Here is a 144179-nt window from a genome sequence, read left to right as displayed (position 1 = left end):
CATGCAGATTCAACCACAAATTGGTATCAGCTCACACCAGTCAGAATCGCCATCAGCAAGAAATCTATAAACAGTAAATGCTGAAGGTGTTGTGGAGAAATGCATACCGTGAACTTTAAGAGGGACATAACCTGGAAAGAGCCACTAATGAGAACAGAATGGAGGGGCCTTTAAAAGGTAAACATTGAGCTCCCGTATGATCCAGCCGGCCCATTCCTGGACCTATAACCTAGGAAGACAGAATTGGAAAGACACAGGCAGACAAATGTGCACTGCACAGTATTACAATAGCCAAGATATGGAAGTAACCAAAAAGTCCACCAACAGATGGGTGGACCAGGAAGAACTGCTACATGTCGAGATGGAATATTAGTTAGCGAAAGAATGAAACAGTGCCATTTGCAGCACCATAGGTGAGTCTAGAAGTAATCACGCAACTTGTGGTAAGTGAGAAAGCGAAAGACACAGGTCCTATCATATCACTTATAGGTGTTACCTAAAATTCGATACCAATGAAGATATTTCCACAGAGAAGGGCAATCACAGGTTCATTAAACTTATGGTTCACCAAATGGAAAGGTGTGAGGAGTAGATACATTACGACATTGGGGTTAACAGAGATATACAAACACATGTGAAATATATAATCACCAAATACCTACGGAATACCAAGAGAGGACTACTCAATATTCTCTCATAATCTACATGGAAAAAGGATCCGACGAATAATAGATACACGTATATTTGTGAAAGAACCACATCTTGCACACCTAGAATAAACAAAACGTTGTAATCAAATTTGCTGTGATAAAAAATAAAAAAGAGTTAAAAATACGCATAAGAAGTAATGAGCCATAACCATGAAGGGCTTTTTCCCGGCACATTCCATTCTAATTTACAACCTACAACACGACTTCCATTAAGGCTCTGTTGCCCTAGTAACCAGATTTGGTAAAGGAGAAATGCTGCCGCCTTGCGGCCGTTTCCCACAAGAGCGGCTTTAAACCCACAGCTAATGGTCACTGAACATTCACAAGGACTTGGGGCAGTAAAGGACACCTGCCCTCCAAAATTGTGCTGAGGTGGGGAATGAACAAAAAAATTCAAAACAGGCAAATCTTTCAGGAAGATAGTATGAGGTGGTAAGTTTTACTCACTCTCTTTAAAGAAAAGGAAAATGGATAAAAGCTCAACCTCAGGAAGTATTAGACTCATGCAATCTAATCTACAAAAAGGTTTCAACTCTCCCCAGTCGACTGACCATCAGCAAAAGGTCTACAAACAATAAAGGCTGCAGGCGTTTTAGAGAACTCTGTACCCTCTACTTGCTGGTGAGATGTGAAAGGGTAACAGCCAATAATGAGAACAGAAAGGAGCTGCGTTGAAAAGGAAAAATTGAGGTACCATTCAATCCAGCAGGTGAACCACTGGGTCTGTCACCTGAGAAGACCAGAATCGAGAAGACACAGGCTGCAAAAGCTGCACTGCAGCCTTATTCACAATAGCCAAGACAGTGAAGCTACCAAAATGTCCATCAACAGGTGAATGGATAAAAAGTAGTGGTCCATGTACACGATGGAATCTTAGCCATGGAAAACAATGAAACACTGCTCTTTGAGGCACCACAGATGAGCCTGGAGATAATCACAAGACATGAGGTAAGTCGGAAAGCAAAAGACCTCTATCCTATGATATCACTTATAGGCGTTATCTAATAACTGACACAAATGAACCTATTTCCACAGAGAAAGACACTCACAGACTTAGAAAACAAACTATGCTCATCTAAAAGGAAAGGTGGGGGGGAATGGATCAATTAACATCAGTGTTACTATATGGATACAAATTCATATCATATACGTATATCAAAAAGACCGACCCTATAGCAAGGGAGGTCTACGGAACACTCTGTAATATTTTACCTGGGAAGAGGATCTGTACATGCATAGACATATATAATGTACAAATGAACCAGATATTGTAAACCTAGGACAAATAATATTCTAATCTATACCCCAATTAAAAAATTTAAAAAACAAGAAGTAATGAGACATACACTAATGGGGGTTTCTCCTAGCACATTCCATTCTAATTTACAACCTAGGAACACGACTTCCAGAAAGACTCTGCTGCCCTAGTACCCAGATTTGACAACGGAGAAATGCTGCCTCCTTGTGGCCGTTTCCCTTAACAGCAGCTTTAAACCCATTGCTAAAGGTCCCTAAATATTCACCAACGTTGCAGTTCTGTAAATGACACCTGCCCTCCAAAAAAGGCCTGGGGTCGAAAATCGAGTAATAAATTCAAAAGAGGGCAACCTTCCAAGAAGACAAATTCAAGACGTATATGGTACTCATACTTTTTTCTGTTTTTTTTTCACAGAAAGGAAAAGGCGTGGGAAAATGTTGAATTTTAGGAATTTTTAAAGACATGCAAACCCAAATTAGAAAAACCTATCAGCTCACAGCAGTCAGAATGGCCATTAGCGAAAACGGTGCAAACAATAAATGCTGAAGGGATTGTGGAGAAATGCGTACCCTCGGTTCTAAGGGCCATGTGGTAAGAGCCACTAATGAAAACACAATGGAGGTGCTTTGAAAAGGGAAACATTGAGCTACCAGTCCATCAATCACACCCACTGCTGGGCCTATCTCCTGAGAAAATGAGAATCAAAAAGTCACAGGCTGGCAATCCTGCACTCCAGCAATATTTACTATAGCCATCACTTGGAAGCAATGAAAATGTCCATCATCAGAGGAAGGAACCAAGAAGAAGTGGTCCATGTACACAATGGAATATTTCTCCAATAAAAACTATAAATTAAATTTAAAAAACAAACAAAAGGAAGGAGATATCAGCTTCTGTGGGTTTACCCGGGCACATTCCACTCTAATTTATCAGCGAGGAACACCGCTGGCCGGGAGGTCTGTTTCCCTAGTTACCAGAGTGGGGATCGTAGAAAGGATGCCGCCCTCTGGCCGTTACCTGCAAAAGCAGCTGTAAAGCCTGTGCTAATGGTCACTTCATATGAACAAGTACTGCAGGGCTGTAAGTGAAACCTGCCCTCAAAATGTCTTGAGGGAAGTAATGGCCAAAACATTTTAAAATGTGACACATACTTGAAGCAAACACTTTGAAGAACTAAGCTGTAATCACAGTTTGAAAAATAAAACGGACATGCCTTACAGGCCAATTTCAACGGAATATGACACACATGCAGATTCAACCACAAATTGGTATCAGCTCACACCAGTCAGAATCGCCATCAGCAAGAAATCTATAAACAGTAAATGCTGAAGGTGTTGTGGAGAAATGCATACCGTGAACTTTAAGAGGGACATAACCTGGAAAGAGCCACTAATGAGAACAGAATGGAGGGGCCTTTAAAAGGTAAACATTGAGCTCCCGTATGATCCAGCCGGCCCATTCCTGGACCTATAACCTAGGAAGACAGAATTGGAAAGACACAGGCAGACAAATGTGCACTGCACAGTATTACAATAGCCAAGATATGGAAGTAACCAAAAAGTCCACCAACAGATGGGTGGACCAGGAAGAACTGCTACATGTCGAGATGGAATATTAGTTAGCGAAAGAATGAAACAGTGCCATTTGCAGCACCATAGGTGAGTCTAGAAGTAATCACGCAACTTGTGGTAAGTGAGAAAGCGAAAGACACAGGTCCTATCATATCACTTATAGGTGTTACCTAAAATTCGATACCAGTGAAGATATTTCCACAGAGAAGGGCAATCACAGGTTCATTAAACTTATGGTTCACCAAATGGAAAGGTGTGAGGAGTAGATACATTACGACATTGGGGTTAACAGAGATATACAAACACATGTGAAATATATAATCACCAAATACCTACGGAATACCAAGAGAGGACTACTCAATATTCTCTCATAATCTACATGGAAAAAGGATCCGACGAATAATAGATACATGTATATTTGTGAAAGAACCACATCTTGCACACCTAGAATAAACAAAACGTTGTAATCAAATTTGCTGTGATAAAAAATAAAAAAGAGTTAAAAATACGCATAAGAAGTAATGAGCCATAAACATAAAGGGCTTTTTCCTGGCACATTCCATTCTAATTTACAACCTACAACACGACTTCCATTAAGGCTCTGTTGCCCTAGTAACCAGATTTGGTAAAGGAGAAATGCTGCCGCCTTGCGGCCGTTTCCCACAAGAGCGGCTTTAAACCCACAGCTAATGGTCACTGAACATTCACAAGGACTTGGGGCAGTAAAGGACACCTGCCCTCCAAAATTGTGCTGAGGTGGGGAATGAACAAAAAAATTCAAAACAGGCAAATCTTTCAGGAAGATAGTATGAGGTGGTAAGTTTTACTCACTCTCTTTAAAGAAAAGGAAAATGGATAAAAGCTCAACCTCAGGAAGTATTAGACTCATGCAATCTAATCTACAAAAAGGTTTCAACTCTCCCCAGTCGACTGACCATCAGCAAAAGGTCTACAAACAATAAAGGCTGCAGGCGTTTTAGAGAACTCTGTACCCTCTACTTGCTGGTGAGATGTGAAAGGGTAACAGCCAATAATGAGAACAGAAAGGAGCTGCGTTGAAAAGTAAAAATTGAGGTACCATTCAATCCAGCAGGTGAACCACTGGGTCTGTCACCTGAGAAGACCAGAATCGAGAAGACACAGGCTGCAAAAGCTGCACTGCAGCCTTATTCACAATAGCCAAGACAGTGAAGCTACCAAAATGTCCATCAACAGGTGAATGGATAAAAAGTAGTGGTCCATGTACACGATGGAATCTTAGCCATGGAAAACAATGAAACACTGCTCTTTGAGGCACCACAGATGAGCCTGGAGATAATCACAAGACATGAGGTAAGTCGGAAAGCAAAAGACCTCTATCCTATGATATCACTTATAGGCGTTATCTAATAACTGACACAAATGAACCTATTTCCACAGAGAAAGACACTCACAGACTTAGAAAACAAACTATGCTCATCTAAAAGGAAAGGTGGGGGGGAATGGATCAATTAACATCAGTGTTACTATATGGATACAAATTCATATCATATACGTATATCAAAAAGACCGACCCTATAGCAAGGGAGGTCTACGGAACACTCTGTAATATTTTACCTGGGAAGAGGATCTGTACATGCATAGACATATATAATGTACAAATGAACCAGATATTGTAAACCTAGGACAAATAATATTCTAATCTATACCCCAATTAAAAAATTTAAAAAAAAAGAAGTAATGAGACATACACTAATGGGGGTTTCTCCTAGCACATTCCATTCTAATTTACAACCTAGGAACACGACTTCCAGAAAGACTCTGCTGCCCTAGTACCCAGATTTGACAACGGAGAAATGCTGCCTCCTTGTGGCCGTTTCCCTTAACAGCAGCTTTAAACCCATTGCTAAAGGTCCCTAAATATTCACCAACGTTGCAGTTCTGTAAATGACACCTGCCCTCCAAAAAAGGCCTGGGGTCGAAAATCGAGTAATAAATTCAAAAGAGGGCAACCTTCCAAGAAGACAAATTCAAGACGTATATGGTACTCATACTTTTTTCTGTTTTTTTTTCACAGAAAGGAAAAGGCGTGGGAAAATGTTGAATTTTAGGAATTTTTAAAGACATGCAAACCCAAATTAGAAAAACCTATCAGCTCACAGCAGTCAGAATGGCCATTAGCGAAAACGGTGCAAACAATAAATGCTGAAGGGATTGTGGAGAAATGCGTACCCTCGGTTCTAAGGGCCATGTGGTAAGAGCCACTAATGAAAACACAATGGAGGTGCTTTGAAAAGGGAAACATTGAGCTACCAGTCCATCAATCACACCCACTGCTGGGCCTATCTCCTGAGAAAATGAGAATCAAAAAGTCACAGGCTGGCAATCCTGCACTCCAGCAATATTTACTATAGCCATCACTTGGAAGCAATGAAAATGTCCATCATCAGAGGAAGGAACCAAGAAGAAGTGGTCCATGTACACAATGGAATATTTCTCCAATAAAAACTATAAATTAAATTTAAAAAACAAACAAAAGGAAGGAGATATCAGCTTCTGTGGGTTTACCCGGGCACATTCCACTCTAATTTATCAGCGAGGAACACCGCTGGCCGGGAGGTCTGTTTCCCTAGTTACCAGAGTGGGGATCGTAGAAAGGATGCCGCCCTCTGGCCGTTACCTGCAAAAGCAGCTGTAAAGCCTGTGCTAATGGTCACTTCATATGAACAAGTACTGCAGGGCTGTAAGTGAAACCTGCCCTCAAAATGTCTTGAGGGAAGTAATGGCCAAAACATTTTAAAATGTGACACATACTTGAAGCAAACACTTTGAAGAACTAAGCTGTAATCACAGTTTGAAAAATAAAACGGACATGCCTTACAGGCCAATTTCAACGGAATATGACACACATGCAGATTCAACCACAAATTGGTATCAGCTCACACCAGTCAGAATCGCCATCAGCAAGAAATCTATAAACAGTAAATGCTGAAGGTGTTGTGGAGAAATGCATACCGTGAACTTTAAGAGGGACATAACCTGGAAAGAGCCACTAATGAGAACAGAATGGAGGGGCCTTTAAAAGGTAAACATTGAGCTCCCGTATGATCCAGCCGGCCCATTCCTGGACCTATAACCTAGGAAGACAGAATTGGAAAGACACAGGCAGACAAATGTGCACTGCACAGTATTACAATAGCCAAGATATGGAAGTAACCAAAAAGTCCACCAACAGATGGGTGGACCAGGAAGAACTGCTACATGTCGAGATGGAATATTAGTTAGCGAAAGAATGAAACAGTGCCATTTGCAGCACCATAGGTGAGTCTAGAAGTAATCACGCAACTTGTGGTAAGTGAGAAAGCGAAAGACACAGGTCCTATCATATCACTTATAGGTGTTACCTAAAATTCGATACCAATGAAGATATTTCCACAGAGAAGGGCAATCACAGGTTCATTAAACTTATGGTTCACCAAATGGAAAGGTGTGAGGAGTAGATACATTACGACATTGGGGTTAACAGAGATATACAAACACATGTGAAATATATAATCACCAAATACCTACGGAATACCAAGAGAGGACTACTCAATATTCTCTCATAATCTACATGGAAAAAGGATCCGACGAATAATAGATACATGTATATTTGTGAAAGAACCACATCTTGCACACCTAGAATAAACAAAACGTTGTAATCAAATTTGCTGTGATAAAAAATAAAAAAGAGTTAAAAATACGCATAAGAAGTAATGAGCCATAACCATAAAGGGCTTTTTCCCGGCACATTCCATTCTAATTTACAACCTACAACACGACTTCCATTAAGGCTCTGTTGCCCTAGTAACCAGATTTGGTAAAGGAGAAATGCTGCCGCCTTGCGGCCGTTTCCCACAAGAGCGGCTTTAAACCCACAGCTAATGGTCACTGAACATTCACAAGGACTTGGGGCAGTAAAGGACACCTGCCCTCCAAAATTGTGCTGAGGTGGGGAATGAACAAAAAAATTCAAAACAGGCAAATCTTTCAGGAAGATAGTATGAGGTGGTAAGTTTTACTCACTCTCTTTAAAGAAAAGGAAAATGGATAAAAGCTCAACCTCAGGAAGTATTAGACTCATGCAATCTAATCTACAAAAAGGTTTCAACTCTCCCCAGTCGACTGACCATCAGCAAAAGGTCTACAAACAATAAAGGCTGCAGGCGTTTTAGAGAACTCTGTACCCTCTACTTGCTGGTGAGATGTGAAAGGGTAACAGCCAATAATGAGAACAGAAAGGAGCTGCGTTGAAAAGTAAAAATTGAGGTACCATTCAATCCAGCAGGTGAACCACTGGGTCTGTCACCTGAGAAGACCAGAATCGAGAAGACACAGGCTGCAAAAGCTGCACTGCAGCCTTATTCACAATAGCCAAGACAGTGAAGCTACCAAAATGTCCATCAACAGGTGAATGGATAAAAAGTAGTGGTCCATGTACACGATGGAATCTTAGCCATGGAAAACAATGAAACACTGCTCTTTGAGGCACCACAGATGAGCCTGGAGATAATCACAAGACATGAGGTAAGTCGGAAAGCAAAAGACCTCTATCCTATGATATCACTTATAGGCGTTATCTAATAACTGACACAAATGAACCTATTTCCACAGAGAAAGACACTCACAGACTTAGAAAACAAACTATGCTCATCTAAAAGGAAAGGTGGGGGGGAATGGATCAATTAACATCAGTGTTACTATATGGATACAAATTCATATCATATACGTATATCAAAAAGACCGACCCTATAGCAAGGGAGGTCTACGGAACACTCTGTAATATTTTACCTGGGAAGAGGATCTGTACATGCATAGACATATATAATGTACAAATGAACCAGATATTGTAAACCTAGGACAAATAATATTCTAATCTATACCCCAATTAAAAAATTTAAAAAAAAAGAAGTAATGAGACATACACTAATGGGGGTTTCTCCTAGCACATTCCATTCTAATTTACAACCTAGGAACACGACTTCCAGAAAGACTCTGCTGCCCTAGTACCCAGATTTGACAACGGAGAAATGCTGCCTCCTTGTGGCCGTTTCCCTTAACAGCAGCTTTAAACCCATTGCTAAAGGTCCCTAAATATTCACCAACGTTGCAGTTCTGTAAATGACACCTGCCCTCCAAAAAAGGCCTGGGGTCGAAAATCGAGTAATAAATTCAAAAGAGGGCAACCTTCCAAGAAGACAAATTCAAGACGTATATGGTACTCATACTTTTTTCTGTTTTTTTTTCACAGAAAGGAAAAGGCGTGGGAAAATGTTGAATTTTAGGAATTTTTAAAGACATGCAAACCCAAATTAGAAAAACCTATCAGCTCACAGCAGTCAGAATGGCCATTAGCGAAAACGGTGCAAACAATAAATGCTGAAGGGATTGTGGAGAAATGCGTACCCTCGGTTCTAAGGGCCATGTGGTAAGAGCCACTAATGAAAACACAATGGAGGTGCTTTGAAAAGGGAAACATTGAGCTACCAGTCCATCAATCACACCCACTGCTGGGCCTATCTCCTGAGAAAATGAGAATCAAAAAGTCACAGGCTGGCAATCCTGCACTCCAGCAATATTTACTATAGCCATCACTTGGAAGCAATGAAAATGTCCATCATCAGAGGAAGGAACCAAGAAGAAGTGGTCCATGTACACAATGGAATATTTCTCCAATAAAAACTATAAATTAAATTTAAAAAACAAACAAAAGGAAGGAGATATCAGCTTCTGTGGGTTTACCCGGGCACATTCCACTCTAATTTATCAGCGAGGAACACCGCTGGCCGGGAGGTCTGTTTCCCTAGTTACCAGAGTGGGGATCGTAGAAAGGATGCCGCCCTCTGGCCGTTACCTGCAAAAGCAGCTGTAAAGCCTGTGCTAATGGTCACTTCATATGAACAAGTACTGCAGGGCTGTAAGTGAAACCTGCCCTCAAAATGTCTTGAGGGAAGTAATGGCCAAAACATTTTAAAATGTGACACATACTTGAAGCAAACACTTTGAAGAACTAAGCTGTAATCACAGTTTGAAAAATAAAACGGACATGCCTTACAGGCCAATTTCAACGGAATATGACACACATGCAGATTCAACCACAAATTGGTATCAGCTCACACCAGTCAGAATCGCCATCAGCAAGAAATCTATAAACAGTAAATGCTGAAGGTGTTGTGGAGAAATGCATACCGTGAACTTTAAGAGGGACATAACCTGGAAAGAGCCACTAATGAGAACAGAATGGAGGGGCCTTTAAAAGGTAAACATTGAGCTCCCGTATGATCCAGCCGGCCCATTCCTGGACCTATAACCTAGGAAGACAGAATTGGAAAGACACAGGCAGACAAATGTGCACTGCACAGTATTACAATAGCCAAGATATGGAAGTAACCAAAAAGTCCACCAACAGATGGGTGGACCAGGAAGAACTGCTACATGTCGAGATGGAATATTAGTTAGCGAAAGAATGAAACAGTGCCATTTGCAGCACCATAGGTGAGTCTAGAAGTAATCACGCAACTTGTGGTAAGTGAGAAAGCGAAAGACACAGGTCCTATCATATCACTTATAGGTGTTACCTAAAATTCGATACCAATGAAGATATTTCCACAGAGAAGGGCAATCACAGGTTCATTAAACTTATGGTTCACCAAATGGAAAGGTGTGAGGAGTAGATACATTACGACATTGGGGTTAACAGAGATATACAAACACATGTGAAATATATAATCACCAAATACCTACGGAATACCAAGAGAGGACTACTCAATATTCTCTCATAATCTACATGGAAAAAGGATCCGACGAATAATAGATATATGTATATTTGTGAAAGAACCACATCTTGCACACCTAGAATAAACAAAACGTTGTAATCAAATTTGCTGTGATAAAAAATAAAAAAGAGTTAAAAATACGCATAAGAAGTAATGAGCCATAAACATAAAGGGCTTTTTCCCGGCACATTCCATTCTAATTTACAACCTACAACACGACTTCCATTAAGGCTCTGTTGCCTTAGTAACCAGATTTGGTAAAGGAGAAATGCTGCCGCCTTGCGGCCGTTTCCCACAAGAGCGGCTTTAAACCCACAGCTAATGGTCACTGAACATTCACAAGGACTTGGGGCAGTAAAGGACACCTGCCCTCCAAAATTGTGCTGAGGTGGGGAATGAACAAAAAAATTCAAAACAGGCAAATCTTTCAGGAAGATAGTATGAGGTGGTAAGTTTTACTCACTCTCTTTAAAGAAAAGGAAAATGGATAAAAGCTCAACCTCAGGAAGTATTAGACTCATGCAATCTAATCTACAAAAAGGTTTCAACTCTCCCCAGTCGACTGACCATCAGCAAAAGGTCTACAAACAATAAAGGCTGCAGGCGTTTTAGAGAACTCTGTACCCTCTACTTGCTGGTGAGATGTGAAAGGGTAACAGCCAATAATGAGAACAGAAAGGAGCTGCGTTGAAAAGTAAAAATTGAGGTACCATTCAATCCAGCAGGTGAACCACTGGGTCTGTCACCTGAGAAGACCAGAATCGAGAAGACACAGGCTGCAAAAGCTGCACTGCAGCCTTATTCACAATAGCCAAGACAGTGAAGCTACCAAAATGTCCATCAACAGGTGAATGGATAAAAAGTAGTGGTCCATGTACACGATGGAATCTTAGCCATGGAAAACAATGAAACACTGCTCTTTGAGGCACCACAGATGAGCCTGGAGATAATCACAAGACATGAGGTAAGTCGGAAAGCAAAAGACCTCTATCCTATGATATCACTTATAGGCGTTATCTAATAACTGACACAAATGAACCTATTTCCACAGAGAAAGACACTCACAGACTTAGAAAACAAACTATGCTCATCTAAAAGGAAAGGTGGGGGGGAATGGATCAATTAACATCAGTGTTACTATATGGATACAAATTCATATCATATACGTATATCAAAAAGACCGACCCTATAGCAAGGGAGGTCTACGGAACACTCTGTAATATTTTACCTGGGAAGAGGATCTGTACATGCATAGACATATATAATGTACAAATGAACCAGATATTGTAAACCTAGGACAAATAATATTCTAATCTATACCCCAATTAAAAAATTTAAAAAAAAAGAAGTAATGAGACATACACTAATGGGGGTTTCTCCTAGCACATTCCATTCTAATTTACAACCTAGGAACACGACTTCCAGAAAGACTCTGCTGCCCTAGTACCCAGATTTGACAACGGAGAAATGCTGCCTCCTTGTGGCCGTTTCCCTTAACAGCAGCTTTAAACCCATTGCTAAAGGTCCCTAAATATTCACCAACGTTGCAGTTCTGTAAATGACACCTGCCCTCCAAAAAAGGCCTGGGGTCGAAAATCGAGTAATAAATTCAAAAGAGGGCAACCTTCCAAGAAGACAAATTCAAGACGTATATGGTACTCATACTTTTTTCTGTTTTTTTTTTCACAGAAAGGAAAAGGCGTGGGAAAATGTTGAAATTTAGGAATTTTTAAAGACATGCAAACCCAAATTAGAAAAACCTATCAGCTCACAGCAGTCAGAATGGCCATTAGCGAAAACGGTGCAAACAATAAATGCTGAAGGGATTGTGGAGAAATGCGTACCCTCGGTTCTAAGGGCCATGTGGTAAGAGCCACTAATGAAAACACAATGGAGGTGCTTTGAAAAGGGAAACATTGAGCTACCAGTCCATCAATCACACCCACTGCTGGGCCTATCTCCTGAGAAAATGAGAATCAAAAAGTCACAGGCTGGCAATCCTGCACTCCAGCAATATTTACTATAGCCATCACTTGGAAGCAATGAAAATGTCCATCATCAGAGGAAGGAACCAAGAAGAAGTGGTCCATGTACACAATGGAATATTTCTCCAATAAAAACTATAAATTAAATTTAAAAAACAAACAAAAGGAAGGAGATATCAGCTTCTGTGGGTTTACCCGGGCACATTCCACTCTAATTTATCAGCGAGGAACACCGCTGGCCGGGAGGTCTGTTTCCCTAGTTACCAGAGTGGGGATCGTAGAAAGGATGCCGCCCTCTGGCCGTTACCTGCAAAAGCAGCTGTAAAGCCTGTGCTAATGGTCACTTCATATGAACAAGTACTGCAGGGCTGTAAGTGAAACCTGCCCTCAAAATGTCTTGAGGGAAGTAATGGCCAAAACATTTTAAAATGTGACACATACTTGAAGCAAACACTTTGAAGAACTAAGCTGTAATCACAGTTTGAAAAATAAAACGGACATGCCTTACAGGCCAATTTCAACGGAATATGACACACATGCAAATTCAACCACAAATTGGTATCAGCTCACACCAGTCAGAATCGCCATCAGCAAGAAATCTATAAACAGTAAATGCTGAAGGTGTTGTGGAGAAATGCATACCGTGAACTTTAAGAGGGACATAACCTGGAAAGAGCCACTAATGAGAACAGAATGGAGGGGCCTTTAAAAGGTAAACATTGAGCTCCCGTATGATCCAGCCGGCCCATTCCTGGACCTATAACCTAGGAAGACAGAATTGGAAAGACACAGGCAGACAAATGTGCACTGCACAGTATTACAATAGCCAAGATATGGAAGTAACCAAAAAGTCCACCAACAGATGGGTGGACCAGGAAGAACTGCTACATGTCGAGATGGAATATTAGTTAGCGAAAGAATGAAACAGTGCCATTTGCAGCACCATAGGTGAGTCTAGAAGTAATCACGCAACTTGTGGTAAGTGAGAAAGCGAAAGACACAGGTCCTATCATATCACTTATAGGTGTTACCTAAAATTCGATACCAATGAAGATATTTCCACAGAGAAGGGCAATCACAGGTTCATTAAACTTATGGTTCACCAAATGGAAAGGTGTGAGGAGTAGATACATTACGACATTGGGGTTAACAGAGATATACAAACACATGTGAAATATATAATCACCAAATACCTACGGAATACCAAGAGAGGACTACTCAATATTCTGTCATAATCTACATGGAAAAAGGATCCGACGAATAATAGATACATGTATATTTGTGAAAGAACCACATCTTGCACACCTAGAATAAACAAAACGTTGTAATCAAATTTGCTGTGATAAAAAATAAAAAAGAGTTAAAAATACGCATAAGAAGTAATGAGCCATAAACATAAAGGGCTTTTTCCTGGCACATTCCATTCTAATTTACAACCTACAACACGACTTCCATTAAGGCTCTGTTGCCCTAGTAACCAGATTTGGTAAAGGAGAAATGCTGCCGCCTTGCGGCCGTTTCCCACAAGAGCGGCTTTAAACCCACAGCTAATGGTCACTGAACATTCACAAGGACTTGGGGCAGTAAAGGACACCTGCCCTCCAAAATTGTGCTGAGGTGGGGAATGAACAAAAAAATTCAAAACAGGCAAATCTTTCAGGAAGATAGTATGAGGTGGTAAGTTTTACTCACTCTCTTTAAAGAAAAGGAAAATGGATAAAAGCTCAACCTCAGGAAGTATTAGACTCATGCAATCTAATCTACAAAAAGGTTTCAACTCTCCCCAGTCGACTGACCATCAGCAAAAGGTCTACAAACAATAAAGGCTGCAGGCGTTTTAGAGAACTCTGTACCCTCTACTTGCTGGTGAGATGTGAAAGGGTAACAGCCAATAATGAGAACAGAAAGGAGCTGCGTTGAAAAGTAAAAATTGAGGTACCATTCAATCCAGCAGGTGAACCACTGGGTCTGTCACCTGAGAAGACCAGAATCGAGAAGACACAGGCTGCAAAAGCTGCACTGCAGCCTTATTCACAATAGCCAAGACAGTGAAGCTACCAAAATGTCCATCAACAGGTGAATGGATAAAAAGTAGTGGTCCATGTACACGATGGAATCTTAGCCATGGAAAACAATGAAACACTGCTCTTTGAGGCACCACAGATGAGCCTGGAGATAATCACAAGACATGAGGTAAGTCGGAAAGCAAAAGACCTCTATCCTATGATATCACTTATAGGCGTTATCTAATAACTGACACAAATGAACCTATTTCCACAGAGAAAGACACTCACAGACTTAGAAAACAAACTATGCTCATCTAAAAGGAAAGGTGGGGGGGAATGGATCAATTAACATCAGTGTTACTATATGGATACAAATTCATATCATATACGTATATCAAAAAGACCGACCCTATAGCAAGGGAGGTCTACGGAACACTCTGTAATATTTTACCTGGGAAGAGGATCTGTACATGCATAGACATATATAATGTACAAATGAACCAGATATTGTAAACCTAAGACAAATAATATTCTAATCTATACCCCAATTAAAAAATTTAAAAAAAAAGAAGTAATGAGACATACACTAATGGGGGTTTCTCCTAGCACATTCCATTCTAATTTACAACCTAGGAACACGACTTCCAGAAAGACTCTGCTGCCCTAGTACCCAGATTTGACAACGGAGAAATGCTGCCTCCTTGTGGCCGTTTCCCTTAACAGCAGCTTTAAACCCATTGCTAAAGGTCCCTAAATATTCACCAACGTTGCAGTTCTGTAAATGACACCTGCCCTCCAAAAAAGGCCTGGGGTCGAAAATCGAGTAATAAATTCAAAAGAGGGCAACCTTCCAAGAAGACAAATTCAAGACGTATATGGTACTCATACTTTTTTCTGTTTTTTTTTTCACAGAAAGGAAAAGGCGTGGGAAAATGTTGAAATTTAGGAATTTTTAAAGACATGCAAACCCAAATTAGAAAAACCTATCAGCTCACAGCAGTCAGAATGGCCATTAGCGAAAACGGTGCAAACAATAAATGCTGAAGGGATTGTGGAGAAATGCGTACCCTCGGTTCTAAGGGCCATGTGGTAAGAGCCACTAATGAAAACACAATGGAGGTGCTTTGAAAAGGGAAACATTGAGCTACCAGTCCATCAATCACACCCACTGCTGGGCCTGTCTCCTGAGAAAATGAGAATCAAAAAGTCACAGGCTGGCAATCCTGCACTCCAGCAATATTTACTATAGCCATCACTTGGAAGCAATGAAAATGTCCATCATCAGAGGAAGGAACCAAGAAGAAGTGGTCCATGTACACAATGGAATATTTCTCCAATAAAAACTATAAATTAAATTTAAAAAACAAACAAAAGGAAGGAGATATCAGCTTCTGTGGGTTTACCCGGGCACATTCCACTCTAATTTATCAGCGAGGAACACCGCTGGCCGGGAGGTCTGTTTCCCTAGTTACCAGAGTGGGGATCGTAGAAAGGATGCCGCCCTCTGGCCGTTACCTGCAAAAGCAGCTGTAAAGCCTGTGCTAATGGTCACTTCATATGAACAAGTACTGCAGGGCTGTAAGTGAAACCTGCCCTCAAAATGTCTTGAGGGAAGTAATGGCCAAAACATTTTAAAATGTGACACATACTTGAAGCAAACACTTTGAAGAACTAAGCTGTAATCACAGTTTGAAAAATAAAACGGACATGCCTTACAGGCCAATTTCAACGGAATATGACACACATGCAGATTCAACCACAAATTGGTATCAGCTCACACCAGTCAGAATCGCCATCAGCAAGAAATCTATAAACAGTAAATGCTGAAGGTGTTGTGGAGAAATGCATACCGTGAACTTTAAGAGGGACATAACCTGGAAAGAGCCACTAATGAGAACAGAATGGAGGGGCCTTTAAAAGGTAAACATTGAGCTCCCGTATGATCCAGCCGGCCCATTCCTGGACCTATAACCTAGGAAGACAGAATTGGAAAGACACAGGCAGACAAATGTGCACTGCACAGTATTACAATAGCCAAGATATGGAAGTAACCAAAAAGTCCACCAACAGATGGGTGGACCAGGAAGAACTGCTACATGTCGAGATGGAATATTAGTTAGCGAAAGAATGAAACAGTGCCATTTGCAGCACCATAGGTGAGTCTAGAAGTAATCACGCAACTTGTGGTAAGTGAGAAAGCGAAAGACACAGGTCCTATCATATCACTTATAGGTGTTACCTAAAATTCGATACCAATGAAGATATTTCCACAGAGAAGGGCAATCACAGGTTCATTAAACTTATGGTTCACCAAATGGAAAGGTGTGAGGAGTAGATACATTACGACATTGGGGTTAACAGAGATATACAAACACATGTGAAATATATAATCACCAAATACCTACGGAATACCAAGAGAGGACTACTCAATATTCTGTCATAATCTACATGGAAAAAGGATCCGACGAATAATAGATACATGTATATTTGTGAAAGAACCACATCTTGCACACCTAGAATAAACAAAACGTTGTAATCAAATTTGCTGTGATAAAAAATAAAAAAGAGTTAAAAATACGCATAAGAAGTAATGAGCCATAAACATAAAGGGCTTTTTCCTGGCACATTCCATTCTAATTTACAACCTACAACACGACTTCCATTAAGGCTCTGTTGCCCTAGTAACCAGATTTGGTAAAGGAGAAATGCTGCCGCCTTGCGGCCGTTTCCCACAAGAGCGGCTTTAAACCCACAGCTAATGGTCACTGAACATTCACAAGGACTTGGGGCAGTAAAGGACACCTGCCCTCCAAAATTGTGCTGAGGTGGGGAATGAACAAAAAAATTCAAAACAGGCAAATCTTTCAGGAAGATAGTATGAGGTGGTAAGTTTTACTCACTCTCTTTAAAGAAAAGGAAAATGGATAAAAGCTCAACCTCAGGAAGTATTAGACTCATGCAATCTAATCTACAAAAAGGTTTCAACTCTCCCCAGTCGACTGACCATCAGCAAAAGGTCTACAAACAATAAAGGCTGCAGGCGTTTTAGAGAACTCTGTACCCTCTACTTGCTGGTGAGATGTGAAAGGGTAACAGCCAATAATGAGAACAGAAAGGAGCTGCGTTGAAAAGTAAAAATTGAGGTACCATTCAATCCAGCAGGTGAACCACTGGGTCTGTCACCTGAGAAGACCAGAATCGAGAAGACACAGGCTGCAAAAGCTGCACTGCAGCCTTATTCACAATAGCCAAGACAGTGAAGCTACCAAAATGTCCATCAACAGGTGAATGGATAAAAAGTAGTGGTCCATGTACACGATGGAATCTTAGCCATGGAAAACAATGAAACACTGCTCTTTGAGGCACCACAGATGAGCCTGGAGATAATCACAAGACATGAGGTAAGTCGGAAAGCAAAAGACCTCTATCCTATGATATCACTTATAGGCGTTATCTAATAACTGACACAAATGAACCTATTTCCACAGAGAAAGACACTCACAGACTTAGAAAACAAACTATGCTCATCTAAAAGGAAAGGTGGGGGGGAATGGATCAATTAACATCAGTGTTACTATATGGATACAAATTCATATCATATATGTATATCAAAAAGACCGACCCTATAGCAAGGGAGGTCTACGGAACACTCTGTAATATTTTACCTGGGAAGAGGATCTGTACATGCATAGACATATATAATGTACAAATGAACCAGATATTGTAAACCTAAGACAAATAATATTCTAATCTATACCCCAATTAAAAAATTTAAAAAAAAAGAAGTAATGAGACATACACTAATGGGGGTTTCTCCTAGCACATTCCATTCTAATTTACAACCTAGGAACACGACTTCCAGAAAGACTCTGCTGCCCTAGTACCCAGATTTGACAACGGAGAAATGCTGCCTCCTTGTGGCCGTTTCCCTTAACAGCAGCTTTAAACCCATTGCTAAAGGTCCCTAAATATTCACCAACGTTGCAGTTCTGTAAATGACACCTGCCCTCCAAAAAAGGCCTGGGGTCGAAAATCGAGTAATAAATTCAAAAGAGGGCAACCTTCCAAGAAGACAAATTCAAGACGTATATGGTACTCATACTTTTTTCTGTTTTTTTTTCACAGAAAGGAAAAGGCGTGGGAAAATGTTGAATTTTAGGAATTTTTAAAGACATGCAAACCCAAATTAGAAAAACCTATCAGCTCACAGCAGTCAGAATGGCCATTAGCGAAAACGGTGCAAACAATAAATGCTGAAGGGATTGTGGAGAAATGCGTACCCTCGGTTCTAAGGGCCATGTGGTAAGAGCCACTAATGAAAACACAATGGAGGTGCTTTGAAAAGGGAAACATTGAGCTACCAGTCCATCAATCACACCCACTGCTGGGCCTATCTCCTGAGAAAATGAGAATCAAAAAGTCACAGGCTGGCAATCCTGCACTCCAGCAATATTTACTATAGCCATCACTTGGAAGCAATGAAAATGTCCATCATCAGAGGAAGGAACCAAGAAGAAGTGGTCCATGTACACAATGGAATATTTCTCCAATAAAAACTATAAATTAAATTTAAAAAACAAACAAAAGGAAGGAGATATCAGCTTCTGTGGGTTTACCCGGGCACATTCCACTCTAATTTATCAGCGAGGAACACCGCTGGCCGGGAGGTCTGTTTCCCTAGTTACCAGAGTGGGGATCGTAGAAAGGATGCCGCCCTCTGGCCGTTACCTGCAAAAGCAGCTGTAAAGCCTGTGCTAATGGTCACTTCATATGAACAAGTACTGCAGGGCTGTAAGTGAAACCTGCCCTCAAAATGTCTTGAGGGAAGTAATGGCCAAAACATTTTAAAATGTGACACATACTTGAAGCAAACACTTTGAAGAACTAAGCTGTAATCACAGTTTGAAAAATAAAACGGACATGCCTTACAGGCCAATTTCAACGGAATATGACACACATGCAGATTCAACCACAAATTGGTATCAGCTCACACCAGTCAGAATCGCCATCAGCAAGAAATCTATAAACAGTAAATGCTGAAGGTGTTGTGGAGAAATGCATACCGTGAACTTTAAGAGGGACATAACCTGGAAAGAGCCACTAATGAGAACAGAATGGAGGGGCCTTTAAAAGGTAAACATTGAGCTCCCGTATGATCCAGCCGGCCCATTCCTGGACCTATAACCTAGGAAGACAGAATTGGAAAGACACAGGCAGACAAATGTGCACTGCACAGTATTACAATAGCCAAGATATGGAAGTAACCAAAAAGTCCACCAACAGATGGGTGGACCAGGAAGAACTGCTACATGTCGAGATGGAATATTAGTTAGCGAAAGAATGAAACAGTGCCATTTGCAGCACCATAGGTGAGTCTAGAAGTAATCACGCAACTTGTGGTAAGTGAGAAAGCGAAAGACACAGGTCCTATCATATCACTTATAGGTGTTACCTAAAATTCGATACCAATGAAGATATTTCCACAGAGAAGGGCAATCACAGGTTCATTAAACTTATGGTTCACCAAATGGAAAGGTGTGAGGAGTAGATACATTACGACATTGGGGTTAACAGAGATATACAAACACATGTGAAATATATAATCACCAAATACCTACGGAATACCAAGAGAGGACTACTCAATATTCTCTCATAATCTACATGGAAAAAGGATCCGACGAATAATAGATATATGTATATTTGTGAAAGAACCACATCTTGCACACCTAGAATAAACAAAACGTTGTAATCAAATTTGCTGTGATAAAAAATAAAAAAGAGTTAAAAATACGCATAAGAAGTAATGAGCCATAACCATAAAGGGCTTTTTCCCGGCACATTCCATTCTAATTTACAACCTACAACACGACTTCCATTAAGGCTCTGTTGCCTTAGTAACCAGATTTGGTAAAGGAGAAATGCTGCCGCCTTGCGGCCGTTTCCCACAAGAGCGGCTTTAAACCCACAGCTAATGGTCACTGAACATTCACAAGGACTTGGGGCAGTAAAGGACACCTGCCCTCCAAAATTGTGCTGAGGTGGGGAATGAACAAAAAAATTCAAAACAGGCAAATCTTTCAGGAAGATAGTATGAGGTGGTAAGTTTTACTCACTCTCTTTAAAGAAAAGGAAAATGGATAAAAGCTCAACCTCAGGAAGTATTAGACTCATGCAATCTAATCTACAAAAAGGTTTCAACTCTCCCCAGTCGACTGACCATCAGCAAAAGGTCTACAAACAATAAAGGCTGCAGGCGTTTTAGAGAACTCTGTACCCTCTACTTGCTGGTGAGATGTGAAAGGGTAACAGCCAATAATGAGAACAGAAAGGAGCTGCGTTGAAAAGTAAAAATTGAGGTACCATTCAATCCAGCAGGTGAACCACTGGGTCTGTCACCTGAGAAGACCAGAATCGAGAAGACACAGGCTGCAAAAGCTGCACTGCAGCCTTATTCACAATAGCCAAGACAGTGAAGCTACCAAAATGTCCATCAACAGGTGAATGGATAAAAAGTAGTGGTCCATGTACACGATGGAATCTTAGCCATGGAAAACAATGAAACACTGCTCTTTGAGGCACCACAGATGAGCCTGGAGATAATCACAAGACATGAGGTAAGTCGGAAAGCAAAAGACCTCTATCCTATGATATCACTTATAGGCGTTATCTAATAACTGACACAAATGAACCTATTTCCACAGAGAAAGACACTCACAGACTTAGAAAACAAACTATGCTCACCTAAAAGGAAAGGTGGGGGGGAATGGATCAATTAACATCAGTGTTACTATATGGATACAAATTCATATCATATACGTATATCAAAAAGACCGACCCTATAGCAAGGGAGGTCTACGGAACACTCTGTAATATTTTACCTGGGAAGAGGATCTGTACATGCATAGACATATATAATGTACAAATGAACCAGATATTGTAAACCTAGGACAAATAATATTCTAATCTATACCCCAATTAAAAAATTTAAAAAAAAAGAAGTAATGAGACATACACTAATGGGGGTTTCTCCTAGCACATTCCATTCTAATTTACAACCTAGGAACACGACTTCCAGAAAGACTCTGCTGCCCTCGTACCCAGATTTGACAACGGAGAAATGCTGCCTCCTTGTGGCCGTTTCCCTTAACAGCAGCTTTAAACCCATTGCTAAAGGTCCCTAAATATTCACCAACGTTGCAGTTCTGTAAATGACACCTGCCCTCCAAAAAAGGCCTGGGGTCGAAAATCGAGTAATAAATTCAAAAGAGGGCAACCTTCCAAGAAGACAAATTCAAGACGTATATGGTACTCATACTTTTTTCTGTTTTTTTTTCACAGAAAGGAAAAGGCGTGGGAAAATGTTGAATTTTAGGAATTTTTAAAGACATGCAAACCCAAATTAGAAAAACCTATCAGCTCACAGCAGTCAGAATGGCCATTAGCGAAAACGGTGCAAACAATAAATGCTGAAGGGATTGTGGAGAAATGCGTACCCTCGGTTCTAAGGGCCATGTGGTAAGAGCCACTAATGAAAACACAATGGAGGTGCTTTGAAAAGGGAAACATTGAGCTACCAGTCCATCAATCACACCCACTGCTGGGCCTATCTCCTGAGAAAATGAGAATCAAAAAGTCACAGGCTGGCAATCCTGCACTCCAGCAATATTTACTATAGCCATCACTTGGAAGCAATGAAAATGTCCATCATCAGAGGAAGGAACCAAGAAGAAGTGGTCCATGTACACAATGGAATATTTCTCCAATAAAAACTATAAATTAAATTTAAAAAACAAACAAAAGGAAGGAGATATCAGCTTCTGTGGGTTTACCCGGGCACATTCCACTCTAATTTATCAGCGAGGAACACCGCTGGCCGGGAGGTCTGTTTCCCTAGTTACCAGAGTGGGGATCGTAGAAAGGATGCCGCCCTCTGGCCGTTACCTGCAAAAGCAGCTGTAAAGCCTGTGCTAATGGTCACTTCATATGAACAAGTACTGCAGGGCTGTAAGTGAAACCTGCCCTCAAAATGTCTTGAGGGAAGTAATGGCCAAAACATTTTAAAATGTGACACATACTTGAAGCAAACACTTTGAAGAACTAAGCTGTAATCACAGTTTGAAAAATAAAACGGACATGCCTTACAGGCCAATTTCAACGGAATATGACACACATGCAAATTCAACCACAAATTGGTATCAGCTCACACCAGTCAGAATCGCCATCAGCAAGAAATCTATAAACAGTAAATGCTGAAGGTGTTGTGGAGAAATGCATACCGTGAACTTTAAGAGGGACATAACCTGGAAAGAGCCACTAATGAGAACAGAATGGAGGGGCCTTTAAAAGGTAAACATTGAGCTCCCGTATGATCCAGCCGGCCCATTCCTGGACCTATAACCTAGGAAGACAGAATTGGAAAGACACAGGCAGACAAATGTGCACTGCACAGTATTACAATAGCCAAGATATGGAAGTAACCAAAAAGTCCACCAACAGATGGGTGGACCAGGAAGAACTGCTACATGTCGAGATGGAATATTAGTTAGCGAAAGAATGAAACAGTGCCATTTGCAGCACCATAGGTGAGTCTAGAAGTAATCACGCAACTTGTGGTAAGTGAGAAAGCGAAAGACACAGGTCCTATCATATCACTTATAGGTGTTACCTAAAATTCGATACCAATGAAGATATTTCCACAGAGAAGGGCAATCACAGGTTCATTAAACTTATGGTTCACCAAATGGAAAGGTGTGAGGAGTAGATACATTACGACATTGGGGTTAACAGAGATATACAAACACATGTGAAATATATAATCACCAAATACCTACGGAATACCAAGAGAGGACTACTCAATATTCTCTCATAATCTACATGGAAAAAGGATCCGACGAATAATAGATATATGTATATTTGTGAAAGAACCACATCTTGCACACCTAGAATAAACAAAACGTTGTAATCAAATTTGCTGTGATAAAAAATAAAAAAGAGTTAAAAATACGCATAAGAAGTAATGAGCCATAACCATAAAGGGCTTTTTCCCGGCACATTCCATTCTAATTTACAACCTACAACACGACTTCCATTAAGGCTCTGTTGCCCTAGTAACCAGATTTGGTAAAGGAGAAATGCTGCCGCCTTGCGGCCGTTTCCCACAAGAGCGGCTTTAAACCCACAGCTAATGGTCACTGAACATTCACAAGGACTTGGGGCAGTAAAGGACACCTGCCCTCCAAAATTGTGCTGAGGTGGGGAATGAACAAAAAAATTCAAAACAGGCAAATCTTTCAGGAAGATAGTATGAGGTGGTAAGTTTTACTCACTCTCTTTAAAGAAAAGGAAAATGGATAAAAGCTCAACCTCAGGAAGTATTAGACTCATGCAATCTAATCTACAAAAAGGTTTCAACTCTCCCCAGTCGACTGACCATCAGCAAAAGGTCTACAAACAATAAAGGCTGCAGGCGTTTTAGAGAACTCTGTACCCTCTACTTGCTGGTGAGATGTGAAAGGGTAACAGCCAATAATGAGAACAGAAAGGAGCTGCGTTGAAAAGTAAAAATTGAGGTACCATTCAATCCAGCAGGTGAACCACTGGGTCTGTCACCTGAGAAGACCAGAATCGAGAAGACACAGGCTGCAAAAGCTGCACTGCAGCCTTATTCACAATAGCCAAGACAGTGAAGCTACCAAAATGTCCATCAACAGGTGAATGGATAAAAAGTAGTGGTCCATGTACACGATGGAATCTTAGCCATGGAAAACAATGAAACACTGCTCTTTGAGGCACCACAGATGAGCCTGGAGATAATCACAAGACATGAGGTAAGTCGGAAAGCAAAAGACCTCTATCCTATGATATCACTTATAGGCGTTATCTAATAACTGACACAAATGAACCTATTTCCACAGAGAAAGACACTCACAGACTTAGAAAACAAACTATGCTCATCTAAAAGGAAAGGTGGGGGGGAATGGATCAATTAACATCAGTGTTACTATATGGATACAAATTCATATCATATACGTATATCAAAAAGACCGACCCTATAGCAAGGGAGGTCTACGGAACACTCTGTAATATTTTACCTGGGAAGAGGATCTGTACATGCATAGACATATATAATGTACAAATGAACCAGATATTGTAAACCTAGGACAAATAATATTCTAATCTATACCCCAATTAAAAAATTTAAAAAAAAAGAAGTAATGAGACATACACTAATGGGGGTTTCTCCTAGCACATTCCATTCTAATTTACAACCTAGGAACACGACTTCCAGAAAGACTCTGCTGCCCTCGTACCCAGATTTGACAACGGAGAAATGCTGCCTCCTTGTGGCCGTTTCCCTTAACAGCAGCTTTAAACCCATTGCTAAAGGTCCCTAAATATTCACCAACGTTGCAGTTCTGTAAATGACACCTGCCCTCCAAAAAAGGCCTGGGGTCGAAAATCGAGTAATAAATTCAAAAGAGGGCAACCTTCCAAGGAGACAAATTCAAGACGTATATGGTACTCATACTTTTTTCTGTTTTTTTTTCACAGAAAGGAAAAGGCGTGGGAAAATGTTGAATTTTAGGAATTTTTAAAGACATGCAAACCCAAATTAGAAAAACCTATCAGCTCACAGCAGTCAGAATGGCCATTAGCGAAAACGGTGCAAACAATAAATGCTGAAGGGATTGTGGAGAAATGCGTACCCTCGGTTCTAAGGGCCATGTGGTAAGAGCCACTAATGAAAACACAATGGAGGTGCTTTGAAAAGGGAAACATTGAGCTACCAGTCCATCAATCACACCCACTGCTGGGCCTATCTCCTGAGAAAATGAGAATCAAAAAGTCACAGGCTGGCAATCCTGCACTCCAGCAATATTTACTATAGCCATCACTTGGAAGCAATGAAAATGTCCATCATCAGAGGAAGGAACCAAGAAGAAGTGGTCCATGTACACAATGGAATATTTCTCCAATAAAAACTATAAATTAAATTTAAAAAACAAACAAAAGGAAGGAGATATCAGCTTCTGTGGGTTTACCCGGGCACATTCCACTCTAATTTATCAGCGAGGAACACCGCTGGCCGGGAGGTCTGTTTCCCTAGTTACCAGAGTGGGGATCGTAGAAAGGATGCCGCCCTCTGGCCGTTACCTGCAAAAGCAGCTGTAAAGCCTGTGCTAATGGTCACTTCATATGAACAAGTACTGCAGGGCTGTAAGTGAAACCTGCCCTCAAAATGTCTTGAGGGAAGTAATGGCCAAAACATTTTAAAATGTGACACATACTTGAAGCAAACACTTTGAAGAACTAAGCTGTAATCACAGTTTGAAAAATAAAACGGACATGCCTTACAGGCCAATTTCAACGGAATATGACACACATGCAAATTCAACCACAAATTGGTATCAGCTCACACCAGTCAGAATCGCCATCAGCAAGAAATCTATAAACAGTAAATGCTGAAGGTGTTGTGGAGAAATGCATACCGTGAACTTTAAGAGGGACATAACCTGGAAAGAGCCACTAATGAGAACAGAATGGAGGGGCCTTTAAAAGGTAAACATTGAGCTCCCGTATGATCCAGCCGGCCCATTCCTGGACCTATAACCTAGGAAGACAGAATTGGAAAGACACAGGCAGACAAATGTGCACTGCACAGTATTACAATAGCCAAGATATGGAAGTAACCAAAAAGTCCACCAACAGATGGGTGGACCAGGAAGAACTGCTACATGTCGAGATGGAATATTAGTTAGCGAAAGAATGAAACAGTGCCATTTGCAGCACCATAGGTGAGTCTAGAAGTAATCACGCAACTTGTGGTAAGTGAGAAAGCGAAAGACACAGGTCCTATCATATCACTTATAGGTGTTACCTAAAATTCGATACCAATGAAGATATTTCCACAGAGAAGGGCAATCACAGGTTCATTAAACTTATGGTTCACCAAATGGAAAGGTGTGAGGAGTAGATACATTACGACATTGGGGTTAACAGAGATATACAAACACATGTGAAATATATAATCACCAAATACCTACGGAATACCAAGAGAGGACTACTCAATATTCTGTCATAATCTACATGGAACAAGGATCCGACGAATAATAGATATATGTATATTTGTGAAAGAACCACATCTTGCACACCTAGAATAAACAAAACGTTGTAATCAAATTTGCTGTGATAAAAAATAAAAAAGAGTTAAAAATACGCATAAGAAGTAATGAGCCATAACCATAAAGGGCTTTTTCCCGGCACATTCCATTCTAATTTACAACCTACAACACGACTTCCATTAAGGCTCTGTTGCCCTAGTAACCAGATTTGGTAAAGGAGAAATGCTGCCGCCTTGCGGCCGTTTCCCACAAGAGCGGCTTTAAACCCACAGCTAATGGTCACTGAACATTCACAAGGACTTGGGGCAGTAAAGGACACCTGCCCTCCAAAATTGTGCTGAGGTGGGGAATGAACAAAAAAATTCAAAACAGGCAAATCTTTCAGGAAGATAGTATGAGGTGGTAAGTTTTACTCACTCTCTTTAAAGAAAAGGAAAATGGATAAAAGCTCAACCTCAGGAAGTATTAGACTCATGCAATCTAATCTACAAAAAGGTTTCAACTCTCCCCAGTCGACTGACCATCAGCAAAAGGTCTACAAACAATAAAGGCTGCAGGCGTTTTAGAGAACTCTGTACCCTCTACTTGCTGGTGAGATGTGAAAGGGTAACAGCCAATAATGAGAACAGAAAGGAGCTGCGTTGAAAAGTAAAAATTGAGGTACCATTCAATCCAGCAGGTGAACCACTGGGTCTGTCACCTGAGAAGACCAGAATCGAGAAGACACAGGCTGCAAAAGCTGCACTGCAGCCTTATTCACAATAGCCAAGACAGTGAAGCTACCAAAATGTCCATCAACAGGTGAATGGATAAAAAGTAGTGGTCCATGTACACGATGGAATCTTAGCCATGGAAAACAATGAAACACTGCTCTTTGAGGCACCACAGATGAGCCTGGAGATAATCACAAGACATGAGGTAAGTCGGAAAGCAAAAGACCTCTATCCTATGATATCACTTATAGGCGTTATCTAATAACTGACACAAATGAACCTATTTCCACAGAGAAAGACACTCACAGACTTAGAAAACAAACTATGCTCATCTAAAAGGAAAGGTGGGGGGGAATGGATCAATTAACATCAGTGTTACTATATGGATACAAATTCATATCATATACGTATATCAAAAAGACCGACCCTATAGCAAGGGAGGTCTACGGAACACTCTGTAATATTTTACCTGGGAAGAGGATCTGTACATGCATAGACATATATAATGTACAAATGAACCAGATATTGTAAACCTAGGACAAATAATATTCTAATCTATACCCCAATTAAAAAATTAAAAAAAAAAGAAGTAATGAGACATACACTAATGGGGGTTTCTCCTAGCACATTCCATTCTAATTTACAACCTAGGAACACGACTTCCAGAAAGACTCTGCTGCCCTCGTACCCAGATTTGACAACGGAGAAATGCTGCCTCCTTGTGGCCGTTTCCCTTAACAGCAGCTTTAAACCCATTGCTAAAGGTCCCTAAATATTCACCAACGTTGCAGTTCTGTAAATGACACCTGCCCTCCAAAAAAGGCCTGGGGTCGAAAATCGAGTAATAAATTCAAAAGAGGGCAACCTTCCAAGGAGACAAATTCAAGACGTATATGGTACTCATACTTTTTTCTGTTTTTTTTTCACAGAAAGGAAAAGGCGTGGGAAAATGTTGAATTTTAGGAATTTTTAAAGACATGCAAACCCAAATTAGAAAAACCTATCAGCTCACAGCAGTCAGAATGGCCATTAGCGAAAACGGTGCAAACAATAAATGCTGAAGGGATTGTGGAGAAATGCGTACCCTCGGTTCTAAGGGCCATGTGGTAAGAGCCACTAATGAAAACACAATGGAGGTGCTTTGAAAAGGGAAACATTGAGCTACCAGTCCATCAATCACACCCACTGCTGGGCCTATCTCCTGAGAAAATGAGAATCAAAAAGTCACAGGCTGGCAATCCTGCACTCCAGCAATATTTACTATAGCCATCACTTGGAAGCAATGAAAATGTCCATCATCAGAGGAAGGAACCAAGAAGAAGTGGTCCATGTACACAATGGAATATTTCTCCAATAAAAACTATAAATTAAATTTAAAAAACAAACAAAAGGAAGGAGATATCAGCTTCTGTGGGTTTACCCGGGCACATTCCACTCTAATTTATCAGCGAGGAACACCGCTGGCCGGGAGGTCTGTTTCCCTAGTTACCAGAGTGGGGATCGTAGAAAGGATGCCGCCCTCTGGCCGTTACCTGCAAAAGCAGCTGTAAAGCCTGTGCTAATGGTCACTTCATATGAACAAGTACTGCAGGGCTGTAAGTGAAACCTGCCCTCAAAATGTCTTGAGGGAAGTAATGGCCAAAACATTTTAAAATGTGACACATACTTGAAGCAAACACTTTGAAGAACTAAGCTGTAATCACAGTTTGAAAAATAAAACGGACATGCCTTACAGGCCAATTTCAACGGAATATGACACACATGCAAATTCAACCACAAATTGGTATCAGCTCACACCAGTCAGAATCGCCATCAGCAAGAAATCTATAAAGAGTAAATGCTGAAGGTGTTGTGGAGAAATGCATACCGTGAACTTTAAGAGGGACATAACCTGGAAAGAGCCACTAATGAGAACAGAATGGAGGGGCCTTTAAAAGGTAAACATTGAGCTCCCGTATGATCCAGCCGGCCCATTCCTGGACCTATAACCTAGGAAGACAGAATTGGAAAGACACAGGCAGACAAATGTGCACTGCACAGTATTACAATAGCCAAGATATGGAAGTAACCAAAAAGTCCACCAACAGATGGGTGGACCAGGAAGAACTGCTACATGTCGAGATGGAATATTAGTTAGCGAAAGAATGAAACAGTGCCATTTGCAGCACCATAGGTGAGTCTAGAAGTAATCACGCAACTTGTGGTAAGTGAGAAAGCGAAAGACACAGGTCCTATCATATCACTTATAGGTGTTACCTAAAATTCGATACCAATGAAGATATTTCCACAGAGAAGGGCAATCACAGGTTCATTAAACTTATGGTTCACCAAATGGAAAGGTGTGAGGAGTAGATACATTACGACATTGGGGTTAACAGAGATATACAAACACATGTGAAATATATAATCACCAAATACCTACGGAATACCAAGAGAGGACTACTCAATATTCTCTCATAATCTACATGGAAAAAGGATCCGACGAATAATAGATATATGTATATTTGTGAAAGAACCACATCTTGCACACCTAGAATAAACAAAACGTTGTAATCAAATTTGCTGTGATAAAAAATAAAAAAGAGTTAAAAATACGCATAAGAAGTAATGAGCCATAACCATAAAGGGCTTTTTCCCGGCACATTCCATTCTAATTTACAACCTACAACACGACTTCCATTAAGGTTCTGTTGCCCTAGTAACCAGATTTGGTAAAGGAGAAATGCTGCCGCCTTGCGGCCGTTTCCCACAAGAGCGGCTTTAAACCCACAGCTAATGGTCACTGAACATTCACAAGGACTTGGGGCAGTAAAGGACACCTGCCCTCCAAAATTGTGCTGAGGTGGGGAATGAACAAAAAAATTCAAAACAGGCAAATCTTTCAGGAAGATAGTATGAGGTGGTAAGTTTTACTCACTCTCTTTAAAGAAAAGGAAAATGGATAAAAGCTCAACCTCAGGAAGTATTAGACTCATGCAATCTAATCTACAAAAAGGTTTCAACTCTCCCCAGTCGACTGACCATCAGCAAAAGGTCTACAAACAATAAAGGCTGCAGGCGTTTTAGAGAACTCTGTACCCTCTACTTGCTGGTGAGATGTGAAAGGGTAACAGCCAATAATGAGAACAGAAAGGAGCTGCGTTGAAAAGGAAAAATTGAGGTACCATTCAATCCAGCAGGTGAACCACTGGGTCTGTCACCTGAGAAGACCAGAATCGAGAAGACACAGGCTGCAAAAGCTGCACTGCAGCCTTATTCACAATAGCCAAGACAGTGAAGCTACCAAAATGTCCATCAACAGGTGAATGGATAAAAAGTAGTGGTCCATGTACACGATGGAATCTTAGCCATGGAAAACAATGAAACACTGCTCTTTGAGGCACCACAGATGAGCCTGGAGATAATCACAAGACATGAGGTAAGTCGGAAAGCAAAAGACCTCTATCCTATGATATCACTTATAGGCGTTATCTAATAACTGACACAAATGAACCTATTTCCACAGAGAAAGACACTCACAGACTTAGAAAACAAACTATGCTCATCTAAAAGGAAAGGTGGGGGGGAATGGATCAATTAACATCAGTGTTACTATATGGATACAAATTCATATCATATACGTATATCAAAAAGACCGACCCTATAGCAAGGGAGGTCTACGGAACACTCTGTAATATTTTACCTGGGAAGAGGATCTGTACATGCATAGACATATATAATGTACAAATGAACCAGATATTGTAAACCTAGGACAAATAATATTCTAATCTATACCCCAATTAAAAAATTTAAAAAAAAAGAAGTAATGAGACATACACTAATGGGGGTTTCTCCTAGCACATTCCATTCTAATTTACAACCTAGGAACACGACTTCCAGAAAGACTCTGCTGCCCTCGTACCCAGATTTGACAACGGAGAAATGCTGCCTCCTTGTGGCCGTTTCCCTTAACAGCAGCTTTAAACCCATTGCTAAAGGTCCCTAAATATTCACCAACGTTACAGTTCTGTAAATGACACCTGCCCTCCAAAAAAGGCCTGGGGTCGAAAATCGAGTAATAAATTCAAAAGAGGGCAACCTTCCAAGGAGACAAATTCAAGACGTATATGGTACTCATACTTTTTTCTGTTTTTTTTTCACAGAAAGGAAAAGGCGTGGGAAAATGTTGAATTTTAGGAATTTTTAAAGACATGCAAACCCAAATTAGAAAAACCTATCAGCTCACAGCAGTCAGAATGGCCATTAGCGAAAACGGTGCAAACAATAAATGCTGAAGGGATTGTGGAGAAATGCGTACCCTCGGTTCTAAGGGCCATGTGGTAAGAGCCACTAATGAAAACACAATGGAGGTGCTTTGAAAAGGGAAACATTGAGCTACCAGTCCATCAATCACACCCACTGCTGGGCCTATCTCCTGAGAAAATGAGAATCAAAAAGTCACAGGCTGGCAATCCTGCACTCCAGCAATATTTACTATAGCCATCACTTGGAAGCAATGAAAATGTCCATCATCAGAGGAAGGAACCAAGAAGAAGTGGTCCATGTACACAATGGAATATTTCTCCAATAAAAACTATAAATTAAATTTAAAAAACAAACAAAAGGAAGGAGATATCAGCTTCTGTGGGTTTACCCGGGCACATTCCACTCTAATTTATCAGCGAGGAACACCGCTGGCCGGGAGGTCTGTTTCCCTAGTTACCAGAGTGGGGATCGTAGAAAGGATGCCGCCCTCTGGCCGTTACCTGCAAAAGCAGCTGTAAAGCCTGTGCTAATGGTCACTTCATATGAACAAGTACTGCAGGGCTGTAAGTGAAACCTGCCCTCAAAATGTCTTGAGGGAAGTAATGGCCAAAACATTTTAAAATGTGACACATACTTGAAGCAAACACTTTGAAGAACTAAGCTGTAATCACAGTTTGAAAAATAAAACGGACATGCCTTACAGGCCAATTTCAACGGAATATGACACACATGCAAATTCAACCACAAATTGGTATCAGCTCACACCAGTCAGAATCGCCATCAGCAAGAAATCTATAAACAGTAAATGCTGAAGGTGTTGTGGAGAAATGCATACCGTGAACTTTAAGAGGGACATAACCTGGAAAGAGCCACTAATGAGAACAGAATGGAGGGGCCTTTAAAAGGTAAACATTGAGCTCCCGTATGATCCAGCCGGCCCATTCCTGGACCTATAACCTAGGAAGACAGAATTGGAAAGACACAGGCAGACAAATGTGCACTGCACAGTATTACAATAGCCAAGATATGGAAGTAACCAAAAAGTCCACCAACAGATGGGTGGACCAGGAAGAACTGCTACATGTCGAGATGGAATATTAGTTAGCGAAAGAATGAAACAGTGCCATTTGCAGCACCATAGGTGAGTCTAGAAGTAATCACGCAACTTGTGGTAAGTGAGAAAGCGAAAGACACAGGTCCTATCATATCACTTATAGGTGTTACCTAAAATTCGATACCAATGAAGATATTTCCACAGAGAAGGGCAATCACAGGTTCATTAAACTTATGGTTCACCAAATGGAAAGGTGTGAGGAGTAGATACATTACGACATTGGGGTTAACAGAGATATACAAACACATGTGAAATATATAATCACCAAATACCTACGGAATACCAAGAGAGGACTACTCAATATTCTCTCATAATCTACATGGAAAAAGGATCCGACGAATAATAGATATATGTATATTTGTGAAAGAACCACATCTTGCACACCTAGAATAAACAAAACGTTGTAATCAAATTTGCTGTGATAAAAAATAAAAAAGAGTTAAAAATACGCATAAGAAGTAATGAGCCATAACCATAAAGGGCTTTTTCCCGGCACATTCCATTCTAATTTACAACCTACAACACGACTTCCATTAAGGTTCTGTTGCCCTAGTAACCAGATTTGGTAAAGGAGAAATGCTGCCGCCTTGCGGCCGTTTCCCACAAGAGCGGCTTTAAACCCACAGCTAATGGTCACTGAACATTCACAAGGACTTGGGGCAGTAAAGGACACCTGCCCTCCAAAATTGTGCTGAGGTGGGGAATGAACAAAAAAATTCAAAACAGGCAAATCTTTCAGGAAGATAGTATGAGGTGGTAAGTTTTACTCACTCTCTTTAAAGAAAAGGAAAATGGATAAAAGCTCAACCTCAGGAAGTATTAGACTCATGCAATCTAATCTACGAAAAGGTTTCAACTCTCCCCAGTCGACTGACCATCAGCAAAAGGTCTACAAACAATAAAGGCTGCAGGCGTTTTAGAGAACTCTGTACCCTCTACTTGCTGGTGAGATGTGAAAGGGTAACAGCCAATAATGAGAACAGAAAGGAGCTGCGTTGAAAAGTAAAAATTGAGGTACCATTCAATCCAGCAGGTGAACCACTGGGTCTGTCACCTGAGAAGACCAGAATCGAGAAGACACAGGCTGCAAAAGCTGCACTGCAGCCTTATTCACAATAGCCAAGACAGTGAAGCTACCAAAATGTCCATCAACAGGTGAATGGATAAAAAGTAGTGGTCCATGTACACGATGGAATCTTAGCCATGGAAAACAATGAAACACTGCTCTTTGAGGCACCACAGATGAGCCTGGAGATAATCACAAGACATGAGGTAAGTCGGAAAGCAAAAGACCTCTATCCTATGATATCACTTATAGGCGTTATCTAATAACTGACACAAATGAACCTATTTCCACAGAGAAAGACACTCACAGACTTAGAAAACAAACTATGCTCACCTAAAAGGAAAGGTGGGGGGGAATGGATCAATTAACATCAGTGTTACTATATGGATACAAATTCATATCATATACGTATATCAAAAAGACCGACCCTATAGCAAGGGAGGTCTACGGAACACTCTGTAATATTTTACCTGGGAAGAGGATCTGTACATGCATAGACATATATAATGTACAAATGAACCAGATATTGTAAACCTAGGACAAATAATATTCTAATCTATACCCCAATTAAAAAATTTAAAAAAAAAGAAGTAATGAGACATACACTAATGGGGGTTTCTCCTAGCACATTCCATTCTAATTTACAACCTAGGAACACGACTTCCAGAAAGACTCTGCTGCCCTCGTACCCAGATTTGACAACGGAGAAATGCTGCCTCCTTGTGGCCGTTTCCCTTAACAGCAGCTTTAAACCCATTGCTAAAGGTCCCTAAATATTCACCAACGTTGCAGTTCTGTAAATGACACCTGCCCTCCAAAAAAGGCCTGGGGTCGAAAATCGAGTAATAAATTCAAAAGAGGGCAACCTTCCAAGGAGACAAATTCAAGACGTATATGGTACTCATACTTTTTTCTGTTTTTTTTTCACAGAAAGGAAAAGGCGTGGGAAAATGTTGAATTTTAGGAATTTTTAAAGACATGCAAACCCAAATTAGAAAAACCTATCAGCTCACAGCAGTCAGAATGGCCATTAGCGAAAACGGTGCAAACAATAAATGCTGAAGGGATTGTGGAGAAATGCGTACCCTCGGTTCTAAGGGCCATGTGGTAAGAGCCACTAATGAAAACACAATGGAGGTGCTTTGAAAAGGGAAACATTGAGCTACCAGTCCATCAATCACACCCACTGCTGGGCCTATCTCCTGAGAAAATGAGAATCAAAAAGTCACAGGCTGGCAATCCTGCACTCCAGCAATATTTACTATAGCCATCACTTGGAAGCAATGAAAATGTCCATCATCAGAGGAAGGAACCAAGAAGAAGTGGTCCATGTACACAATGGAATATTTCTCCAATAAAAACTATAAATTAAATTTAAAAAACAAACAAAAGGAAGGAGATATCAGCTTCTGTGGGTTTACCCGGGCACATTCCACTCTAATTTATCAGCGAGGAACACCGCTGGCCGGGAGGTCTGTTTCCCTAGTTACCAGAGTGGGGATCGTAGAAAGGATGCCGCCCTCTGGCCGTTACCTGCAAAAGCAGCTGTAAAGCCTGTGCTAATGGTCACTTCATATGAACAAGTACTGCAGGGCTGTAAGTGAAACCTGCCCTCAAAATGTCTTGAGGGAAGTAATGGCCAAAACATTTTAAAATGTGACACATACTTGAAGCAAACACTTTGAAGAACTAAGCTGTAATCACAGTTTGAAAAATAAAACGGACATGCCTTACAGGCCAATTTCAACGGAATATGACACACATGCAAATTCAACCACAAATTGGTATCAGCTCACACCAGTCAGAATCGCCATCAGCAAGAAATCTATAAACAGTAAATGCTGAAGGTGTTGTGGAGAAATGCATACCGTGAACTTTAAGAGGGACATAACCTGGAAAGAGCCACTAATGAGAACAGAATGGAGGGGCCTTTAAAAGGTAAACATTGAGCTCCCGTATGATCCAGCCGGCCCATTCCTGGACCTATAACCTAGGAAGACAGAATTGGAAAGACACAGGCAGACAAATGTGCACTGCACAGTATTACAATAGCCAAGATATGGAAGTAACCAAAAAGTCCACCAACAGATGGGTGGACCAGGAAGAACTGCTACATGTCGAGATGGAATATTAGTTAGCGAAAGAATGAAACAGTGCCATTTGCAGCACCATAGGTGAGTCTAGAAGTAATCACGCAACTTGTGGTAAGTGAGAAAGCGAAAGACACAGGTCCTATCATATCACTTATAGGTGTTACCTAAAATTCGATACCAATGAAGATATTTCCACAGAGAAGGGCAATCACAGGTTCATTAAACTTATGGTTCACCAAATGGAAAGGTGTGAGGAGTAGATACATTACGACATTGGGGTTAACAGAGATATACAAACACATGTGAAATATATAATCACCAAATACCTACGGAATACCAAGAGAGGACTACTCAATATTCTCTCATAATCTACATGGAAAAAGGATCCGACGAATAATAGATATATGTATATTTGTGAAAGAACCACATCTTGCACACCTAGAATAAACAAAACGTTGTAATCAAATTTGCTGTGATAAAAAATAAAAAAGAGTTAAAAATACGCATAAGAAGTAATGAGCCATAACCATAAAGGGCTTTTTCCCGGCACATTCCATTCTAATTTACAACCTACAACACGACTTCCATTAAGGCTCTGTTGCCCTAGTAACCAGATTTGGTAAAGGAGAAATGCTGCCGCCTTGCGGCCGTTTCCCACAAGAGCGGCTTTAAACCCACAGCTAATGGTCACTGAACATTCACAAGGACTTGGGGCAGTAAAGGACACCTGCCCTCCAAAATTGTGCTGAGGTGGGGAATGAACAAAAAAATTCAAAACAGGCAAATCTTTCAGGAAGATAGTATGAGGTGGTAAGTTTTACTCACTCTCTTTAAAGAAAAGGAAAATGGATAAAAGCTCAACCTCAGGAAGTATTAGACTCATGCAATCTAATCTACAAAAAGGTTTCAACTCTCCCCAGTCGACTGACCATCAGCAAAAGGTCTACAAACAATAAAGGCTGCAGGCGTTTTAGAGAACTCTGTACCCTCTACTTGCTGGTGAGATGTGAAAGGGTAACAGCCAATAATGAGAACAGAAAGGAGCTGCGTTGAAAAGTAAAAATTGAGGTACCATTCAATCCAGCAGGTGAACCACTGGGTCTGTCACCTGAGAAGACCAGAATCGAGAAGACACAGGCTGCAAAAGCTGCACTGCAGCCTTATTCACAATAGCCAAGACAGTGAAGCTACCAAAATGTCCATCAACAGGTGAATGGATAAAAAGTAGTGGTCCATGTACACGATGGAATCTTAGCCATGGAAAACAATGAAACACTGCTCTTTGAGGCACCACAGATGAGCCTGGAGATAATCACAAGACATGAGGTAAGTCGGAAAGCAAAAGACCTCTATCCTATGATATCACTTATAGGCGTTATCTAATAACTGACACAAATGAACCTATTTCCACAGAGAAAGACACTCACAGACTTAGAAAACAAACTATGCTCACCTAAAAGGAAAGGTGGGGGGGAATGGATCAATTAACATCAGTGTTACTATATGGATACAAATTCATATCATATACGTATATCAAAAAGACCGACCCTATAGCAAGGGAGGTCTACGGAACACTCTGTAATATTTTACCTGGGAAGAGGATCTGTACATGCATAGACATATATAATGTACAAATGAACCAGATATTGTAAACCTAGGACAAATAATATTCTAATCTATACCCCAATTAAAAAATTTAAAAAAAAAGAAGTAATGAGACATACACTAATGGGGGTTTCTCCTAGCACATTCCATTCTAATTTACAACCTAGGAACACGACTTCCAGAAAGACTCTGCTGCCCTCGTACCCAGATTTGACAACGGAGAAATGCTGCCTCCTTGTGGCCGTTTCCCTTAACAGCAGCTTTAAACCCATTGCTAAAGGTCCCTAAATATTCACCAACGTTGCAGTTCTGTAAATGACACCTGCCCTCCAAAAAAGGCCTGGGGTCGAAAATCGAGTAATAAATTCAAAAGAGGGCAACCTTCCAAGGAGACAAATTCAAGACGTATATGGTACTCATACTTTTTTCTGTTTTTTTTTCACAGAAAGGAAAAGGCGTGGGAAAATGTTGAATTTTAGGAATTTTTAAAGACATGCAAACCCAAATTAGAAAAACCTATCAGCTCACAGCAGTCAGAATGGCCATTAGCGAAAACGGTGCAAACAATAAATGCTGAAGGGATTGTGGAGAAATGCGTACCCTCGGTTCTAAGGGCCATGTGGTAAGAGCCACTAATGAAAACACAATGGAGGTGCTTTGAAAAGGGAAACATTGAGCTACCAGTCCATCAATCACACCCACTGCTGGGCCTATCTCCTGAGAAAATGAGAATCAAAAAGTCACAGGCTGGCAATCCTGCACTCCAGCAATATTTACTATAGCCATCACTTGGAAGCAATGAAAATGTCCATCATCAGAGGAAGGAACCAAGAAGAAGTGGTCCATGTACACAATGGAATATTTCTCCAATAAAAACTATAAATTAAATTTAAAAAACAAACAAAAGGAAGGAGATATCAGCTTCTGTGGGTTTACCCGGGCACATTCCACTCTAATTTATCAGCGAGGAACACCGCTGGCCGGGAGGTCTGTTTCCCTAGTTACCAGAGTGGGGATCGTAGAAAGGATGCCGCCCTCTGGCCGTTACCTGCAAAAGCAGCTGTAAAGCCTGTGCTAATGGTCACTTCATATGAACAAGTACTGCAGGGCTGTAAGTGAAACCTGCCCTCAAAATGTCTTGAGGGAAGTAATGGCCAAAACATTTTAAAATGTGACACATACTTGAAGCAAACACTTTGAAGAACTAAGCTGTAATCACAGTTTGAAAAATAAAACGGACATGCCTTACAGGCCAATTTCAACGGAATATGACACACATGCAAATTCAACCACAAATTGGTATCAGCTCACACCAGTCAGAATCGCCATCAGCAAGAAATCTATAAACAGTAAATGCTGAAGGTGTTGTGGAGAAATGCATACCGTGAACTTTAAGAGGGACATAACCTGGAAAGAGCCACTAATGAGAACAGAATGGAGGGGCCTTTAAAAGGTAAACATTGAGCTCCCGTATGATCCAGCCGGCCCATTCCTGGACCTATAACCTAGGAAGACAGAATTGGAAAGACACAGGCAGACAAATGTGCACTGCACAGTATTACAATAGCCAAGATATGGAAGTAACCAAAAAGTCCACCAACAGATGGGTGGACCAGGAAGAACTGCTACATGTCGAGATGGAATATTAGTTAGCGAAAGAATGAAACAGTGCCATTTGCAGCACCATAGGTGAGTCTAGAAGTAATCACGCAACTTGTGGTAAGTGAGAAAGCGAAAGACACAGGTCCTATCATATCACTTATAGGTGTTACCTAAAATTCGATACCAATGAAGATATTTCCACAGAGAAGGGCAATCACAGGTTCATTAAACTTATGGTTCACCAAATGGAAAGGTGTGAGGAGTAGATACATTACGACATTGGGGTTAACAGAGATATACAAACACATGTGAAATATATAATCACCAAATACCTACGGAATACCAAGAGAGGACTACTCAATATTCTCTCATAATCTACATGGAAAAAGGATCCGACGAATAATAGATATATGTATATTTGTGAAAGAACCACATCTTGCACACCTAGAATAAACAAAACGTTGTAATCAAATTTGCTGTGATAAAAAATAAAAAAGAGTTAAAAATACGCATAAGAAGTAATGAGCCATAACCATAAAGGGCTTTTTCCCGGCACATTCCATTCTAATTTACAACCTACAACACGACTTCCATTAAGGCTCTGTTGCCCTAGTAACCAGATTTGGTAAAGGAGAAATGCTGCCGCCTTGCGGCCGTTTCCCACAAGAGCGGCTTTAAACCCACAGCTAATGGTCACTGAACATTCACAAGGACTTGGGGCAGTAAAGGACACCTGCCCTCCAAAATTGTGCTGAGGTGGGGAATGAACAAAAAAATTCAAAACAGGCAAATCTTTCAGGAAGATAGTATGAGGTGGTAAGTTTTACTCACTCTCTTTAAAGAAAAGGAAAATGGATAAAAGCTCAACCTCAGGAAGTATTAGACTCATGCAATCTAATCTACAAAAAGGTTTCAACTCTCCCCAGTCGACTGACCATCAGCAAAAGGTCTACAAACAATAAAGGCTGCAGGCGTTTTAGAGAACTCTGTACCCTCTACTTGCTGGTGAGATGTGAAAGGGTAACAGCCAATAATGAGAACAGAAAGGAGCTGCGTTGAAAAGGAAAAATTGAGGTACCATTCAATCCAGCAGGTGAACCACTGGGTCTGTCACCTGAGAAGACCAGAATCGAGAAGACACAGGCTGCAAAAGCTGCACTGCAGCCTTATTCACAATAGCCAAGACAGTGAAGCTACCAAAATGTCCATCAACAGGTGAATGGATAAAAAGTAGTGGTCCATGTACACGATGGAATCTTAGCCATGGAAAACAATGAAACACTGCTCTTTGAGGCACCACAGATGAGCCTGGAGATAATCACAAGACATGAGGTAAGTCGGAAAGCAAAAGACCTCTATCCTATGATATCACTTATAGGCGTTATCTAATAACTGACACAAATGAACCTATTTCCACAGAGAAAGACACTCACAGACTTAGAAAACAAACTATGCTCACCTAAAAGGAAAGGTGGGGGGGAATGGATCAATTAACATCAGTGTTACTATATGGATACAAATTCATATCATATACGTATATCAAAAAGACCGACCCTATAGCAAGGGAGGTCTACGGAACACTCTGTAATATTTTACCTGGGAAGAGGATCTGTACATGCATAGACATATATAATGTACAAATGAACCAGATATTGTAAACCTAGGACAAATAATATTCTAATCTATACCCCAATTAAAAAATTTAAAAAAAAAGAAGTAATGAGACATACACTAATGGGGGTTTCTCCTAGCACATTCCATTCTAATTTACAACCTAGGAACACGACTTCCAGAAAGACTCTGCTGCCCTAGTACCCAGATTTGACAACGGAGAAATGCTGCCTCCTTGTGGCCGTTTCCCTTAACAGCAGCTTTAAACCCATTGCTAAAGGTCCCTAAATATTCACCAACGTTGCAGTTCTGTAAATGACACCTGCCCTCCAAAAAAGGCCTGGGGTCGAAAATCGAGTAATAAATTCAAAAGAGGGCAACCTTCCAAGAAGACAAATTCAAGACGTATATGGTACTCATACTTTTTTCTGTTTTTTTTTCACAGAAAGGAAAAGGCGTGGGAAAATGTTGAATTTTAGGAATTTTTAAAGACATGCAAACCCAAATTAGAAAAACCTATCAGCTCACAGCAGTCAGAATGGCCATTAGCGAAAACGGTGCAAACAATAAATGCTGAAGGGATTGTGGAGAAATGCGTACCCTCGGTTCTAAGGGCCATGTGGTAAGAGCCACTAATGAAAACACAATGGAGGTGCTTTGAAAAGGGAAACATTGAGCTACCAGTCCATCAATCACACCCACTGCTGGGCCTATCTCCTGAGAAAATGAGAATCAAAAAGTCACAGGCTGGCAATCCTGCACTCCAGCAATATTTACTATAGCCATCACTTGGAAGCAATGAAAATGTCCATCATCAGAGGAAGGAACCAAGAAGAAGTGGTCCATGTACACAATGGAATATTTCTCCAATAAAAACTATAAATTAAATTTAAAAAACAAACAAAAGGAAGGAGATATCAGCTTCTGTGGGTTTACCCGGGCACATTCCACTCTAATTTATCAGCGAGGAACACCGCTGGCCGGGAGGTCTGTTTCCCTAGTTACCAGAGTGGGGATCGTAGAAAGGATGCCGCCCTCTGGCCGTTACCTGCAAAAGCAGCTGTAAAGCCTGTGCTAATGGTCACTTCATATGAACAAGTACTGCAGGGCTGTAAGTGAAACCTGCCCTCAAAATGTCTTGAGGGAAGTAATGGCCAAAACATTTTAAAATGTGACACATACTTGAAGCAAACACTTTGAAGAACTAAGCTGTAATCACAGTTTGAAAAATAAAACGGACATGCCTTACAGGCCAATTTCAACGGAATATGACACACATGCAGATTCAACCACAAATTGGTATCAGCTCACACCAGTCAGAATCGCCATCAGCAAGAAATCTATAAACAGTAAATGCTGAAGGTGTTGTGGAGAAATGCATACCGTGAACTTTAAGAGGGACATAACCTGGAAAGAGCCACTAAAGAGAACAGAATGGAGGGGCCTTTAAAAGGTAAACATTGAGCTCCCGTATGATCCAGCCGGCCCATTCCTGGACCTATAACCTAGGAAGACAGAATTGGAAAGACACAGGCAGACAAATGTGCACTGCACAGTATTACAATAGCCAAGATATGGAAGTAACCAAAAAGTCCACCAACAGATGGGTGGACCAGGAAGAACTGCTACATGTCGAGATGGAATATTAGTTAGCGAAAGAATGAAACAGTGCCATTTGCAGCACCATAGGTGAGTCTAGAAGTAATCACGCAACTTGTGGTAAGTGAGAAAGCGAAAGACACAGGTCCTATCATATCACTTATAGGTGTTACCTAAAATTCGATACCAGTGAAGATATTTCCACAGAGAAGGGCAATCACAGGTTCATTAAACTTACGGTTCACCAAATGGAAAGGTGTGAGGAGTAGATACATTACGACATTGGGGTTAACAGAGATATACAAACACATGTGAAATATATAATCACCAAATACCTACGGAATACCAAGAGAGGACTACTCAATATTCTCTCATAATCTACATGGAAAAAGGATCCGACGAATAATAGATACATGTATATTTGTGAAAGAACCACATCTTGCACACCTAGAATAAACAAAACGTTGTAATCAAATTTGCTGTGATAAAAAATAAAAAAGAGTTAAAAATACGCATAAGAAGTAATGAGCCATAAACATAAAGGGCTTTTTCCTGGCACATTCCATTCTAATTTACAACCTACAACACGACTTCCATTAAGGCTCTGTTGCCCTAGTAACCAGATTTGGTAAAGGAGAAATGCTGCCGCCTTGCGGCCGTTTCCCACAAGAGCGGCTTTAAACCCACAGCTAATGGTCACTGAACATTCACAAGGACTTGGGGCAGTAAAGGACACCTGCCCTCCAAAATTGTGCTGAGGTGGGGAATGAACAAAAAAATTCAAAACAGGCAAATCTTTCAGGAAGATAGTATGAGGTGGTAAGTTTTACTCACTCTCTTTAAAGAAAAGGAAAATGGATAAAAGCTCAACCTCAGGAAGTATTAGACTCATGCAATCTAATCTACAAAAAGGTTTCAACTCTCCCCAGTCGACTGACCATCAGCAAAAGGTCTACAAACAATAAAGGCTGCAGGCGTTTTAGAGAACTCTGTACCCTCTACTTGCTGGTGAGATGTGAAAGGGTAACAGCCAATAATGAGAACAGAAAGGAGCTGCGTTGAAAAGTAAAAATTGAGGTACCATTCAATCCAGCAGGTGAACCACTGGGTCTGTCACCTGAGAAGACCAGAATCGAGAAGACACAGGCTGCAAAAGCTGCACTGCAGCCTTATTCACAATAGCCAAGACAGTGAAGCTACCAAAATGTCCATCAACAGGTGAATGGATAAAAAGTAGTGGTCCATGTACACGATGGAATCTTAGCCATGGAAAACAATGAAACACTGCTCTTTGAGGCACCACAGATGAGCCTGGAGATAATCACAAGACATGAGGTAAGTCGGAAAGCAAAAGACCTCTATCCTATGATATCACTTATAGGCGTTATCTAATAACTGACACAAATGAACCTATTTCCACAGAGAAAGACACTCACAGACTTAGAAAACAAACTATGCTCATCTAAAAGGAAAGGTGGGGGGGAATGGATCAATTAACATCAGTGTTACTATATGGATACAAATTCATATCATATACGTATATCAAAAAGACCGACCCTATAGCAAGGGAGGTCTACGGAACACTCTGTAATATTTTACCTGGGAAGAGGATCTGTACATGCATAGACATATATAATGTACAAATGAACCAGATATTGTAAACCTAGGACAAATAATATTCTAATCTATACCCCAATTAAAAAATTAAAAAAAAAAGAAGTAATGAGACATACACTAATGGGGGTTTCTCCTAGCACATTCCATTCTAATTTACAACCTAGGAACACGACTTCCAGAAAGACTCTGCTGCCCTAGTACCCAGATTTGACAACGGAGAAATGCTGCCTCCTTGTGGCCGTTTCCCTTAACAGCAGCTTTAAACCCATTGCTAAAGGTCCCTAAATATTCACCAACGTTGCAGTTCTGTAAATGACACCTGCCCTCCAAAAAAGGCCTGGGGTCGAAAATCGAGTAATAAATTCAAAAGAGGGCAACCTTCCAAGAAGACAAATTCAAGACGTATATGGTACTCATACTTTTTTCTGTTTTTTTTTCACAGAAAGGAAAAGGCGTGGGAAAATGTTGAATTTTAGGAATTTTTAAAGACATGCAAACCCAAATTAGAAAAACCTATCAGCTCACAGCAGTCAGAATGGCCATTAGCGAAAACGGTGCAAACAATAAATGCTGAAGGGATTGTGGAGAAATGCGTACCCTCGGTTCTAAGGGCCATGTGGTAAGAGCCACTAATGAAAACACAATGGAGGTGCTTTGAAAAGGGAAACATTGAGCTACCAGTCCATCAATCACACCCACTGCTGGGCCTATCTCCTGAGAAAATGAGAATCAAAAAGTCACAGGCTGGCAATCCTGCACTCCAGCAATATTTACTATAGCCATCACTTGGAAGCAATGAAAATGTCCATCATCAGAGGAAGGAACCAAGAAGAAGTGGTCCATGTACACAATGGAATATTTCTCCAATAAAAACTATAAATTAAATTTAAAAAACAAACAAAAGGAAGGAGATATCAGCTTCTGTGGGTTTACCCGGGCACATTCCACTCTAATTTATCAGCGAGGAACACCGCTGGCCGGGAGGTCTGTTTCCCTAGTTACCAGAGTGGGGATCGTAGAAAGGATGCCGCCCTCTGGCCGTTACCTGCAAAAGCAGCTGTAAAGCCTGTGCTAATGGTCACTTCATATGAACAAGTACTGCAGGGCTGTAAGTGAAACCTGCCCTCAAAATGTCTTGAGGGAAGTAATGGCCAAAACATTTTAAAATGTGACACATACTTGAAGCAAACACTTTGAAGAACTAAGCTGTAATCACAGTTTGAAAAATAAAACGGACATGCCTTACAGGCCAATTTCAACGGAATATGACACACATGCAGATTCAACCACAAATTGGTATCAGCTCACACCAGTCAGAATCGCCATCAGCAAGAAATCTATAAACAGTAAATGCTGAAGGTGTTGTGGAGAAATGCATACCGTGAACTTTAAGAGGGACATAACCTGGAAAGAGCCACTAATGAGAACAGAATGGAGGGGCCTTTAAAAGGTAAACATTGAGCTCCCGTATGATCCAGCCGGCCCATTCCTGGACCTATAACCTAGGAAGACAGAATTGGAAAGACACAGGCAGACAAATGTGCACTGCACAGTATTACAATAGCCAAGATATGGAAGTAACCAAAAAGTCCACCAACAGATGGGTGGACCAGGAAGAACTGCTACATGTCGAGATGGAATATTAGTTAGCGAAAGAATGAAACAGTGCCATTTGCAGCACCATAGGTGAGTCTAGAAGTAATCACGCAACTTGTGGTAAGTGAGAAAGCGAAAGACACAGGTCCTATCATATCACTTATAGGTGTTACCTAAAATTCGATACCAATGAAGATATTTCCACAGAGAAGGGCAATCACAGGTTCATTAAACTTATGGTTCACCAAATGGAAAGGTGTGAGGAGTAGATACATTACGACATTGGGGTTAACAGAGATATACAAACACATGTGAAATATATAATCACCAAATACCTACGGAATACCAAGAGAGGACTACTCAATATTCTCTCATAATCTACATGGAAAAAGGATCCGACGAATAATAGATACATGTATATTTGTGAAAGAACCACATCTTGCACACCTAGAATAAACAAAACGTTGTAATCAAATTTGCTGTGATAAAAAATAAAAAAGAGTTAAAAATACGCATAAGAAGTAATGAGCCATAACCATAAAGGGCTTTTTCCCGGCACATTCCATTCTAATTTACAACCTACAACACGACTTCCATTAAGGCTCTGTTGCCCTAGTAACCAGATTTGGTAAAGGAGAAATGCTGCCGCCTTGCGGCCGTTTCCCACAAGAGCGGCTTTAAACCCACAGCTAATGGTCACTGAACATTCACAAGGACTTGGGGCAGTAAAGGACACCTGCCCTCCAAAATTGTGCTGAGGTGGGGAATGAACAAAAAAATTCAAAACAGGCAAATCTTTCAGGAAGATAGTATGAGGTGGTAAGTTTTACTCACTCTCTTTAAAGAAAAGGAAAATGGATAAAAGCTCAACCTCAGGAAGTATTAGACTCATGCAATCTAATCTACAAAAAGGTTTCAACTCTCCCCAGTCGACTGACCATCAGCAAAAGGTCTACAAACAATAAAGGCTGCAGGCGTTTTAGAGAACTCTGTACCCTCTACTTGCTGGTGAGATGTGAAAGGGTAACAGCCAATAATGAGAACAGAAAGGAGCTGCGTTGAAAAGTAAAAATTGAGGTACCATTCAATCCAGCAGGTGAACCACTGGGTCTGTCACCTGAGAAGACCAGAATCGAGAAGACACAGGCTGCAAAAGCTGCACTGCAGCCTTATTCACAATAGCCAAGACAGTGAAGCTACCAAAATGTCCATCAACAGGTGAATGGATAAAAAGTAGTGGTCCATGTACACGATGGAATCTTAGCCATGGAAAACAATGAAACACTGCTCTTTGAGGCACCACAGATGAGCCTGGAGATAATCACAAGACATGAGGTAAGTCGGAAAGCAAAAGACCTCTATCCTATGATATCACTTATAGGCGTTATCTAATAACTGACACAAATGAACCTATTTCCACAGAGAAAGACACTCACAGACTTAGAAAACAAACTATGCTCATCTAAAAGGAAAGGTGGGGGGGAATGGATCAATTAACATCAGTGTTACTATATGGATACAAATTCATATCATATACGTATATCAAAAAGACCGACCCTATAGCAAGGGAGGTCTACGGAACACTCTGTAATATTTTACCTGGGAAGAGGATCTGTACATGCATAGACATATATAATGTACAAATGAACCAGATATTGTAAACCTAGGACAAATAATATTCTAATCTATACCCCAATTAAAAAATTTAAAAAAAAAGAAGTAATGAGACATACACTAATGGGGGTTTCTCCTAGCACATTCCATTCTAATTTACAACCTAGGAACACGACTTCCAGAAAGACTCTGCTGCCCTAGTACGCAGATTTGACAACGGAGAAATGCTGCCTCCTTGTGGCCGTTTCCCTTAACAGCAGCTTTAAACCCATTGCTAAAGGTCCCTAAATATTCACCAACGTTGCAGTTCTGTAAATGACACCTGCCCTCCAAAAAAGGCCTGGGGTCGAAAATCGAGTAATAAATTCAAAAGAGGGCAACCTTCCAAGAAGACAAATTCAAGACGTATATGGTACTCATACTTTTTTCTGTTTTTTTTTCACAGAAAGGAAAAGGCGTGGGAAAATGTTGAATTTTAGGAATTTTTAAAGACATGCAAACCCAAATTAGAAAAACCTATCAGCTCACAGCAGTCAGAATGGCCATTAGCGAAAACGGTGCAAACAATAAATGCCGAAGGGATTGTGGAGAAATGCGTACCCTCGGTTCTAAGGGCCATGTGGTAAGAGCCACTAATGAAAACACAATGGAGGTGCTTTGAAAAGGGAAACATTGAGCTACCAGTCCATCAATCACACCCACTGCTGGGCCTATCTCCTGAGAAAATGAGAATCAAAAAGTCACAGGCTGGCAATCCTGCACTCCAGCAATATTTACTATAGCCATCACTTGGAAGCAATGAAAATGTCCATCATCAGAGGAAGGAACCAAGAAGAAGTGGTCCATGTACACAATGGAATATTTCTCCAATAAAAACTATAAATTAAATTTAAAAAACAAACAAAAGGAAGGAGATATCAGCTTCTGTGGGTTTACCCGGGCACATTCCACTCTAATTTATCAGCGAGGAACACCGCTGGCCGGGAGGTCTGTTTCCCTAGTTACCAGAGTGGGGATCGTAGAAAGGATGCCGCCCTCTGGCCGTTACCTGCAAAAGCAGCTGTAAAGCCTGTGCTAATGGTCACTTCATATGAACAAGTACTGCAGGGCTGTAAGTGAAACCTGCCCTCAAAATGTCTTGAGGGAAGTAATGGCCAAAACATTTTAAAATGTGACACATACTGAAGCAAACACTTTGAAGAACTAAGCTGTAATCACAGTTTGAAAAATAAAACGGACATGCCTTACAGGCCAATTTCAACGGAATATGACACACATGCAGATTCAACCACAAATTGGTATCAGCTCACACCAGTCAGAATCGCCATCAGCAAGAAATCTATAAACAGTAAATGCTGAAGGTGTTGTGGAGAAATGCATACCGTGAACTTTAAGAGGGACATAACCTGGAAAGAGCCACTAATGAGAACAGAATGGAGGGGCCTTTAAAAGGTAAACATTGAGCTCCCGTATGATCCAGCCGGCCCATTCCTGGACCTATAACCTAGGAAGACAGAATTGGAAAGACACAGGCAGACAAATGTGCACTGCACAGTATTACAATAGCCAAGATATGGAAGTAACCAAAAAGTCCACCAACAGATGGGTGGACCAGGAAGAACTGCTACATGTCGAGATGGAATATTAGTTAGCGAAAGAATGAAACAGTGCCATTTGCAGCACCATAGGTGAGTCTAGAAGTAATCACGCAACTTGTGGTAAGTGAGAAAGCGAAAGACACAGGTCCTATCATATCACTTATAGGTGTTACCTAAAATTCGATACCAATGAAGATATTTCCACAGAGAAGGGCAATCACAGGTTCATTAAACTTATGGTTCACCAAATGGAAAGGTGTGAGGAGTAGATACATTACGACATTGGGGTTAACAGAGATATACAAACACATGTGAAATATATAATCACCAAATACCTACGGAATACCAAGAGAGGACTACTCAATATTCTGTCATAATCTACATGGAAAAAGGATCCGACGAATAATAGATACATGTATATTTGTGAAAGAACCACATCTTGCACACCTAGAATAAACAAAACGTTGTAATCAAATTTGCTGTGATAAAAAATAAAAAAGAGTTAAAAATACGCATAAGAAGTAATGAGCCATAACCATAAAGGGCTTTTTCCCGGCACATTCCATTCTAATTTACAACCTACAACACGACTTCCATTAAGGCTCTGTTGCCCTAGTAACCAGATTTGGTAAAGGAGAAATGCTGCCGCCTTGCGGCCGTTTCCCACAAGAGCGGCTTTAAACCCACAGCTAATGGTCACTGAACATTCACAAGGACTTGGGGCAGTAAAGGACACCTGCCCTCCAAAATTGTGCTGAGGTGGGGAATGAACAAAAAAATTCAAAACAGGCAAATCTTTCAGGAAGATAGTATGAGGTGGTAAGTTTTACTCACTCTCTTTAAAGAAAAGGAAAATGGATAAAAGCTCAACCTCAGGAAGTATTAGACTCATGCAATCTAATCTACAAAAAGGTTTCAACTCTCCCCAGTCGACTGACCATCAGCAAAAGGTCTACAAACAATAAAGGCTGCAGGCGTTTTAGAGAACTCTGTACCCTCTACTTGCTGGTGAGATGTGAAAGGGTAACAGCCAATAATGAGAACAGAAAGGAGCTGCGTTGAAAAGTAAAAATTGAGGTACCATTCAATCCAGCAGGTGAACCACTGGGTCTGTCACCTGAGAAGACCAGAATCGAGAAGACACAGGCTGCAAAAGCTGCACTGCAGCCTTATTCACAATAGCCAAGACAGTGAAGCTACCAAAATGTCCATCAACAGGTGAATGGATAAAAAGTAGTGGTCCATGTACACGATGGAATCTTAGCCATGGAAAACAATGAAACACTGCTCTTTGAGGCACCACAGATGAGCCTGGAGATAATCACAAGACATGAGGTAAGTCGGAAAGCAAAAGACCTCTATCCTATGATATCACTTATAGGCGTTATCTAATAACTGACACAAATGAACCTATTTCCACAGAGAAAGACACTCACAGACTTAGAAAACAAACTATGCTCATCTAAAAGGAAAGGTGGGGGGGAATGGATCAATTAACATCAGTGTTACTATATGGATACAAATTCATATCATATACGTATATCAAAAAGACCGACCCTATAGCAAGGGAGGTCTACGGAACACTCTGTAATATTTTACCTGGGAAGAGGATCTGTACATGCATAGACATATATAATGTACAAATGAACCAGATATTGTAAACCTAGGACAAATAATATTCTAATCTATACCCCAATTAAAAAATTTAAAAAAAAAGAAGTAATGAGACATACACTAATGGGGGTTTCTCCTAGCACATTCCATTCTAATTTACAACCTAGGAACACGACTTCCAGAAAGACTCTGCTGCCCTAGTACCCAGATTTGACAACGGAGAAATGCTGCCTCCTTGTGGCCGTTTCCCTTAACAGCAGCTTTAAACCCATTGCTAAAGGTCCCTAAATATTCACCAACGTTGCAGTTCTGTAAATGACACCTGCCCTCCAAAAAAGGCCTGGGGTCGAAAATCGAGTAATAAATTCAAAAGAGGGCAACCTTCCAAGAAGACAAATTCAAGACGTATATGGTACTCATACTTTTTTCTGTTTTTTTTTCACAGAAAGGAAAAGGCGTGGGAAAATGTTGAATTTTAGGAATTTTTAAAGACATGCAAACCCAAATTAGAAAAACCTATCAGCTCACAGCAGTCAGAATGGCCATTAGCGAAAACGGTGCAAACAATAAATGCTGAAGGGATTGTGGAGAAATGCGTACCCTCGGTTCTAAGGGCCATGTGGTAAGAGCCACTAATGAAAACACAATGGAGGTGCTTTGAAAAGGGAAACATTGAGCTACCAGTCCATCAATCACACCCACTGCTGGGCCTATCTCCTGAGAAAATGAGAATCAAAAAGTCACAGGCTGGCAATCCTGCACTCCAGCAATATTTACTATAGCCATCACTTGGAAGCAATGAAAATGTCCATCATCAGAGGAAGGAACCAAGAAGAAGTGGTCCATGTACACAATGGAATATTTCTCCAATAAAAACTATAAATTAAATTTAAAAAACAAACAAAAGGAAGGAGATATCAGCTTCTGTGGGTTTACCCGGGCACATTCCACTCTAATTTATCAGCGAGGAACACCGCTGGCCGGGAGGTCTGTTTCCCTAGTTACCAGAGTGGGGATCGTAGAAAGGATGCCGCCCTCTGGCCGTTACCTGCAAAAGCAGCTGTAAAGCCTGTGCTAATGGTCACTTCATATGAACAAGTACTGCAGGGCTGTAAGTGAAACCTGCCCTCAAAATGTCTTGAGGGAAGTAATGGCCAAAACATTTTAAAATGTGACACATACTTGAAGCAAACACTTTGAAGAACTAAGCTGTAATCACAGTTTGAAAAATAAAACGGACATGCCTTACAGGCCAATTTCAACGGAATATGACACACATGCAGATTCAACCACAAATTGGTATCAGCTCACACCAGTCAGAATCGCCATCAGCAAGAAATCTATAAACAGTAAATGCTGAAGGTGTTGTGGAGAAATGCATACCGTGAACTTTAAGAGGGACATAACCTGGAAAGAGCCACTAATGAGAACAGAATGGAGGGGCCTTTAAAAGGTAAACATTGAGCTCCCGTATGATCCAGCCGGCCCATTCCTGGACCTATAACCTAGGAAGACAGAATTGGAAAGACACAGGCAGACAAATGTGCACTGCACAGTATTACAATAGCCAAGATATGGAAGTAACCAAAAAGTCCACCAACAGATGGGTGGACCAGGAAGAACTGCTACATGTCGAGATGGAATATTAGTTAGCGAAAGAATGAAACAGTGCCATTTGCAGCACCATAGGTGAGTCTAGAAGTAATCACGCAACTTGTGGTAAGTGAGAAAGCGAAAGACACAGGTCCTATCATATCACTTATAGGTGTTACCTAAAATTCGATACCAATGAAGATATTTCCACAGAGAAGGGCAATCACAGGTTCATTAAACTTATGGTTCACCAAATGGAAAGGTGTGAGGAGTAGATACATTACGACATTGGGGTTAACAGAGATATACAAACACATGTGAAATATATAATCACCAAATACCTACGGAATACCAAGAGAGGACTACTCAATATTCTCTCATAATCTACATGGAAAAAGGATCCGACGAATAATAGATACATGTATATTTGTGAAAGAACCACATCTTGCACACCTAGAATAAACAAAACGTTGTAATCAAATTTGCTGTGATAAAAAATAAAAAAGAGTTAAAAATACGCATAAGAAGTAATGAGCCATAACCATAAAGGGCTTTTTCCCGGCACATTCCATTCTAATTTACAACCTACAACACGACTTCCATTAAGGCTCTGTTGCCCTAGTAACCAGATTTGGTAAAGGAGAAATGCTGCCGCCTTGCGGCCGTTTCCCACAAGAGCGGCTTTAAACCCACAGCTAATGGTCACTGAACATTCACAAGGACTTGGGGCAGTAAAGGACACCTGCCCTCCAAAATTGTGCTGAGGTGGGGAATGAACAAAAAAATTCAAAACAGGCAAATCTTTCAGGAAGATAGTATGAGGTGGTAAGTTTTACTCACTCTCTTTAAAGAAAAGGAAAATGGATAAAAGCTCAACCTCAGGAAGTATTAGACTCATGCAATCTAATCTACAAAAAGGTTTCAACTCTCCCCAGTCGACTGACCATCAGCAAAAGGTCTACAAACAATAAAGGCTGCAGGCGTTTTAGAGAACTCTGTACCCTCTACTTGCTGGTGAGATGTGAAAGGGTAACAGCCAATAATGAGAACAGAAAGGAGCTGCGTTGAAAAGTAAAAATTGAGGTACCATTCAATCCAGCAGGTGAACCACTGGGTCTGTCACCTGAGAAGACCAGAATCGAGAAGACACAGGCTGCAAAAGCTGCACTGCAGCCTTATTCACAATAGCCAAGACAGTGAAGCTACCAAAATGTCCATCAACAGGTGAATGGATAAAAAGTAGTGGTCCATGTACACGATGGAATCTTAGCCATGGAAAACAATGAAACACTGCTCTTTGAGGCACCACAGATGAGCCTGGAGATAATCACAAGACATGAGGTAAGTCGGAAAGCAAAAGACCTCTATCCTATGATATCACTTATAGGCGTTATCTAATAACTGACACAAATGAACCTATTTCCACAGAGAAAGACACTCACAGACTTAGAAAACAAACTATGCTCATCTAAAAGGAAAGGTGGGGGGGAATGGATCAATTAACATCAGTGTTACTATATGGATACAAATTCATATCATATACGTATATCAAAAAGACCGACCCTATAGCAAGGGAGGTCTACGGAACACTCTGTAATATTTTACCTGGGAAGAGGATCTGTACATGCATAGACATATATAATGTACAAATGAACCAGATATTGTAAACCTAGGACAAATAATATTCTAATCTATACCCCAATTAAAAAATTTAAAAAAAAAGAAGTAATGAGACATACACTAATGGGGGTTTCTCCTAGCACATTCCATTCTAATTTACAACCTAGGAACACGACTTCCAGAAAGACTCTGCTGCCCTAGTACCCAGATTTGACAACGGAGAAATGCTGCCTCCTTGTGGCCGTTTCCCTTAACAGCAGCTTTAAACCCATTGCTAAAGGTCCCTAAATATTCACCAACGTTGCAGTTCTGTAAATGACACCTGCCCTCCAAAAAAGGCCTGGGGTCGAAAATCGAGTAATAAATTCAAAAGAGGGCAACCTTCCAAGAAGACAAATTCAAGACGTATATGGTACTCATACTTTTTTCTGTTTTTTTTTCACAGAAAGGAAAAGGCGTGGGAAAATGTTGAATTTTAGGAATTTTTAAAGACATGCAAACCCAAATTAGAAAAACCTATCAGCTCACAGCAGTCAGAATGGCCATTAGCGAAAACGGTGCAAACAATAAATGCCGAAGGGATTTTGGAGAAATGCGTACCCTCGGTTCTAAGGGCCATGTGGTAAGAGCCACTAATGAAAACACAATGGAGGTGCTTTGAAAAGGGAAACATTGAGCTACCAGTCCATCAATCACACCCACTGCTGGGCCTATCTCCTGAGAAAATGAGAATCAAAAAGTCACAGGCTGGCAATCCTGCACTCCAGCAATATTTACTATAGCCATCACTTGGAAGCAATGAAAATGTCCATCATCAGAGGAAGGAACCAAGAAGAAGTGGTCCATGTACACAATGGAATATTTCTCCAATAAAAACTATAAATTAAATTTAAAAAACAAACAAAAGGAAGGAGATATCAGCTTCTGTGGGTTTACCTGGGCACATTCCACTCTAATTTATCAGCGAGGAACACCGCTGGCCGGGAGGTCTGTTTCCCTAGTTACCAGAGTGGGGATCGTAGAAAGGATGCCGCCCTCTGGCCGTTACCTGCAAAAGCAGCTGTAAAGCCTGTGCTAATGGTCACTTCATATGAACAAGTACTGCAGGGCTGTAAGTGAAACCTGCCCTCAAAATGTCTTGAGGGAAGTAATGGCCAAAACATTTTAAAATGTGACACATACTGAAGCAAACACTTTGAAGAACTAAGCTGTAATCACAGTTTGAAAAATAAAACGGACATGCCTTACAGGCCAATTTCAACGGAATATGACACACATGCAGATTCAACCACAAATTGGTATCAGCTCACACCAGTCAGAATCGCCATCAGCAAGAAATCTATAAACAGTAAATGCTGAAGGTGTTGTGGAGAAATGCATACCGTGAACTTTAAGAGGGACATAACCTGGAAAGAGCCACTAATGAGAACAGAATGGAGGGGCCTTTAAAAGGTAAACATTGAGCTCCCGTATGATCCAGCCGGCCCATTCCTGGACCTATAACCTAGGAAGACAGAATTGGAAAGACACAGGCAGACAAATGTGCACTGCACAGTATTACAATAGCCAAGATATGGAAGTAACCAAAAAGTCCACCAACAGATGGGTGGACCAGGAAGAACTGCTACATGTCGAGATGGAATATTAGTTAGCGAAAGAATGAAACAGTGCCATTTGCAGCACCATAGGTGAGTCTAGAAGTAATCACGCAACTTGTGGTAAGTGAGAAAGCGAAAGACACAGGTCCTATCATATCACTTATAGGTGTTACCTAAAATTCGATACCAATGAAGATATTTCCACAGAGAAGGGCAATCACAGGTTCATTAAACTTATGGTTCACCAAATGGAAAGGTGTGAGGAGTAGATACATTACGACATTGGGGTTAACAGAGATATACAAACACATGTGAAATATATAATCACCAAATACCTACGGAATACCAAGAGAGGACTACTCAATATTCTGTCATAATCTACATGGAAAAAGGATCCGACGAATAATAGATACATGTATATTTGTGAAAGAACCACATCTTGCACACCTAGAATAAACAAAACGTTGTAATCAAATTTGCTGTGATAAAAAATAAAAAAGAGTTAAAAATACGCATAAGAAGTAATGAGCCATAACCATAAAGGGCTTTTTCCCGGCACATTCCATTCTAATTTACAACCTACAACACGACTTCCATTAAGGCTCTGTTGCCCTAGTAACCAGATTTGGTAAAGGAGAAATGCTGCCGCCTTGCGGCCGTTTCCCACAAGAGCGGCTTTAAACCCACAGCTAATGGTCACTGAACATTCACAAGGACTTGGGGCAGTAAAGGACACCTGCCCTCCAAAATTGTGCTGAGGTGGGGAATGAACAAAAAAATTCAAAACAGGCAAATCTTTCAGGAAGATAGTATGAGGTGGTAAGTTTTACTCACTCTCTTTAAAGAAAAGGAAAATGGATAAAAGCTCAACCTCAGGAAGTATTAGACTCATGCAATCTAATCTACAAAAAGGTTTCAACTCTCCCCAGTCGACTGACCATCAGCAAAAGGTCTACAAACAATAAAGGCTGCAGGCGTTTTAGAGAACTCTGTACCCTCTACTTGCTGGTGAGATGTGAAAGGGTAACAGCCAATAATGAGAACAGAAAGGAGCTGCGTTGAAAAGTAAAAATTGAGGTACCATTCAATCCAGCAGGTGAACCACTGGGTCTGTCACCTGAGAAGACCAGAATCGAGAAGACACAGGCTGCAAAAGCTGCACTGCAGCCTTATTCACAATAGCCAAGACAGTGAAGCTACCAAAATGTCCATCAACAGGTGAATGGATAAAAAGTAGTGGTCCATGTACACGATGGAATCTTAGCCATGGAAAACAATGAAACACTGCTCTTTGAGGCACCACAGATGAGCCTGGAGATAATCACAAGACATGAGGTAAGTCGGAAAGCAAAAGACCTCTATCCTATGATATCACTTATAGGCGTTATCTAATAACTGACACAAATGAACCTATTTCCACAGAGAAAGACACTCACAGACTTAGAAAACAAACTATGCTCATCTAAAAGGAAAGGTGGGGGGGAATGGATCAATTAACATCAGTGTTACTATATGGATACAAATTCATATCATATACGTATATCAAAAAGACCGACCCTATAGCAAGGGAGGTCTACGGAACACTCTGTAATATTTTACCTGGGAAGAGGATCTGTACATGCATAGACATATATAATGTACAAATGAACCAGATATTGTAAACCTAGGACAAATAATATTCTAATCTATACCCCAATTAAAAAATTTAAAAAAAAAGAAGTAATGAGACATACACTAATGGGGGTTTCTCCTAGCACATTCCATTCTAATTTACAACCTAGGAACACGACTTCCAGAAAGACTCTGCTGCCCTAGTACCCAGATTTGACAACGGAGAAATGCTGCCTCCTTGTGGCCGTTTCCCTTAACAGCAGCTTTAAACCCATTGCTAAAGGTCCCTAAATATTCACCAACGTTGCAGTTCTGTAAATGACACCTGCCCTCCAAAAAAGGCCTGGGGTCGAAAATCGAGTAATAAATTCAAAAGAGGGCAACCTTCCAAGAAGACAAATTCAAGACGTATATGGTACTCATACTTTTTTCTGTTTTTTTTTCACAGAAAGGAAAAGGCGTGGGAAAATGTTGAATTTTAGGAATTTTTAAAGACATGCAAACCCAAATTAGAAAAACCTATCAGCTCACAGCAGTCAGAATGGCCATTAGCGAAAACGGTGCAAACAATAAATGCCGAAGGGATTGTGGAGAAATGCGTACCCTCGGTTCTAAGGGCCATGTGGTAAGAGCCACTAATGAAAACACAATGGAGGTGCTTTGAAAAGGGAAACATTGAGCTACCAGTCCATCAATCACACCCACTGCTGGGCCTATCTCCTGAGAAAATGAGAATCAAAAAGTCACAGGCTGGCAATCCTGCACTCCAGCAATATTTACTATAGCCATCACTTGGAAGCAATGAAAATGTCCATCATCAGAGGAAGGAACCAAGAAGAAGTGGTCCATGTACACAATGGAATATTTCTCCAATAAAAACTATAAATTAAATTTAAAAAACAAACAAAAGGAAGGAGATATCAGCTTCTGTGGGTTTACCCGGGCACATTCCACTCTAATTTATCAGCGAGGAACACCGCTGGCCGGGAGGTCTGTTTCCCTAGTTACCAGAGTGGGGATCGTAGAAAGGATGCCGCCCTCTGGCCGTTACCTGCAAAAGCAGCTGTAAAGCCTGTGCTAATGGTCACTTCATATGAACAAGTACTGCAGGGCTGTAAGTGAAACCTGCCCTCAAAATGTCTTGAGGGAAGTAATGGCCAAAACATTTTAAAATGTGACACATACTTGAAGCAAACACTTTGAAGAACTAAGCTGTAATCACAGTTTGAAAAATAAAACGGACATGCCTTACAGGCCAATTTCAACGGAATATGACACACATGCAGATTCAACCACAAATTGGTATCAGCTCACACCAGTCAGAATCGCCATCAGCAAGAAATCTATAAACAGTAAATGCTGAAGGTGTTGTGGAGAAATGCATACCGTGAACTTTAAGAGGGACATAACCTGGAAAGAGCCACTAATGAGAACAGAATGGAGGGGCCTTTAAAAGGTAAACATTGAGCTCCCGTATGATCCAGCCGGCCCATTCCTGGACCTATAACCTAGGAAGACAGAATTGGAAAGACACAGGCAGACAAATGTGCACTGCACAGTATTACAATAGCCAAGATATGGAAGTAACCAAAAAGTCCACCAACAGATGGGTGGACCAGGAAGAACTGCTACATGTCGAGATGGAATATTAGTTAGCGAAAGAATGAAACAGTGCCATTTGCAGCACCATAGGTGAGTCTAGAAGTAATCACGCAACTTGTGGTAAGTGAGAAAGCGAAAGACACAGGTCCTATCATATCACTTATAGGTGTTACCTAAAATTCGATACCAATGAAGATATTTCCACAGAGAAGGGCAATCACAGGTTCATTAAACTTATGGTTCACCAAATGGAAAGGTGTGAGGAGTAGATACATTACGACATTGGGGTTAACAGAGATATACAAACACATGTGAAATATATAATCACCAAATACCTACGGAATACCAAGAGAGGACTACTCAATATTCTCTCATAATCTACATGGAAAAAGGATCCGACGAATAATAGATACATGTATATTTGTGAAAGAACCACATCTTGCACACCTAGAATAAACAAAACGTTGTAATCAAATTTGCTGTGATAAAAAATAAAAAAGAGTTAAAAATACGCATAAGAAGTAATGAGCCATAAACATAAAGGGCTTTTTCCTGGCACATTCCATTCTAATTTACAACCTACAACACGACTTCCATTAAGGCTCTGTTGCCCTAGTAACCAGATTTGGTAAAGGAGAAATGCTGCCGCCTTGCGGCCGTTTCCCACAAGAGCGGCTTTAAACCCACAGCTAATGGTCACTGAACATTCACAAGGACTTGGGGCAGTAAAGGACACCTGCCCTCCAAAATTGTGCTGAGGTGGGGAATGAACAAAAAAATTCAAAACAGGCAAATCTTTCAGGAAGATAGTATGAGGTGGTAAGTTTTACTCACTCTCTTTAAAGAAAAGGAAAATGGATAAAAGCTCAACCTCAGGAAGTATTAGACTCATGCAATCTAATCTACAAAAAGGTTTCAACTCTCCCCAGTCGACTGACCATCAGCAAAAGGTCTACAAACAATAAAGGCTGCAGGCGTTTTAGAGAACTCTGTACCCTCTACTTGCTGGTGAGATGTGAAAGGGTAACAGCCAATAATGAGAACAGAAAGGAGCTGCGTTGAAAAGTAAAAATTGAGGTACCATTCAATCCAGCAGGTGAACCACTGGGTCTGTCACCTGAGAAGACCAGAATCGAGAAGACACAGGCTGAAAAAGCTGCACTGCAGCCTTATTCACAATAGCCAAGACAGTGAAGCTACCAAAATGTCCATCAACAGGTGAATGGATAAAAAGTAGTGGTCCATGTACACGATGGAATCTTAGCCATGGAAAACAATGAAACACTGCTCTTTGAGGCACCACAGATGAGCCTGGAGATAATCACAAGACATGAGGTAAGTCGGAAAGCAAAAGACCTCTATCCTATGATATCACTTATAGGCGTTATCTAATAACTGACACAAATGAACCTATTTCCACAGAGAAAGACACTCACAGACTTAGAAAACAAACTATGCTCATCTAAAAGGAAAGGTGGGGGGGAATGGATCAATTAACATCAGTGTTACTATATGGATACAAATTCATATCATATACGTATATCAAAAAGACCGACCCTATAGCAAGGGAGGTCTACGGAACACTCTGTAATATTTTACCTGGGAAGAGGATCTGTACATGCATAGACATATATAATGTACAAATGAACCAGATATTGTAAACCTAGGACAAATAATATTCTAATCTATACCCCAATTAAAAAATTTAAAAAAAAAGAAGTAATGAGACATACACTAATGGGGGTTTCTCCTAGCACATTCCATTCTAATTTACAACCTAGGAACACGACTTCCAGAAAGACTCTGCTGCCCTCGTACCCAGATTTGACAACGGAGAAATGCTGCCTCCTTGTGGCCGTTTCCCTTAACAGCAGCTTTAAACCCATTGCTAAAGGTCCCTAAATATTCACCAACGTTGCAGTTCTGTAAATGACACCTGCCCTCCAAAAAAGGCCTGGGGTCGAAAATCGAGTAATAAATTCAAAAGAGGGCAACCTTCCAAGAAGACAAATTCAAGACGTATATGGTACTCATACTTTTTTCTGTTTTTTTTTCACAGAAAGGAAAAGGCGTGGGAAAATGTTGAATTTTAGGAATTTTTAAAGACATGCAAACCCAAATTAGAAAAACCTATCAGCTCACAGCAGTCAGAATGGCCATTAGCGAAAACGGTGCAAACAATAAATGCTGAAGGGATTGTGGAGAAATGCGTACCCTCGGTTCTAAGGGCCATGTGGTAAGAGCCACTAATGAAAACACAATGGAGGTGCTTTGAAAAGGGAAACATTGAGCTACCAGTCCATCAATCACACCCACTGCTGGGCCTATCTCCTGAGAAAATGAGAATCAAAAAGTCACAGGCTGGCAATCCTGCACTCCAGCAATATTTACTATAGCCATCACTTGGAAGCAATGAAAATGTCCATCATCAGAGGAAGGAACCAAGAAGAAGTGGTCCATGTACACAATGGAATATTTCTCCAATAAAAACTATAAATTAAATTTAAAAAACAAACAAAAGGAAGGAGATATCAGCTTCTGTGGGTTTACCCAGGCACATTCCACTCTAATTTATCAGCGAGGAACACCGCTGGCCGGGAGGTCTGTTTCCCTAGTTACCAGAGTGGGGATCGTAGAAAGGATGCCGCCCTCTGGCCGTTACCTGCAAAAGCAGCTGTAAAGCCTGTGCTAATGGTCACTTCATATGAACAAGTACTGCAGGGCTGTAAGTGAAACCTGCCCTCAAAATGTCTTGAGGGAAGTAATGGCCAAAACATTTTAAAATGTGACACATACTTGAAGCAAACACTTTGAAGAACTAAGCTGTAATCACAGTTTGAAAAATAAAACGGACATGCCTTACAGGCCAATTTCAACGGAATATGACACACATGCAAATTCAACCACAAATTGGTATCAGCTCACACCAGTCAGAATCGCCATCAGCAAGAAATCTATAAACAGTAAATGCTGAAGGTGTTGTGGAGAAATGCATACCGTGAACTTTAAGAGGGACATAACCTGGAAAGAGCCACTAATGAGAACAGAATGGAGGGGCCTTTAAAAGGTAAACATTGAGCTCCCGTATGATCCAGCCGGCCCATTCCTGGACCTATAACCTAGGAAGACAGAATTGGAAAGACACAGGCAGACAAATGTGCACTGCACAGTATTACAATAGCCAAGATATGGAAGTAACCAAAAAGTCCACCAACAGATGGGTGGACCAGGAAGAACTGCTACATGTCGAGATGGAATATTAGTTAGCGAAAGAATGAAACAGTGCCATTTGCAGCACCATAGGTGAGTCTAGAAGTAATCACGCAACTTGTGGTAAGTGAGAAAGCGAAAGACACAGGTCCTATCATATCACTTATAGGTGTTACCTAAAATTCGATACCAATGAAGATATTTCCACAGAGAAGGGCAATCACAGGTTCATTAAACTTATGGTTCACCAAATGGAAAGGTGTGAGGAGTAGATACATTACGACATTGGGGTTAACAGAGATATACAAACACATGTGAAATATATAATCACCAAATACCTACGGAATACCAAGAGAGGACTACTCAATATTCTCTCATAATCTACATGGAAAAAGGATCCGACGAATAATAGATATATGTATATTTGTGAAAGAACCACATCTTGCACACCTAGAATAAACAAAACGTTGTAATCAAATTTGCTGTGATAAAAAATAAAAAAGAGTTAAAAATACGCATAAGAAGTAATGAGCCATAACCATAAAGGGCTTTTTCCCGGCACATTCCATTCTAATTTACAACCTACAACACGACTTCCATTAAGGCTCTGTTGCCTTAGTAACCAGATTTGGTAAAGGAGAAATGCTGCCGCCTTGCGGCCGTTTCCCACAAGAGCGGCTTTAAACCCACAGCTAATGGTCACTGAACATTCACAAGGACTTGGGGCAGTAAAGGACACCTGCCCTCCAAAATTGTGCTGAGGTGGGGAATGAACAAAAAAATTCAAAACAGGCAAATCTTTCAGGAAGATAGTATGAGGTGGTAAGTTTTACTCACTCTCTTTAAAGAAAAGGAAAATGGATAAAAGCTCAACCTCAGGAAGTATTAGACTCATGCAATCTAATCTACAAAAAGGTTTCAACTCTCCCCAGTCGACTGACCATCAGCAAAAGGTCTACAAACAATAAAGGCTGCAGGCGTTTTAGAGAACTCTGTACCCTCTACTTGCTGGTGAGATGTGAAAGGGTAACAGCCAATAATGAGAACAGAAAGGAGCTGCGTTGAAAAGTAAAAATTGAGGTACCATTCAATCCAGCAGGTGAACCACTGGGTCTGTCACCTGAGAAGACCAGAATCGAGAAGACACAGGCTGCAAAAGCTGCACTGCAGCCTTATTCACAATAGCCAAGACAGTGAAGCTACCAAAATGTCCATCAACAGGTGAATGGATAAAAAGTAGTGGTCCATGTACACGATGGAATCTTAGCCATGGAAAACAATGAAACACTGCTCTTTGAGGCACCACAGATGAGCCTGGAGATAATCACAAGACATGAGGTAAGTCGGAAAGCAAAAGACCTCTATCCTATGATATCACTTATAGGCGTTATCTAATAACTGACACAAATGAACCTATTTCCACAGAGAAAGACACTCACAGACTTAGAAAACAAACTATGCTCACCTAAAAGGAAAGGTGGGGGGGAATGGATCAATTAACATCAGTGTTACTATATGGATACAAATTCATATCATATACGTATATCAAAAAGACCGACCCTATAGCAAGGGAGGTCTACGGAACACTCTGTAATATTTTACCTGGGAAGAGGATCTGTACATGCATAGACATATATAATGTACAAATGAACCAGATATTGTAAACCTAGGACAAATAATATTCTAATCTATACCCCAATTAAAAAATTTAAAAAAAAAGAAGTAATGAGACATACACTAATGGGGGTTTCTCCTAGCACATTCCATTCTAATTTACAACCTAGGAACACGACTTCCAGAAAGACTCTGCTGCCCTCGTACCCAGATTTGACAACGGAGAAATGCTGCCTCCTTGTGGCCGTTTCCCTTAACAGCAGCTTTAAACCCATTGCTAAAGGTCCCTAAATATTCACCAACGTTGCAGTTCTGTAAATGACACCTGCCCTCCAAAAAAGGCCTGGGGTCGAAAATCGAGTAATAAATTCAAAAGAGGGCAACCTTCCAAGAAGACAAATTCAAGACGTATATGGTACTCATACTTTTTTCTGTTTTTTTTTCACAGAAAGGAAAAGGCGTGGGAAAATGTTGAATTTTAGGAATTTTTAAAGACATGCAAACCCAAATTAGAAAAACCTATCAGCTCACAGCAGTCAGAATGGCCATTAGCGAAAACGGTGCAAACAATAAATGCTGAAGGGATTGTGGAGAAATGCGTACCCTCGGTTCTAAGGGCCATGTGGTAAGAGCCACTAATGAAAACACAATGGAGGTGCTTTGAAAAGGGAAACATTGAGCTACCAGTCCATCAATCACACCCACTGCTGGGCCTATCTCCTGAGAAAATGAGAATCAAAAAGTCACAGGCTGGCAATCCTGCACTCCAGCAATATTTACTATAGCCATCACTTGGAAGCAATGAAAATGTCCATCATCAGAGGAAGGAACCAAGAAGAAGTGGTCCATGTACACAATGGAATATTTCTCCAATAAAAACTATAAATTAAATTTAAAAAACAAACAAAAGGAAGGAGATATCAGCTTCTGTGGGTTTACCCGGGCACATTCCACTCTAATTTATCAGCGAGGAACACCGCTGGCCGGGAGGTCTGTTTCCCTAGTTACCAGAGTGGGGATCGTAGAAAGGATGCCGCCCTCTGGCCGTTACCTGCAAAAGCAGCTGTAAAGCCTGTGCTAATGGTCACTTCATATGAACAAGTACTGCAGGGCTGTAAGTGAAACCTGCCCTCAAAATGTCTTGAGGGAAGTAATGGCCAAAACATTTTAAAATGTGACACATACTTGAAGCAAACACTTTGAAGAACTAAGCTGTAATCACAGTTTGAAAAATAAAACGGACATGCCTTACAGGCCAATTTCAACGGAATATGACACACATGCAAATTCAACCACAAATTGGTATCAGCTCACACCAGTCAGAATCGCCATCAGCAAGAAATCTATAAACAGTAAATGCTGAAGGTGTTGTGGAGAAATGCATACCGTGAACTTTAAGAGGGACATAACCTGGAAAGAGCCACTAATGAGAACAGAATGGAGGGGCCTTTAAAAGGTAAACATTGAGCTCCCGTATGATCCAGCCGGCCCATTCCTGGACCTATAACCTAGGAAGACAGAATTGGAAAGACACAGGCAGACAAATGTGCACTGCACAGTATTACAATAGCCAAGATATGGAAGTAACCAAAAAGTCCACCAACAGATGGGTGGACCAGGAAGAACTGCTACATGTCGAGATGGAATATTAGTTAGCGAAAGAATGAAACAGTGCCATTTGCAGCACCATAGGTGAGTCTAGAAGTAATCACGCAACTTGTGGTAAGTGAGAAAGCGAAAGACACAGGTCCTATCATATCACTTATAGGTGTTACCTAAAATTCGATACCAATGAAGATATTTCCACAGAGAAGGGCAATCACAGGTTCATTAAACTTATGGTTCACCAAATGGAAAGGTGTGAGGAGTAGATACATTACGACATTGGGGTTAACAGAGATATACAAACACATGTGAAATATATAATCACCAAATACCTACGGAATACCAAGAGAGGACTACTCAATATTCTCTCATAATCTACATGGAAAAAGGATCCGACGAATAATAGATATATGTATATTTGTGAAAGAACCACATCTTGCACACCTAGAATAAACAAAACGTTGTAATCAAATTTGCTGTGATAAAAAATAAAAAAGAGTTAAAAATACGCATAAGAAGTAATGAGCCATAACCATAAAGGGCTTTTTCCCGGCACATTCCATTCTAATTTACAACCTACAACACGACTTCCATTAAGGCTCTGTTGCCCTAGTAACCAGATTTGGTAAAGGAGAAATGCTGCCGCCTTGCGGCCGTTTCCCACAAGAGCGGCTTTAAACCCACAGCTAATGGTCACTGAACATTCACAAGGACTTGGGGCAGTAAAGGACACCTGCCCTCCAAAATTGTGCTGAGGTGGGGAATGAACAAAAAAATTCAAAACAGGCAAATCTTTCAGGAAGATAGTATGAGGTGGTAAGTTTTACTCACTCTCTTTAAAGAAAAGGAAAATGGATAAAAGCTCAACCTCAGGAAGTATTAGACTCATGCAATCTAATCTACAAAAAGGTTTCAACTCTCCCCAGTCGACTGACCATCAGCAAAAGGTCTACAAACAATAAAGGCTGCAGGCGTTTTAGAGAACTCTGTACCCTCTACTTGCTGGTGAGATGTGAAAGGGTAACAGCCAATAATGAGAACAGAAAGGAGCTGCGTTGAAAAGTAAAAATTGAGGTACCATTCAATCCAGCAGGTGAACCACTGGGTCTGTCACCTGAGAAGACCAGAATCGAGAAGACACAGGCTGCAAAAGCTGCACTGCAGCCTTATTCACAATAGCCAAGACAGTGAAGCTACCAAAATGTCCATCAACAGGTGAATGGATAAAAAGTAGTGGTCCATGTACACGATGGAATCTTAGCCATGGAAAACAATGAAACACTGCTCTTTGAGGCACCACAGATGAGCCTGGAGATAATCACAAGACATGAGGTAAGTCGGAAAGCAAAAGACCTCTATCCTATGATATCACTTATAGGCGTTATCTAATAACTGACACAAATGAACCTATTTCCACAGAGAAAGACACTCACAGACTTAGAAAACAAACTATGCTCATCTAAAAGGAAAGGTGGGGGGGAATGGATCAATTAACATCAGTGTTACTATATGGATACAAATTCATATCATATACGTATATCAAAAAGACCGACCCTATAGCAAGGGAGGTCTACGGAACACTCTGTAATATTTTACCTGGGAAGAGGATCTGTACATGCATAGACATATATAATGTACAAATGAACCAGATATTGTAAACCTAGGACAAATAATATTCTAATCTATACCCCAATTAAAAAATTAAAAAAAAAAGAAGTAATGAGACATACACTAATGGGGGTTTCTCCTAGCACATTCCATTCTAATTTACAACCTAGGAACACGACTTCCAGAAAGACTCTGCTGCCCTAGTACCCAGATTTGACAACGGAGAAATGCTGCCTCCTTGTGGCCGTTTCCCTTAACAGCAGCTTTAAACCCATTGCTAAAGGTCCCTAAATATTCACCAACGTTGCAGTTCTGTAAATGACACCTGCCCTCCAAAAAAGGCCTGGGGTCGAAAATCGAGTAATAAATTCAAAAGAGGGCAACCTTCCAAGAAGACAAATTCAAGACGTATATGGTACTCATACTTTTTTCTGTTTTTTTTTTTTCACAGAAAGGAAAAGGCGTGGGAAAATGTTGAATTTTAGGAATTTTTAAAGACATGCAAACCCAAATTAGAAAAACCTATCAGCTCACAGCAGTCAGAATGGCCATTAGCGAAAACGGTGCAAACAATAAATGCTGAAGGGATTGTGGAGAAATGCGTACCCTCGGTTCTAAGGGCCATGTGGTAAGAGCCACTAATGAAAACACAATGGAGGTGCTTTGAAAAGGGAAACATTGAGCTACCAGTCCATCAATCACACCCACTGCTGGGCCTATCTCCTGAGAAAATGAGAATCAAAAAGTCACAGGCTGGCAATCCTGCACTCCAGCAATATTTACTATAGCCATCACTTGGAAGCAATGAAAATGTCCATCATCAGAGGAAGGAACCAAGAAGAAGTGGTCCATGTACACAATGGAATATTTCTCCAATAAAAACTATAAATTAAATTTAAAAAACAAACAAAAGGAAGGAGATATCAGCTTCTGTGGGTTTACCCAGGCACATTCCACTCTAATTTATCAGCGAGGAACACCGCTGGCTGGGAGGTCTGTTTCCCTAGTTACCAGAGTGGGGATCGTAGAAAGGATGCCGCCCTCTGGCCGTTACCTGCAAAAGCAGCTGTAAAGCCTGTGCTAATGGTCACTTCATATGAACAAGTACTGCAGGGCTGTAAGTGAAACCTGCCCTCAAAATGTCTTGAGGGAAGTAATGGCCAAAACATTTTAAAATGTGACACATACTTGAAGCAAACACTTTGAAGAACTAAGCTGTAATCACAGTTTGAAAAATAAAACGGACATGCCTTACAGGCCAATTTCAACGGAATATGACACACATGCAGATTCAACCACAAATTGGTATCAGCTCACACCAGTCAGAATCGCCATCAGCAAGAAATCTATAAACAGTAAATGCTGAAGGTGTTGTGGAGAAATGCATACCGTGAACTTTAAGAGGGACATAACCTGGAAAGAGCCACTAATGAGAACAGAATGGAGGGGCCTTTAAAAGGTAAACATTGAGCTCCCGTATGATCCAGCCGGCCCATTCCTGGACCTATAACCTAGGAAGACAGAATTGGAAAGACACAGGCAGACAAATGTGCACTGCACAGTATTACAATAGCCAAGATATGGAAGTAACCAAAAAGTCCACCAACAGATGGGTGGACCAGGAAGAACTGCTACATGTCGAGATGGAATATTAGTTAGCGAAAGAATGAAACAGTGCCATTTGCAGCACCATAGGTGAGTCTAGAAGTAATCACGCAACTTGTGGTAAGTGAGAAAGCGAAAGACACAGGTCCTATCATATCACTTATAGGTGTTACCTAAAATTCGATACCAATGAAGATATTTCCACAGAGAAGGGCAATCACAGGTTCATTAAACTTATGGTTCACCAAATGGAAAGGTGTGAGGAGTAGATACATTACGACATTGGGGTTAACAGAGATATACAAACACATGTGAAATATATAATCACCAAATACCTACGGAATACCAAGAGAGGACTACTCAATATTCTCTCATAATCTACATGGAAAAAGGATCCGACGAATAATAGATATATGTATATTTGTGAAAGAACCACATCTTGCACACCTAGAATAAACAAAACGTTGTAATCAAATTTGCTGTGATAAAAAATAAAAAAGAGTTAAAAATACGCATAAGAAGTAATGAGCCATAACCATAAAGGGCTTTTTCCCGGCACATTCCATTCTAATTTACAACCTACAACACGACTTCCATTAAGGCTCTGTTGCCCTAGTAACCAGATTTGGTAAAGGAGAAATGCTGCCGCCTTGCGGCCGTTTCCCACAAGAGCGGCTTTAAACCCACAGCTAATGGTCACTGAACATTCACAAGGACTTGGGGCAGTAAAGGACACCTGCCCTCCAAAATTGTGCTGAGGTGGGGAATGAACAAAAAAATTCAAAACAGGCAAATCTTTCAGGAAGATAGTATGAGGTGGTAAGTTTTACTCACTCTCTTTAAAGAAAAGGAAAATGGATAAAAGCTCAACCTCAGGAAGTATTAGACTCATGCAATCTAATCTACAAAAAGGTTTCAACTCTCCCCAGTCGACTGACCATCAGCAAAAGGTCTACAAACAATAAAGGCTGCAGGCGTTTTAGAGAACTCTGTACCCTCTACTTGCTGGTGAGATGTGAAAGGGTAACAGCCAATAATGAGAACAGAAAGGAGCTGCGTTGAAAAGGAAAAATTGAGGTACCATTCAATCCAGCAGGTGAACCACTGGGTCTGTCACCTGAGAAGACCAGAATCGAGAAGACACAGGCTGCAAAAGCTGCACTGCAGCCTTATTCACAATAGCCAAGACAGTGAAGCTACCAAAATGTCCATCAACAGGTGAATGGATAAAAAGTAGTGGTCCATGTACACGATGGAATCTTAGCCATGGAAAACAATGAAACACTGCTCTTTGAGGCACCACAGATGAGCCTGGAGATAATCACAAGACATGAGGTAAGTCGGAAAGCAAAAGACCTCTATCCTATGATATCACTTATAGGCGTTATCTAATAACTGACACAAATGAACCTATTTCCACAGAGAAAGACACTCACAGACTTAGAAAACAAACTATGCTCATCTAAAAGGAAAGGTGGGGGGGAATGGATCAATTAACATCAGTGTTACTATATGGATACAAATTCATATCATATACGTATATCAAAAAGACCGACCCTATAGCAAGGGAGGTCTACGGAACACTCTGTAATATTTTACCTGGGAAGAGGATCTGTACATGCATAGACATATATAATGTACAAATGAACCAGATATTGTAAACCTAGGACAAATAATATTCTAATCTATACCCCAATTAAAAAATTAAAAAAAAAAGAAGTAATGAGACATACACTAATGGGGGTTTCTCCTAGCACATTCCATTCTAATTTACAACCTAGGAACACGACTTCCAGAAAGACTCTGCTGCCCTAGTACCCAGATTTGACAACGGAGAAATGCTGCCTCCTTGTGGCCGTTTCCCTTAACAGCAGCTTTAAACCCATTGCTAAAGGTCCCTAAATATTCACCAACGTTGCAGTTCTGTAAATGACACCTGCCCTCCAAAAAAGGCCTGGGGTCGAAAATCGAGTAATAAATTCAAAAGAGGGCAACCTTCCAAGAAGACAAATTCAAGACGTATATGGTACTCATACTTTTTTCTGTTTTTTTTTTTTCACAGAAAGGAAAAGGCGTGGGAAAATGTTGAATTTTAGGAATTTTTAAAGACATGCAAACCCAAATTAGAAAAACCTATCAGCTCACAGCAGTCAGAATGGCCATTAGCGAAAACGGTGCAAACAATAAATGCTGAAGGGATTGTGGAGAAATGCGTACCCTCGGTTCTAAGGGCCATGTGGTAAGAGCCACTAATGAAAACACAATGGAGGTGCTTTGAAAAGGGAAACATTGAGCTACCAGTCCATCAATCACACCCACTGCTGGGCCTATCTCCTGAGAAAATGAGAATCAAAAAGTCACAGGCTGGCAATCCTGCACTCCAGCAATATTTACTATAGCCATCACTTGGAAGCAATGAAAATGTCCATCATCAGAGGAAGGAACCAAGAAGAAGTGGTCCATGTACACAATGGAATATTTCTCCAATAAAAACTATAAATTAAATTTAAAAAACAAACAAAAGGAAGGAGATATCAGCTTCTGTGGGTTTACCCAGGCACATTCCACTCTAATTTATCAGCGAGGAACACCGCTGGCTGGGAGGTCTGTTTCCCTAGTTACCAGAGTGGGGATCGTAGAAAGGATGCCGCCCTCTGGCCGTTACCTGCAAAAGCAGCTGTAAAGCCTGTGCTAATGGTCACTTCATATGAACAAGTACTGCAGGGCTGTAAGTGAAACCTGCCCTCAAAATGTCTTGAGGGAAGTAATGGCCAAAACATTTTAAAATGTGACACATACTTGAAGCAAACACTTTGAAGAACTAAGCTGTAATCACAGTTTGAAAAATAAAACGGACATGCCTTACAGGCCAATTTCAACGGAATATGACACACATGCAGATTCAACCACAAATTGGTATCAGCTCACACCAGTCAGAATCGCCATCAGCAAGAAATCTATAAACAGTAAATGCTGAAGGTGTTGTGGAGAAATGCATACCGTGAACTTTAAGAGGGACATAACCTGGAAAGAGCCACTAATGAGAACAGAATGGAGGGGCCTTTAAAAGGTAAACATTGAGCTCCCGTATGATCCAGCCGGCCCATTCCTGGACCTATAACCTAGGAAGACAGAATTGGAAAGACACAGGCAGACAAATGTGCACTGCACAGTATTACAATAGCCAAGATATGGAAGTAACCAAAAAGTCCACCAACAGATGGGTGGACCAGGAAGAACTGCTACATGTCGAGATGGAATATTAGTTAGCGAAAGAATGAAACAGTGCCATTTGCAGCACCATAGGTGAGTCTAGAAGTAATCACGCAACTTGTGGTAAGTGAGAAAGCGAAAGACACAGGTCCTATCATATCACTTATAGGTGTTACCTAAAATTCGATACCAATGAAGATATTTCCACAGAGAAGGGCAATCACAGGTTCATTAAACTTATGGTTCACCAAATGGAAAGGTGTGAGGAGTAGATACATTACGACATTGGGGTTAACAGAGATATACAAACACATGTGAAATATATAATCACCAAATACCTACGGAATACCAAGAGAGGACTACTCAATATTCTCTCATAATCTACATGGAAAAAGGATCCGACGAATAATAGATATATGTATATTTGTGAAAGAACCACATCTTGCACACCTAGAATAAACAAAACGTTGTAATCAAATTTGCTGTGATAAAAAATAAAAAAGAGTTAAAAATACGCATAAGAAGTAATGAGCCATAACCATAAAGGGCTTTTTCCCGGCACATTCCATTCTAATTTACAACCTACAACACGACTTCCATTAAGGCTCTGTTGCCCTAGTAACCAGATTTGGTAAAGGAGAAATGCTGCCGCCTTGCGGCCGTTTCCCACAAGAGCGGCTTTAAACCCACAGCTAATGGTCACTGAACATTCACAAGGACTTGGGGCAGTAAAGGACACCTGCCCTCCAAAATTGTGCTGAGGTGGGGAATGAACAAAAAAATTCAAAACAGGCAAATCTTTCAGGAAGATAGTATGAGGTGGTAAGTTTTACTCACTCTCTTTAAAGAAAAGGAAAATGGATAAAAGCTCAACCTCAGGAAGTATTAGACTCATGCAATCTAATCTACAAAAAGGTTTCAACTCTCCCCAGTCGACTGACCATCAGCAAAAGGTCTACAAACAATAAAGGCTGCAGGCGTTTTAGAGAACTCTGTACCCTCTACTTGCTGGTGAGATGTGAAAGGGTAACAGCCAATAATGAGAACAGAAAGGAGCTGCGTTGAAAAGGAAAAATTGAGGTACCATTCAATCCAGCAGGTGAACCACTGGGTCTGTCACCTGAGAAGACCAGAATCGAGAAGACACAGGCTGCAAAAGCTGCACTGCAGCCTTATTCACAATAGCCAAGACAGTGAAGCTACCAAAATGTCCATCAACAGGTGAATGGATAAAAAGTAGTGGTCCATGTACACGATGGAATCTTAGCCATGGAAAACAATGAAACACTGCTCTTTGAGGCACCACAGATGAGCCTGGAGATAATCACAAGACATGAGGTAAGTCGGAAAGCAAAAGACCTCTATCCTATGATATCACTTATAGGCGTTATCTAATAACTGACACAAATGAACCTATTTCCACAGAGAAAGACACTCACAGACTTAGAAAACAAACTATGCTCATCTAAAAGGAAAGGTGGGGGGGAATGGATCAATTAACATCAGTGTTACTATATGGATACAAATTCATATCATATACGTATATCAAAAAGACCGACCCTATAGCAAGGGAGGTCTACGGAACACTCTGTAATATTTTACCTGGGAAGAGGATCTGTACATGCATAGACATATATAATGTACAAATGAACCAGATATTGTAAACCTAGGACAAATAATATTCTAATCTATACCCCAATTAAAAAATTAAAAAAAAAAGAAGTAATGAGACATACACTAATGGGGGTTTCTCCTAGCACATTCCATTCTAATTTACAACCTAGGAACACGACTTCCAGAAAGACTCTGCTGCCCTAGTACCCAGATTTGACAACGGAGAAATGCTGCCTCCTTGTGGCCGTTTCCCTTAACAGCAGCTTTAAACCCATTGCTAAAGGTCCCTAAATATTCACCAACGTTGCAGTTCTGTAAATGACACCTGCCCTCCAAAAAAGGCCTGGGGTCGAAAATCGAGTAATAAATTCAAAAGAGGGCAACCTTCCAAGAAGACAAATTCAAGACGTATATGGTACTCATACTTTTTTCTGTTTTTTTTTTTTCACAGAAAGGAAAAGGCGTGGGAAAATGTTGAATTTTAGGAATTTTTAAAGACATGCAAACCCAAATTAGAAAAACCTATCAGCTCACAGCAGTCAGAATGGCCATTAGCGAAAACGGTGCAAACAATAAATGCTGAAGGGATTGTGGAGAAATGCGTACCCTCGGTTCTAAGGGCCATGTGGTAAGAGCCACTAATGAAAACACAATGGAGGTGCTTTGAAAAGGGAAACATTGAGCTACCAGTCCATCAATCACACCCACTGCTGGGCCTATCTCCTGAGAAAATGAGAATCAAAAAGTCACAGGCTGGCAATCCTGCACTCCAGCAATATTTACTATAGCCATCACTTGGAAGCAATGAAAATGTCCATCATCAGAGGAAGGAACCAAGAAGAAGTGGTCCATGTACACAATGGAATATTTCTCCAATAAAAACTATAAATTAAATTTAAAAAACAAACAAAAGGAAGGAGATATCAGCTTCTGTGGGTTTACCCAGGCACATTCCACTCTAATTTATCAGCGAGGAACACCGCTGGCTGGGAGGTCTGTTTCCCTAGTTACCAGAGTGGGGATCGTAGAAAGGATGCCGCCCTCTGGCCGTTACCTGCAAAAGCAGCTGTAAAGCCTGTGCTAATGGTCACTTCATATGAACAAGTACTGCAGGGCTGTAAGTGAAACCTGCCCTCAAAATGTCTTGAGGGAAGTAATGGCCAAAACATTTTAAAATGTGACACATACTTGAAGCAAACACTTTGAAGAACTAAGCTGTAATCACAGTTTGAAAAATAAAACGGACATGCCTTACAGGCCAATTTCAACGGAATATGACACACATGCAGATTCAACCACAAATTGGTATCAGCTCACACCAGTCAGAATCGCCATCAGCAAGAAATCTATAAACAGTAAATGCTGAAGGTGTTGTGGAGAAATGCATACCGTGAACTTTAAGAGGGACATAACCTGGAAAGAGCCACTAATGAGAACAGAATGGAGGGGCCTTTAAAAGGTAAACATTGAGCTCCCGTATGATCCAGCCGGCCCATTCCTGGACCTATAACCTAGGAAGACAGAATTGGAAAGACACAGGCAGACAAATGTGCACTGCACAGTATTACAATAGCCAAGATATGGAAGTAACCAAAAAGTCCACCAACAGATGGGTGGACCAGGAAGAACTGCTACATGTCGAGATGGAATATTAGTTAGCGAAAGAATGAAACAGTGCCATTTGCAGCACCATAGGTGAGTCTAGAAGTAATCACGCAACTTGTGGTAAGTGAGAAAGCGAAAGACACAGGTCCTATCATATCACTTATAGGTGTTACCTAAAATTCGATACCAATGAAGATATTTCCACAGAGAAGGGCAATCACAGGTTCATTAAACTTATGGTTCACCAAATGGAAAGGTGTGAGGAGTAGATACATTACGACATTGGGGTTAACAGAGATATACAAACACATGTGAAATATATAATCACCAAATACCTACGGAATACCAAGAGAGGACTACTCAATATTCTCTCATAATCTACATGGAAAAAGGATCCGACGAATAATAGATATATGTATATTTGTGAAAGAACCACATCTTGCACACCTAGAATAAACAAAACGTTGTAATCAAATTTGCTGTGATAAAAAATAAAAAAGAGTTAAAAATACGCATAAGAAGTAATGAGCCATAACCATAAAGGGCTTTTTCCCGGCACATTCCATTCTAATTTACAACCTACAACACGACTTCCATTAAGGCTCTGTTGCCCTAGTAACCAGATTTGGTAAAGGAGAAATGCTGCCGCCTTGCGGCCGTTTCCCACAAGAGCGGCTTTAAACCCACAGCTAATGGTCACTGAACATTCACAAGGACTTGGGGCAGTAAAGGACACCTGCCCTCCAAAATTGTGCTGAGGTGGGGAATGAACAAAAAAATTCAAAACAGGCAAATCTTTCAGGAAGATAGTATGAGGTGGTAAGTTTTACTCACTCTCTTTAAAGAAAAGGAAAATGGATAAAAGCTCAACCTCAGGAAGTATTAGACTCATGCAATCTAATCTACAAAAAGGTTTCAACTCTCCCCAGTCGACTGACCATCAGCAAAAGGTCTACAAACAATAAAGGCTGCAGGCGTTTTAGAGAACTCTGTACCCTCTACTTGCTGGTGAGATGTGAAAGGGTAACAGCCAATAATGAGAACAGAAAGGAGCTGCGTTGAAAAGGAAAAATTGAGGTACCATTCAATCCAGCAGGTGAACCACTGGGTCTGTCACCTGAGAAGACCAGAATCGAGAAGACACAGGCTGCAAAAGCTGCACTGCAGCCTTATTCACAATAGCCAAGACAGTGAAGCTACCAAAATGTCCATCAACAGGTGAATGGATAAAAAGTAGTGGTCCATGTACACGATGGAATCTTAGCCATGGAAAACAATGAAACACTGCTCTTTGAGGCACCACAGATGAGCCTGGAGATAATCACAAGACATGAGGTAAGTCGGAAAGCAAAAGACCTCTATCCTATGATATCACTTATAGGCGTTATCTAATAACTGACACAAATGAACCTATTTCCACAGAGAAAGACACTCACAGACTTAGAAAACAAACTATGCTCACCTAAAAGGAAAGGTGGGGGGGAATGGATCAATTAACATCAGTGTTACTATATGGATACAAATTCATATCATATACGTATATCAAAAAGACCGACCCTATAGCAAGGGAGGTCTACGGAACACTCTGTAATATTTTACCTGGGAAGAGGATCTGTACATGCATAGACATATATAATGTACAAATGAACCAGATATTGTAAACCTAGGACAAATAATATTCTAATCTATACCCCAATTAAAAAATTTAAAAAAAAAGAAGTAATGAGACATACACTAATGGGGGTTTCTCCTAGCACATTCCATTCTAATTTACAACCTAGGAACACGACTTCCAGAAAGACTCTGCTGCCCTCGTACCCAGATTTGACAACGGAGAAATGCTGCCTCCTTGTGGCCGTTTCCCTTAACAGCAGCTTTAAACCCATTGCTAAAGGTCCCTAAATATTCACCAACGTTGCAGTTCTGTAAATGACACCTGCCCTCCAAAAAAGGCCTGGGGTCGAAAATCGAGTAATAAATTCAAAAGAGGGCAACCTTCCAAGAAGACAAATTCAAGACGTATATGGTACTCATACTTTTTTCTGTTTTTTTTTCACAGAAAGGAAAAGGCGTGGGAAAATGTTGAATTTTAGGAATTTTTAAAGACATGCAAACCCAAATTAGAAAAACCTATCAGCTCACAGCAGTCAGAATGGCCATTAGCGAAAACGGTGCAAACAATAAATGCTGAAGGGATTGTGGAGAAATGCGTACCCTCGGTTCTAAGGGCCATGTGGTAAGAGCCACTAATGAAAACACAATGGAGGTGCTTTGAAAAGGGAAACATTGAGCTACCAGTCCATCAATCACACCCACTGCTGGGCCTATCTCCTGAGAAAATGAGAATCAAAAAGTCACAGGCTGGCAATCCTGCACTCCAGCAATATTTACTATAGCCATCACTTGGAAGCAATGAAAATGTCCATCATCAGAGGAAGGAACCAAGAAGAAGTGGTCCATGTACACAATGGAATATTTCTCCAATAAAAACTATAAATTAAATTTAAAAAACAAACAAAAGGAAGGAGATATCAGCTTCTGTGGGTTTACCCGGGCACATTCCACTCTAATTTATCAGCGAGGAACACCGCTGGCCGGGAGGTCTGTTTCCCTAGTTACCAGAGTGGGGATCGTAGAAAGGATGCCGCCCTCTGGCCGTTACCTGCAAAAGCAGCTGTAAAGCCTGTGCTAATGGTCACTTCATATGAACAAGTACTGCAGGGCTGTAAGTGAAACCTGCCCTCAAAATGTCTTGAGGGAAGTAATGGCCAAAACATTTTAAAATGTGACACATACTTGAAGCAAACACTTTGAAGAACTAAGCTGTAATCACAGTTTGAAAAATAAAACGGACATGCCTTACAGGCCAATTTCAACGGAATATGACACACATGCAAATTCAACCACAAATTGGTATCAGCTCACACCAGTCAGAATCGCCATCAGCAAGAAATCTATAAACAGTAAATGCTGAAGGTGTTGTGGAGAAATGCATACCGTGAACTTTAAGAGGGACATAACCTGGAAAGAGCCACTAATGAGAACAGAATGGAGGGGCCTTTAAAAGGTAAACATTGAGCTCCCGTATGATCCAGCCGGCCCATTCCTGGACCTATAACCTAGGAAGACAGAATTGGAAAGACACAGGCAGACAAATGTGCACTGCACAGTATTACAATAGCCAAGATATGGAAGTAACCAAAAAGTCCACCAACAGATGGGTGGACCAGGAAGAACTGCTACATGTCGAGATGGAATATTAGTTAGCGAAAGAATGAAACAGTGCCATTTGCAGCACCATAGGTGAGTCTAGAAGTAATCACGCAACTTGTGGTAAGTGAGAAAGCGAAAGACACAGGTCCTATCATATCACTTATAGGTGTTACCTAAAATTCGATACCAATGAAGATATTTCCACAGAGAAGGGCAATCACAGGTTCATTAAACTTATGGTTCACCAAATGGAAAGGTGTGAGGAGTAGATACATTACGACATTGGGGTTAACAGAGATATACAAACACATGTGAAATATATAATCACCAAATACCTACGGAATACCAAGAGAGGACTACTCAATATTCTCTCATAATCTACATGGAAAAAGGATCCGACGAATAATAGATATATGTATATTTGTGAAAGAACCACATCTTGCACACCTAGAATAAACAAAACGTTGTAATCAAATTTGCTGTGATAAAAAATAAAAAAGAGTTAAAAATACGCATAAGAAGTAATGAGCCATAACCATAAAGGGCTTTTTCCCGGCACATTCCATTCTAATTTACAACCTACAACACAACTTCCATTAAGGCTCTGTTGCCCTAGTAACCAGATTTGGTAAAGGAGAAATGCTGCCGCCTTGCGGCCGTTTCCCACAAGAGCGGCTTTAAACCCACAGCTAATGGTCACTGAACATTCACAAGGACTTGGGGCAGTAAAGGACACCTGCCCTCCAAAATTGTGCTGAGGTGGGGAATGAACAAAAAAATTCAAAACAGGCAAATCTTTCAGGAAGATAGTATGAGGTGGTAAGTTTTACTCACTCTCTTTAAAGAAAAGGAAAATGGATAAAAGCTCAACCTCAGGAAGTATTAGACTCATGCAATCTAATCTACAAAAAGGTTTCAACTCTCCCCAGTCGACTGACCATCAGCAAAAGGTCTACAAACAATAAAGGCTGCAGGCGTTTTAGAGAACTCTGTACCCTCTACTTGCTGGTGAGATGTGAAAGGGTAACAGCCAATAATGAGAACAGAAAGGAGCTGCGTTGAAAAGTAAAAATTGAGGTACCATTCAATCCAGCAGGTGAACCACTGGGTCTGTCACCTGAGAAGACCAGAATCGAGAAGACACAGGCTGCAAAAGCTGCACTGCAGCCTTATTCACAATAGCCAAGACAGTGAAGCTACCAAAATGTCCATCAACAGGTGAATGGATAAAAAGTAGTGGTCCATGTACACGATGGAATCTTAGCCATGGAAAACAATGAAACACTGCTCTTTGAGGCACCACAGATGAGCCTGGAGATAATCACAAGACATGAGGTAAGTCGGAAAGCAAAAGACCTCTATCCTATGATATCACTTATAGGCGTTATCTAATAACTGACACAAATGAACCTATTTCCACAGAGAAAGACACTCACAGACTTAGAAAACAAACTATGCTCATCTAAAAGGAAAGGTGGGGGGGAATGGATCAATTAACATCAGTGTTACTATATGGATACAAATTCATATCATATACGTATATCAAAAAGACCGACCCTATAGCAAGGGAGGTCTACGGAACACTCTGTAATATTTTACCTGGGAAGAGGATCTGTACATGCATAGACATATATAATGTACAAATGAACCAGATATTGTAAACCTAGGACAAATAATATTCTAATCTATACCCCAATTAAAAAATTTAAAAAAAAGAAGTAATGAGACATACACTAATGGGGGTTTCTCCTAGCACATTCCATTCTAATTTACAACCTAGGAACACGACTTCCAGAAAGACTCTGCTGCCCTAGTACCCAGATTTGACAACGGAGAAATGCTGCCTCCTTGTGGCCGTTTCCCTTAACAGCAGCTTTAAACCCATTGCTAAAGGTCCCTAAATATTCACCAACGTTGCAGTTCTGTAAATGACACCTGCCCTCCAAAAAAGGCCTGGGGTCGAAAATCGAGTAATAAATTCAAAAGAGGGCAACCTTCCAAGGAGACAAATTCAAGACGTATATGGTACTCATACTTTTTTCTGTTTTTTTTTCACAGAAAGGAAAAGGCGTGGGAAAATGTTGAATTTTAGGAATTTTTAAAGACATGCAAACCCAAATTAGAAAAACCTATCAGCTCATAGCAGTCAGAATGGCCATTAGCGAAAACGGTGCAAACAATAAATGCTGAAGGGATTGTGGAGAAATGCGTACCCTCGGTTCTAAGGGCCATGTGGTAAGAGCCACTAATGAAAACACAATGGAGGTGCTTTGAAAAGGGAAACATTGAGCTACCAGTCCATCAATCACACCCACTGCTGGGCCTATCTCCTGAGAAAATGAGAATCAAAAAGTCACAGGCTGGCAATCCTGCACTCCAGCAATATTTACTATAGCCATCACTTGGAAGCAATGAAAATGTCCATCATCAGAGGAAGGAACCAAGAAGAAGTGGTCCATGTACACAATGGAATATTTCTCCAATAAAAACTATAAATTAAATTTAAAAAACAAACAAAAGGAAGGAGATATCAGCTTCTGTGGGTTTACCCGGGCACATTCCACTCTAATTTATCAGCGAGGAACACCGCTGGCCGGGAGGTCTGTTTCCCTAGTTACCAGAGTGGGGATCGTAGAAAGGATGCCGCCCTCTGGCCGTTACCTGCAAAAGCAGCTGTAAAGCCTGTGCTAATGGTCACTTCATATGAACAAGTACTGCAGGGCTGTAAGTGAAACCTGCCCTCAAAATGTCTTGAGGGAAGTAATGGCCAAAACATTTTAAAATGTGACACATACTTGAAGCAAACACTTTGAAGAACTAAGCTGTAATCACAGTTTGAAAAATAAAACGGACATGCCTTACAGGCCAATTTCAACGGAATATGACACACATGCAAATTCAACCACAAATTGGTATCAGCTCACACCAGTCAGAATCGCCATCAGCAAGAAATCTATAAACAGTAAATGCTGAAGGTGTTGTGGAGAAATGCATACCGTGAACTTTAAGAGGGACATAACCTGGAAAGAGCCACTAATGAGAACAGAATGGAGGGGCCTTTAAAAGGTAAACATTGAGCTCCCGTATGATCCAGCCGGCCCATTCCTGGACCTATAACCTAGGAAGACAGAATTGGAAAGACACAGGCAGACAAATGTGCACTGCACAGTATTACAATAGCCAAGATATGGAAGTAACCAAAAAGTCCACCAACAGATGGGTGGACCAGGAAGAACTGCTACATGTCGAGATGGAATATTAGTTAGCGAAAGAATGAAACAGTGCCATTTGCAGCACCATAGGTGAGTCTAGAAGTAATCACGCAACTTGTGGTAAGTGAGAAAGCGAAAGACACAGGTCCTATCATATCACTTATAGGTGTTACCTAAAATTCGATACCAATGAAGATATTTCCACAGAGAAGGGCAATCACAGGTTCATTAAACTTATGGTTCACCAAATGGAAAGGTGTGAGGAGTAGATACATTACGACATTGGGGTTAACAGAGATATACAAACACATGTGAAATATATAATCACCAAATACCTACGGAATACCAAGAGAGGACTACTCAATATTCTCTCATAATCTACATGGAAAAAGGATCCGACGAATAATAGATATATGTATATTTGTGAAAGAACCACATCTTGCACACCTAGAATAAACAAAACGTTGTAATCAAATTTGCTGTGATAAAAAATAAAAAAGAGTTAAAAATACGCATAAGAAGTAATGAGCCATAACCATAAAGGGCTTTTTCCCGGCACATTCCATTCTAATTTACAACCTACAACACGACTTCCATTAAGGCTCTGTTGCCCTAGTAACCAGATTTGGTAAAGGAGAAATGCTGCCGCCTTGCGGCCGTTTCCCACAAGAGCGGCTTTAAACCCACAGCTAATGGTCACTGAACATTCACAAGGACTTGGGGCAGTAAAGGACACCTGCCCTCCAAAATTGTGCTGAGGTGGGGAATGAACAAAAAAATTCAAAACAGGCAAATCTTTCAGGAAGATAGTATGAGGTGGTAAGTTTTACTCACTCTCTTTAAAGAAAAGGAAAATGGATAAAAGCTCAACCTCAGGAAGTATTAGACTCATGCAATCTAATCTACAAAAAGGTTTCAACTCTCCCCAGTCGACTGACCATCAGCAAAAGGTCTACAAACAATAAAGGCTGCAGGCGTTTTAGAGAACTCTGTACCCTCTACTTGCTGGTGAGATGTGAAAGGGTAACAGCCAATAATGAGAACAGAAAGGAGCTGCGTTGAAAAGTAAAAATTGAGGTACCATTCAATCCAGCAGGTGAACCACTGGGTCTGTCACCTGAGAAGACCAGAATCGAGAAGACACAGGCTGCAAAAGCTGCACTGCAGCCTTATTCACAATAGCCAAGACAGTGAAGCTACCAAAATGTCCATCAACAGGTGAATGGATAAAAAGTAGTGGTCCATGTACACGATGGAATCTTAGCCATGGAAAACAATGAAACACTGCTCTTTGAGGCACCACAGATGAGCCTGGAGATAATCACAAGACATGAGGTAAGTCGGAAAGCAAAAGACCTCTATCCTATGATATCACTTATAGGCGTTATCTAATAACTGACACAAATGAACCTATTTCCACAGAGAAAGACACTCACAGACTTAGAAAACAAACTATGCTCATCTAAAAGGAAAGGTGGGGGGGAATGGATCAATTAACATCAGTGTTACTATATGGATACAAATTCATATCATATACGTATATCAAAAAGACCAACCCTATAGCAAGGGAGGTCTACGGAACACTCTGTAATATTTTACCTGGGAAGAGGATCTGTACATGCATAGACATATATAATGTACAAATGAACCAGATATTGTAAACCTAGGACAAATAATATTCTAATCTATACCCCAATTAAAAAATTTAAAAAAAAGAAGTAATGAGACATACACTAATGGGGGTTTCTCCTAGCACATTCCATTCTAATTTACAACCTAGGAACACGACTTCCAGAAAGACTCTGCTGCCCTCGTACCCAGATTTGACAACGGAGAAATGCTGCCTCCTTGTGGCCGTTTCCCTTAACAGCAGCTTTAAACCCATTGCTAAAGGTCCCTAAATATTCACCAACGTTGCAGTTCTGTAAATGACACCTGCCCTCCAAAAAAGGCCTGGGGTCGAAAATCGAGTAATAAATTCAAAAGAGGGCAACCTTCCAAGGAGACAAATTCAAGACGTATATGGTACTCATACTTTTTTCTGTTTTTTTTTCACAGAAAGGAAAAGGCGTGGGAAAATGTTGAATTTTAGGAATTTTTAAAGACATGCAAACCCAAATTAGAAAAACCTATCAGCTCACAGCAGTCAGAATGGCCATTAGCGAAAACGGTGCAAACAATAAATGCTGAAGGGATTGTGGAGAAATGCGTACCCTCGGTTCTAAGGGCCATGTGGTAAGAGCCACTAATGAAAACACAATGGAGGTGCTTTGAAAAGGGAAACATTGAGCTACCAGTCCATCAATCACACCCACTGCTGGGCCTATCTCCTGAGAAAATGAGAATCAAAAAGTCACAGGCTGGCAATCCTGCACTCCAGCAATATTTACTATAGCCATCACTTGGAAGCAATGAAAATGTCCATCATCAGAGGAAGGAACCAAGAAGAAGTGGTCCATGTACACAATGGAATATTTCTCCAATAAAAACTATAAATTAAATTTAAAAAACAAACAAAAGGAAGGAGATATCAGCTTCTGTGGGTTTACCCGGGCACATTCCACTCTAATTTATCAGCGAGGAACACCGCTGGCCGGGAGGTCTGTTTCCCTAGTTACCAGAGTGGGGATCGTAGAAAGGATGCCGCCCTCTGGCCGTTACCTGCAAAAGCAGCTGTAAAGCCTGTGCTAATGGTCACTTCATATGAACAAGTACTGCAGGGCTGTAAGTGAAACCTGCCCTCAAAATGTCTTGAGGGAAGTAATGGCCAAAACATTTTAAAATGTGACACATACTTGAAGCAAACACTTTGAAGAACTAAGCTGTAATCACAGTTTGAAAAATAAAACGGACATGCCTTACAGGCCAATTTCAACGGAATATGACACACATGCAAATTCAACCACAAATTGGTATCAGCTCACACCAGTCAGAATCGCCATCAGCAAGAAATCTATAAACAGTAAATGCTGAAGGTGTTGTGGAGAAATGCATACCGTGAACTTTAAGAGGGACATAACCTGGAAAGAGCCACTAATGAGAACAGAATGGAGGGGCCTTTAAAAGGTAAACATTGAGCTCCCGTATGATCCAGCCGGCCCATTCCTGGACCTATAACCTAGGAAGACAGAATTGGAAAGACACAGGCAGACAAATGTGCACTGCACAGTATTACAATAGCCAAGATATGGAAGTAACCAAAAAGTCCACCAACAGATGGGTGGACCAGGAAGAACTGCTACATGTCGAGATGGAATATTAGTTAGCGAAAGAATGAAACAGTGCCATTTGCAGCACCATAGGTGAGTCTAGAAGTAATCACGCAACTTGTGGTAAGTGAGAAAGCGAAAGACACAGGTCCTATCATATCACTTATAGGTGTTACCTAAAATTCGATACCAATGAAGATATTTCCACAGAGAAGGGCAATCACAGGTTCATTAAACTTATGGTTCACCAAATGGAAAGGTGTGAGGAGTAGATACATTACGACATTGGGGTTAACAGAGATATACAAACACATGTGAAATATATAATCACCAAATACCTACGGAATACCAAGAGAGGACTACTCAATATTCTCTCATAATCTACATGGAAAAAGGATCCGACGAATAATAGATATATGTATATTTGTGAAAGAACCACATCTTGCACACCTAGAATAAACAAAACGTTGTAATCAAATTTGCTGTGATAAAAAATAAAAAAGAGTTAAAAATACGCATAAGAAGTAATGAGCCATAACCATAAAGGGCTTTTTCCCGGCACATTCCATTCTAATTTACAACCTACAACACGACTTCCATTAAGGCTCTGTTGCCCTAGTAACCAGATTTGGTAAAGGAGAAATGCTGCCGCCTTGCGGCCGTTTCCCACAAGAGCGGCTTTAAACCCACAGCTAATGGTCACTGAACATTCACAAGGACTTGGGGCAGTAAAGGACACCTGCCCTCCAAAATTGTGCTGAGGTGGGGAATGAACAAAAAAATTCAAAACAGGCAAATCTTTCAGGAAGATAGTATGAGGTGGTAAGTTTTACTCACTCTCTTTAAAGAAAAGGAAAATGGATAAAAGCTCAACCTCAGGAAGTATTAGACTCATGCAATCTAATCTACAAAAAGGTTTCAACTCTCCCCAGTCGACTGACCATCAGCAAAAGGTCTACAAACAATAAAGGCTGCAGGCGTTTTAGAGAACTCTGTACCCTCTACTTGCTGGTGAGATGTGAAAGGGTAACAGCCAATAATGAGAACAGAAAGGAGCTGCGTTGAAAAGTAAAAATTGAGGTACCATTCAATCCAGCAGGTGAACCACTGGGTCTGTCACCTGAGAAGACCAGAATCGAGAAGACACAGGCTGCAAAAGCTGCACTGCAGCCTTATTCACAATAGCCAAGACAGTGAAGCTACCAAAATGTCCATCAACAGGTGAATGGATAAAAAGTAGTGGTCCATGTACACGATGGAATCTTAGCCATGGAAAACAATGAAACACTGCTCTTTGAGGCACCACAGATGAGCCTGGAGATAATCACAAGACATGAGGTAAGTCGGAAAGCAAAAGACCTCTATCCTATGATATCACTTATAGGCGTTATCTAATAACTGACACAAATGAACCTATTTCCACAGAGAAAGACACTCACAGACTTAGAAAACAAACTATGCTCATCTAAAAGGAAAGGTGGGGGGGAATGGATCAATTAACATCAGTGTTACTATATGGATACAAATTCATATCATATACGTATATCAAAAAGACCGACCCTATAGCAAGGGAGGTCTACGGAACACTCTGTAATATTTTACCTGGGAAGAGGATCTGTACATGCATAGACATATATAATGTACAAATGAACCAGATATTGTAAACCTAGGACAAATAATATTCTAATCTATACCCCAATTAAAAAATTTAAAAAAAAAGAAGTAATGAGACATACACTAATGGGGGTTTCTCCTAGCACATTCCATTCTAATTTACAACCTAGGAACACGACTTCCAGAAAGACTCTGCTGCCCTAGTACCCAGATTTGACAACGGAGAAATGCTGCCTCCTTGTGGCCGTTTCCCTTAACAGCAGCTTTAAACCCATTGCTAAAGGTCCCTAAATATTCACCAACGTTGCAGTTCTGTAAATGACACCTGCCCTCCAAAAAAGGCCTGGGGTCGAAAATCGAGTAATAAATTCAAAAGAGGGCAACCTTCCAAGAAGACAAATTCAAGACGTATATGGTACTCATACTTTTTTCTGTTTTTTTTTTTCACAGAAAGGAAAAGGCGTGGGAAAATGTTGAATTTTAGGAATTTTTAAAGACATGCAAACCCAAATTAGAAAAACCTATCAGCTCACAGCAGTCAGAATGGCCATTAGCGAAAACGGTGCAAACAATAAATGCTGAAGGGATTGTGGAGAAATGCGTACCCTCGGTTCTAAGGGCCATGTGGTAAGAGCCACTAATGAAAACACAATGGAGGTGCTTTGAAAAGGGAAACATTGAGCTACCAGTCCATCAATCACACCCACTGCTGGGCCTATCTCCTGAGAAAATGAGAATCAAAAAGTCACAGGCTGGCAATCCTGCACTCCAGCAATATTTACTATAGCCATCACTTGGAAGCAATGAAAATGTCCATCATCAGAGGAAGGAACCAAGAAGAAGTGGTCCATGTACACAATGGAATATTTCTCCAATAAAAACTATAAATTAAATTTAAAAAACAAACAAAAGGAAGGAGATATCAGCTTCTGTGGGTTTACCCAGGCACATTCCACTCTAATTTATCAGCGAGGAACACCGCTGGCTGGGAGGTCTGTTTCCCTAGTTACCAGAGTGGGGATCGTAGAAAGGATGCCGCCCTCTGGCCGTTACCTGCAAAAGCAGCTGTAAAGCCTGTGCTAATGGTCACTTCATATGAACAAGTACTGCAGGGCTGTAAGTGAAACCTGCCCTCAAAATGTCTTGAGGGAAGTAATGGCCAAAACATTTTAAAATGTGACACATACTTGAAGCAAACACTTTGAAGAACTAAGCTGTAATCACAGTTTGAAAAATAAAACGGACATGCCTTACAGGCCAATTTCAACGGAATATGACACACATGCAGATTCAACCACAAATTGGTATCAGCTCACACCAGTCAGAATCGCCATCAGCAAGAAATCTATAAACAGTAAATGCTGAAGGTGTTGTGGAGAAATGCATACCGTGAACTTTAAGAGGGACATAACCTGGAAAGAGCCACTAATGAGAACAGAATGGAGGGGCCTTTAAAAGGTAAACATTGAGCTCCCGTATGATCCAGCCGGCCCATTCCTGGACCTATAACCTAGGAAGACAGAATTGGAAAGACACAGGCAGACAAATGTGCACTGCACAGTATTACAATAGCCAAGATATGGAAGTAACCAAAAAGTCCACCAACAGATGGGTGGACCAGGAAGAACTGCTACATGTCGAGATGGAATATTAGTTAGCGAAAGAATGAAACAGTGCCATTTGCAGCACCATAGGTGAGTCTAGAAGTAATCACGCAACTTGTGGTAAGTGAGAAAGCGAAAGACACAGGTCCTATCATATCACTTATAGGTGTTACCTAAAATTCGATACCAATGAAGATATTTCCACAGAGAAGGGCAATCACAGGTTCATTAAACTTATGGTTCACCAAATGGAAAGGTGTGAGGAGTAGATACATTCCGACATTGGGGTTAACAGAGATATACAAACACATGTGAAATATATAATCACCAAATACCTACGGAATACCAAGAGAGGACTACTCAATATTCTCTCATAATCTACATGGAAAAAGGATCCGACGAATAATAGATATATGTATATTTGTGAAAGAACCACATCTTGCACACCTAGAATAAACAAAACGTTGTAATCAAATTTGCTGTGATAAAAAATAAAAAAGAGTTAAAAATACGCATAAGAAGTAATGAGCCATAACCATAAAGGGCTTTTTCCCAGCACATTCCATTCTAATTTACAACCTACAACACGACTTCCATTAAGGCTCTGTTGCCCTAGTAACCAGATTTGGTAAAGGAGAAATGCTGCCGCCTTGCGGCCGTTTCCCACAAGAGCGGCTTTAAACCCACAGCTAATGGTCACTGAACATTCACAAGGACTTGGGGCAGTAAAGGACACCTGCCCTCCAAAATTGTGCTGAGGTGGGGAATGAACAAAAAAATTCAAAACAGGCAAATCTTTCAGGAAGATAGTATGAGGTGGTAAGTTTTACTCACTCTCTTTAAAGAAAAGGAAAATGGATAAAAGCTCAACCTCAGGAAGTATTAGACTCATGCAATCTAATCTACAAAAAGGTTTCAACTCTCCCCAGTCGACTGACCATCAGCAAAAGGTCTACAAACAATAAAGGCTGCAGGCGTTTTAGAGAACTCTGTACCCTCTACTTGCTGGTGAGATGTGAAAGGGTAACAGCCAATAATGAGAACACAAAGGAGCTGCGTTGAAAAGTAAAAATTGAGGTACCATTCAATCCAGCAGGTGAACCACTGGGTCTGTCACCTGAGAAGACCAGAATCGAGAAGACACAGGCTGCAAAAGCTGCACTGCAGCCTTATTCACAATAGCCAAGACAGTGAAGCTACCAAAATGTCCATCAACAGGTGAATGGATAAAAAGTAGTGGTCCATGTACACGATGGAATCTTAGCCATGGAAAACAATGAAACACTGCTCTTTGAGGCACCACAGATGAGCCTGGAGATAATCACAAGACATGAGGTAAGTCGGAAAGCAAAAGACCTCTATCCTATGATATCACTTATAGGCGTTATCTAATAACTGACACAAATGAACCTATTTCCACAGAGAAAGACACTCACAGACTTAGAAAACAAACTATGCTCACCTAAAAGGAAAGGTGGGGGGGAATGGATCAATTAACATCAGTGTTACTATATGGATACAAATTCATATCATATACGTATATCAAAAAGACCGACCCTATAGCAAGGGAGGTCTACGGAACACTCTGTAATATTTTACCTGGGAAGAGGATCTGTACATGCATAGACATATATAATGTACAAATGAACCAGATATTGTAAACCTAGGACAAATAATATTCTAATCTATACCCCAATTAAAAAATTTAAAAAAAAAGAAGTAATGAGACATACACTAATGGGGGTTTCTCCTAGCACATTCCATTCTAATTTACAACCTAGGAACACGACTTCCAGAAAGACTCTGCTGCCCTCGTACCCAGATTTGACAACGGAGAAATGCTGCCTCCTTGTGGCCGTTTCCCTTAACAGCAGCTTTAAACCCATTGCTAAAGGTCCCTAAATATTCACCAACGTTGCAGTTCTGTAAATGACACCTGCCCTCCAAAAAAGGCCTGGGGTCGAAAATCGAGTAATAAATTCAAAAGAGGGCAACCTTCCAAGAAGACAAATTCAAGACGTATATGGTACTCATACTTTTTTCTGTTTTTTTTTCACAGAAAGGAAAAGGCGTGGGAAAATGTTGAATTTTAGGAATTTTTAAAGACATGCAAACCCAAATTAGAAAAACCTATCAGCTCACAGCAGTCAGAATGGCCATTAGCGAAAACGGTGCAAACAATAAATGCTGAAGGGATTGTGGAGAAATGCGTACCCTCGGTTCTAAGGGCCATGTGGTAAGAGCCACTAATGAAAACACAATGGAGGTGCTTTGAAAAGGGAAACATTGAGCTACCAGTCCATCAATCACACCCACTGCTGGGCCTATCTCCTGAGAAAATGAGAATCAAAAAGTCACAGGCTGGCAATCCTGCACTCCAGCAATATTTACTATAGCCATCACTTGGAAGCAATGAAAATGTCCATCATCAGAGGAAGGAACCAAGAAGAAGTGGTCCATGTACACAATGGAATATTTCTCCAATAAAAACTATAAATTAAATTTAAAAAACAAACAAAAGGAAGGAGATATCAGCTTCTGTGGGTTTACCCGGGCACATTCCACTCTAATTTATCAGCGAGGAACACCGCTGGCCGGGAGGTCTGTTTCCCTAGTTACCAGAGTGGGGATCGTAGAAAGGATGCCGCCCTCTGGCCGTTACCTGCAAAAGCAGCTGTAAAGCCTGTGCTAATGGTCACTTCATATGAACAAGTACTGCAGGGCTGTAAGTGAAACCTGCCCTCAAAATGTCTTGAGGGAAGTAATGGCCAAAACATTTTAAAATGTGACACATACTTGAAGCAAACACTTTGAAGAACTAAGCTGTAATCACAGTTTGAAAAATAAAACGGACATGCCTTACAGGCCAATTTCAACGGAATATGACACACATGCAAATTCAACCACAAATTGGTATCAGCTCACACCAGTCAGAATCGCCATCAGCAAGAAATCTATAAACAGTAAATGCTGAAGGTGTTGTGGAGAAATGCATACCGTGAACTTTAAGAGGGACATAACCTGGAAAGAGCCACTAATGAGAACAGAATGGAGGGGCCTTTAAAAGGTAAACATTGAGCTCCCGTATGATCCAGCCGGCCCATTCCTGGACCTATAACCTAGGAAGACAGAATTGGAAAGACACAGGCAGACAAATGTGCACTGCACAGTATTACAATAGCCAAGATATGGAAGTAACCAAAAAGTCCACCAACAGATGGGTGGACCAGGAAGAACTGCTACATGTCGAGATGGAATATTAGTTAGCGAAAGAATGAAACAGTGCCATTTGCAGCACCATAGGTGAGTCTAGAAGTAATCACGCAACTTGTGGTAAGTGAGAAAGCGAAAGACACAGGTCCTATCATATCACTTATAGGTGTTACCTAAAATTCGATACCAATGAAGATATTTCCACAGAGAAGGGCAATCACAGGTTCATTAAACTTATGGTTCACCAAATGGAAAGGTGTGAGGAGTAGATACATTACGACATTGGGGTTAACAGAGATATACAAACACATGTGAAATATATAATCACCAAATACCTACGGAATACCAAGAGAGGACTACTCAATATTCTCTCATAATCTACATGGAAAAAGGATCCGACGAATAATAGATATATGTATATTTGTGAAAGAACCACATCTTGCACACCTAGAATAAACAAAACGTTGTAATCAAATTTGCTGTGATAAAAAATAAAAAAGAGTTAAAAATACGCATAAGAAGTAATGAGCCATAACCATAAAGGGCTTTTTCCCGGCACATTCCATTCTAATTTACAACCTACAACACGACTTCCATTAAGGCTCTGTTGCCCTAGTAACCAGATTTGGTAAAGGAGAAATGCTGCCGCCTTGCGGCCGTTTCCCACAAGAGCGGCTTTAAACCCACAGCTAATGGTCACTGAACATTCACAAGGACTTGGGGCAGTAAAGGACACCTGCCCTCCAAAATTGTGCTGAGGTGGGGAATGAACAAAAAAATTCAAAACAGGCAAATCTTTCAGGAAGATAGTATGAGGTGGTAAGTTTTACTCACTCTCTTTAAAGAAAAGGAAAATGGATAAAAGCTCAACCTCAGGAAGTATTAGACTCATGCAATCTAATCTACAAAAAGGTTTCAACTCTCCCCAGTCGACTGACCATCAGCAAAAGGTCTACAAACAATAAAGGCTGCAGGCGTTTTAGAGAACTCTGTACCCTCTACTTGCTGGTGAGATGTGAAAGGGTAACAGCCAATAATGAGAACAGAAAGGAGCTGCGTTGAAAAGTAAAAATTGAGGTACCATTCAATCCAGCAGGTGAACCACTGGGTCTGTCACCTGAGAAGACCAGAATCGAGAAGACACAGGCTGCAAAAGCTGCACTGCAGCCTTATTCACAATAGCCAAGACAGTGAAGCTACCAAAATGTCCATCAACAGGTGAATGGATAAAAAGTAGTGGTCCATGTACACGATGGAATCTTAGCCATGGAAAACAATGAAACACTGCTCTTTGAGGCACCACAGATGAGCCTGGAGATAATCACAAGACATGAGGTAAGTCGGAAAGCAAAAGACCTCTATCCTATGATATCACTTATAGGCGTTATCTAATAACTGACACAAATGAACCTATTTCCACAGAGAAAGACACTCACAGACTTAGAAAACAAACTATGCTCACCTAAAAGGAAAGGTGGGGGGGAATGGATCAATTAACATCAGTGTTACTATATGGATACAAATTCATATCATATACGTATATCAAAAAGACCGACCCTATAGCAAGGGAGGTCTACGGAACACTCTGTAATATTTTACCTGGGAAGAGGATCTGTACATGCATAGACATATATAATGTACAAATGAACCAGATATTGTAAACCTAGGACAAATAATATTCTAATCTATACCCCAATTAAAAAATTTAAAAAAAAAGAAGTAATGAGACATACACTAATGGGGGTTTCTCCTAGCACATTCCATTCTAATTTACAACCTAGGAACACGACTTCCAGAAAGACTCTGCTGCCCTCGTACCCAGATTTGACAACGGAGAAATGCTGCCTCCTTGTGGCCGTTTCCCTTAACAGCAGCTTTAAACCCATTGCTAAAGGTCCCTAAATATTCACCAACGTTGCAGTTCTGTAAATGACACCTGCCCTCCAAAAAAGGCCTGGGGTCGAAAATCGAGTAATAAATTCAAAAGAGGGCAACCTTCCAAGAAGACAAATTCAAGACGTATATGGTACTCATACTTTTTTCTGTTTTTTTTTCACAGAAAGGAAAAGGCGTGGGAAAATGTTGAATTTTAGGAATTTTTAAAGACATGCAAACCCAAATTAGAAAAACCTATCAGCTCACAGCAGTCAGAATGGCCATTAGCGAAAACGGTGCAAACAATAAATGCTGAAGGGATTGTGGAGAAATGCGTACCCTCGGTTCTAAAGGCCATGTGGTAAGAGCCACTAATGAAAACACAATGGAGGTGCTTTGAAAAGGGAAACATTGAGCTACCAGTCCATCAATCACACCCACTGCTGGGCCTATCTCCTGAGAAAATGAGAATCAAAAAGTCACAGGCTGGCAATCCTGCACTCCAGCAATATTTACTATAGCCATCACTTGGAAGCAATGAAAATGTCCATCATCAGAGGAAGGAACCAAGAAGAAGTGGTCCATGTACACAATGGAATATTTCTCCAATAAAAACTATAAATTAAATTTAAAAAACAAACAAAAGGAAGGAGATATCAGCTTCTGTGGGTTTACCCGGGCACATTCCACTCTAATTTATCAGCGAGGAACACCGCTGGCCGGGAGGTCTGTTTCCCTAGTTACCAGAGTGGGGATCGTAGAAAGGATGCCGCCCTCTGGCCGTTACCTGCAAAAGCAGCTGTAAAGCCTGTGCTAATGGTCACTTCATATAAACAAGTACTGCAGGGCTGTAAGTGAAACCTGCCCTCAAAATGTCTTGAGGGAAGTAATGGCCAAAACATTTTAAAATGTGACACATACTTGAAGCAAACACTTTGAAGAACTAAGCTGTAATCACAGTTTGAAAAATAAAACGGACATGCCTTACAGGCCAATTTCAACGGAATATGACACACATGCAAATTCAACCACAAATTGGTATCAGCTCACACCAGTCAGAATCGCCATCAGCAAGAAATCTATAAACAGTAAATGCTGAAGGTGTTGTGGAGAAATGCATACCGTGAACTTTAAGAGGGACATAACCTGGAAAGAGCCACTAATGAGAACAGAATGGAGGGGCCTTTAAAAGGTAAACATTGAGCTCCCGTATGATCCAGCCGGCCCATTCCTGGACCTATAACCTAGGAAGACAGAATTGGAAAGACACAGGCAGACAAATGTGCACTGCACAGTATTACAATAGCCAAGATATGGAAGTAACCAAAAAGTCCACCAACAGATGGGTGGACCAGGAAGAACTGCTACATGTCGAGATGGAATATTAGTTAGCGAAAGAATGAAACAGTGCCATTTGCAGCACCATAGGTGAGTCTAGAAGTAATCACGCAACTTGTGGTAAGTGAGAAAGCGAAAGACACAGGTCCTATCATATCACTTATAGGTGTTACCTAAAATTCGATACCAATGAAGATATTTCCACAGAGAAGGGCAATCACAGGTTCATTAAACTTATGGTTCACCAAATGGAAAGGTGTGAGGAGTAGATACATTACGACATTGGGGTTAACAGAGATATACAAACACATGTGAAATATATAATCACCAAATACCTACGGAATACCAAGAGAGGACTACTCAATATTCTCTCATAATCTACATGGAAAAAGGATCCGACGAATAATAGATATATGTATATTTGTGAAAGAACCACATCTTGCACACCTAGAATAAACAAAACGTTGTAATCAAATTTGCTGTGATAAAAAATAAAAAAGAGTTAAAAATACGCATAAGAAGTAATGAGCCATAACCATAAAGGGCTTTTTCCCGGCACATTCCATTCTAATTTACAACCTACAACACGACTTCCATTAAGGCTCTGTTGCCCTAGTAACCAGATTTGGTAAAGGAGAAATGCTGCCGCCTTGCGGCCGTTTCCCACAAGAGCGGCTTTAAACCCACAGCTAATGGTCACTGAACATTCACAAGGACTTGGGGCAGTAAAGGACACCTGCCCTCCAAAATTGTGCTGAGGTGGGGAATGAACAAAAAAATTCAAAACAGGCAAATCTTTCAGGAAGATAGTATGAGGTGGTAAGTTTTACTCACTCTCTTTAAAGAAAAGGAAAATGGATAAAAGCTCAACCTCAGGAAGTATTAGACTCATGCAATCTAATCTACAAAAAGGTTTCAACTCTCCCCAGTCGACTGACCATCAGCAAAAGGTCTACAAACAATAAAGGCTGCAGGCGTTTTAGAGAACTCTGTACCCTCTACTTGCTGGTGAGATGTGAAAGGGTAACAGCCAATAATGAGAACAGAAAGGAGCTGCGTTGAAAAGTAAAAATTGAGGTACCATTCAATCCAGCAGGTGAACCACTGGGTCTGTCACCTGAGAAGACCAGAATCGAGAAGACACAGGCTGCAAAAGCTGCACTGCAGCCTTATTCACAATAGCCAAGACAGTGAAGCTACCAAAATGTCCATCAACAGGTGAATGGATAAAAAGTAGTGGTCCATGTACACGATGGAATCTTAGCCATGGAAAACAATGAAACACTGCTCTTTGAGGCACCACAGATGAGCCTGGAGATAATCACAAGACATGAGGTAAGTCGGAAAGCAAAAGACCTCTATCCTATGATATCACTTATAGGCGTTATCTAATAACTGACACAAATGAACCTATTTCCACAGAGAAAGACACTCACAGACTTAGAAAACAAACTATGCTCATCTAAAAGGAAAGGTGGGGGGGAATGGATCAATTAACATCAGTGTTACTATATGGATACAAATTCATATCATATACGTATATCAAAAAGACCGACCCTATAGCAAGGGAGGTCTACGGAACACTCTGTAATATTTTACCTGGGAAGAGGATCTGTACATGCATAGACATATATAATGTACAAATGAACCAGATATTGTAAACCTAGGACAAATAATATTCTAATCTATACCCCAATTAAAAAATTTAAAAAAAAGAAGTAATGAGACATACACTAATGGGGGTTTCTCCTAGCACATTCCATTCTAATTTACAACCTAGGAACACGACTTCCAGAAAGACTCTGCTGCCCTCGTACCCAGATTTGACAACGGAGAAATGCTGCCTCCTTGTGGCCGTTTCCCTTAACAGCAGCTTTAAACCCATTGCTAAAGGTCCCTAAATATTCACCAACGTTGCAGTTCTGTAAATGACACCTGCCCTCCAAAAAAGGCCTGGGGTCGAAAATCGAGTAATAAATTCAAAAGAGGGCAACCTTCCAAGGAGACAAATTCAAGACGTATATGGTACTCATACTTTTTTCTGTTTTTTTTTCACAGAAAGGAAAAGGCGTGGGAAAATGTTGAATTTTAGGAATTTTTAAAGACATGCAAACCCAAATTAGAAAAACCTATCAGCTCACAGCAGTCAGAATGGCCATTAGCGAAAACGGTGCAAACAATAAATGCTGAAGGGATTGTGGAGAAATGCGTACCCACGGTTCTAAGGGCCACGTGGTAAGAGCCACTAATGAAAACACAATGGAGGTGCTTTGAAAAGGGAAACATTGAGCTACCAGTCCATCAATCACACCCACTGCTGGGCCTATCTCCTGAGAAAATGAGAATCAAAAAGTCACAGGCTGGCAATCCTGCACTCCAGCAATATTTACTATAGCCATCACTTGGAAGCAATGAAAATGTCCATCATCAGAGGAAGGAACCAAGAAGAAGTGGTCCATGTACACAATGGAATATTTCTCCAATAAAAACTATAAATTAAATTTAAAAAGCAAACAAAAGGAAGGAGATATCAGCTTCTGTGGGTTTACCCGGGCACATTCCACTCTAATTTATCAGCGAGGAACACCGCTGGCTGGGAGGTCTGTTTCCCTAGTTACCAGAGTGGGGATCGTAGAAAGGATGCCGCCCTCTGGCCGTTACCTGCAAAAGCAGCTGTAAAGCCTGTGCTAATGGTCACTTCATATGAACAAGTACTGCAGGGCTGTAAGTGAAACCTGCCCTCAAAATGTCTTGAGGGAAGTAATGGCCAAAACATTTTAAAATGTGACACATACTTGAAGCAAACACTTTGAAGAACTAAGCTGTAATCACAGTTTGAAAAATAAAACGGACATGCCTTACAGGCCAATTTCAACGGAATATGACACACATGCAAATTCAACCACAAATTGGTATCAGCTCACACCAGTCAGAATCGCCATCAGCAAGAAATCTATAAACAGTAAATGCTGAAGGTGTTGTGGAGAAATGCATACCGTGAACTTTAAGAGGGACATAACCTGGAAAGAGCCACTAATGAGAACAGAATGGAGGGGCCTTTAAAAGGTAAACATTGAGCTCCCGTATGATCCAGCCGGCCCATTCCTGGACCTATAACCTAGGAAGACAGAATTGGAAAGACACAGGCAGACAAATGTGCACTGCACAGTATTACAATAGCCAAGATATGGAAGTAACCAAAAAGTCCACCAACAGATGGGTGGACCAGGAAGAACTGCTACATGTCGAGATGGAATATTAGTTAGCGAAAGAATGAAACAGTGCCATTTGCAGCACCATAGGTGAGTCTAGAAGTAATCACGCAACTTGTGGTAAGTGAGAAAGCGAAAGACACAGGTCCTATCATATCACTTATAGGTGTTACCTAAAATTCGATACCAATGAAGATATTTCCACAGAGAAGGGCAATCACAGGTTCATTAAACTTATGGTTCACCAAATGGAAAGGTGTGAGGAGTAGATACATTACGACATTGGGGTTAACAGAGATATACAAACACATGTGAAATATATAATCACCAAATACCTACGGAATACCAAGAGAGGACTACTCAATATTCTCTCATAATCTACATGGAAAAAGGATCCGACGAATAATAGATATATGTATATTTGTGAAAGAACCACATCTTGCACACCTAGAATAAACAAAACGTTGTAATCAAATTTGCTGTGATAAAAAATAAAAAAGAGTTAAAAATACGCATAAGAAGTAATGAGCCATAACCATAAAGGGCTTTTTCCCGGCACATTCCATTCTAATTTACAACCTACAACACGACTTCCATTAAGGCTCTGTTGCCCTAGTAACCAGATTTGGTAAAGGAGAAATGCTGCCGCCTTGCGGCCGTTTCCCACAAGAGCGGCTTTAAACCCACAGCTAATGGTCACTGAACATTCACAAGGACTTGGGGCAGTAAAGGACACCTGCCCTCCAAAATTGTGCTGAGGTGGGGAATGAACAAAAAAATTCAAAACAGGCAAATCTTTCAGGAAGATAGTATGAGGTGGTAAGTTTTACTCACTCTCTTTAAAGAAAAGGAAAATGGATAAAAGCTCAACCTCAGGAAGTATTAGACTCATGCAATCTAATCTACAAAAAGGTTTCAACTCTCCCCAGTCGACTGACCATCAGCAAAAGGTCTACAAACAATAAAGGCTGCAGGCGTTTTAGAGAACTCTGTACCCTCTACTTGCTGGTGAGATGTGAAAGGGTAACAAGCCAATAATGAGAACAGAAAGGAGCTGCGTTGAAAAGTAAAAATTGAGGTACCATTCAATCCAGCAGGTGAACCACTGGGTCTGTCACCTGAGAAGACCAGAATCGAGAAGACACAGGCTGCAAAAGCTGCACTGCAGCCTTATTCACAATAGCCAAGACAGTGAAGCTACCAAAATGTCCATCAACAGGTGAATGGATAAAAAGTAGTGGTCCATGTACACGATGGAATCTTAGCCATGGAAAACAATGAAACACTGCTCTTTGAGGCACCACAGATGAGCCTGGAGATAATCACAAGACATGAGGTAAGTCGGAAAGCAAAAGACCTCTATCCTATGATATCACTTATAGGCGTTATCTAATAACTGACACAAATGAACCTATTTCCACAGAGAAAGACACTCACAGACTTAGAAAACAAACTATGCTCATCTAAAAGGAAAGGTGGGGGGGAATGGATCAATTAACATCAGTGTTACTATATGGATACAAATTCATATCATATACGTATATCAAAAAGACCAACCCTATAGCAAGGGAGGTCTACGGAACACTCTGTAATATTTTACCTGGGAAGAGGATCTGTACATGCATAGACATATATAATGTACAAATGAACCAGATATTGTAAACCTAGGACAAATAATATTCTAATCTATACCCCAATTAAAAAATTTAAAAAAAAAGAAGTAATGAGACATACACTAATGGGGGTTTCTCCTAGCACATTCCATTCTAATTTACAACCTAGGAACACGACTTCCAGAAAGACTCTGCTGCCCTCGTACCCAGATTTGACAACGGAGAAATGCTGCCTCCTTGTGGCCGTTTCCCTTAACAGCAGCTTTAAACCCATTGCTAAAGGTCCCTAAATATTCACCAACGTTGCAGTTCTGTAAATGACACCTGCCCTCCAAAAAAGGCCTGGGGTCGAAAATCGAGTAATAAATTCAAAAGAGGGCAACCTTCCAAGGAGACAAATTCAAGACGTATATGGTACTCATACTTTTTTCTGTTTTTTTTTCACAGAAAGGAAAAGGCGTGGGAAAATGTTGAATTTTAGGAATTTTTAAAGACATGCAAACCCAAATTAGAAAAACCTATCAGCTCACAGCAGTCAGAATGGCCATTAGCGAAAACGGTGCAAACAATAAATGCTGAAGGGATTGTGGAGAAATGCGTACCCTCGGTTCTAAGGGCCATGTGGTAAGAGCCACTAATGAAAACACAATGGAGGTGCTTTGAAAAGGGAAACATTGAGCTACCAGTCCATCAATCACACCCACTGCTGGGCCTATCTCCTGAGAAAATGAGAATCAAAAAGTCACAGGCTGGCAATCCTGCACTCCAGCAATATTTACTATAGCCATCACTTGGAAGCAATGAAAATGTCCATCATCAGAGGAAGGAACCAAGAAGAAGTGGTCCATGTACACAATGGAATATTTCTCCAATAAAAACTATAAATTAAATTTAAAAAACAAACAAAAGGAAGGAGATATCAGCTTCTGTGGGTTTACCCGGGCACATTCCACTCTAATTTATCAGCGAGGAACACCGCTGGCCGGGAGGTCTGTTTCCCTAGTTACCAGAGTGGGGATCGTAGAAAGGATGCCGCCCTCTGGCCGTTACCTGCAAAAGCAGCTGTAAAGCCTGTGCTAATGGTCACTTCATATGAACAAGTACTGCAGGGCTGTAAGTGAAACCTGCCCTCAAAATGTCTTGAGGGAAGTAATGGCCAAAACATTTTAAAATGTGACACATACTTGAAGCAAACACTTTGAAGAACTAAGCTGTAATCACAGTTTGAAAAATAAAACGGACATGCCTTACAGGCCAATTTCAACGGAATATGACACACATGCAAATTCAACCACAAATTGGTATCAGCTCACACCAGTCAGAATCGCCATCAGCAAGAAATCTATAAACAGTAAATGCTGAAGGTGTTGTGGAGAAATGCATACCGTGAACTTTAAGAGGGACATAACCTGGAAAGAGCCACTAATGAGAACAGAATGGAGGGGCCTTTAAAAGGTAAACATTGAGCTCCCGTATGATCCAGCCGGCCCATTCCTGGACCTATAACCTAGGAAGACAGAATTGGAAAGACACAGGCAGACAAATGTGCACTGCACAGTATTACAATAGCCAAGATATGGAAGTAACCAAAAAGTCCACCAACAGATGGGTGGACCAGGAAGAACTGCTACATGTCGAGATGGAATATTAGTTAGCGAAAGAATGAAACAGTGCCATTTGCAGCACCATAGGTGAGTCTAGAAGTAATCACGCAACTTGTGGTAAGTGAGAAAGCGAAAGACACAGGTCCTATCATATCACTTATAGGTGTTACCTAAAATTCGATACCAATGAAGATATTTCCACAGAGAAGGGCAATCACAGGTTCATTAAACTTATGGTTCACCAAATGGAAAGGTGTGAGGAGTAGATACATTACGACATTGGGGTTAACAGAGATATACAAACACATGTGAAATATATAATCACCAAATACCTACGGAATACCAAGAGAGGACTACTCAATATTCTCTCATAATCTACATGGAAAAAGGATCCGACGAATAATAGATATATGTATATTTGTGAAAGAACCACATCTTGCACACCTAGAATAAACAAAACGTTGTAATCAAATTTGCTGTGATAAAAAATAAAAAAGAGTTAAAAATACGCATAAGAAGTAATGAGCCATAACCATAAAGGGCTTTTTCCCGGCACATTCCATTCTAATTTACAACCTACAACACGACTTCCATTAAGGCTCTGTTGCCCTAGTAACCAGATTTGGTAAAGGAGAAATGCTGCCGCCTTGCGGCCGTTTCCCACAAGAGCGGCTTTAAACCCACAGCTAATGGTCACTGAACATTCACAAGGACTTGGGGCAGTAAAGGACACCTGCCCTCCAAAATTGTGCTGAGGTGGGGAATGAACAAAAAAATTCAAAACAGGCAAATCTTTCAGGAAGATAGTATGAGGTGGTAAGTTTTACTCACTCTCTTTAAAGAAAAGGAAAATGGATAAAAGCTCAACCTCAGGAAGTATTAGACTCATGCAATCTAATCTACAAAAAGGTTTCAACTCTCCCCAGTCGACTGACCATCAGCAAAAGGTCTACAAACAATAAAGGCTGCAGGCGTTTTAGAGAACTCTGTACCCTCTACTTGCTGGTGAGATGTGAAAGGGTAACAGCCAATAATGAGAACAGAAAGGAGCTGCGTTGAAAAGTAAAAATTGAGGTACCATTCAATCCAGCAGGTGAACCACTGGGTCTGTCACCTGAGAAGACCAGAATCGAGAAGACACAGGCTGCAAAAGCTGCACTGCAGCCTTATTCACAATAGCCAAGACAGTGAAGCTACCAAAATGTCCATCAACAGGTGAATGGATAAAAAGTAGTGGTCCATGTACACGATGGAATCTTAGCCATGGAAAACAATGAAACACTGCTCTTTGAGGCACCACAGATGAGCCTGGAGATAATCACAAGACATGAGGTAAGTCGGAAAGCAAAAGACCTCTATCCTATGATATCACTTATAGGCGTTATCTAATAACTGACACAAATGAACCTATTTCCACAGAGAAAGACACTCACAGACTTAGAAAACAAACTATGCTCATCTAAAAGGAAAGGTGGGGGGGAATGGATCAATTAACATCAGTGTTACTATATGGATACAAATTCATATCATATACGTATATCAAAAAGACCGACCCTATAGCAAGGGAGGTCTACGGAACACTCTGTAATATTTTACCTGGGAAGAGGATCTGTACATGCATAGACATATATAATGTACAAATGAACCAGATATTGTAAACCTAGGACAAATAATATTCTAATCTATACCCCAATTAAAAAATTTAAAAAAAAAGAAGTAATGAGACATACACTAATGGGGGTTTCTCCTAGCACATTCCATTCTAATTTACAACCTAGGAACACGACTTCCAGAAAGACTCTGCTGCCCTCGTACCCAGATTTGACAACGGAGAAATGCTGCCTCCTTGTGGCCGTTTCCCTTAACAGCAGCTTTAAACCCATTGCTAAAGGTCCCTAAATATTCACCAACGTTGCAGTTCTGTAAATGACACCTGCCCTCCAAAAAAGGCCTGGGGTCGAAAATCGAGTAATAAATTCAAAAGAGGGCAACCTTCCAAGGAGACAAATTCAAGACGTATATGGTACTCATACTTTTTTCTGTTTTTTTTTCACAGAAAGGAAAAGGCGTGGGAAAATGTTGAATTTTAGGAATTTTTAAAGACATGCAAACCCAAATTAGAAAAACCTATCAGCTCACAGCAGTCAGAATGGCCATTAGCGAAAACGGTGCAAACAATAAATGCTGAAGGGATTGTGGAGAAATGCGTACCCTCGGTTCTAAGGGCCATGTGGTAAGAGCCACTAATGAAAACACAATGGAGGTGCTTTGAAAAGGGAAACATTGAGCTACCAGTCCATCAATCACACCCACTGCTGGGCCTATCTCCTGAGAAAATGAGAATCAAAAAGTCACAGGCTGGCAATCCTGCACTCCAGCAATATTTACTATAGCCATCACTTGGAAGCAATGAAAATGTCCATCATCAGAGGAAGGAACCAAGAAGAAGTGGTCCATGTACACAATGGAATATTTCTCCAATAAAAATTATAAATTAAATTTAAAAAACAAACAAAAGGAAGGAGATATCAGCTTCTGTGGGTTTACCCGGGCACATTCCACTCTAATTTATCAGCGAGGAACACCGCTGGCCGGGAGGTCTGTTTCCCTAGTTACCAGAGTGGGGATCGTAGAAAGGATGCCGCCCTCTGGCCGTTACCTGCAAAAGCAGCTGTAAAGCCTGTGCTAATGGTCACTTCATATGAACAAGTACTGCAGGGCTGTAAGTGAAACCTGCCCTCAAAATGTCTTGAGGGAAGTAATGGCCAAAACATTTTAAAATGTGACACATACTTGAAGCAAACACTTTGAAGAACTAAGCTGTAATCACAGTTTGAAAAATAAAACGGACATGCCTTACAGGCCAATTTCAACGGAATATGACACACATGCAAATTCAACCACAAATTGGTATCAGCTCACACCAGTCAGAATCGCCATCAGCAAGAAATCTATAAACAGTAAATGCTGAAGGTGTTGTGGAGAAATGCATACCGTGAACTTTAAGAGGGACATAACCTGGAAAGAGCCACTAATGAGAACAGAATGGAGGGGCCTTTAAAAGGTAAACATTGAGCTCCCGTATGATCCAGCCGGCCCATTCCTGGACCTATAACCTAGGAAGACAGAATTGGAAAGACACAGGCAGACAAATGTGCACTGCACAGTATTACAATAGCCAAGATATGGAAGTAACCAAAAAGTCCACCAACAGATGGGTGGACCAGGAAGAACTGCTACATGTCGAGATGGAATATTAGTTAGCGAAAGAATGAAACAGTGCCATTTGCAGCACCATAGGTGAGTCTAGAAGTAATCACGCAACTTGTGGTAAGTGAGAAAGCGAAAGACACAGGTCCTATCATATCACTTATAGGTGTTACCTAAAATTCGATACCAATGAAGATATTTCCACAGAGAAGGGCAATCACAGGTTCATTAAACTTACGGTTCACCAAATGGAAAGGTGTGAGGAGTAGATACATTACGACATTGGGGTTAACAGAGATATACAAACACATGTGAAATATATAATCACCAAATACCTACGGAATACCAAGAGAGGACTACTCAATATTCTCTCATAATCTACATGGAAAAAGGATCCGACGAATAATAGATATATGTATATTTGTGAAAGAACCACATCTTGCACACCTAGAATAAACAAAACGTTGTAATCAAATTTGCTGTGATAAAAAATAAAAAAGAGTTAAAAATACGCATAAGAAGTAATGAGCCATAACCATAAAGGGCTTTTTCCCGGCACATTCCATTCTAATTTACAACCTACAACACGACTTCCATTAAGGCTCTGTTGCCCTAGTAACCAGATTTGGTAAAGGAGAAATGCTGCCGCCTTGCGGCCGTTTCCCACAAGAGCGGCTTTAAACCCACAGCTAATGGTCACTGAACATTCACAAGGACTTGGGGCAGTAAAGGACACCTGCCCTCCAAAATTGTGCTGAGGTGGGGAATGAACAAAAAAATTCAAAACAGGCAAATCTTTCAGGAAGATAGTATGAGGTGGTAAGTTTTACTCACTCTCTTTAAAGAAAAGGAAAATGGATAAAAGCTCAACCTCAGGAAGTATTAGACTCATGCAATCTAATCTACAAAAAGGTTTCAACTCTCCCCAGTCGACTGACCATCAGCAAAAGGTCTACAAACAATAAAGGCTGCAGGCGTTTTAGAGAACTCTGTACCCTCTACTTGCTGGTGAGATGTGAAAGGGTAACAGCCAATAATGAGAACAGAAAGGAGCTGCGTTGAAAAGTAAAAATTGAGGTACCATTCAATCCAGCAGGTGAACCACTGGGTCTGTCACCTGAGAAGACCAGAATCGAGAAGACACAGGCTGCAAAAGCTGCACTGCAGCCTTATTCACAATAGCCAAGACAGTGAAGCTACCAAAATGTCCATCAACAGGTGAATGGATAAAAAGTAGTGGTCCATGTACACGATGGAATCTTAGCCATGGAAAACAATGAAACACTGCTCTTTGAGGCACCACAGATGAGCCTGGAGATAATCACAAGACATGAGGTAAGTCGGAAAGCAAAAGACCTCTATCCTATGATATCACTTATAGGCGTTATCTAATAACTGACACAAATGAACCTATTTCCACAGAGAAAGACACTCACAGACTTAGAAAACAAACTATGCTCACCTAAAAGGAAAGGTGGGGGGGAATGGATCAATTAACATCAGTGTTACTATATGGATACAAATTCATATCATATACGTATATCAAAAAGACCGACCCTATAGCAAGGGAGGTCTACGGAACACTCTGTAATATTTTACCTGGGAAGAGGATCTGTACATGCATAGACATATATAATGTACAAATGAACCAGATATTGTAAACCTAGGACAAATAATATTCTAATCTATACCCCAATTAAAAAATTTAAAAAAAAAGAAGTAATGAGACATACACTAATGGGGGTTTCTCCTAGCACATTCCATTCTAATTTACAACCTAGGAACACGACTTCCAGAAAGACTCTGCTGCCCTCGTACCCAGATTTGACAACGGAGAAATGCTGCCTCCTTGTGGCCGTTTCCCTTAACAGCAGCTTTAAACCCATTGCTAAAGGTCCCTAAATATTCACCAACGTTGCAGTTCTGTAAATGACACCTGCCCTCCAAAAAAGGCCTGGGGTCGAAAATCGAGTAATAAATTCAAAAGAGGGCAACCTTCCAAGGAGACAAATTCAAGACGTATATGGTACTCATACTTTTTTCTGTTTTTTTTTCACAGAAAGGAAAAGGCGTGGGAAAATGTTGAATTTTAGGAATTTTTAAAGACATGCAAACCCAAATTAGAAAAACCTATCAGCTCACAGCAGTCAGAATGGCCATTAGCGAAAACGGTGCAAACAATAAATGCTGAAGGGATTGTGGAGAAATGCGTACCCTCGGTTCTAAGGGCCATGTGGTAAGAGCCACTAATGAAAACACAATGGAGGTGCTTTGAAAAGGGAAACATTGAGCTACCAGTCCATCAATCACACCCACTGCTGGGCCTATCTCCTGAGAAAATGAGAATCAAAAAGTCACAGGCTGGCAATCCTGCACTCCAGCAATATTTACTATAGCCATCACTTGGAAGCAATGAAAATGTCCATCATCAGAGGAAGGAACCAAGAAGAAGTGGTCCATGTACACAATGGAATATTTCTCCAATAAAAACTATAAATTAAATTTAAAAAACAAACAAAAGGAAGGAGATATCAGCTTCTGTGGGTTTACCCGGGCACATTCCACTCTAATTTATCAGCGAGGAACACCGCTGGCCGGGAGGTCTGTTTCCCTAGTTACCAGAGTGGGGATCGTAGAAAGGATGCCGCCCTCTGGCCGTTACCTGCAAAAGCAGCTGTAAAGCCTGTGCTAATGGTCACTTCATATGAACAAGTACTGCAGGGCTGTAAGTGAAACCTGCCCTCAAAATGTCTTGAGGGAAGTAATGGCCAAAACATTTTAAAATGTGACACATACTTGAAGCAAACACTTTGAAGAACTAAGCTGTAATCACAGTTTGAAAAATAAAACGGACATGCCTTACAGGCCAATTTCAACGGAATATGACACACATGCAAATTCAACCACAAATTGGTATCAGCTCACACCAGTCAGAATCGCCATCAGCAAGAAATCTATAAACAGTAAATGCTGAAGGTGTTGTGGAGAAATGCATACCGTGAACTTTAAGAGGGACATAACCTGGAAAGAGCCACTAATGAGAACAGAATGGAGGGGCCTTTAAAAGGTAAACATTGAGCTCCCGTATGATCCAGCCGGCCCATTCCTGGACCTATAACCTAGGAAGACAGAATTGGAAAGACACAGGCAGAACAAATGTGCACTGCACAGTATTACAATAGCCAAGATATGGAAGTAACCAAAAAGTCCACCAACAGATGGGTGGACCAGGAAGAACTGCTACATGTCGAGATGGAATATTAGTTAGCGAAAGAATGAAACAGTGCCATTTGCAGCACCATAGGTGAGTCTAGAAGTAATCACGCAACTTGTGGTAAGTGAGAAAGCGAAAGACACAGGTCCTATCATATCACTTATAGGTGTTACCTAAAATTCGATACCAGTGAAGATATTTCCACAGAGAAGGGCAATCACAGGTTCATTAAACTTACGGTTCACCAAATGGAAAGGTGTGAGGAGTAGATACATTACGACATTGGGGTTAACAGAGATATACAAACACATGTGAAATATATAATCACCAAATACCTACGGAATACCAAGAGAGGACTACTCAATATTCTCTCATAATCTACATGGAAAAAGGATCCGACGAATAATAGATATATGTATATTTGTGAAAGAACCACATCTTGCACACCTAGAATAAACAAAACGTTGTAATCAAATTTGCTGTGATAAAAAATAAAAAAGAGTTAAAAATACGCATAAGAAGTAATGAGCCATAACCATAAAGGGCTTTTTCCCGGCACATTCCATTCTAATTTACAACCTACAACACGACTTCCATTAAGGCTCTGTTGCCCTAGTAACCAGATTTGGTAAAGGAGAAATGCTGCCGCCTTGCGGCCGTTTCCCACAAGAGCGGCTTTAAACCCACAGCTAATGGTCACTGAACATTCACAAGAACTTGGGGCAGTAAAGGACACCTGCCCTCCAAAATTGTGCTGAGGTGGGGAATGAACAAAAAAATTCAAAACAGGCAAATCTTTCAGGAAGATAGTATGAGGTGGTAAGTTTTACTCACTCTCTTTAAAGAAAAGGAAAATGGATAAAAGCTCAACCTCAGGAAGTATTAGACTCATGCAATCTAATCTACAAAAAGGTTTCAACTCTCCCCAGTCGACTGACCATCAGCAAAAGGTCTACAAACAATAAAGGCTGCAGGCGTTTTAGAGAACTCTGTACCCTCTACTTGCTGGTGAGATGTGAAAGGGTAACAGCCAATAATGAGAACAGAAAGGAGCTGCGTTGAAAAGGAAAAATTGAGGTACCATTCAATCCAGCAGGTGAACCACTGGGTCTGTCACCTGAGAAGACCAGAATCGAGAAGACACAGGCTGCAAAAGCTGCACTGCAGCCTTATTCACAATAGCCAAGACAGTGAAGCTACCAAAATGTCCATCAACAGGTGAATGGATAAAAAGTAGTGGTCCATGTACACGATGGAATCTTAGCCATGGAAAACAATGAAACACTGCTCTTTGAGGCACCACAGATGAGCCTGGAGATAATCACAAGACATGAGGTAAGTCGGAAAGCAAAAGACCTCTATCCTATGATATCACTTATAGGCGTTATCTAATAACTGACACAAATGAACCTATTTCCACAGAGAAAGACACTCACAGACTTAGAAAACAAACTATGCTCATCTAAAAGGAAAGGTGGGGGGGAATGGATCAATTAACATCAGTGTTACTATATGGATACAAATTCATATCATATACGTATATCAAAAAGACCGACCCTATAGCAAGGGAGGTCTACGGAACACTCTGTAATATTTTACCTGGGAAGAGGATCTGTACATGCATAGACATATATAATGTACAAATGAACCAGATATTGTAAACCTAGGACAAATAATATTCTAATCTATACCCCAATTAAAAAATTTAAAAAAAAAGAAGTAATGAGACATACACTAATGGGGGTTTCTCCTAGCACATTCCATTCTAATTTACAACCTAGGAACACGACTTCCAGAAAGACTCTGCTGCCCTCGTACCCAGATTTGACAACGGAGAAATGCTGCCTCCTTGTGGCCGTTTCCCTTAACAGCAGCTTTAAACCCATTGCTAAAGGTCCCTAAATATTCACCAACGTTGCAGTTCTGTAAATGACACCTGCCCTCCAAAAAAGGCCTGGGGTCGAAAATCGAGTAATAAATTCAAAAGAGGGCAACCTTCCAAGGAGACAAATTCAAGACGTATATGGTACTCATACTTTTTTCTGTTTTTTTTTCACAGAAAGGAAAAGGCGTGGGAAAATGTTGAATTTTAGGAATTTTTAAAGACATGCAAACCCAAATTAGAAAAACCTATCAGCTCACAGCAGTCAGAATGGCCATTAGCGAAAACGGTGCAAACAATAAATGCTGAAGGGATTGTGGAGAAATGCGTACCCTCGGTTCTAAGGGCCATGTGGTAAGAGCCACTAATGAAAACACAATGGAGGTGCTTTGAAAAGGGAAACATTGAGCTACCAGTCCATCAATCACACCCACTGCTGGGCCTATCTCCTGAGAAAATGAGAATCAAAAAGTCACAGGCTGGCAATCCTGCACTCCAGCAATATTTACTATAGCCATCACTTGGAAGCAATGAAAATGTCCATCATCAGAGGAAGGAACCAAGAAGAAGTGGTCCATGTACACAATGGAATATTTCTCCAATAAAAACTATAAATTAAATTTAAAAAACAAACAAAAGGAAGGAGATATCAGCTTCTGTGGGTTTACCCGGGCACATTCCACTCTAATTTATCAGCGAGGAACACCGCTGGCCGGGAGGTCTGTTTCCCTAGTTACCAGAGTGGGGATCGTAGAAAGGATGCCGCCCTCTGGCCGTTACCTGCAAAAGCAGCTGTAAAGCCTGTGCTAATGGTCACTTCATATGAACAAGTACTGCAGGGCTGTAAGTGAAACCTGCCCTCAAAATGTCTTGAGGGAAGTAATGGCCAAAACATTTTAAAATGTGACACATACTTGAAGCAAACACTTTGAAGAACTAAGCTGTAATCACAGTTTGAAAAATAAAACGGACATGCCTTACAGGCCAATTTCAACGGAATATGACACACATGCAAATTCAACCACAAATTGGTATCAGCTCACACCAGTCAGAATCGCCATCAGCAAGAAATCTATAAACAGTAAATGCTGAAGGTGTTGTGGAGAAATGCATACCGTGAACTTTAAGAGGGACATAACCTGGAAAGAGCCACTAATGAGAACAGAATGGAGGGGCCTTTAAAAGGTAAACATTGAGCTCCCGTATGATCCAGCCGGCCCATTCCTGGACCTATAACCTAGGAAGACAGAATTGGAAAGACACAGGCAGACAAATGTGCACTGCACAGTATTACAATAGCCAAGATATGGAAGTAACCAAAAAGTCCACCAACAGATGGGTGGACCAGGAAGAACTGCTACATGTCGAGATGGAATATTAGTTAGCGAAAGAATGAAACAGTGCCATTTGCAGCACCATAGGTGAGTCTAGAAGTAATCACGCAACTTGTGGTAAGTGAGAAAGCGAAAGACACAGGTCCTATCATATCACTTATAGGTGTTACCTAAAATTCGATACCAATGAAGATATTTCCACAGAGAAGGGCAATCACAGGTTCATTAAACTTACGGTTCACCAAATGGAAAGGTGTGAGGAGTAGATACATTACGACATTGGGGTTAACAGAGATATACAAACACATGTGAAATATATAATCACCAAATACCTACGGAATACCAAGAGAGGACTACTCAATATTCTCTCATAATCTACATGGAAAAAGGATCCGACGAATAATAGATATATGTATATTTGTGAAAGAACCACATCTTGCACACCTAGAATAAACAAAACGTTGTAATCAAATTTGCTGTGATAAAAAATAAAAAAGAGTTAAAAATACGCATAAGAAGTAATGAGCCATAACCATAAAGGGCTTTTTCCCGGCACATTCCATTCTAATTTACAACCTACAACACGACTTCCATTAAGGCTCTGTTGCCCTAGTAACCAGATTTGGTAAAGGAGAAATGCTGCCGCCTTGCGGCCGTTTCCCACAAGAGCGGCTTTAAACCCACAGCTAATGGTCACTGAACATTCACAAGGACTTGGGGCAGTAAAGGACACCTGCCCTCCAAAATTGTGCTGAGGTGGGGAATGAACAAAAAAATTCAAAACAGGCAAATCTTTCAGGAAGATAGTATGAGGTGGTAAGTTTTACTCACTCTCTTTAAAGAAAAGGAAAATGGATAAAAGCTCAACCTCAGGAAGTATTAGACTCATGCAATCTAATCTACAAAAAGGTTTCAACTCTCCCCAGTCGACTGACCATCAGCAAAAGGTCTACAAACAATAAAGGCTGCAGGCGTTTTAGAGAACTCTGTACCCTCTACTTGCTGGTGAGATGTGAAAGGGTAACAGCCAATAATGAGAACAGAAAGGAGCTGCGTTGAAAAGGAAAAATTGAGGTACCATTCAATCCAGCAGGTGAACCACTGGGTCTGTCACCTGAGAAGACCAGAATCGAGAAGACACAGGCTGCAAAAGCTGCACTGCAGCCTTATTCACAATAGCCAAGACAGTGAAGCTACCAAAATGTCCATCAACAGGTGAATGGATAAAAAGTAGTGGTCCATGTACACGATGGAATCTTAGCCATGGAAAACAATGAAACACTGCTCTTTGAGGCACCACAGATGAGCCTGGAGATAATCACAAGACATGAGGTAAGTCGGAAAGCAAAAGACCTCTATCCTATGATATCACTTATAGGCGTTATCTAATAACTGACACAAATGAACCTATTTCCACAGAGAAAGACACTCACAGACTTAGAAAACAAACTATGCTCATCTAAAAGGAAAGGTGGGGGGGAATGGATCAATTAACATCAGTGTTACTATATGGATACAAATTCATATCATATACGTATATCAAAAAGACCGACCCTATAGCAAGGGAGGTCTACGGAACACTCTGTAATATTTTACCTGGGAAGAGGATCTGTACATGCATAGACATATATAATGTACAAATGAACCAGATATTGTAAACCTAGGACAAATAATATTCTAATCTATACCCCAATTAAAAAATTTAAAAAAAAAGAAGTAATGAGACATACACTAATGGGGGTTTCTCCTAGCACATTCCATTCTAATTTACAACCTAGGAACACGACTTCCAGAAAGACTCTGCTGCCCTCGTACCCAGATTTGACAACGGAGAAATGCTGCCTCCTTGTGGCCGTTTCCCTTAACAGCAGCTTTAAACCCATTGCTAAAGGTCCCTAAATATTCACCAACGTTGCAGTTCTGTAAATGACACCTGCCCTCCAAAAAAGGCCTGGGGTCGAAAATCGAGTAATAAATTCAAAAGAGGGCAACCTTCCAAGGAGACAAATTCAAGACGTATATGGTACTCATACTTTTTTCTGTTTTTTTTTCACAGAAAGGAAAAGGCGTGGGAAAATGTTGAATTTTAGGAATTTTTAAAGACATGCAAACCCAAATTAGAAAAACCTATCAGCTCACAGCAGTCAGAATGGCCATTAGCGAAAACGGTGCAAACAATAAATGCTGAAGGGATTGTGGAGAAATGCGTACCCTCGGTTCTAAGGGCCATGTGGTAAGAGCCACTAATGAAAACACAATGGAGGTGCTTTGAAAAGGGAAACATTGAGCTACCAGTCCATCAATCACACCCACTGCTGGGCCTATCTCCTGAGAAAATGAGAATCAAAAAGTCACAGGCTGGCAATCCTGCACTCCAGCAATATTTACTATAGCCATCACTTGGAAGCAATGAAAATGTCCATCATCAGAGGAAGGAACCAAGAAGAAGTGGTCCATGTACACAATGGAATATTTCTCCAATAAAAACTATAAATTAAATTTAAAAAACAAACAAAAGGAAGGAGATATCAGCTTCTGTGGGTTTACCCGGGCACATTCCACTCTAATTTATCAGCGAGGAACACCGCTGGCCGGGAGGTCTGTTTCCCTAGTTACCAGAGTGGGGATCGTAGAAAGGATGCCGCCCTCTGGCCGTTACCTGCAAAAGCAGCTGTAAAGCCTGTGCTAATGGTCACTTCATATGAACAAGTACTGCAGGGCTGTAAGTGAAACCTGCCCTCAAAATGTCTTGAGGGAAGTAATGGCCAAAACATTTTAAAATGTGACACATACTTGAAGCAAACACTTTGAAGAACTAAGCTGTAATCACAGTTTGAAAAATAAAACGGACATGCCTTACAGGCCAATTTCAACGGAATATGACACACATGCAGATTCAACCACAAATTGGTATCAGCTCACACCAGTCAGAATCGCCATCAGCAAGAAATCTATAAACAGTAAATGCTGAAGGTGTTGTGGAGAAATGCATACCGTGAACTTTAAGAGGGACATAACCTGGAAAGAGCCACTAATGAGAACAGAATGGAGGGGCCTTTAAAAGGTAAACATTGAGCTCCCGTATGATCCAGCCGGCCCATTCCTGGACCTATAACCTAGGAAGACAGAATTGGAAAGACACAGGCAGACAAATGTGCACTGCACAGTATTACAATAGCCAAGATATGGAAGTAACCAAAAAGTCCACCAACAGATGGGTGGACCAGGAAGAACTGCTACATGTCGAGATGGAATATTAGTTAGCGAAAGAATGAAACAGTGCCATTTGCAGCACCATAGGTGAGTCTAGAAGTAATCACGCAACTTGTGGTAAGTGAGAAAGCGAAAGACACAGGTCCTATCATATCACTTATAGGTGTTACCTAAAATTCGATACCAGTGAAGATATTTCCACAGAGAAGGGCAATCACAGGTTCATTAAACTTACGGTTCACCAAATGGAAAGGTGTGAGGAGTAGATACATTACGACATTGGGGTTAACAGAGATATACAAACACATGTGAAATATATAATCACCAAATACCTACGGAATACCAAGAGAGGACTACTCAATATTCTCTCATAATCTACATGGAAAAAGGATCCGACGAATAATAGATATATGTATATTTGTGAAAGAACCACATCTTGCACACCTAGAATAAACAAAACGTTGTAATCAAATTTGCTGTGATAAAAAATAAAAAAGAGTTAAAAATACGCATAAGAAGTAATGAGCCATAACCATAAAGGGCTTTTTCCCGGCACATTCCATTCTAATTTACAACCTACAACACGACTTCCATTAAGGCTCTGTTGCCCTAGTAACCAGATTTGGTAAAGGAGAAATGCTGCCGCCTTGCGGCCGTTTCCCACAAGAGCGGCTTTAAACCCACAGCTAATGGTCACTGAACATTCACAAGGACTTGGGGCAGTAAAGGACACCTGCCCTCCAAAATTGTGCTGAGGTGGGGAATGAACAAAAAAATTCAAAACAGGCAAATCTTTCAGGAAGATAGTATGAGGTGGTAAGTTTTACTCACTCTCTTTAAAGAAAAGGAAAATGGATAAAAGCTCAACCTCAGGAAGTATTAGACTCATGCAATCTAATCTACAAAAAGGTTTCAACTCTCCCCAGTCGACTGACCATCAGCAAAAGGTCTACAAACAATAAAGGCTGCAGGCGTTTTAGAGAACTCTGTACCCTCTACTTGCTGGTGAGATGTGAAAGGGTAACAGCCAATAATGAGAACAGAAAGGAGCTGCGTTGAAAAGGAAAAATTGAGGTACCATTCAATCCAGCAGGTGAACCACTGGGTCTGTCACCTGAGAAGACCAGAATCGAGAAGACACAGGCTGCAAAAGCTGCACTGCAGCCTTATTCACAATAGCCAAGACAGTGAAGCTACCAAAATGTCCATCAATAGGTGAATGGATAAAAAGTAGTGGTCCATGTACACGATGGAATCTTAGCCATGGAAAACAATGAAACACTGCTCTTTGAGGCACCACAGATGAGCCTGGAGATAATCACAAGACATGAGGTAAGTCGGAAAGCAAAAGACCTCTATCCTATGATATCACTTATAGGCGTTATCTAATAACTGACACAAATGAACCTATTTCCACAGAGAAAGACACTCACAGACTTAGAAAACAAACTATGCTCATCTAAAAGGAAAGGTGGGGGGGAATGGATCAATTAACATCAGTGTTACTATATGGATACAAATTCATATCATATACGTATATCAAAAAGACCGACCCTATAGCAAGGGAGGTCTACGGAACACTCTGTAATATTTTACCTGGGAAGAGGATCTGTACATGCATAGACATATATAATGTACAAATGAACCAGATATTGTAAACCTAGGACAAATAATATTCTAATCTATACCCCAATTAAAAAATTTAAAAAAAAAGAAGTAATGAGACATACACTAATGGGGGTTTCTCCTAGCACATTCCATTCTAATTTACAACCTAGGAACACGACTTCCAGAAAGACTCTGCTGCCCTCGTACCCAGATTTGACAACGGAGAAATGCTGCCTCCTTGTGGCCGTTTCCCTTAACAGCAGCTTTAAACCCATTGCTAAAGGTCCCTAAATATTCACCAACGTTGCAGTTCTGTAAATGACACCTGCCCTCCAAAAAAGGCCTGGGGTCGAAAATCGAGTAATAAATTCAAAAGAGGGCAACCTTCCAAGGAGACAAATTCAAGACGTATATGGTACTCATACTTTTTTCTGTTTTTTTTTCACAGAAAGGAAAAGGCGTGGGAAAATGTTGAATTTTAGGAATTTTTAAAGACATGCAAACCCAAATTAGAAAAACCTATCAGCTCACAGCAGTCAGAATGGCCATTAGCGAAAACGGTGCAAACAATAAATGCTGAAGGGATTGTGGAGAAATGCGTACCCTCGGTTCTAAGGGCCATGTGGTAAGAGCCACTAATGAAAACACAATGGAGGTGCTTTGAAAAGGGAAACATTGAGCTACCAGTCCATCAATCACACCCACTGCTGGGCCTATCTCCTGAGAAAATGAGAATCAAAAAGTCACAGGCTGGCAATCCTGCACTCCAGCAATATTTACTATAGCCATCACTTGGAAGCAATGAAAATGTCCATCATCAGAGGAAGGAACCAAGAAGAAGTGGTCCATGTACACAATGGAATATTTCTCCAATAAAAACTATAAATTAAATTTAAAAAACAAACAAAAGGAAGGAGATATCAGCTTCTGTGGGTTTACCCGGGCACATTCCACTCTAATTTATCAGCGAGGAACACCGCTGGCCGGGAGGTCTGTTTCCCTAGTTACCAGAGTGGGGATCGTAGAAAGGATGCCGCCCTCTGGCCGTTACCTGCAAAAGCAGCTGTAAAGCCTGTGCTAATGGTCACTTCATATGAACAAGTACTGCAGGGCTGTAAGTGAAACCTGCCCTCAAAATGTCTTGAGGGAAGTAATGGCCAAAACATTTTAAAATGTGACACATACTTGAAGCAAACACTTTGAAGAACTAAGCTGTAATCACAGTTTGAAAAATAAAACGGACATGCCTTACAGGCCAATTTCAACGGAATATGACACACATGCAGATTCAACCACAAATTGGTATCAGCTCACACCAGTCAGAATCGCCATCAGCAAGAAATCTATAAACAGTAAATGCTGAAGGTGTTGTGGAGAAATGCATACCGTGAACTTTAAGAGGGACATAACCTGGAAAGAGCCACTAATGAGAACAGAATGGAGGGGCCTTTAAAAGGTAAACATTGAGCTCCCGTATGATCCAGCCGGCCCATTCCTGGACCTATAACCTAGGAAGACAGAATTGGAAAGACACAGGCAGACAAATGTGCACTGCACAGTATTACAATAGCCAAGATATGGAAGTAACCAAAAAGTCCACCAACAGATGGGTGGACCAGGAAGAACTGCTACATGTCGAGATGGAATATTAGTTAGCGAAAGAATGAAACAGTGCCATTTGCAGCACCATAGGTGAGTCTAGAAGTAATCACGCAACTTGTGGTAAGTGAGAAAGCGAAAGACACAGGTCCTATCATATCACTTATAGGTGTTACCTAAAATTCGATACCAGTGAAGATATTTCCACAGAGAAGGGCAATCACAGGTTCATTAAACTTATGGTTCACCAAATGGAAAGGTGTGAGGAGTAGATACATTACGACATTGGGGTTAACAGAGATATACAAACACATGTGAAATATATAATCACCAAATACCTACGGAATACCAAGAGAGGACTACTCAATATTCTCTCATAATCTACATGGAAAAAGGATCCGACGAATAATAGATATATGTATATTTGTGAAAGAACCACATCTTGCACACCTAGAATAAACAAAACGTTGTAATCAAATTTGCTGTGATAAAAAATAAAAAAGAGTTAAAAATACGCATAAGAAGTAATGAGCCATAACCATAAAGGGCTTTTTCCCGGCACATTCCATTCTAATTTACAACCTACAACACGACTTCCATTAAGGCTCTGTTGCCCTAGTAACCAGATTTGGTAAAGGAGAAATGCTGCCGCCTTGCGGCCGTTTCCCACAAGAGCGGCTTTAAACCCACAGCTAATGGTCACTGAACATTCACAAGGACTTGGGGCAGTAAAGGACACCTGCCCTCCAAAATTGTGCTGAGGTGGGGAATGAACAAAAAAATTCAAAACAGGCAAATCTTTCAGGAAGATAGTATGAGGTGGTAAGTTTTACTCACTCTCTTTAAAGAAAAGGAAAATGGATAAAAGCTCAACCTCAGGAAGTATTAGACTCATGCAATCTAATCTACAAAAAGGTTTCAACTCTCCCCAGTCGACTGACCATCAGCAAAAGGTCTACAAACAATAAAGGCTGCAGGCGTTTTAGAGAACTCTGTACCCTCTACTTGCTGGTGAGATGTGAAAGGGTAACAGCCAATAATGAGAACAGAAAGGAGCTGCGTTGAAAAGGAAAAATTGAGGTACCATTCAATCCAGCAGGTGAACCACTGGGTCTGTCACCTGAGAAGACCAGAATCGAGAAGACACAGGCTGCAAAAGCTGCACTGCAGCCTTATTCACAATAGCCAAGACAGTGAAGCTACCAAAATGTCCATCAACAGGTGAATGGATAAAAAGTAGTGGTCCATGTACACGATGGAATCTTAGCCATGGAAAACAATGAAACACTGCTCTTTGAGGCACCACAGATGAGCCTGGAGATAATCACAAGACATGAGGTAAGTCGGAAAGCAAAAGACCTCTATCCTATGATATCACTTATAGGCGTTATCTAATAACTGACACAAATGAACCTATTTCCACAGAGAAAGACACTCACAGACTTAGAAAACAAACTATGCTCATCTAAAAGGAAAGGTGGGGGGGAATGGATCAATTAACATCAGTGTTACTATATGGATACAAATTCATATCATATACGTATATCAAAAAGACCGACCCTATAGCAAGGGAGGTCTACGGAACACTCTGTAATATTTTACCTGGGAAGAGGATCTGTACATGCATAGACATATATAATGTACAAATGAACCAGATATTGTAAACCTAGGACAAATAATATTCTAATCTATACCCCAATTAAAAAATTTAAAAAAAAAGAAGTAATGAGACATACACTAATGGGGGTTTCTCCTAGCACATTCCATTCTAATTTACAACCTAGGAACACGACTTCCAGAAAGACTCTGCTGCCCTCGTACCCAGATTTGACAACGGAGAAATGCTGCCTCCTTGTGGCCGTTTCCCTTAACAGCAGCTTTAAACCCATTGCTAAAGGTCCCTAAATATTCACCAACGTTGCAGTTCTGTAAATGACACCTGCCCTCCAAAAAAGGCCTGGGGTCGAAAATCGAGTAATAAATTCAAAAGAGGGCAACCTTCCAAGGAGACAAATTCAAGACGTATATGGTACTCATACTTTTTTCTGTTTTTTTTTCACAGAAAGGAAAAGGCGTGGGAAAATGTTGAATTTTAGGAATTTTTAAAGACATGCAAACCCAAATTAGAAAAACCTATCAGCTCACAGCAGTCAGAATGGCCATTAGCGAAAACGGTGCAAACAATAAATGCTGAAGGGATTGTGGAGAAATGCGTACCCTCGGTTCTAAGGGCCATGTGGTAAGAGCCACTAATGAAAACACAATGGAGGTGCTTTGAAAAGGGAAACATTGAGCTACCAGTCCATCAATCACACCCACTGCTGGGCCTATCTCCTGAGAAAATGAGAATCAAAAAGTCACAGGCTGGCAATCCTGCACTCCAGCAATATTTACTATAGCCATCACTTGGAAGCAATGAAAATGTCCATCATCAGAGGAAGGAACCAAGAAGAAGTGGTCCATGTACACAATGGAATATTTCTCCAATAAAAACTATAAATTAAATTTAAAAAACAAACAAAAGGAAGGAGATATCAGCTTCTGTGGGTTTACCCGGGCACATTCCACTCTAATTTATCAGCGAGGAACACCGCTGGCCGGGAGGTCTGTTTCCCTAGTTACCAGAGTGGGGATCGTAGAAAGGATGCCGCCCTCTGGCCGTTACCTGCAAAAGCAGCTGTAAAGCCTGTGCTAATGGTCACTTCATATGAACAAGTACTGCAGGGCTGTAAGTGAAACCTGCCCTCAAAATGTCTTGAGGGAAGTAATGGCCAAAACATTTTAAAATGTGACACATACTTGAAGCAAACACTTTGAAGAACTAAGCTGTAATCACAGTTTGAAAAATAAAACGGACATGCCTTACAGGCCAATTTCAACGGAATATGACACACATGCAAATTCAACCACAAATTGGTATCAGCTCACACCAGTCAGAATCGCCATCAGCAAGAAATCTATAAACAGTAAATGCTGAAGGTGTTGTGGAGAAATGCATACCGTGAACTTTAAGAGGGACATAACCTGGAAAGAGCCACTAATGAGAACAGAATGGAGGGGCCTTTAAAAGGTAAACATTGAGCTCCCGTATGATCCAGCCGGCCCATTCCTGGACCTATAACCTAGGAAGACAGAATTGGAAAGACACAGGCAGACAAATGTGCACTGCACAGTATTACAATAGCCAAGATATGGAAGTAACCAAAAAGTCCACCAACAGATGGGTGGACCAGGAAGAACTGCTACATGTCGAGATGGAATATTAGTTAGCGAAAGAATGAAACAGTGCCATTTGCAGCACCATAGGTGAGTCTAGAAGTAATCACGCAACTTGTGGTAAGTGAGAAAGCGAAAGACACAGGTCCTATCATATCACTTATAGGTGTTACCTAAAATTCGATACCAATGAAGATATTTCCACAGAGAAGGGCAATCACAGGTTCATTAAACTTACGGTTCACCAAATGGAAAGGTGTGAGGAGTAGATACATTACGACATTGGGGTTAACAGAGATATACAAACACATGTGAAATATATAATCACCAAATACCTACGGAATACCAAGAGAGGACTACTCAATATTCTCTCATAATCTACATGGAAAAAGGATCCGACGAATAATAGATATATGTATATTTGTGAAAGAACCACATCTTGCACACCTAGAATAAACAAAACGTTGTAATCAAATTTGCTGTGATAAAAAATAAAAAAGAGTTAAAAATACGCATAAGAAGTAATGAGCCATAACCATAAAGGGCTTTTTCCCGGCACATTCCATTCTAATTTACAACCTACAACACGACTTCCATTAAGGCTCTGTTGCCCTAGTAACCAGATTTGGTAAAGGAGAAATGCTGCCGCCTTGCGGCCGTTTCCCACAAGAGCGGCTTTAAACCCACAGCTAATGGTCACTGAACATTCACAAGGACTTGGGGCAGTAAAGGACACCTGCCCTCCAAAATTGTGCTGAGGTGGGGAATGAACAAAAAAATTCAAAACAGGCAAATCTTTCAGGAAGATAGTATGAGGTGGTAAGTTTTACTCACTCTCTTTAAAGAAAAGGAAAATGGATAAAAGCTCAACCTCAGGAAGTATTAGACTCATGCAATCTAATCTACAAAAAGGTTTCAACTCTCCCCAGTCGACTGACCATCAGCAAAAGGTCTACAAACAATAAAGGCTGCAGGCGTTTTAGAGAACTCTGTACCCTCTACTTGCTGGTGAGATGTGAAAGGGTAACAGCCAATAATGAGAACAGAAAGGAGCTGCGTTGAAAAGGAAAAATTGAGGTACCATTCAATCCAGCAGGTGAACCACTGGGTCTGTCACCTGAGAAGACCAGAATCGAGAAGACACAGGCTGCAAAAGCTGCACTGCAGCCTTATTCACAATAGCCAAGACAGTGAAGCTACCAAAATGTCCATCAACAGGTGAATGGATAAAAAGTAGTGGTCCATGTACACGATGGAATCTTAGCCATGGAAAACAATGAAACACTGCTCTTTGAGGCACCACAGATGAGCCTGGAGATAATCACAAGACATGAGGTAAGTCGGAAAGCAAAAGACCTCTATCCTATGATATCACTTATAGGCGTTATCTAATAACTGACACAAATGAACCTATTTCCACAGAGAAAGACACTCACAGACTTAGAAAACAAACTATGCTCACCTAAAAGGAAAGGTGGGGGGGAATGGATCAATTAACATCAGTGTTACTATATGGATACAAATTCATATCATATACGTATATCAAAAAGACCGACCCTATAGCAAGGGAGGTCTACGGAACACTCTGTAATATTTTACCTGGGAAGAGGATCTGTACATGCATAGACATATATAATGTACAAATGAACCAGATATTGTAAACCTAGGACAAATAATATTCTAATCTATACCCCAATTAAAAAATTTAAAAAAAAAGAAGTAATGAGACATACACTAATGGGGGTTTCTCCTAGCACATTCCATTCTAATTTACAACCTAGGAACACGACTTCCAGAAAGACTCTGCTGCCCTAGTACCCAGATTTGACAACGGAGAAATGCTGCCTCCTTGTGGCCGTTTCCCTTAACAGCAGCTTTAAACCCATTGCTAAAGGTCCCTAAATATTCACCAACGTTGCAGTTCTGTAAATGACACCTGCCCTCCAAAAAAGGCCTGGGGTCGAAAATCGAGTAATAAATTCAAAAGAGGGCAACCTTCCAAGAAGACAAATTCAAGACGTATATGGTACTCATACTTTTTTCTGTTTTTTTTTCACAGAAAGGAAAAGGCGTGGGAAAATGTTGAATTTTAGGAATTTTTAAAGACATGCAAACCCAAATTAGAAAAACCTATCAGCTCACAGCAGTCAGAATGGCCATTAGCGAAAACGGTGCAAACAATAAATGCTGAAGGGATTGTGGAGAAATGCGTACCCTCGGTTCTAAGGGCCATGTGGTAAGAGCCACTAATGAAAACACAATGGAGGTGCTTTGAAAAGGGAAACATTGAGCTACCAGTCCATCAATCACACCCACTGCTGGGCCTATCTCCTGAGAAAATGAGAATCAAAAAGTCACAGGCTGGCAATCCTGCACTCCAGCAATATTTACTATAGCCATCACTTGGAAGCAATGAAAATGTCCATCATCAGAGGAAGGAACCAAGAAGAAGTGGTCCATGTACACAATGGAATATTTCTCCAATAAAAACTATAAATTAAATTTAAAAAACAAACAAAAGGAAGGAGATATCAGCTTCTGTGGGTTTACCCGGGCACATTCCACTCTAATTTATCAGCGAGGAACACCGCTGGCCGGGAGGTCTGTTTCCCTAGTTACCAGAGTGGGGATCGTAGAAAGGATGCCGCCCTCTGGCCGTTACCTGCAAAAGCAGCTGTAAAGCCTGTGCTAATGGTCACTTCATATGAACAAGTACTGCAGGGCTGTAAGTGAAACCTGCCCTCAAAATGTCTTGAGGGAAGTAATGGCCAAAACATTTTAAAATGTGACACATACTTGAAGCAAACACTTTGAAGAACTAAGCTGTAATCACAGTTTGAAAAATAAAACGGACATGCCTTACAGGCCAATTTCAACGGAATATGACACACATGCAGATTCAACCACAAATTGGTATCAGCTCACACCAGTCAGAATCGCCATCAGCAAGAAATCTATAAACAGTAAATGCTGAAGGTGTTGTGGAGAAATGCATACCGTGAACTTTAAGAGGGACATAACCTGGAAAGAGCCACTAATGAGAACAGAATGGAGGGGCCTTTAAAAGGTAAACATTGAGCTCCCGTATGATCCAGCTGGCCCATTCCTGGACCTATAACCTAGGAAGACAGAATTGGAAAGACACAGGCAGACAAATGTGCACTGCACAGTATTACAATAGCCAAGATATGGAAGTAACCAAAAAGTCCACCAACAGATGGGTGGACCAGGAAGAACTGCTACATGTCGAGATGGAATATTAGTTAGCGAAAGAATGAAACAGTGCCATTTGCAGCACCATAGGTGAGTCTAGAAGTAATCACGCAACTTGTGGTAAGTGAGAAAGCGAAAGACACAGGTCCTATCATATCACTTATAGGTGTTACCTAAAATTCGATACCAGTGAAGATATTTCCACAGAGAAGGGCAATCACAGGTTCATTAAACTTATGGTTCACCAAATGGAAAGGTGTGAGGAGTAGATACATTCCGACATTGGGGTTAACAGAGATATACAAACACATGTGAAATATATAATCACCAAATACCTACGGAATACCAAGAGAAGACTACTCAATATTGTGCCATAATCTACATGGGAAAAGGATCCGACGAATAATAGATATATGTATATGTGTGAAAGAACCACATCTTGCACCCCTAGAATAAACAAAACGTTGTAATCAAATTTGCTGTGATAAAAAATAAAAAAGAGTTAAAAATACGCATAAGAAGTAATGAGCCATAAACATAAAGGGCTTTTTCCTGGCACATTCCATTCTAATTTACAACCTACAACACGACTTCCATTAAGGCTCTGTTGCCCTAGTAACCAGATTTGGTAAAGGAGAAATGCTGCCGCCTTGCGGCCATTTCCCACAAGAGCGGCTTTAAACCCACAGCTAATGGGTCAGCTAATGGTCACTGAACATTCACAAGGACTTGGGGCTGTAAAGGACACCTGCCCTCCAAAATTGTGCTGAGGTGGGGAATGAACAAAAAAATTCAAAACAGGCAAATCTTTCAGGAAGATAGTATGAGGTGGTAAGTTTTACTCACTCTCTTTAAAGAAAAGGAAAATGGATAAAAGCTCAACCTCAGGAAGTATTAGACTCATGCAATCTAATCTACAAAAAGGTTTCAACTCTCTCCAGTCGACTGACCATCAGCAAAAGGTCTACAAACAATAAAGGCTGCAGGCGTTTTAGAGAACTCTGTACCCTCTACTTGCTGGTGAGATGTGAAAGGGTAACAGCCACTAATGAGAACAGAAAGGAGCTGCGTTGAAAAGTAAAAATTGAGGTACCATTCAATCCAGCAGGTGAACCACTGGGTCTGTCACCTGAGAAGACTAGAATCGAGAAGACACAGGCTGCAAAAGCTGCACTACAGCCTTATTCACAATAGCCAAGACAGTGAAGCTACCAAAATGTCCATCAACAGGTGAATGGATATAAATAGTGGTCCATGTACACGATGGAATATTAGCCATGTAAAACAATGAAACACTCTGGTAAGTGAGAAAGCGAAAGACACATGTGCTATCATTTCACGTATAGGTGTTACCTAAAATTTGATACCAATGAAGATATTTCCACAGAGAAAGGCAATCACAGATTCATTAAACAAACTTAAGGTTCACCAAATGGAAAGGTGTGAGGAGTAGGTACATTACGACATTGGGGTTAACAGAGATATACAAACACATGTGAAATATATAATCACCAAAGACCTAGGGAATACCAAGAGAAGACTACTCAACATTGTGTCATAATCTACATGGGAAAAGGATCCGAAGAAGAATAGATATATGTATATGTGTGAAAGAACGACATCTTGCACACCTAGAACAAACAAAACATTGTAATCCAATTTGCTGTGATAAAAAATCAACATTAAGTTAAAAATACGAACAAGAAGTAATGAGCCATAAACATAAAGGGCTTTTTCCTGGCACATTCCATTCTAATTTACAACCTACAACACCACTTCCATTAAGTCTCTGTTGCCCTAGTAACCAGATTAGGTAAAGGAGAAATGCTGCCCCCTTGTGGCCGTTTCCCGCTAGAGTGGCTTTAAACCCACAGCAAATGGTCACTAAGCATTCACAGGGGCTCGGGGTTGTAAACTACACCTGCCCACAAAAATGGTGCTGAGGTAGGGAATGGACAAAAAAATTCAAAACAGGCAAATTTTTCAAGAAGATAGTATGAAGAGGTATGTTTTACTACCTCTGTTTTTAAAAAAAAGGAAAATGGATAAAAGCTCAACCTCAGGAAGTATTAGACTCATGCAATCTAATCTACAAAAAGGTTTCAACTCTCACCAGTCGACTGAACATCAGCAAAACGTCTACAAACAATAAATGCTGAAGGGGTTTTAGACAACTGTGTACCCTCTACCTGATGGTGAGATGTAAACTAGTAACAGCCAATAATGAGAACACAAAGGAGCTGCATTCAAAAGTAAAAATTAAGGTACCTTTCAATCCAGCAGGCGCACCACTCGGCCTCTCACCTGAGAAGACCAGAATCGAGAAGTCACAGGAGATAAAAGCTGCACTGCAGCCTTAGTCACAACAGTGAAGAGTGAAGCAACCAAAATGTCCATCAACAGGTGACTGGATAAAGAAGAAGTGGTCCATGTACACGATGGAATATTAGCCATGGAAAACAATGAAACACTGCTCTTTGAGGCACCACAGATGAGCCTGGAGATAATCACAAAACATGAGGTAAGTCGGAAAGCAAAAGACCTATATCCTATGATATCACTTATAGGTGTTATCTAATAACTGACACAAATGAACATATTTCCACAGAGACAGACACTCACAGATTCAGAAAACAAACTATGCTCATCTAAAAGGAAAGGTGGGGGGAATGGATAAATTAAGAGTAGTGTTACTATACGGATACAAATATATATTATATACATATATCAAAAAGACCGCCCATATAGCAAGGGAGGTCCCCGGAACACTCTGTAAAATTTTATATGGGAAGAGGATATGTACATTAATAGACATGTATAATGTACAAATGGAGCAGATTGTGTACACCTAGGACAAAGAATATTCTAATCTTTACCCCGATGTAAAAAATTTTTAAAGAGGTACATGAGAAATACATCTACACGTGGAACTGCTCCTACAGAACACCCACTGAACGCTGGCAGAAGACGTCAGACCTCCCAAAAGGCAAGAAAATCCCCACGTACTTGGGTACGGCAAAAGACAAAAGAAATAACAGAGACAAAAGAATAGGGACGGGACCTGCACCAGTGGGAGGGAGCTGTGAAGGAGGAAAGGTTTCCACACACTAGGAAGCCCCTTCGTGGGCAGAGACTGCGGGTAGCAGATGGGGGAAGCTTCAGAGCCACGGAGGAGAGCGCAGCCACAGTGGTGCGGAGGGCAAAGCGGAGAGATTCCCGCACAGAGGAGCGGTGCCGACCAGCACTCACCAGCCCGAGAGGCTTGTCTGCTCAGCCGCCGGGGCGGGCGGGGGCTGGGAGCTGGGGCTCGGGCTTCGGTGCTAGCCGGAAGGGAGTCCGGGAAAAAGACTGCAGCTGCGGAAGAGGCAGGAGACTTTTTCTTGCCTCTTTGTTTCGCGGCGCGCAAGGAGAGGGGATTCAGAGCGCCGCCTAAACGAGCTCCAGAGACGGGCGCGAGCTGCGGCTATCAGCGCGGATCCCACAGCAACAGGGACACAGAGGGAAAAACGGAGAGATTCCCGCACAGAGGCTCAGCGCCGAGCAGCACTCACCAGCCCGAGAGGCTTGTCTGCTCACCCGCCAGGGCGGGCGGGGGCTGGGAGCTGAGGCGCGGGCTTCGGTCGGATCCCAGGGAGAGGACTGGGGTTGGCTGCGTGAACACAGCCTGAAGGGGCTAGCGCACCACAACTAGCCGGGAGGGTGCCCGAGAAAAAGTCTGCGGCTGCCGAAGAGGCAAGAGACTTCTTCTTGCCTCTTTGTTTCGTGGCGTGCAAGGAGAGGGGATTCAGAGCGCCACTTAAACGAACTCCAGAGACGGGCGCGAGCTGCGGCTATCAGCGCGGACCCCAGAGACGGGCATGGGACACTAGGGCTGCTGCTGCCGCCACCAAAAAGCCTGTGGGCGAGCACAGGTCATTCTCCACACCGCCCCTCCCGGGAGCCTGTGCAGCCCGCCACGGCCAGGGTCCCGTAATCTGGGGACAACTTCCCCGGGAGAGCGCACGGCGCGCCTCAGGCTGCTGCAACGTCACGCCGGCTTCTGCCGCCGCAGGCTCGCCCCGCCTCCTCCATACCGCTCCCTCCCCCCGGCCTGACTGAGCCAGAGCCCCCGAATCAGCTGCTCCTTTAACCCCGTTCTGTCTGGGCGGGGAACAGACGCCCTCAGGCGACATACATGCAGAGGCGGGTCCAAATCCAAAGCTGAACCCCGGGAGCTGTGCGAACAAAGAAGAGAAAGGGAAATCTCTCCCAGCAGCCTCAGAAGCAGCGGATTAAAGCTCCACAAACAACTTGATGTGCCTGCATCTGTTGAATACCTGAATAGACAACGAATCATCCCAAATTTAGGAGGTGGACTTTGGGAGCAGGATATATTAACTTTTCCCCTTTTCCTTTTTTTGTGAGTGTATATGTGTATGCTTCTGGGTGAGATTTTGTCTGTATAGATTTGCTCTCACCGTTAGTCCTAGGGTTAGGTCCGTTCGTTTTTTTTCTGTTTTTTTTTTTTACTTAAAAAAATTTTTTTCCCCTAATAAATGTTTTCTTAATAATTTTTTCCTTATTTTCTATTTTTAAAAATTAAAAAAAATTTTTAATAAGTTTTTTCATATTTTTTATTTTTAAAAAATAAAATTTTTTTTCTTAATAAATTTTTTCTTAATAATTTTTTTCTTATTTTTAGCATAAAAAATTAATAAATCTATTTTTAAAAATTAAAAAAAAATTTTTTCTTAATAAATTTATTCTTAAGAATTTTTTTTTCTTATTTTTTATTATAATTGCTTTATTTTGTTTTATTTTATCCTCTTTCTTTCTTTCCATTTTTTCTCCCTTTTATTCTGAGCCGTGTGGATGAAAGGCTCTTGGTGCTCCAGCCAGGCATCAGGGCTGTGCCTCTGAGGTGGGAGAGCCAACTTCAGGACACTGGTCCACAAGAGACCTCCCAGCTCCACGTAATACCAAACGGCGAAAATCTCTCAGAGATCTCCATCTCATCATCAAGACCCAGCTTCACTCAACGACCAGCAAGCTACAGTGCTGGATACCCTATGCCAAACAACTAGCAAGACAGGAACACAGCCCCATCCATTAACAGAGAGGCTGCCTAAAATCATAATAAGGCCACAGACACCCCAAAACACACCACCAGACGTGGACGAGCCCACCAGAAAGACAACATCCAGCCTCATCCACCAGAACACAGGCACTAGTTCCCTCCACCAGGAAACCTACACAACCCACTGAACCAACCTTAGCCACTGGGGACAGATACCAAAAACAACGGGAACTACGAACATGCAGCCTGTGAAAAGGAGACCCCAAACACAGTAAGATAAGCAAAATGAGAAGACAGAAAAACACACAGCAGATGAAGGAGCAGGGTCAAAACACACCAGACCTAACAAATGAAGAGGAAATAGGTAGTCTACCTGAAAAAGAATTCAGAATAATGATAGTAAGGATGATCCAAAATCTTGGAAATAGAATAGACAAAATGCAAGAAACATTTAACAAGGACGTAGAAGAACTAAAGAGGAACCAAGCAACGATGAAAAGCACAATAAATGAAATTAAAAATACTCTAGATGGGATCAATAGCAGAATAACTGAGGCAGAAGAACGGATAAGTGACCTGGAAGATAAAATGGTGGAAATAACTACTGCAGAGCAGAATAAAGAAAAAAGAATGAAAAGAACTGAGGACAGTCTCAGAGACCTCTGGGATAACATTAAACGCACCAACATTCGAATTATAGGGGTCCCAGAAGAAGAAGAGAAAAAGAAAGGGACTGAGAAAATATTTGAAGAGATTATAGTTGAAAACTTCCCTAATATGGGAAAGGAAATAGTTGATCAAGTCCTGGAAGCACAGAGAGTCCCATACAGGATAAATCCAAGGAGAAACACACCAAGACACATATTAATCAAACTATCAAAAATTAAATATAAAGAAAACATATTAAAAGCAGCAAGGGAAAAACAACAAATAACACACAAGGGCATCCCCATAAGGTTAACAGCTGATCTTTCAGCAGAAACTCTGCAAGCCAGAAGGGAGTGGCAGGATATACTTAAAGTGATGAAGGAGAAAAACCGACAACCAAGATTACTCTACCCAGCAAGGATCTCATTCAGATTTGATGGAGAAATTAAAACCTTTACAGACAAGCAAAAGCTGAGAGAGTTCAGCACCACCAAACCAGCTTTACAACAAATGCTAAAGGAACTTCTCTAGGCAAGAAACACAAGAGAAGGAAAACACCTACAATAAGAAACCCAAAACATTTAAGAAAATGGGAATAGGAACATACATATCGATAATTACCTTAAATGTAAATGGATTAAATGCTCCCACCAAAAGACACAGACTGGCTGAATGGATACAAAAACAAGACCCATATATATGCTGTCTGCAAGAGACCCACTTCAGACCTAGAGACACATACAGACTGAAAGTGAGGGGATGGAAAAAGATATTCCATGCAAATGGAAATCAAAAGAAAGCTGGAGTAGCAATTCTCATATCAGACAAAATAGACTTTAAAATAAAGACTATTACAAGAGACAAAGAAGGACACTATATAATGATCAAGGGATCGATCCAAGAGGAAGGTATAACAATTGTAAATATTTATGCACCCAACATAGGAGCACCTCAATACATAAGGCAAATACTAACAGCCATAAAAGGGGAAATCGACAGCAACACAATCATAGTAGGGGACTTTAACACCCCACTTTCACCAATGGACAGATCATCCACAATGAAAATCAATAAGGAAATACAAGCTTTAAATGATACATTAAACAAGATGGACTTAATTGATATTTATAGGACATTCCACCCAAAAACAACAGAATACACATTTTTCTCAAGTGCTCATGGAACATTCTCCAGGATAGATCATATCTTGGGTCACAAATCAAGCCTTGGTAAATTTAAAAAAATTGAAATCGTATCAAGTATCTTTTCCAACCACAACGCTATGAGACTAGATATCAATTACAGGAAAAGATCTGTAAAAAATACAAACACATGGAGGCTACACAATACACTACTTAATAACGAAGTGATCACTGAAGAAATCAAAGGGGAAATCAAAAAATACCTAGAAACAAATGACAATGGAGACACGACGATCCAAAACCTATGGGATGCAGCAAAAGCAGTTCTACGAGGGAAGTTTATAGCAATACAAGCCTACATCAAGAAACAGGAAACATCTCGAATAAACAACCTAACCTTGCACCTAAAGCAATTAGAGAAAGAAGAACAAAAAAACCCCAAAGCTAGCAGAAGGAAAGAAATCATAAAGATCAGATCAGAAATAAATGAAAAAGAAATGAAGGAAACAAGAGCAAAAATCAATGAAACTAAAAGCTGGTTCTTTGAGAAGATAAACAAAATTGATAAACCATTAGCCAGACTCATCAAGAGAAAAAGGGAGAAGACTCAAATTAATAGAATTAGAAATGAAAAAGGAGAAGTAACCACTGACACTGCAGAAATACAAACGATCATGAGAGATTACTACAAGCAACTCTATGCCAATAAAATGGACAACCTGGAAGAAATGGACAGATTCTTAGAAATGCACATCCTGCCGAGACTGAACCAGGAAGAAATAGAAAATATGAACAGACCAATCACAAGCACTGAAATTGAAACTGTGATTAAAAATCTTCCAACACACAAAAGCCCAGGACCAGATGGCTTCACAGGCGAATTCTATCAAACATTTAGAGAAGAGCTAACACCTATCCTTCTCAAACTCTTCCAAAATATTGCAGAGGGAGGAACACTCCCCAACTCATTCTACGAGGCCACCATCACCCTGATACCAAAACCAGACAAAGATGTCACAAAGAAAGAAAACTACAGGCCAATATCACTGATGAACATAGATGCAAAATTCCTCAACAAAATACTAGCAAACAGAATCCAACAGCACATTAAAAGGATTATACACCATGATCAAGTGGGGTTTATTCCAGGAATGCAAGGATTCTTCAATATACGCAAATCAATCAACGTGATACACCACATTAACAATTTGAAGGAGAAAAACCATATGATCATCTCAATAGATGCAGAGAAAGCTTTCGACAAAATTCAACACCCATTTATGATAAAAGTCCTGCAGAAAGTAGGCATAGAGGGAACTTTCCTCAACATGATAAAGACCATATATGACAAACCCACAGCCAACATTGTCCTCAATGGTGAAAAACTGAAACCATTTCCACTAAGATCAGGAACAAGACAAGGTTGCCCACTCTCACCACTATTATTCAACATAGTTTTGGAAGTGTTAGCCACAGCAATCAGAGAAGAAAAAGAAATAAAAGGAATCCAAATCGGAAAAGAAGAAGTAAAGCTGTCACTGTTTGCAGATGACATGATACTATACATAGAGAATCCAAAAGATGCTACCAGAAAACTACTAGAGCTAATCAATGAATTTGGTAAAGTAGCAGGATACAAAATTAATGCACAGAAATCTCTTGCATTCCTGTATACTAATGATGAAAAATCTGAAAGTGAAATTAAGAAAACACTCCCATTTACCATTGCAACAAAAAGAATAAAATATCTAGGAATAAACCCACCTAAGGAGACAAAAGACCTGTATGCAGAAAATTATAGGACACTGATGAAAGAAATTAAAGATGATACAAATAGATGGAGAGATATACCATGTTTTTGGATTGGAAGAATCAACAGTGTGAAAATGACTCTGCTACCCAAAGCAATCTACAGATTCAATGCAATCCCTATCAAACTACCACTGGCATTTTTCACAGAACTAGAACAAAAAATTTCACAATTTGTATGGCAACACAAAAGACCCCGAATAGCCAAAGCAATCTTGAGAACGAAAAATGGAGCTGGAGGAATCAGGCTCCCTGACTTCAGACTATATTACAAAGCTACAGTAATCAAGACAGTTTGGTACTGGCACAAAAACAGAAATATAGATCAATGGAACAGGATAGAAATCCCAGAGATAAGCCCACGCACATATGGTCACCTTATCTTTGATAAAGGAGGCAAGCGTATACAGTGGAGAAAAGACAGCCTCTTCAATAAGTGGTGCTGGGAAAATTGGACAGGTACATGTAAAAGTATGAAATTAGAACACTCCCTGACACCATACACAAAAATAAACTCAAAATGGATTAAAGACCTAAGTGTAAGGCCAGACACTATCAAACTCTTAGAGGAAAACATAGGCAGAACACTCTATGACATAAATCACAGCAAGATCCTTTTTGACCCAGCTCCTAGAGAAATGGAAATAAAAACACAAATAAACAAATGGGACCTAATGAAACTTAAAAGCTTTTGCACAGCAAAGGAAACCATAAACAAGACCAAAAGACAACCCTCAGAATGGGAGAAAATATTTGCAAATGAAGCAACTGACAAAGGATTAATCTCCAAGATTTACAAGCAGCTCATGCAGCTCAATAACAAAAAAACAGACAACCCAATCCAAAAATGGGCAGAAGACCTAAATAGACATTTCTCCAAAGAAGATATACAGATTGCCAACAGACACATGAAAGAATGCTCAACATCATTAATCATTAGAGAAATGCAAATCAAAACTACAATGAGGTATCATCTCACACCGGTCAGAATGGCCATCATCAAAAAATCTAGAAACAATAAATGCTGGAGAGGGTGTGGAGAAATGGGAACACTCTTGCACTGTTGGTGGGAATGTAAATTGATACAGCCACTATGGAGAACAGTATGGAGGTTCCTTAAAAAACTAAAAATAGAACTACCATATGACCCAGCAATCCCACTACTGGGCATATACCCTGAGAAAACCATAATTCAGAAAGAGTCATGTACCAAAATATTCATTGCAGCTCTGTTTACAATAGCCAGGACATGGAAGCAACCTAGGTGTCCATCATCGGATGAATGGATAAAGAAGATGTGGCACATATATACAATGGAATATTACTCAGCCATAAAAAGAAATGAAATGGAGGTGTTCCTAATGAGGTGGATGGAGTTAGAGTCTGTCATACAGAGTGAAGTAAGTCAGAAAGAGAAAAAGAAATACAGTATGCTAACACATATATATGGAATCTAAGGGGAAAAAAAAAGGTCATGAAGAACCTAGTGGCAAGATGGGAATAGAGACACAGACCTACTAGAGAATGGACTTGTGGATATGGGGAGGGGGAGGGGTGAGATGTGACAGGGTGAGAGAGTGTCATGGACATATATACACTACCAAATGTAAAATAGATAGCTAGTGGGAAGCAGCCGCATAGCACAGGGAGATCAGCTCGGTGCTTTGTGACCACCTAGAGGGGTGGAATAGGGAGGGTGGGAGGGAGGGAGATGCAAGAGGGAAGAGATACGGGAACATATGTATATGTATAACTGATTCACTTTGTTATAAAGCAGAAGCTAACACACCATTGTAAAGCAATTATACTTCAATAAAGATGTTTAAAAAAAATAATAAAATAAATAAATAAATAAATAAACAAAACAAAACAAAAAAAAATTTGAAAAAAACCAAGAAGAAGTAATGAGACATAAACTTATGGCGGTTTCTCCTGGCACATTCCATTCTAATTTACAACCTAGGAGCACGACTTCCAGAAAGGCTCTGCTGCCCTAGAACCCAGATTTGGCAGTGAAGAAATGCTGCCTCCTTGTGGCCGTTTCCCATAACCGCAGCTTTAAACCCATTGCTAAAGGTCACTAAGTATTCACCAATCTTGCAGTTCTGTAAATGACACCTGCCCTCCAAAAAAATCCTGGGGTCGGAAATCAACCAGAAAATTCAAAACAGGGCAACCTTCCAAGGAGACAATTTCAAGACGTATATTGTACTCAAACTTTTTTCTGTTTTTTTTCTTCACAGAAAGGAAAAGGCATGGAAAAATGATGAATTTTAGGAATTTTTAAAGATATGCAAACACAACTAACAAAAACCTATTAGCTCACAGCAGTCAGAATGGCCATTAGCAGAAATGCTGCAAACAATAAATGCTGATGGGATTGTGGAGAAATGCGTACACTCAGTTCTAAGGGGGATGTGGTAAGAGCCACTAATGAAAACACAATGGAGGTGCTTTGAAAAGGGAAACATTGAGCTACCAGGCCATCAATCACACCCACTGCTGGGCCTATCTCCTGAGAAAATGAGAATCAAAAAGTCACAGGCTCGCAATCCTGCACTCCAGCAATATTTACTATAGCCAACACTCGGAAGCACTGAAAATGTCCATCATCAGAGGAATGCACCAAGAAGAAGTGGTCCATGTACACAATGGAATATTACTCCAATAAAAACTATAAATTAAATTTAAAAAACAAACAAAAGGAAGGAGATATCAGCTTCTGTGGGTTTACCCGGGCACACTCCACTCTAATTTATAAGCGAGGAACACCGCTGGCCGGGAGGTCTGTTTCCCTAGTTACCAGAGTGGGGAACGTGGAAAGGATGCCGCCCTCTGGCCGTTACCTGCAAAAGCAGCTTTAAAGCCTGTGCTAATGGTAATGTCATATGAACAAGTACTGCAGGGCTGTAAATGAAACCTGCCCTCAAAATGTCTTGAGGGAGGTAATGGCCAAAACATTTCAAAATGTGACACATACTTTAAGCAAACACTTTGAAGAACTAAGCTGTAATCACAGTTTGGAAAATAAAAAGGACATGCCTTAAAGCTCAATTTCTACGGATTATGAGACACATGGACATTCAACCACAAAGAGGTATCAGCTCACACCAGTCAGAATCACCGTCAGCAAGAAAGCTATAAACAATAAATGCTGAAGGTGTTGTGGAGAAATGCATACCCTCAACTTTAAGAGGGATGTAACCTGGAAAGAGCCAACAATGAGAAGAGAATGGAGGGGTCCTTAAAAGGTAAACATTGAGCTTCCATATGATCCAGCAGGCCCATTCCTGGACCTATAACCTAAGAAGACAGAATTGGAAAGACACAGGCAGGCAAATCTGCGCTGCACAGTATTACAAGAGCCAAGATATGGAAGTAACCAAAAAGTCCACCAACAGATGGGTGGACAAAGAAGAACTGCTACATGTCGAGATGGAATATTAGCTTGCGAAAAAATGAAACAATGCCATTTGCAGCACCATAGATGAGTCTAGAAGTAATCACACAAATTGTGGTAAGTGAGAAAGCGAAAGACACATGTCCTATCATATCACTTATAGGTGTTACCTAAAATTTGATACCATGAAGATATTTCCACAGAGAAAGGCAATCACAGATTCATTAAACAAACTTATGGTTCACTAAATTGGAAGGTGTGAGGATTGGATACATTACGACATTGGGGTTAACAGAGATATACAAACACATGTGAAATATATAATCACCAAAGACCTATGGAATACCAAGAGAAGACCACTCAACATTGTGCCATAACCTACATGGGAAAAGAATCCGAAGAAGAATTGACATATGTATATGTATGAAAGAACCACATCTTGCACACCTAGAACAAACAAAACATTGTAATCAAATTTGCTGTGATAAAAATTAAGTTAAAAATACGAACAAGAAGTAATGAGACATAAGCTTAAAGGGTTTTTTCTTGACACATTCCATTCTAATTTACAACCAGAACATGACCTCCATTAAGGCTCTGTCATCACTAATAAAGCACTGTATAATCAATGTTGAAGGTACCTTAAAAGAAGTCTCACTAATTATTGATTGTAACAAGGAAACAAACAAATGTAAAAATCTCACCTCAAAAACTATACATAGAGTAATGTTAGTAGATCAAACACTTATTAAACTTTTGTAAAGAATAAAAGACAACAGTAGTATGTTTTTTAAAAAAAGATAGGGCCCAAATAAATCTGAAATGAAAGAGATGATGTTACAACAGACACCACAGAAATACAAAGTATCCTAAGATACACACAGGGTAACTCAGGGCTCAGACTGGACAGAACCCACTCTCCATTTTCCTGTACATGACTTACAGGAGCCTCAGGAACTGAGGAGGGGGTCCCTGAGGAGAGGCATGAGATAGAATATATTAGGCATTATCATGACTGCATTCATCTTAAACGTGCCTGAACTACATTCACACGAGATGATGTTGTCCTGTATGTACATCAGCACCTCTAGTCGGAACTGCAGATCTTTGGCTTCACCACCTCTACTGTCAGCATTAGCTTCACCTGCTGTGGACCGTCTCCTATAGGATTTCTACAACCACAAAGCATCGAAGCTTCACAGGACCCAGACTCTGTGCGACTCCACTCAGAGTCTCAGAGTCTCAACTCCACTCAGAGACTCAGAGTCTCAAGAGAGACTCCACTCTTGGAGGGCACACACAAAGTAGTGTGCACATCAGGACCCAGGGGAAGGAGCAGTTACCCCATAGGAGAATGACCAGACCTACCTGCTAGTTTTAGAGTGTCTCCTGCAGAGACAAGGTGTGGCTGTGGCTGTGGCTCACCGTGAGGACAACGACACTGGCAGCAGAAGTTCTGGGAAATACTCCTTGGCTTGAGCCCTCCCAGAGTCCACCATTAGCCCCACCAAGAGCAAGGTAGGCTACAGTGCTGGGTCGCCTCAGGCCAAACAACCAACAGGGAGGGAACCCAGCCCCATGCATCAGCAGACAAGCAGATTAAACTTTTTATTAAAGTTTTATTTAATCCACAGACAAGCGGATTAAAGCTCTGCCCACCAGAGCAACACCCAGCTCTACCCACCACCAGTCCCTCCCATCAGGAAGCTTACACAAGCCTCTAAGATAGACTCATACACCAGAGAGCAGACAGCAGAAGCAAGAAGAACTACAATTCTGCAGCCTGTGGAAGGAAAACCATATTCACAGAAAGATAGATAAAATGAAAAGGCAGAGGACTTTATACCAGATCAAGGAACAAGATAAAACGCCAGAAAAACAACGAAATGAGGTGGAGATAGGGAACCTTCCAGAAAAAGAATTCAGAATAATGATAGTGAAGATGATCCAAGACCTTGGAAAAAGAATGCAGGCAAAGATCAAGAAGATGCAAGAAATGCTGAACAAAGACCTAGAAGAACTAAGGAACAAACACCTAGAAGAATTAAAGAACAAACAAAGAGAGATGAACAATATAATAACTGAAATGAAAAATACACAAGAAGGAATCAGTAGCAGAATAACTGTGGCAGAAGCACGGATAAGGGACCTGGAAGACAGAAAGGTGGAAATCACTTCCATGGAACAGAATAAAGAAAAAGAATGAAAATAAATGAAGACACCCTAAGAGTCCTCTGGGACAACATTAAACGTAACAACAGTCGCATTATAGGGGTCCCAGAAGGAGAAGAGAGAGAGAAAGGACCCGAGAATATATTTGAAGAGATTACAGTTGAAAACTTCCCTAACATGGGAAAAGAAATGGCCACCCAAGTCCAGGAAGTGCAGAGTCCCAGGCAGGATAAACCAAAGGAGAAAAATGCCAAGACACAGAGTAATCAAATTGACAAAAATTAAAGACAAAGAAAAATTATTGAAAGCAACAAGGGAAAAATGACAAATAACATACAAGGGAACTCCCATAAGGTTAACAGCTGATTTCTCAGCAGAAAATCTACAAGCCAGAAGGGAGTGGCATGATAAATTTAAAGTGATGAAAGGGAAGAACCTACAAACAAGAGTACTCCACCCAGCAAGGATCTCATTCAGATTCGATGGAGAAATCAAAAGCTTTACAGACAAGCAAAAGCTAAGAGAATTCAGCACCACAAAACCAGCTCTACAACAAATGCTAAAGGAACTTCTCTCAGTGGGAAACACAAGAGAAGAAAAGGACCCACCAAGACAAACCCATAACAATTAAGAAAATAGTAATAGGAACATACATATCGATAATTACCTTAAACGTGAATGGACTAAATGCTCCAACCAAAAGACACAGGCTTGCTGAATGGATACAAAAACAAGACCCATATATATGCTATCTACAAGAGACCCATTTCAGACCTAGGGACACATACAGACTGAAAGTGAGGCAATGGAAAAATACATTCTATGCAAACGAAAATCAAAAGAAAGCTGGAGTAGCAATACTCATATCAGATAAAATATACTTTAAAATAAAGAATGTTACAAGAGACAAGCAAAGACACTACATAATGATCAAGGGATCAATCCAAGAAGATACAACAATTATAAATATATATGTACCCATCATAGGAGCACCTCCATATATAAGGCAACTGCTAACAGCTATAAAAGAGGAAATCGACAGTAACACAATAATCGTGGGGGACTTTAACAGCTCACTTACACCAATGGAGATCATCCAGACAGAAAATTAATAAGGAAACACAAGCTTTAAATGACACAATAGACCAGATAGATTTAATTGATATTTAGAGGACATTCCATCCAAAAACAGCAGATTACACGTTCTTCTCAACTGCTCACAGAACATTCTCCAGGATAGATCACATCTTGGGTCACAAATAAAGCCTCAGTAAATTTAAGAAAACTGAAATCATATCAAGCAGCTGTTCTGACCACAATGCTATGAGATTAGAAATCAATTACAGGGGATAAAAGGTAAAAAACACAAACACAGGGAGGCTAAACAATACGTTACTAAATAACCAAGAGATCGCTGAAGAAATAAAAGAGGAAATCAAAAACTACCTAGAGACAAATGACAACAAAAACACGATGATCCAAAACCTATGGGATGCAGCAAAAGCAGTTCTAAGAGGGAAGTTTATAGCAATACAAGCCTACCTCAAGAAACAAGAAAAATCTCAAATAAACAATCTAACCTTACACCTAGAGGAACTAGAGAAAGAAGAACAAAACCCAAAGTTAGTAGAATGAAAGAAATCATAAAGATCAGAGCAGAAATAAATGAAATAGAAGCAAAGAAAACGAAAGCAAAGATCAATAAAACTAAAAGCCGGTTCTTTGACAAGATAAACAAAAATGATAAACCTTTAGCCAGACTCAAGAAAAAGAGGGAGAGGACTCAAATCAATAAAATTAGAAGTGAAAAAGGAGAAGTTACACCAGGCACCACAGGAATACAAAGCATCCTAAGAGACTACTACAAGCAACTCTATGCCAATAAAATGGACAACCTGGAAGAAATGGACAAATTCTTAGAAAGGGATAACCTTCCAAGACTGAACCAGGAAGAAATAGAACATATGAACAAACCTATCACAAGCAATGAAATTGAAACTGTGATTAAAAATCTTCCAACAAACAAAAGTCCAGAACCAGATGGCATCACAGGTGAATTCTATCAAACATTTAGAGAAGAGCTAACACCCAACCTTCTCAAATTCTTCAAAAAAATTGCAGGGGAAGGAACACTCCCAAACTCATTCTATGAGGCCACCATTACCCTGATACCAAAACCAGACAAAGATACTACGAGGAAAGAAAATTATAGACCAATATCACTGATGAATATAGATTTAAAAATCCTCAACAAAATACTAGCAAACAGAATCGATCAACACATTAAAAGGATCATACACCATGATCAAGTGGGGTTTATCCCAGGGATGCAAGGATTCTTCAATATTCACAAATCAATGTGATACACCATATTAACAAATTGTAGAATAAATCCATATGATCATCTCAATCGATACAGGAAAAGATTTTGAGAAAATTCAACACCCATTTATGATAAAAACTCTGCAGAGTGTGGGCATAGAGGGAAACTACCTCAACATAATAAAGGCCATATATGACAAACCCACAGCAAACATCATTCTCAATGGTGAAAAACTGAAAGCGTTTCCTCTAAGATCAGGAACAAGACAAGGATGTCCACTCTCACCACTATTATTCAACAAAGATTTGGAAGTCCTAGCCGTAGCAATCAGAGAAGAAAAAGAAATAAAAGGAATACAAATTGGAAAAGAAGAAGTAAAATTGTCACTGTTTGCAGATGACATGATACCATAGATAGAGAATCCTAAAGATGTCACCAGAAAACTACTGGAGCTAATCAATGAATTTGGTAAAGTTGCAGGATACAAAATTAATGCACAGAAATCACTTGCATTCCTATACACTAACAAAGAAAGATCAGAAAGAGAAATTAAGGAAACAATCCCATTACCACTGCAACATAAAGAATAAAATACCTAGGAATAAACCTATCTAAGGAAGTAAAAGACCTGTACTCAGAAAACTATAAGACACTGATGAAAGAAATCAAAGATGATATAAACAGATGGAGACATATACCATGTTCTTGGATTAGAAGAATCAATATTGTGAAAATGACTATACTACCCAAAGCAATCTACAGATTCAATGCAACCCCTATCAAATTACTGGTGGCATTTTCTACAGAACTAGAACAAAAAAATCTTAAAATTTGTAGAGAGACACAAAAGACCCCAGATAGCCGAAACAGTCTTGAGGGAAAAAAATAGAGCTGGAGGAATCAGACTTCCAGACTTCAGACTATACTACTAAGCTACAGTAATCAAGACAATATGATACTGACACAAAAACAGAAATATAGATCAATAGAACAGGATAGAAAGCACAGAGATAAACCCACGTACCTATGGTTAACTAATCTATGACAAAGGAGGCAAGGGTATACAATGGAGAAAAGACAGTGTCTTCAGTAAGTGGTGCTGGGAAAACTGGACAGTTACATGTAAAAGAATGAAATTAGAACACTCCCTAACACCATACACAAAAATAAACTCAAAATGGATTAGAGACCTAAATGTAAGACCAGACACTATAAAACTCTTAGAGGAAAACATAAGCAGAACACTCTATGACATAAATCACAGCAAGATCCTTTTTGACCCACCTCCTAGAGAAATGGAAATAAAAACAAAAATAAAAAAATGGGACCTAATGAAACTTAAAATCTTTTGCACAGCAAAGGAAAACATAAATGGATTAGAGGTGGCTTCCCTGGTGGTGCAGTGGTTGAGAATCTGCCTGCCAATGCAGGGGACACGGGTTCGAGCCCTGGTCTGGGAAGATCCCACATACCACGGAGCAACTAAGCCCGTGAGCCACAACTACTGAGCCTGCACATCTGGAGCTTGTGCTCCGCAACAAGAGAGGCCGTGATGGTGAGAGGCCCACGCACTGTGATGAAGAGTGGCCCCCGCTCGCCGCAACTAGAGAAAGCCCTCGCACAGAAACGAAGACCCAACACAGCCAAAAAATGAATAAATAAAAAATAAATAAATTAAAAACAAAAATAAAAAATGGGACCTAATGAAACTTAAAATCTTTTGCACAGCAAAGGAAAACATAAGCAAGACGAAAAGACAACCATCAGAATGGGAGAAAATATTTTCAAATGAAGCAAATGGCAAAGGATTAGTCTCCAAAAAGCAGCTCATGTAGCTCAATATCACAAAAACAAACAACCCAAGCCAAAAATGGGCAGAAGACCTAAATAGGCATTTCTCCAAAGAAGATATACAGGTTGCCAACAAACACATGAAAGGATGCTGAACATCACTAATCATTAGAGAAATGCAAATTAAAACTACAGTGAGGTATCACCTCACACCAGTCAGAATGGACATCATCAAAAAGTCTACAAACAATAAATGCTGGAGAGGCATTTATTGGAGAAAAGGGAACCCTCTTGCACTGTTGGGAATGTAAATTGATATAGCCACTAGGGAGAACAGTATGGGGGTTCCTTAAAAACTAATAATAGAACTACTGTACAACCCAGCAATCCCACTACTGGACATTTACCCTGAGAAAACCATAATTCAAAAAGAGTCATGTAGCACAATGTTCGTTGTAGCTCTATTTACAATAGCCAGGACATGGAAGCAACCTAAGTGTCCATGGACAGGTAAATGGATAAAGAAGATGTGGCACATATATACAATGGAATATTACTCAGCCATAAAAGGAAACGAAATTGAGTTATCTGTAGTGAGGTGGATGGATCTAGAGTCTGTCCTACAGAGTGAAGTAAGTCAGAAAGAGAAAAACAAACACCGTATGCTAACACATATATATGGAATCTAAAAAAAAAAAAGAAGTTTATGAAGAACCTAGGGGCAGGAAAGGATTAAGGACACAGACGTAGAGAAGGGACTTGAGGACATGGGGAGGGGGAAGGGTAAGCTGGGACAAAGTGAGAGAGTGGTATGGACATATATACACTACCAAATGTAAAATCGATAGCTACTGGGAAGCAGCCACATAGCACAGGGAGATCAGCTCAGTGCTTTGTGACCGCCTAAAGGAGTGGGATAAGGGGGTGAGAGGGAGGTACAAGAGGGAGGGGATATGGTGTTATATGTATATGTATAGCTGATTCACTTTTTTATACAGCAGAAACTAACACACAATTGTAAAGCAATTATACTCCAATAAAGATGTAAAAGAAAAAAAAAAAGAAAACCCAGAGATAAACCTACACACATATGGTCCACTAATCTATGACAAAGGAGGCAAGGATATACAATGGAGAAAAGACAGTCTCTTCAATAAGTGGTGCTGGGAAAAATGGACAGCTACATGTAAAAGAATGAAATTAGAACACTCCCTAACACCATACACAAAAAATAAACTCTAAATGGATTAGAGACCAAAATGTAAGACCAGACACTATAAAACTCTTGGAGGAAAACATAGGAAGAATAGTCTTTGACATAAATCACAGCAAGATCTTTTTTGATCCACCTCCTAGAGTAATGGAATAAAAAACAAAAATAAACAAATGGGAGCAAATGAAACCTAAAAGCTTTTGCAAAGCAAAGGAAACTACAAACAAGACGAAAAGACAACCCTCAGAATGGGAGAAAATATTTGCAAACGAATCAACGGACAAAGGATTAATCTCCAATATATATAAACAGCTCATGCAGCTCAACAGTAAAAAAACAAACAACCCAACCTGAAAATGGGCAGATGACGTAGACATTTGCCCCAAGAAGACATACAGATGGCCAAGAAGCACATGAAAAGCTGCTCAACATCACTAATTATTAGAGAAATATAAACCAAAACTACAATGAGGTATCACCTCACACAACTTAGAATGGGCATCATTAGAAAATCTACAAACAACAAATGCTGGAGAGAGTGTGGAGAAAAGGGAACCCTCTTGCACTCTTTGTGGGAATGTAAATTGATACAGTCACTATGGAGAACAGTATGGAGGTTCCTTAAAAAACTAAAAATAGAATTACCATATGACCCAGCAATCCCACTACTGGGCACATACCCAGAGAAAACCATAATTCAAAAAGACACATTCACCACAGTGTTCGTTGCAGCACTATTTACAATAGCCAGGTCATGGAAGCAACCTAAATGCCCATAGACAGACGAATGGAAAAGATGTGGTACACATATAAAATGGAATATTACTCAGCCATAAAAAGGAATGAAATTGGGTCATTTGTAGAGACGTGGATAGATCTAGAGACTGTCATACAGAGTGAAGTAAGTCAGAAAGAGAAAAACAAATATCGTATATTAACGCATACATGTGGAACCTAGAAAAATGGTACAGATGAACCGGTTTGCAAGGCAGAAATAGAGACAGAAATGTAGAGAACAAATGTATGGACACCAAGGGGGGAAAGGGCAGGGTGGTGGTGGTGGGATGAATTGCGAGACTGGGATTGACACTTGATGTACACTTCTATGTGTAAAATAACCAATAAGAACCTGCTGTATAAAAAATGAATAAAATAAAATTAAATAATTAAATAATATTAAAAAAAATAAAACAGAAAACAAAGTTCTTTCCTTCCCATAGATGTATTTATATGAATGAATTATTTCCATGCTTATATCTATAAATACAAAAAGAGGAATAAAACCTACCTTGAACCAAAAAAGAAAAATAAAACAGAACCCACTGGTCATACAGAGGGAAACCTATCAGGGCACTTGCTCCAGTGGTAAACAATTCTGAAGTTGGTCACAGGTGGGGAATGCAGCCATGCAGCCCCCCCGCAAGGAGCGTCCTCTTTGCAAAGCTGGGGGACGGTGAGGAGGCGTCGCTGAGTAAACGTGAGCTGAGCCCCAGGCCAGCTGTTGCTGAACTTTTCCCACCCTTCCCAGGTAAAACACCTGAATGTGTGCAAAGACTTTAAAGCCTAGAGGAAGGGGCTTGGAGTCACACCAGCGACAGCACGCAGGCCGACTTGGTGCCTGCAGGCCAGCCAGGACGGTCCTGGCCCGGGGCGCTCTTCTGGAAGCTTTCCATTTCCCTGCCTGAGGTACCCCTCCTGTCCCGGCCCCCACTGCTTTTTTCCTTCCTCACCTCTGCCCGGGGAGAAATTCCAGCGGCAGGTATGGGTGACACATCCTCTTCTTTAGCAGGTGGCAGCCCGGCAACTCCTGCAGAAAGTCCAGCAGAGCCCCACTCACACTGGGCCACCCATAGAGCCGTGGGCCCTACTCCCTCCCACCAGCCCAGCCCCGAGACTGCTGACGGGGCAGAGAATATGGCGTCAGGCACAGCTGCAGGGGCTCTTGCTGCCTGGAGGGGTCTTTATATTGAGCTCAACCCAGGCACACCTGGGAAGGGCTGGCCGGCCGGGTCAGGCTGCCCAGGTCAGCCAATCCTCGCCCCTCAGGGGCTCAGAGTTGCAGAAAATGGGCCTTGCTGCAGCGGCCAGGTCCATGGAACAGCTGTAGGGTCCTGAGAGTCAGGATAGACAAGGGGCGGCAGCCCTGGCTTATTTCCTAATCATTTTATCTGGCCCATGAGTGGGAGACAACTTCAAGA

Source organism: Eubalaena glacialis, chromosome 5, assembly GCF_028564815.1.
Source record: "Eubalaena glacialis isolate mEubGla1 chromosome 5, mEubGla1.1.hap2.+ XY, whole genome shotgun sequence".
NCBI lineage: Eukaryota > Metazoa > Chordata > Mammalia > Artiodactyla > Balaenidae > Eubalaena > Eubalaena glacialis.
This window is presented reverse-complemented; position numbering follows the sequence as displayed.